At 32.7% G+C, this 144,179-nt stretch overlaps 11 protein-coding genes and 6 long non-coding RNA genes across 17 annotated transcripts in view; 10 read left to right on the forward strand and 7 right to left on the reverse strand.

The window, feature by feature from the left end:
- LOC124454126 overlaps positions 1-566 on the forward strand; it is a 1,851-nt gene extending 1,285 nt beyond the window's left edge. The window contains exon 2 of the mRNA XM_047004934.1: positions 487-566. Coding sequence (XP_046860890.1) covers positions 487-566 — 80 coding nt within the window. The remainder of the gene's footprint in view (positions 1-486) is intronic.
- Positions 1-1,699, reverse strand: part of LOC124454630 — a 1,975-nt gene extending 276 nt beyond the window's left edge. The window contains exons 1-2 of the mRNA XM_047005406.1: positions 1,222-1,699; positions 1-849 (exon numbers count right to left, since the gene is read on the reverse strand). The exon at positions 1-849 is cut by the window's left edge and continues 276 nt beyond it. Coding sequence (XP_046861362.1) covers positions 230-849; positions 1,222-1,507 — 906 coding nt within the window. The 5' untranslated portion in view covers positions 1,508-1,699 and the 3' untranslated portion in view covers positions 1-229. The remainder of the gene's footprint in view (positions 850-1,221) is intronic.
- A 2,410-nt stretch (positions 1,700-4,109) lies between these two features.
- On the reverse strand, positions 4,110-5,262 carry LOC124454632. Its single transcript, XR_006951545.1, has 2 exons — positions 4,710-5,262; positions 4,110-4,464 (listed from the first exon to the last, which is right to left on the reverse strand). It is a non-coding gene; the product is annotated as an uncharacterized LOC124454632 (long non-coding RNA).
- A 17,744-nt stretch (positions 5,263-23,006) lies between these two features.
- Positions 23,007-25,175, forward strand: LOC124454633. Its single transcript, XR_006951546.1, has 3 exons — positions 23,007-23,098; positions 24,352-24,526; positions 25,086-25,175. It is a non-coding gene; the product is annotated as an uncharacterized LOC124454633 (long non-coding RNA).
- A 3,005-nt stretch (positions 25,176-28,180) lies between these two features.
- On the forward strand, positions 28,181-30,364 carry LOC124454127. The gene is given in 8 exon segments (XM_047004935.1): positions 28,181-28,640; positions 28,751-28,900; positions 28,967-29,099; positions 29,180-29,408; positions 29,486-29,837; positions 29,906-29,927; positions 29,930-30,099; positions 30,170-30,364. Coding segments are annotated over 8 exon segments (1,605 nt in total). The 5' UTR covers positions 28,181-28,286.
- A 724-nt stretch (positions 30,365-31,088) lies between these two features.
- On the forward strand, positions 31,089-31,557 carry LOC124454634. Its single transcript, XR_006951547.1, has 3 exons — positions 31,089-31,152; positions 31,223-31,422; positions 31,508-31,557. It is a non-coding gene; the product is annotated as an uncharacterized LOC124454634 (long non-coding RNA).
- A 98-nt stretch (positions 31,558-31,655) lies between these two features.
- LOC124454128 lies at positions 31,656-32,328 on the reverse strand. The gene is made up of 2 exons (XM_047004936.1): positions 32,027-32,328; positions 31,656-31,833 (listed from the first exon to the last, which is right to left on the reverse strand). Exons 1-2 carry the CDS (start codon positions 32,311-32,313, stop codon positions 31,656-31,658), a joined length of 465 nt encoding a protein of 154 aa, XP_046860892.1. The 5' UTR covers positions 32,314-32,328.
- A 43,187-nt stretch (positions 32,329-75,515) lies between these two features.
- LOC124454129 lies at positions 75,516-76,344 on the forward strand. The gene is made up of 3 exons (XM_047004937.1): positions 75,516-75,665; positions 75,859-76,113; positions 76,200-76,344. Exons 1-3 carry the CDS (start codon positions 75,556-75,558, stop codon positions 76,342-76,344), a joined length of 510 nt encoding a protein of 169 aa, XP_046860893.1. The 5' UTR covers positions 75,516-75,555.
- Positions 76,345-76,453: 109 nt separating this feature from the next.
- Positions 76,454-76,920, reverse strand: LOC124454635. Its single transcript, XR_006951548.1, has 2 exons — positions 76,859-76,920; positions 76,454-76,788 (listed from the first exon to the last, which is right to left on the reverse strand). It is a non-coding gene; the product is annotated as an uncharacterized LOC124454635 (long non-coding RNA).
- A 4,264-nt stretch (positions 76,921-81,184) lies between these two features.
- LOC124454631 (collagen alpha-1(XIV) chain-like) lies at positions 81,185-84,972 on the reverse strand. Its single transcript, XM_047005407.1, has 4 exons — positions 84,880-84,972; positions 83,452-83,626; positions 82,511-82,894; positions 81,185-81,660 (listed from the first exon to the last, which is right to left on the reverse strand). The coding sequence occupies exons 2-4, from the start codon at positions 83,594-83,596 to the stop codon at positions 81,386-81,388; spliced, it is 804 nt and encodes a 267-aa protein (XP_046861363.1). The 5' UTR covers positions 83,597-83,626; positions 84,880-84,972; the 3' UTR covers positions 81,185-81,385.
- Positions 84,973-89,888: 4,916 nt separating this feature from the next.
- Positions 89,889-95,060, forward strand: LOC124454065. Its single transcript, XR_006951328.1, has 2 exons — positions 89,889-90,282; positions 94,690-95,060. It is a non-coding gene; the product is annotated as an uncharacterized LOC124454065 (long non-coding RNA).
- A 15-nt stretch (positions 95,061-95,075) lies between these two features.
- Positions 95,076-96,210, forward strand: LOC124454064. The gene is made up of 2 exons (XR_006951327.1): positions 95,076-95,695; positions 95,857-96,210. It is a non-coding gene; the product is annotated as an uncharacterized LOC124454064 (long non-coding RNA).
- Positions 96,211-97,579: 1,369 nt separating this feature from the next.
- LOC124454063 lies at positions 97,580-99,183 on the forward strand. Its single transcript, XM_047004869.1, has one exon. It carries the CDS (start codon positions 97,603-97,605, stop codon positions 99,121-99,123), a length of 1,521 nt encoding a protein of 506 aa, XP_046860825.1. The 5' UTR covers positions 97,580-97,602; the 3' UTR covers positions 99,124-99,183.
- Positions 99,184-99,925: 742 nt separating this feature from the next.
- LOC124454062 lies at positions 99,926-103,084 on the reverse strand. The gene is made up of 3 exons (XM_047004868.1): positions 101,484-103,084; positions 100,967-101,053; positions 99,926-100,622 (listed from the first exon to the last, which is right to left on the reverse strand). Exons 1-3 carry the CDS (start codon positions 103,017-103,019, stop codon positions 100,119-100,121), a joined length of 2,127 nt encoding a protein of 708 aa, XP_046860824.1. The 5' UTR covers positions 103,020-103,084; the 3' UTR covers positions 99,926-100,118.
- A 641-nt stretch (positions 103,085-103,725) lies between these two features.
- LOC124454131 lies at positions 103,726-105,140 on the forward strand. The gene is made up of 3 exons (XM_047004938.1): positions 103,726-103,879; positions 104,154-104,344; positions 104,438-105,140. The coding sequence occupies exons 1-3, from the start codon at positions 103,726-103,728 to the stop codon at positions 105,017-105,019; spliced, it is 927 nt and encodes a 308-aa protein (XP_046860894.1). The 3' UTR covers positions 105,020-105,140.
- Positions 105,141-109,261: 4,121 nt separating this feature from the next.
- On the forward strand, positions 109,262-111,702 carry LOC124454132 (GATA zinc finger domain-containing protein 14-like). The gene is made up of 4 exons (XM_047004939.1): positions 109,262-109,287; positions 110,417-110,968; positions 111,043-111,366; positions 111,441-111,702. The coding sequence occupies exons 1-4, from the start codon at positions 109,262-109,264 to the stop codon at positions 111,700-111,702; spliced, it is 1,164 nt and encodes a 387-aa protein (XP_046860895.1).
- A 100-nt stretch (positions 111,703-111,802) lies between these two features.
- Positions 111,803-115,837, reverse strand: LOC124454133. Its single transcript, XM_047004940.1, has 4 exons — positions 115,591-115,837; positions 114,437-115,188; positions 113,927-114,133; positions 111,803-112,050 (listed from the first exon to the last, which is right to left on the reverse strand). Exons 1-4 carry the CDS (start codon positions 115,821-115,823, stop codon positions 111,803-111,805), a joined length of 1,440 nt encoding a protein of 479 aa, XP_046860896.1. The 5' UTR covers positions 115,824-115,837.
- Between the last annotated feature and the right edge of the window lie 28,342 nt (positions 115,838-144,179).

The raw sequence follows: 144,179 nt of genomic DNA on the forward strand, positions 1-144,179 counted from the left end.
TAAATTGTAATCAATTCAAAGCAATGTTTAATCACTTTTATTATGTAATGAATTCTCATGATTCCCACCACATGTGAAATATTATTTTCAAACAAATTTGTCAGACCTATTATGCTTGTTTTGAGGTCACCAACACAGAAATAAAATTCATGTTTAAAAAAGGAAAAATCTTAAGAATATGTAAATACCAAAATTGTTATATTGTTAAAAACTGAATGCATATTTTATCTCATTGATCATCAAATTCTACGTCAAATAAAAGTTGTTGAATTTTAATTTTTGCTAATCTTAGCTTTTTTTTATCAAAGTCTTTCAGCACAGGTACAAGACTCATGCAAAATGCTGTAGCCTCATCATCCGCAGACTCTTTGTTAACAATTTTGATTAGTTGATCATCCATTTGCTTGATTTGTTGCAAAAATGGGTCATAAGTACTTTTTTCAGATGAAGGTCTTTTAAGCTTTTTTGAAGTATTTTCATCAATAGGTCTTTCAGGTGTCGGTGTTGTTAGAGTACACGGACTTGCAGGTACCGATAATGGTGACATAGAGCAAGATATCGGTTGAAATGGTGATGTGGAAGAAGTTGATATAGCAGGGGAAAAAGCATCTGATTGATCCTCAAAATTACCAGTTTCAATTACATGGCTGCATGCTGCAGGTGATATGTCAACATTGCTATGAGTTGGCAAATTGGAAGTTTTCTCATGAAGAAAACGCATCACTTCAAAATATTTGCATGTAGGTAGACATCCTGCAGGAGCACCTGATCTGGTCATGGCCCTTCTTTTGTCCAGGCATTTCTTTAAAGAATCTTTTAGATTTTTATAAATTTTCTGTAGGAATGCCACTAAAAAGTAAAAATTCAAAAACAAATTACCAAATGTCATCAAACACATATGACAAAGACTTGAATCAACTAGAATAAAAATATATGTTGTCTCGAATGAAAAAAAAGTTGAAATAGGCCACAACTCAGAAAGGCTGGCAGAAAAGAACTGTGTAAGTTAGACTAGGGATTCATTTTGGACTCACAGCATACAGACCCAAAGGAAATTTTTTGGTTTCATGCAGACACCAAACATCAACACAGTTCATTGACAGCCCTCCATTTTCATGTGTAACAATTACAATCCTAGAAGTATTTTTGTAGTAGGATATTGTTTGATTTTGGCATGTAGATAGGCAAAGGAAAACTGTAAAAAATGGAAGAAACTCGTACCTTCTTGATTAAACAATGATGACAATGCATTCCATGCATTCACTTTCATATTACGATTTTTGTAATTGGGATCACTGGTATCCCACAAGCATTTATATTCTCTTAATGCTTGGAGAAACATTTCTTTGTCAAAGGTATTGCCTTCCACAGAAAAATTGGACTTTTGAGACTGACTGTCCACTTCTGATGAGTGTGGAAGCTCTGTAATAATTAACTCAACTTCTGTTGTTTCTTCGTTACTAGTAGCCATGTTGAAATCATTAATATGAACTGCTAGGTTGGCCATGTGCAGTGTTTACTCATCTCTGATATTTGATTGGCTAAAATTTTGACGATCGTAAAGCGCTTGACGAAAAGTTAAAACAGTTTAAACTTTTCGTCAGAATCAAAATCGTCAAAAATTTCGTCCGAACGAAAAGCTTTTTGCCTCTGCGCATGTGTCGTCGCGAAAATTTAAGACGATCATCACAAAAATCGTCTAGTGGAGATGGGCCTTTACAAAACATCAGATATTGACAAGCTTATTAAAAATTCAGATAAAGCATCGTAATCGGACAGAAATAGAATAAAAGCTAAATTGAACAGCCATATAAACACATCGTTACCTGATTGCAGTGTAGATCTTTCCCTGCGATTTCATACTGCTTGGAATATATGTCCAGCGACAATATGCCGGTACAGTGAATTGCCCAGTTTTGATCGAAGCAAGTAAGATGAACATCTTGGCTTTGAATTCAACTGCCCGCGTAGCTCGTTGTACAGAAGCAACAGAGCTTCTTTGTTGTTGCTGTTCATTGCCTCTTGGGCTTCTAGAAAACAATCTCTATCCATTTTCAGAAGAAATTGCGTGCGGTAAATGTTAACGATACTAGTATCTCGAAAGTCGAAAGTCGAAAATAGTGAGGTACGCTTGCTGTACTTGAGGGAGTTGATAAAATGCACCAATAAAATGCACTGTTAGAATAAACATGGAACATCGTAACCAATCATAGACATTATTCCAAACAAAGTTCAAGGTCAAAACCAGCTTGTGCCTCAAAATATTCTCCTTATGCCTCAAAATTTTCCTTGGTACCTCAAAATTTCCTCAAGTCCCTCAGAAACCATGGTAACTGCAAGTTTTAGCCAATCAAAATGCTCATTCAAGCTTGGGTACCTCAGTAGCCGCTGACAAGTACCTCAAAAAAATCGCTTTGCTTCAAAAAGCAAACTATAAAAACTGGAATCAGATTTGAGTATTTTGCGATCAGATACTGAACGCTGATCGCAAATAGTAACTTAACTCAGTTAACTGGACTAAAACCTATGATCTCAATTATTACGTAATTCTTTGAAAATTTTATGTACCTCGCGTGAGGGTCTTGAGGTACCCTAGATCCGCCACTGTTTGAAACGCGCTAATAATTATTGCATTATGCAATTCCCGAATAATAGAAGGAATTATATACAATTCAATACGTGTCTGTTTACGTGCAAAGAGATAAATTTGATAAAAATATGAGATGAAGACTTTAGATATAAAAAGAGATCTTTTCCATTTAAAACCTATGACTTAAACTAGTTAAACTTCACTACGAGTTGTGTAACATGATTGATTTTTCCAAATAGATATTCACGATGATACAACAGTAACAAGATCATTTGACTTAATAGAAAAAAATTAGTACAACACAAACTACATCCATAGACAAAATGATTGGTTATAAATAATGTTCAGTTACATGAATTGCTTTAAAGGAGAAAAAGACCTATTTGAATTGGGCGAAGAAACAAAATTACCCTAAAAGCATTCATGATGAACCGTTTAAGTTGACCCATTGCCAATACTTAGCATTTAATGACCTGTAATTTTAATTTCAGACAGGAAGTTAAAAGGACTTATCACGTTGTAAACGAAGTCATTTTTTATAGTGATTTTTTGCAAGATTAATGTTTTCGTGGTCAAGGCTGAGAACCTCACAATAACCATTAGGCAAAAGCATTTTATGTAGTTAACATTGGTTTTAAAAAGCTGAGATTACTTAGACCATTGCCACTAGGATGCATTTATAGTAAAGTAATTTGAATGAATTGTTCCCACCTTTGTGCACAGTCTGTTTACAGGTATCAATATCGATGAGTTTTTAATTTCTCTGACTAAACAATTTAAGACTACCAGAATTTAAAATTATTTTGTATTTGCAGTATACAGTAGAGTTATTTCACATTAATTTAAACAACTGTGATCATGGGAGAGCATATTTATCTGCTTGCAGAAATTGACCAAGACAATATTTGATTACTTGTGACTAGTTGATTGATTTAAGTCAAGATTTAAAAAACACATTTTAATGGAAATTTTGAATGGGAACTTTGTCCAAGTATCAATGCTTCAGAATTATACGTTATTTTGAGTTCGTGATGCTTTAAAGAATGTTAAGTTTGCTTAAATACGTTTTGGATGGACGAAGTCAATCGACACGGACGAAGTCAATCGACACGGACAAAGTAAGAAATTTATGCAATTAATAAGCAAGAAAACTTATCAATACTCTTCTCACAAAACATGCTGGTGCCCAATGGTCACAACAAGGAGCTTTTCAATCCTCACCACGAAAAATTCCTGAAGAAAACCAATTAAGATTTGTACCTAGGTAATAATACAGCTGCCATGTTGATTCTTTAACCCCCCCCCCCCTCCCCCCCCAATGGCGTACAGAAAAACAGGGACGTCACGTGCGAACACATTATTTGGTCAAGTCGATTCAGTTAGTAAAGTTTAAAAAAGGATCACCGTCCTCATTTGCTAAAAAAACCTTTAGAAAACTACTTTATGTGCAATGTTGTAGTACTTTTTTTTTACATCACAAATGGGATCTCAAATTATTTACCGAGAAAATTAATAACGATTTTTAAAAGGAAATTTTATTAAATGACAAAAAAAAACAAAATGTAAATTTAAATATGTGGAGTAATTAACTATAACTAGTTTGCATGCATTGAAGATTAAAATGTTCCTTTTAATAGCAGTTATAGTACTTTACTATAACTTTTAACTCTGTCGTTCTCATCTTCTCCAATATAGCTGAGCCGTGTTCCTCTTTTGGCTATATTTTCAAAACTTCCACCCTCGCAGTTTAAATTAGGAAATAGGAGATAATCGTATTGTTGATCTGTCACGATGTATGATGACACTCCATCGCCACATTCACTATCTCCCTCGAAATATTTGCTAACATCATCACATCGGTCTTCTTCATAAAGCTGTGAAAATATCTGTCTCACATAAAATGGTCTCATCGTTAAATCGTCATAAATAATTAATGCTAGCTAGTCTAAAAGTGATGATTATTGATTGTAAATGAAAAACGTCATAGCTATATTAATAAGGATATAGATAATATAATATACGCCTATGTATATGTGTGTATGCATAAATATGTAATACATAGTGCTATATATGCCGGCATATTTTACATTTTTTCTCTTCGTACTAGCACATTTCTCACCTTGTACTTTCCGCAAAAGTTCCTATGCTGGAACAGCACTATGCCAGAACTACCTGGAATGATTCTTACCGAACCATTGATTCCATTCAGTTTTTGAAATCCTGTTCTCTCTTCTATAATTATTGTTTCACATTCTTCTTCAGGGCTACAGCTTTTGTACACAATCCACGCACCTCCGTTGCTTTCGGCTTCCGTGTAGTTAGTTAAGGCTGGCTTTAAGTTATAAGAACCATTCTTTAAATCTTGGCTGTGAATAGTCTCTTTAGTACGATCATCTTCATTTTTAAATGTGATCGACATGACTGAAATGGAAATATTTCCTTTCTTAATCGCAACTAACTGTTTGTGACAAATCCGAAAACTTGTTTCTTTTATATTATCTCATCCGACACGTGACTTATCTGCCTGTGCTTACGACTTGTATGTGTTGGTATGCGTGTGTACGTGTCGGTAAGTTTGAGAACAAACACCTACGTACGGAAATATGTGTCTAAAATACGTTTGCGAACTCCTGCACTTTTTATCGACGGGTTATATTTAAAAGTGGCAATGTGTAAACGAGAGAAGTTTTCGTCTTTACAGCTTCTGGCAGAAATTAAATGTAATAATTACAAAAAACATTGAGATTTGGAAAATTTTTTTGAGAACATATATTTTACTCGATCATGATCTTTTGCATAGCAATATGTGTACACCATAATGGATAAAAGAGCATTTCATTTTTGTCTTAAAAGCGTGATTTAACTTTCAAAAATAAAGTAATACAACGGTTCTACATAATTCTGATTGCGTGCTTTTCAAATTAATTATTTAATGGCATATAAATAATTGTTCCTTCACCTCGATCCGTGAGTTTGTTATGTTGATATTTAAATCTGCAATTGGAATAAACAACGGCATGCCGTCATTTCACATTTTAAAGTCGTTCTTACCAAAGGATTGCTTGGGTGTTGAAATGTAGTTTGGAACTTTCAATTTTCTCCAAACGAGGTAAACAGCGAAATGGACCTGCAATTAATTATTTGAATTTGCATAACTTCATTCTCATATAAACGTGATGCTATTGTTGTGACAACTGTTCGCCTGTGGTTTTGATCTGATAAAAAATTTTTGACCTTGACATCTTACTCTATTGTTCGCATCAAATTATTTAGTATGCTTTGACATGTTAAGTTAAAATTAAAACAAATTAAGTTCGTGCGTTGAAAAGGTATCTGTCCTTTTTTCTGTCGTTATCATCGGCAAGGGCGAATTTAGGAATTTGCAAATTTGCGGCACAGAAAAAAAAACCCAGGCGACTTTAAAACCCCGCACATCCTACAGTTTGTATAATCCTGTCAGATTTTCAGTAATAAGTAGAAATGAAGTTACTATTTACGATTTATAGTTATCCTTGCGTACGTGCGTTCGATCTGCAGCCGTGCAAAGATGAACGTAAGGCCTCTAATGCAAACCGCCCCTTAGAGCGTAATATTGCACAGAATAATATTCGTTATATTATTTACATTGTCCTTAATAGTCACCCGTTACCTGCAATTCTCAGTAAATCAAGATTAGCGTTGCACTAAAATGTAAACCAGTCAAACGCTTCTTGATTTGCTACAACGCGATAATTTACTTTTGCCTCATAATGACCTCATACTGATGCAAATGTCGTAAAGCTTTTGCAAACAGGACTTTTGGCAATTTAGTTGGGACTTCAATTATCATTTTAGGTTAGTGTGGTTTTACCGAGAGCAATAGCTTGTTTAATACGCGCTGATTATTATTTGATCGGCATAGGAGGTTTTGTTTTAAGTAATAATATACTCATATCTATTAATAACCGAATATCACATTGCCGAGTCAGGAACTATGCTGACAACAATACAAATTATAGACACTTAGACACCAACATAATTCCTTCTCAAACAACCATGTGATGTATGAACCCGACAAAATACTGAGATTTTTCTTTTCTTGACTGAGTTGACTTTGGCGATGATTGCTCTAAGAATTTTTAAACGTCATTCAAACCAGCACCAACAACGCACTTACGTTGACGATCATAAACATGCCAGTTATCAACAGTAATTTTAAATCTACTTCGTGATATTTTTTCGTCACTATGGAGCCACATAAGACGGGTGGCAATAACTGTAATTTTAGGCAAATAGGCCTGGTCCTTCTTTGATATTGTAACAGTCAAGACAATACATTTTAATCTATACTTTAGCTGCGGCAAGCATAATTCAATGACAGTTTTGACGAAAGCCAAGCTTTGCATTTGCAGAGAGTTAGTGATTTTAAACAGGATCTTGTAATACGAAATGTCCACAAATATTTTAGTTTTCAAAACTTATATTGTGTAGCATATTGAACAAAATTTTTGTCAACTGTTCTCATTTTATTTGTTATAATGGTGCTGCCTAATTGTTTGTTGGCGCTAATTGTTATTCTGCTAACAACTCACCGAATATCTAAAATATAGTTTTAACCGCACAATGCTAACCTTATATTCAAACATTTTCCTTGCTATACAAGCTTCGTCATTTGAATAGTTTCGGGCTTATAACTCTATTTTATTTTCCTACAAACCTATTATTGATCTTATCAATTTAAGTGTTTTGCCTCATAATGACCTCATACTGATGCAAATGTCGTAAAGCTTTCGCAAACAGGACTTTCGGCATCTTAGTTAGGACTTCAATTAGCATTATAGTTTAGTGTGGTTTTACCGATAGCAATAGCTCGTTCTATACATGCTGCTTATTTTTTGATCGGCATATGAGGTTTTGTTTTGAGTATTAATATACTCATAATATCTATTAATAACCGAATATCACATTGCCGAGTCAGGAACTATGCTGACAACAATACAAATTATAGACACTTAGACACCAACATATTTCCTTCTCAAACAACCATGTGATGTATGAACCCGACAAAATACTGAGATTTTTCTTTTCTTGACTGAGTTGACTTTGGCGATGATTGCTCTAAGAATTTTTAAACGTCATTCAAACCAGCACCAACAACGCACTTACGTTGACGATCATAAACATGCCAGTTATCAACAATAATTCTATTGCTACTTTGTGATCTTTTTTCTTCACTATGAAGTCACATGAGATGGGTGGCAATAACTGTTAATTTTAAGGAAATAGGCCTGGTCCTTCTTTGATATTGCAACAGTCAAGACAATACATTTTAATCTATACGTTAGCAGCGGCAAGCATAATTCAATGACAGTTTTAGACGAAAGCCAAGCTTTGCATTTGCAGAGGGTTAGTGGTTTTAAACAGCATCTTGTAATACTAAATGTCCACAAACCGTTTAATTTTCAAAACTATCATTGTGTAGCATTTTTGTTATGCTGGTGTTGCCTAATTGTTTGCTGGCACTAATTGTTATTCTGCTTACAACTCACCAAATATCTAAAATATAGTTTTAACCACAGGATGCTATTCCTTAATTTGAACCATTTACCTTGCTATACAAGCTAGGTCAGAAGTATAGTCATATACTATTTTATTTTCATGCGAACCTATTAATGATGTTATCAATTTAAGTGTTTTGCCTCATAATGACCTCATACTAATTCAAATATCGTAAAGCTTTTGCAAACAGGACTTTTGGCAATTTAGTTGGGACTTCAATTATCATTTTAGTTTAGTGTGGTTTTACCGAGAGCAATAGCTCGTTTAATACGCGCTGATTATTATTTGATCGGCATAGGAGGTTTTGTTTTAAGTAATAATATACTCATATATATTAATAACCGAATATCACATTGACGAGTCACGAACTATGCTGACAACAATACAAATTATAGACACTTAGACACCAACACATTTCCTTCTCAAACAACCATGTGATGTATGAACCCGACAAAATACTGACTATGACTATGACTATGACTGAGTTGACTTTGGCGATGATTGCTCTAAGAATTTTTAAACGTCATTCAAACCAGCACCAACAACGCACTTACGTTGACGATCATAAACATGCCAGTTATCAACAGTAATTTTATATCTACTTCGTGATATTTTTTCGTCACTACGGAGCCACATGAGACGGGTGGCAAAAACTGTAATTTTAGGCAAATAGGCCTGGTCCTTCTTTGATATTGTAACAGTCAAGACAATACATTTTAATCTATACTTTAGCTGCGGCAAGCATAATTCAATGACAGTTTTGACGAAAGCCAAGCTTTGCATTTGCAGAGAGTTAGTGATTTTAAACAGGATCTTGTAATACGAAATGTCCACAATATTTTAATTTTCAAAACTTATATTGTGTAGCATATTGAACAAAATTTTTGTCAACTGTTCTCATTTTATTTTTTATAATGGTGCTGCCTAATTGTTTGTTGGCGCTAATTGTTATTCTGCTAACAACTCACCGAATATCTAAAATATAGTTTTAACCGCACAATGCTAACCTTATTTTCAACCATTTTCCTTGCTATACAAGCTTCGTCATTTGAATAGTTTCGGGCTTATAACTCTATTTTATTTTCCTACAAACCTATTATTGATCTTATCAATTTAAGTGTTTTGCCTCATAATGACCTCATACTGATGCAAAGTCGTAAAGCTTTCGCAAACAGGACTTTCGGCATCTTAGTTAGGACTTCAATTATCATTATAGTTTAGTGTGGTTTTACCGATAGCAATAGCTCGTTGTATACATGCTGCTTATTTTTTGATCGGCATATGAGGTTTTATTTTGAGTATTAATATACTCATAATATCTATTAATAACCGAATATCACATTGACGAGTCACGAACTATGCTGACAACAATACAAATTATAGACACTTAGACACCAACACATTTCCTTCTCAAACAACCATGTGATGTATGAACCCGACAAAATACTGAGATTTTTCTTTTCTTGACTGAGTTGACTTTGGCGATGATTGCTCTAAGAATTTTTAAACGTCATTCAAACCAGCACCAACAACACACTTACGTTGACGATCATAAACATGCCAGTTATCAACAATAATTCTATTGCTACTTTGTGATTTTTTTTCTTCACTATGAAGTCACATGAGATGGGTGGCAATAACTGTTAATTTTAAGGAAATAGGCCTGGTCCTTCTTTGATATTGCAACAGTCAAGACAATACATTTTAATCTATACGTTAGCTGCGGCAAGCATAATTCAATGACAGTTTTAGACGAAAGCCAAGCTTTGCATTTGCAGAGGGTTAGTGGTTTTAAACAGCATCTTGTAATGCGAAATGTCCACAAACCGTTTAATTTTCAAAACTATCATTGTGTAGCATTTTTGTTATGCTGGTGTTGCCTAATTGTTTGCTGGCACTAATTGTTATTCTGCTTACAACTCACCAAATATCTAAAATATAGTTTTAACCACACGATGCTATTCCTTAATTTGAACCATTTACCTTGCTATACAAGCTAGGTCAGAAGTATAGTTATATACTATTTTATTTTCATGCGAACCTATTAATGATGTTATCAATTTGAGTGTTTTGCCTCATAATGACCTCATACTAATTCAAATGTCGTAAAGCTTTTGCAAACAGGACTTTTGGCAATTTAGTTGGGACTTCAATTATCATTTTAGTTTAGTGTGGTTTTACCGAGAGCAATAGTTCGTTTAAAGCGCTGATTATTATTTGATCGGCATAGGAGGTTTTGTTTTAAGTAATAATATACTCATATATTAATAACCGAATATCACATTGACGAGTCAGGAACTATGTTGACAACAATACAAATTATAGACACTTAGACACCCACACATTTCCTTTTCAAACAACCATGTGATGTATGAACCCTACAAAATACTGAGATTTCTCTTTTCTTGACTGAGTTGACTTTGGCGATGATTGCTTTAAGAATTTTTAAACGTCATTCAAACCAGCACCAACAAAGCACTTACGTTGACGATCATAAACATGCCAGTTATCAACAATAATTCTATTGCTACTTGTGATCTTTTTTCTTCACTATGAAGTCACATGAGATGGGTGACAATAGCTGTTAATTTTAAGCAAATAGGCCTGGTCCTTCTTTGATATTGCAACAGTCAAGACAATACATTTTAATCTATACGTTAGCTGCGGCAAACATAATTCAATGACAGTTTTGACGAAAGCCAAGCTTTGCATTTGCAGAGAGTTAGTGGTTTTAAACAGCATCTTGTAATACTAAATGTCCACAAACCGTTTAATTTTCAAAACTATCATTGTGTAGCATTTTTGTTATGCTGGTGTTGCCTAATGCTTTGCTGGCACTAATTGTTATTCTGCTTACAACTCACCAAATATCTAAAATATAGTTTTAACCACACGATGCTATTCCTTAATTTGAACCATTTACCTTGCTATACAAGCTAGGTCAGAAGTATAGTCATATACTATTTTATTTTCATGCGAACCTATTAATGATGTTATCAATTTAAGTGTTTTGCCTCATAATGACCTCATACTAATTCAAATGTCGTAAAGCTTTTGCAAACAGGACTTTTGGCAATTTAGTTGGGACTTCAATTATCAATTTAGTTTAGTGTGGTTTTACCTAGAGCAATAGCTCGTTTAATACGCGCTGATTATTATTTGATCGGCATAGGAGGTTTTGTTTTAAGTAATAATATACACATATCTATTAATAACCGAATATCACATTGACGAGTCACGAACTATGCTGACAACAATACAAATTATAGACACTTAGACACCAACACATTTCCTTCTCAAACAACCATGTGATGTATGAACCCGACAAAATACTGAGATTTTTCTTTTCTTGACTGAGTTGACTTTGGCGATGATTGCTCTAAGAATTTTAAACGTCATTCAAACCAGCACCAACAACGCACTTACGTTGACGATCATAAACATGCCAGTTATCAACAATAATTCTATTGCTACTTTGTGATCTTTTTTCTTCACTATGAAGTCACATGAGATGGGTGGCAATAACTGTTAATTTTAAGCAAATAGGCCTGGTCCTTCTTTGATATTGCAACAGTCAAGACAATACATTTTAATCTATACGTTAGCTGCGGCAAGCATAATTCAATGACAGTTTTAGACGAAAGCCAAGCTTTGCATTTGCAGAGGGTTAGTGGTTTTAAACAGCATCTTGTAATGCGAAATGTCCACAAACCGTTTAATTTTCAAAACTATCATTGTGTAGCATTTTGTTATGCTGGTGTTGCCTAATTGTTTGCTGGCACTAATTGTTATTCTGCTTACAACTCACCAAATATCTAAAATATAGTTTTAACCACACGATGCTATTCCTTAATTTGAACCATTTACCTTGCTATACAAGCTAGGTCAGAAGTATAGTCATATACTATTTTATTTTCATGCGAACCTATTAATGATGTTATCAATTTGAGTGTTTTGCCTCATAATGACCTCATACTAATTCAAATGTCGTAAAGCTTTTGCAAACAGGACTTTTGGCAATTTAGTTGGGACTTCAATTATCAATTTAGTTTAGTGTGGTTTTACCTAGAGCAATAGCTCGTTTAATACGCGCTGATTATTATTTGATCGGCATAGGAGGTTTTGTTTTAAGTAATAATATACACATATCTATTAATAACCGAATATCACATTGACGAGTCACGAACTATGCTGACAACAATACAAATTATAGACACTTAGACACCAACACATTTCCTTCTCAAACAACCATGTGATGTATGAACCCGACAAAATACTGAGATTTTTCTTTTCTTGACTGAGTTGACTTTGGCGATGATTGCTCTAAGAATTTTAAACGTCATTCAAACCAGCACCAACAACGCACTTACGTTGACGATCATAAACATGCCAGTTATCAACAATAATTCTATTGCTACTTTGTGATCTTTTTTCTTCACTATGAAGTCACATGAGATGGGTGGCAATAACTGTTAATTTTAAGCAAATAGGCCTGGTCCTTCTTTGATATTGCAACAGTCAAGACAATACATTTTAATCTATACGTTAGCTGCGGCAAGCATAATTCAATGACAGTTTTAGACGAAAGCCAAGCTTTGCATTTGCAGAGGGTTAGTGGTTTTAAACAGCATCTTGTAATGCGAAATGTCCACAAACCGTTTAATTTTCAAAACTATCATTGTGTAGCATTTTGTTATGCTGGTGTTGCCTAATTGTTTGCTGGCACTAATTGTTATTCTGCTTACAACTCACCAAATATCTAAAATATAGTTTTAACCACACGATGCTATTCCTTAATTTGAACCATTTACCTTGCTATACAAGCTAGGTCAGAAGTATAGTCATATACTATTTTATTTTCATGCGAACCTATTAATGATGTTATCAATTTGAGTGTTTTGCCTCATAATGACCTCATACTAATTCAAATGTCGTAAAGCTTTTGCAAACAGGACTTTTGGCAATTTAGTTGGGACTTCAATTATCATTTTAGTTTAGTGTGGTTTTACCGAGAGCAATAGCTCGTTTAATACGCGCTGATTATTATTTGATCGGCATAGGAGGTTTTGTTTTAAGTAATAATATACTCATATATATTAATAACCGAATATCACATTGACGAGTCAGGAACTATGTTGACAACAATACAAATTATAGACACTTAGACACCCACACATTTCCTTTTCAAACAACCATGTGATGTATGAACCCTACAAAATACTGAGATTTCTCTTTTCTTGACTGAGTTGACTTTGGCGATGATTGCTTTAAGAATTTTTAAACGTCATTCAAACCAGCACCAACAAAGCACTTACGTTGACGATCATAAACATGCCAGTTATCAACAATAATTCTATTGCTACTTTGTGATCTTTTTTCTTCACTATGAAGTCACATGAGATGGGTGGCAATAACTGTTAATTTTAAGCAAATAGGCCTGGTCCTTCTTTGATATTGCAACAGTCAAGACAATACATTTTAATCTATACGTTAGCTGCGGCAAGCATAATTCAATGACAGTTTTAGACGAAAGCCAAGCTTTGCATTTGCAGAGGGTTAGTGGTTTTAAACAGCATCTTGTAATGCGAAATGTCCACAAACCGTTTAATTTTCAAAACTATCATTGTGTAGCATTTTGTTATGCTGGTGTTGCCTAATTGTTTGCTGGCACTAATTGTTATTCTGCTTACAACTCACCAAATATCTAAAATATAGTTTTAACCACACGATGCTATTCCTTAATTTGAACCATTTACCTTGCTATACAAGCTAGGTCAGAAGTATAGTCATATACTATTTTATTTTCATGCGAACCTATTAATGATGTTATCAATTTGAGTGTTTTGCCTCATAATGACCTCATACTAATTCAAATGTCGTAAAGCTTTTGCAAACAGGACTTTTGGCAATTTAGTTGGGACTTCAATTATCATTTTAGTTTAGTGTGGTTTTACCGAGAGCAATAGCTCGTTTAATACGCGCTGATTATTATTTGACGGCATAGGAGGTTTTGTTTTAAGTAATAATATACTCATATATATTAATAACCGAATATCACATTGACGAGTCAGGAACTATGTTGACAACAATACAAATTATAGACACTTAGACACCCACATTTCCTTTTCAAACAACCATGTGATGTATGAACCCTACAAAATACTGAGATTTCTCTTGACTGAGTTGACTTTGGCGATGATTGCTTTAAGAATTTTAAACGTCATTCAAACCAGCACCAACAAAGCACTTACGTTGACGATCATAAACATGCCAGTTATCAACAATAATTCTATTGCTACTTGTGATCTTTTTTCTTCACTATGAAGTCACATGAGATGGGTGACAATAGCTGTTAATTTTAAGCAAATAGGCCTGGTCCTTCTTTGATATTGCAACAGTCAAGACAACACATTTTAATCTATACGTTAGCTGCGGCAAACATAATTCAATGACAGTTTTGACGAAAGCCAAGCTTTGCATTTGCAGAGAGTTAGTGGTTTTAAACAGCATCTTGTAATACTAAATGTCCACAAACCGTTTAATTTTCAAAACTATCATTGTGTAGCATTTTTGTTATGCTGGTGTTGCCTAATGTTTGCTGGCACTAATTGTTATTCTGCTTACAACTCACCAAATATCTAAAATATAGTTTTAACCACACGATGCTATTCCTTAATTTGAACCATTTACCTTGCTATACAAGCTAGGTCAGAAGTATAGTCATATACTATTTTATTTTCATGCGAACCTATTAATGATGTTATCAATTTAAGTGTTTTGCCTCATAATGACCTCATACTAATTCAAATGTCGTAAAGCTTTTGCAAACAGGACTTTTGGCAATTTAGTTGGGACTTCAATTATCAATTTAGTTTAGTGTGGTTTTACCTAGAGCAATAGCTCGTTTAATACGCGCTGATTATTATTTGATCGGCATAGGAGGTTTTGTTTTAAGTAATAATATACACATATCTATTAATAACCGAATATCACATTGACGAGTCACGAACTATGCTGACAACAATACAAATTATAGACACTTAGACACCAACACATTTCCTTCTCAAACAACCATGTGATGTATGAACCCGACAAAATACTGAGATTTTTCTTTTCTTGACTGAGTTGACTTTGGCGATGATTGCTCTAAGAATTTTTAAACGTCATTCAAACCAGCACCAACAACGCACTTACGTTGACGATCATAAACATGCCAGTTATCAACAATAATTCTATTGCTACTTTGTGATCTTTTTTCTTCACTATGAAGTCACATGAGATGGGTGGCAATAACTGTTAATTTTAAGCAAATAGGCCTGGTCCTTCTTTGATATTGCAACAGTCAAGACAATACATTTTAATCTATACGTTAGCTGCGGCAAGCATAATTCAATGACAGTTTTAGACGAAAGCCAAGCTTTGCATTTGCAGAGGGTTAGTGGTTTTAAACAGCATCTTGTAATGCGAAATGTCCACAAACCGTTTAATTTTCAAAACTATCATTGTGTAGCATTTTTGTTATGCTGGTGTTGCCTAATTGTTTGCTGGCACTAATTGTTATTCTGCTTACAACTCACCAAATATCTAAAATATAGTTTTAACCACACGATGCTATTCCTTAATTTGAACCATTTACCTTGCTATACAAGCTAGGTCAGAAGTATAGTCATATACTATTTTATTTTCATGCGAACCTATTAATGATGTTATCAATTTAAGTGTTTTGCCTCATAATGACCTCATACTAATTCAAATGTCGTAAAGCTTTTGCAAACAGGACTTTTGGCAATTTAGTTGGGACTTCAATTATCAATTTAGTTTAGTGTGGTTTTACCTAGAGCAATAGCTCGTTTAATACGCGCTGATTATTATTTGATCGGCATAGGAGGTTTTGTTTTAAGTAATAATATACACATATCTATTAATAACCGAATATCACATTGACGAGTCACGAACTATGCTGACAACAATACAAATTATAGACACTTAGACACCAACACATTTCCTTCTCAAACAACCATGTGATGTATGAACCCGACAAAATACTGAGATTTTTCTTTTCTTGACTGAGTTGACTTTGGCGATGATTGCTCTAAGAATTTTAAACGTCATTCAAACCAGCACCAACAACGCACTTACGTTGACGATCATAAACATGCCAGTTATCAACAATAATTCTATTGCTACTTTGTGATCTTTTTTCTTCACTATGAAGTCACATGAGATGGGTGGCAATAACTGTTAATTTTAAGCAAATAGGCCTGGTCCTTCTTTGATATTGCAACAGTCAAGACAATACATTTTAATCTATACGTTAGCTGCGGCAAGCATAATTCAATGACAGTTTTAGACGAAAGCCAAGCTTTGCATTTGCAGAGGGTTAGTGGTTTTAAACAGCATCTTGTAATGCGAAATGTCCACAAACCGTTTAATTTTCAAAACTATCATTGTGTAGCATTTTGTTATGCTGGTGTTGCCTAATTGTTTGCTGGCACTAATTGTTATTCTGCTTACAACTCACCAAATATCTAAAATATAGTTTTAACCACACGATGCTATTCCTTAATTTGAACCATTTACCTTGCTATACAAGCTAGGTCAGAAGTATAGTCATATACTATTTTATTTTCATGCGAACCTATTAATGATGTTATCAATTTGAGTGTTTTGCCTCATAATGACCTCATACTAATTCAAATGTCGTAAAGCTTTTGCAAACAGGACTTTTGGCAATTTAGTTGGGACTTCAATTATCATTTTAGTTTAGTGTGGTTTTACCGAGAGCAATAGCTCGTTTAATACGCGCTGATTATTATTTGACGGCATAGGAGGTTTTGTTTTAAGTAATAATATACTCATATATATTAATAACCGAATATCACATTGACGAGTCAGGAACTATGTTGACAACAATACAAATTATAGACACTTAGACACCCACACATTTCCTTTTCAAACAACCATGTGATGTATGAACCCTACAAAATACTGAGATTTCTCTTTTCTTGACTGAGTTGACTTTGGCGATGATTGCTTTAAGAATTTTTAAACGTCATTCAAACCAGCACCAACAAAGCACTTACGTTGACGATCATAAACATGCCAGTTATCAACAATAATTCTATTGCTACTTGTGATCTTTTTTCTTCACTATGAAGTCACATGAGATGGGTGACAATAGCTGTTAATTTTAAGCAAATAGGCCTGGTCCTTCTTTGATATTGCAACAGTCAAGACAACACATTTTAATCTATACGTTAGCTGCGGCAAACATAATTCAATGACAGTTTTGACGAAAGCCAAGCTTTGCATTTGCAGAGAGTTAGTGGTTTTAAACAGCATCTTGTAATACTAAATGTCCACAAACCGTTTAATTTTCAAAACTATCATTGTGTAGCATTTTTGTTATGCTGGTGTTGCCTAATGCTTTGCTGGCACTAATTGTTATTCTGCTTACAACTCACCAAATATCTAAAATATAGTTTTAACCACACGATGCTATTCCTTAATTTGAACCATTTACCTTGCTATACAAGCTAGGTCAGAAGTATAGTCATATACTATTTTATTTTCATGCGAACCTATTAATGATGTTATCAATTTAAGTGTTTTGCCTCATAATGACCTCATACTAATTCAAATGTCGTAAAGCTTTTGCAAACAGGACTTTTGGCAATTTAGTTGGGACTTCAATTATCAATTTAGTTTAGTGTGGTTTTACCTAGAGCAATAGCTCGTTTAATACGCGCTGATTATTATTTGATCGGCATAGGAGGTTTTGTTTTAAGTAATAATATACACATATCTATTAATAACCGAATATCACATTGACGAGTCACGAACTATGCTGACAACAATACAAATTATAGACACTTAGACACCAACACATTTCCTTCTCAAACAACCATGTGATGTATGAACCCGACAAAATACTGAGATTTTTCTTTTCTTGACTGAGTTGACTTTGGCGATGATTGCTCTAAGAATTTTTAAACGTCATTCAAACCAGCACCAACAACACACTTACGTTGACGATCATAAACATGCCAGTTATCAACAATAATTCTATTGCTACTTTGTGATCTTTTTTCTTCACTATGAAGTCACATGAGATGGGTGGCAATAACTGTTAATTTTAAGCAAATAGGCCTGGTCCTTCTTTGATATTGCAACAGTCAAGACAATACATTTTAATCTATACGTTAGCTGCGGCAAGCATAATTCAATGACAGTTTTAGACGAAAGCCAAGCTTTGCATTTGCAGAGGGTTAGTGGTTTTAAACAGCATCTTGTAATGCGAAATGTCCACAAACCGTTTAATTTTCAAAACTATCATTGTGTAGCATTTTGTTATGCTGGTGTTGCCTAATTGTTTGCTGGCACTAATTGTTATTCTGCTTACAACTCACCAAATATCTAAAATATAGTTTTAACCACACGATGCTATTCCTTAATTTGAACCATTTACCTTGCTATACAAGCTAGGTCAGAAGTATAGTCATATACTATTTTATTTTCATGCGAACCTATTAATGATGTTATCAATTTAAGTGTTTTGCCTCATAATGACCTCATACTAATTCAAATGTCGTAAAGCTTTTGCAAACAGGACTTTTGGCAATTTAGTTGGGACTTCAATTATCATTTTAGTTTAGTGTGGTTTTACCGAGAGCAATAGCTCGTTTAATACGCGCTGATTATTATTTGACGGCATAGGAGGTTTTGTTTTAAGTAATAATATACTCATATCTATTAATAACCGAATATCACATTGACGAGTCACGAACTATGCTGACAACAATACAAATTATAGACACTTAGACACCAACACATTTCCTTCTCAAACAACCATGTGATGTATGAACCCGACAAAATACTGAGATTTTTCTTTTCTTGACTGAGTTGACTTTGGCGATGATTGCTCTAAGAATTTTAAACGTCATTCAAACCAGCACCAACAACGCACTTACGTTGACGATCATAAACATGCCAGTTATCAACAATAATTCTATTGCTACTTTGTGATCTTTTTTCTTCACTATGAAGTCACATGAGATGGGTGGCAATAACTGTTAATTTTAAGCAAATAGGCCTGGTCCTTCTTTGATATTGCAACAGTCAAGACAATACATTTTAATCTATACGTTAGCTGCGGCAAGCATAATTCAATGACAGTTTTAGACGAAAGCCAAGCTTTGCATTTGCAGAGGGTTAGTGGTTTTAAACAGCATCTTGTAATGCGAAATGTCCACAAACCGTTTAATTTTCAAAACTATCATTGTGTAGCATTTTGTTATGCTGGTGTTGCCTAATTGTTTGCTGGCACTAATTGTTATTCTGCTTACAACTCACCAAATATCTAAAATATAGTTTTAACCACACGATGCTATTCCTTAATTTGAACCATTTACCTTGCTATACAAGCTAGGTCAGAAGTATAGTCATATACTATTTTATTTTCATGCGAACCTATTAATGATGTTATCAATTTGAGTGTTTTGCCTCATAATGACCTCATACTAATTCAAATGTCGTAAAGCTTTTGCAAACAGGACTTTTGGCAATTTAGTTGGGACTTCAATTATCATTTTAGTTTAGTGTGGTTTTACCGAGAGCAATAGCTCGTTTAATACGCGCTGATTATTATTTGACGGCATAGGAGGTTTTGTTTTAAGTAATAATATACTCATATATATTAATAACCGAATATCACATTGACGAGTCAGGAACTATGTTGACAACAATACAAATTATAGACACTTAGACACCCACACATTTCCTTTTCAAACAACCATGTGATGTATGAACCCTACAAAATACTGAGATTTCTCTTTTCTTGACTGAGTTGACTTTGGCGATGATTGCTTTAAGAATTTTAAACGTCATTCAAACCAGCACCAACAAAGCACTTACGTTGACGATCATAAACATGCCAGTTATCAACAATAATTCTATTGCTACTTGTGATCTTTTTTCTTCACTATGAAGTCACATGAGATGGGTGACAATAGCTGTTAATTTTAAGCAAATAGGCCTGGTCCTTCTTTGATATTGCAACAGTCAAGACAACACATTTTAATCTATACGTTAGCTGCGGCAAACATAATTCAATGACAGTTTTGACGAAAGCCAAGCTTTGCATTTGCAGAGAGTTAGTGGTTTTAAACAGCATCTTGTAATACTAAATGTCCACAAACCGTTTAATTTTCAAAACTATCATTGTGTAGCATTTTTGTTATGCTGGTGTTGCCTAATGCTTTGCTGGCACTAATTGTTATTCTGCTTACAACTCACCAAATATCTAAAATATAGTTTTAACCACACGATGCTATTCCTTAATTTGAACCATTTACCTTGCTATACAAGCTAGGTCAGAAGTATAGTCATATACTATTTTATTTTCATGCGAACCTATTAATGATGTTATCAATTTAAGTGTTTTGCCTCATAATGACCTCATACTAATTCAAATGTCGTAAAGCTTTTGCAAACAGGACTTTTGGCAATTTAGTTGGGACTTCAATTATCAATTTAGTTTAGTGTGGTTTTACCTAGAGCAATAGCTCGTTTAATACGCTGATTATTATTTGATCGGCATAGGAGGTTTTGTTTTAAGTAATAATATACACATATCTATTAATAACCGAATATCACATTGACGAGTCACGAACTATGCTGACAACAATACAAATTATAGACACTTAGACACCAACACATTTCCTTCTCAAACAACCATGTGATGTATGAACCCGACAAAATACTGAGATTTTTCTTTTCTTGACTGAGTTGACTTTGGCGATGATTGCTCTAAGAATTTTAAACGTCATTCAAACCAGCACCAACAACACACTTACGTTGACGATCATAAACATGCCAGTTATCAACAATAATTCTATTGCTACTTTGTGATCTTTTTTCTTCACTATGAAGTCACATGAGATGGGTGGCAATAACTGTTAATTTTAAGCAAATAGGCCTGGTCCTTCTTTGATATTGCAACAGTCAAGACAATACATTTTAATCTATACGTTAGCTGCGGCAAGCATAATTCAATGACAGTTTTAGACGAAAGCCAAGCTTTGCATTTGCAGAGGGTTAGTGGTTTTAAACAGCATCTTGTAATGCGAAATGTCCACAAACCGTTTAATTTTCAAAACTATCATTGTGTAGCATTTTGTTATGCTGGTGTTGCCTAATTGTTTGCTGGCACTAATTGTTATTCTGCTTACAACTCACCAAATATCTAAAATATAGTTTTAACCACACGATGCTATTCCTTAATTTGAACCATTTACCTTGCTATACAAGCTAGGTCAGAAGTATAGTCATATACTATTTTATTTTCATGCGAACCTATTAATGATGTTATCAATTTGAGTGTTTTGCCTCATAATGACCTCATACTAATTCAAATGTCGTAAAGCTTTTGCAAACAGGACTTTTGGCAATTTAGTTGGGACTTCAATTATCATTTTAGTTTAGTGTGGTTTTACCGAGAGCAATAGCTCGTTTAATACGCGCTGATTATTATTTGACGGCATAGGAGGTTTTGTTTTAAGTAATAATATACTCATATATATTAATAACCGAATATCACATTGACGAGTCAGGAACTATGTTGACAACAATACAAATTATAGACACTTAGACACCCACACATTTCCTTTTCAAACAACCATGTGATGTATGAACCCTACAAAATACTGAGATTTCTCTTTTCTTGACTGAGTTGACTTTGGCGATGATTGCTTTAAGAATTTTTAAACGTCATTCAAACCAGCACCAACAAAGCACTTACGTTGACGATCATAAACATGCCAGTTATCAACAATAATTCTATTGCTACTTGTGATCTTTTTTCTTCACTATGAAGTCACATGAGATGGGTGACAATAGCTGTTAATTTTAAGCAAATAGGCCTGGTCCTTCTTTGATATTGTAACAGTCAAAACAATACATTTTAATCTATATTTTAGCTGTGGCAAGCATAATTCAATGACAGTATTGACGAAAGCCAAGCTTTGCATTTGCAGAGAGTTAGTGATTTTAAACAGGATCTTGTAATACGAAATGTCCACAAATATTTTAATTCTCAAAAATATCATTGTGTAGCATATTGAACAAAATTTTTGTCGACTGTTCTCATTTTACTTTGTTATGGTGGTGCTGCCTAATTGTTTGTTGGCCCTAATTATTATTCTGCTAACATTTAACCGAATATCTAAAATATAGTTTTAACCGCACAATGCTAACCTTATTTTCAACCATTTACCTTGCCATACAAGCTTCGTCGTTTGTATAGTTTAAGGCTTATAATTCTATTTTATTTTCCTACAAAGCGAATGAAAATCTTGGAAAAATACTGTTAACAAATGTGATTTGACTGAGCAATGATTTTTAATAATTTAAATAAGGCAAGGTTTGACCAAAAAATGTAACATCTGCGTCGACGTGAGCACAAGAATTAATTAAAAAGCATAAACCGAATTAAAATAAAACTAAAACAATCTGAAGCGAAACAAAGTGTAAGAGAAATTTATGCTGTTGAGGCGTGTTCTTGGTTGGCCAAATAATTCAAAGACAAAATTTTGCATAAGCAATCTCGTACAATATTTTTTTGTATTCTTCTTCTGTGCTCCACTGACTTAAGGCAATCCTACAATCTGTAAAATCGTCATCTTCGCTAAAATCATCTTGAAAAAACTGTTTAAATGCAAGTGTCTGTGTGAACGTATTAGCTATGTAAGTGAAAACATTCAGAACCTATGTAACGTTGTAACAAGGTATATTAACGCCATATGCAATCAATTGGTTAAACGTGACCTTGTGTCTCAAAAAGCAGTGAAGTGTAGAAAATTACTACTCATAAAATACCAGAAAAGTTGTCTTTAAGGTCATTACTGATTTGACATTATCAGAGTTTGGAAGAGCTTTCGCTAAGACGTTGACAAGTTTGCTAAAAAGTTGAAGGTAAGCTGGTTAATTTTTTTAACTTTTGTAAGCTGCTTTCTTTTCTAAATCTATTGGTCGCACTTTGACAATTAACGTAAATCAACTAAATTAAAGAACTACTGCCTTGCCGTAGTATGAGGTTTAATTTCATTGCGTTTTGTCGTAGAGCATTTCATATTAAGATTTACAAAATGTCCGTAAAAGCGAGGTGACGGTGAAATGAGAGTTTGTGTAAGAATGTAATTGAAAGCAAATGAAAATCTCCACTGACTTAAGGCAATCTTACAATCTGTAAAATCGTCATGTTCGCTGAAATCATCTTGCAAAAGCTGTTTGAATGCAAGTGTCTGTGTGAATGTATTAGCTACGTAAGTAAAAACATCTATCACCTACGGAAAGCAATCAACTGTTGCAGATGTTCTGTACATTGATTGTTGTTGTACAATCATTATGCGCTCTATGATGAATGCCGTGCAATTACAGTTTAATTTAATTTTCATTTAAACACTGAGTTTGGCGAATCCCTTTGGTAAATACATGCAGTGTGCGAGGGCAATATGAAAAGCGTATTTGCTGATAACACCCCTACCTTTTTCTGTCAAGTAGAACTGCAACTTAATATTCGAACAGAATGACTACTTCTGAACAAAAGTATCATAATATAAAACTAAATATATGTAGGAATTAAACCTGTGGCATAGTGTGGTAATGTGCATAATGGCAATGCAATAATATTTCTAGCATGTTGAAAATTGGTTTAAAACTGCTTGATTTTGCCATTGAGCTTGCTAACCATCCTGCAATGACACAATGTGTATGTGAAATTTTGTTTGACATAATATATACTTTTTATTGCTAAAATTCTTGACATATATATATTTTGCTTCTTGCAAAAGCAACAAACGTGGTACATTTCCATGCTTCTTGCAGCTGCTTGTTAGTAACGATTATAAGTTTTGGTGAGTACTACGAATTAAAATTTCACATACTTGTTTTGTTTTCATACCATGGAAATTGAAAGAAACGCATTTTTTCTCTTGCGTAACATCTGGAAACGAATCTCTAGCACCTGTAACCCAACAGCAAATTTAAAGTTGGATCAGTTTAACATTGAAATAACTAACTGTCGCAATTAAAAAGTATTTATCTTTGTACTCAAATAGTCTCAGCATAAACGTCATACACATACTTAACAATGTGAAGTATTTGGTACCATACTTTGAAAGTGAAGGAAAGCCTCACATATTTACAGTTTAATTCAATTCTTTTAGGAAAAATTAACAAAACATTGCAGTCTTAACATGAAGTTGGCAATTACTCTTTCTACATTAACTCTTGCATTTGTTTGTGGAACAACATTTGTGGAGAGTATTCACCCATTTTGGTTACCAACGACAAAACCAATGCCCACTTTACCTCCAATTAGTGACAAGGAGTTTTATGACAGTAAGTAAATGCTATGAACTTGTTACGTGGTAGTGAAAAGAAATGGCTTATCACATTGTTCTATTTTTGAAAGAAACTCGATGAGTAGCCATAATCATAAACACCCTTATGAAATACAAAAGATTTTAAGATAGCTATATAAGGAATATCTTAAAAATAAGAAATATCTAAAAAGTAAAGGATTTTGCTGTGTTTGCACAGGCTTATGCAAACCGCTAACACCTTGAAAAGAACTGGAGAGCGCAGACCAGTGCAAGCCAGAGACAGAAGGCTCTGGGTTGCACCTGCTCGAGAACTCTCACAAGCGTCTGCAAGGTTTACGTCTACGCCAGGGCAAATACGAAAAACATCTTATTTTTTTTATAAAATTACAATATATATTGTATTCATGGTTGATTTGTAAATCCTCTATAAATAATTGATTGATTAAATTATTAGGTTGAGATCATATCTGTTTTTGCACTAGCTAATAAACATCTATTGACCAATAAGCCCACAAGTTTTACGGATTTTGGTAAACGTTTTAACAAACAAGTTGTTCATGAAATATTTATTTCAGAATTCAAACAAATTCCTCCAATAACTGTGACAGCAGATAAAATTGTAAAGAAATTCTTTCGTCTGCCATCTTCTGTCCTGAATAAACGAAGAATCTACCTTGAAGACACAGCTGTTGTAATGGATTCATCTGGTTCCATTGGAGATTGCGAGTACAAGAAGGGAAAACAAGCTATAAAAAATCTCATAAATATAATATTACCTGACAGCATCGACGGTTACTGGGCTGGTGTTCAGTACTCCAATTACGCAAGAATTATGTTCAATTTCTTTCCTGCTTCACAAGCTGCCACAAAATCTGATTTGTTTTTTTTTTGAAAATGGAGGGACGAACACTGCTGACGGTTTAGCAAAAGCAAAAGATTTATTTGATGATCCTACGAAAGGTAAGTTAGATTAGCTAATATACGAATATTTCAAATATTTTGTGCACGTAAATACTTCATGATTTCTACAAAGGATGCATTAAAAGAATCCATTTTTTTGGATCACACAACAAAAAGAAGTTATTGTCATAACAGGCGTTTAAATGGCGTTCGAACAACATGATGCTTACAAAATTTCTGATATCAAAAACAAATCCTATCTGTCAAATCTCTCATATACTGCAGCAATCGAGATATTGTAAATTAAACAAGCAGTTATAGCTATATCAAATTATTTGCTGCATAAAGTCTAAAAGTTTTCATTCTATATGCTAGGTAGCCGTCTTTTGGTTTCAATTACTGGAAAAAGAATGAATGAATGAACTTTCTAAAAAAATGAAAAATTTATATTGTAGGAGTAAAAGATTGGGCTGACTTTGCCACCGATAGTTAATAAAATATTATAATACATATAGCTACGAATTTTCAGAGCTTGAACGGTAGCTACTCATTTTAAACACAAAAAAGAATACATTTTGTTAATAAGGCATAAGAGCGGTAATGCTAATTAAGCCAAAGCTTTGTGCCTGTCCGATAAAATTATTTTGCTAAGTAGTGCATGCTCATTAAAAGATTCGTGATTTTGAACATGTATAACACTGTAAGTGAGGAGATTATTTTGAGATTCTTTGTTTTTTTAAATATTACATTTCATAAGCTCGTCACAATGGTTTGTCCTGTATCTGTTGTTTGATAAAAACGATAATAATATTTCTTAAACAAGAACATTTTCTTTCACAAATTGGATAAAATGTCTATCTTTCAAACTGTCTCAAACAAATGCATTCATTTCTTTTTTGTACAATTTACAGGAAGCCGTCGTGGTGCACGTCAAATGGTGTTCCTTGTGACAGATGGACAGTCAAACATAGATCAAGGCCAAACCGTTCCAAATGCAAGAAAACTGAAAGATGACGGTGTAGAAGTCTTTGTTATCGGTGTTGGAGATTTTAGCAGTGGAATTGAAGAAATAGTTCAAATTGCTTCATTACCAGTGGAAGATCATGTTCTCAGAGTTAAGAGCTATGGAGACATGATCGATGTTGTCAAACTTGTGATCAAAGAAATTAATCCCGGTCAATATGTAATAGTTGAGAAAATTCCTCCTCCTTGTTAAAAAGTGATTAACCCTTTGTCGCACTTGTATTTTTTCTTCGAGAAAAATTAAATTTTTTTTGCATTAAATGTAGCTATTTTTTAATGACATGGAAGTTGATCTAACTGAAATGAAAAAAAAAGATAAATTATGTTACAATACTGCTGTCTCTGATACACATATTACAATCTTAAGCAAAAGTAAAGATTTTGAAATATTTACTTCCGATTGCAACATTGCAACGCCAAACTTGGACCTCATATTTTTGCAACTTTTTTTCGCGTCATGCAAAGCCAGGGATCTGTATTACAGTTTACGTTTATTCAAAATCTAAAAACTAAATATTTAACTCTTCCAACAGAAAAACCTTTGAAATATTGCATATCTTTCATACCATAGATGCTTATACAGTGCTGTTGAAGGGGTGGGGGGGAGGGCGCTTGGTGGAGGAGCCTCACCCTTCTACATTTGAAATGGGTAATTTTTCATAATTTCATTGCTTCAGTTTCGTCAAGAGAGCCCCCATGTGATAAATTTTTTTCTACAGGACTGTGATTATACAATTTTTTATGTTTAAAGGTCTTGCAAGTGAGATGCTAAACTTTAAGTATGATCTGCGCTGAGGTTTTTTATTCGTATTGATTCTGTACGTGTTGGCAGGCGAAAATAGCAAGTGCATGTATGTTGATAGAGAGACATGGTCATCTCTACTGCATTGTCATGACAACTGTCTCTAGATTATTGTGAAGCTTTTGTCTCATGCATAAACCAAGTCTCCAAATGTAGTAATAGTACATCACTTCAAGTTTGAAGTTGGTCTAATTCGCTTAACATGTGAGAAATTTTCACATTAATGTTTTCCTTAATTACATTGTCACCAAGCAACAATCTTAAATGCAGTGAAACTCAACTCATTTTATACATTTTTTTGAACTTCACTTAGAATCACGAACAAATATTAGATGAGTCTTTGAAAATTAGTATAAATAAATAAATAAATTAATTAATTCAGATTTATCTTAGTATAGACATTATTTCATCAAAGACTATTTTGTGTTCTGGAGGAGACTTTGCTTCATTGACAAAACAAAAAAAGGCGATGACGAAAGCGTTAAGTAGTTTTTGGCTATGGCTCAATACTGGTACGAGTGGGTTGTAAAAAGTACACATAGTTTATTATCACCTAAGCATTGTGTATACGTCTTGATGAAGGAAAAAATAATCACTTTAGAATAAAAGATATTTTCTGTCATTGAAAAAATTAGTGAAAACACAGTAAACATTTTTTAAAGCGAAATCAAAGCAAATATGTTCATTTTTCCTATAAATTATCTTGATTTGCAAACTCTCCGTAATTTATTTAATTGATTGATCTCTGCAGTGGTAGAGGTCAGATTGTTTAAAGTGCTTATCTCACAATTTTTTTTTTCGAATTTTCTGATTAAGGTAAAAAAATCATAATAAAAGTTATTTTACAATTTTCTTATTGATGGCTTCGTTTATGAGATAAATGCGTTTCTTTTCTCAAAATCGGCAATAATGGCGAAAATTGCTGCGCGTTCAATTTGCTTGACGAGAGCCTGAATCGAGAAGTATGTGACGTAACATAAGGACAGGAAGTTTTTCTGAAGTGTGATTTTTACTATAATTTCTACTTCATCTACTACGGCTCTGCATCAAAATGCCTGATAGATGTGCAGTTTTCGGCTGTTCAAAACGAGCAAATTATGCGGAAGGAATTTCTCTTCACCGTATACCATTTTACGGTGATGAGCGTCCTGAAGCGAAGCGAAGACGTAAAATCTGGGTGAATTTTGTTGCAAGAAAACGCGCTCGATGGACACCGACTTCGTATTCGGCTGTTTGTTCCGTTCATTTTACTGATGCGGATTACGAAAAATACATGGTAGAAATCCCAGGGACGAAGAATTATACACCAAGGCTGAAAAAAGATGATTTTGGAATCACCGCTTATCCAACAATATTTCTAAAAGATGATGAACCAAAAAATCCTACACCTAGAGAGAAACGACGGGTAAGTAAAAAGATACCATCTGCAAATGAAAAGCGATTTGTTAGTGATATGCATGTCGCAATTATTTGTTGCTTCTTTAATGTTTTATTCCGTATATAGGTTAAAACATGGTAAAAGATTTGGTGAGCGAATCATGCTCTACTTCAACTGATAATTTCATCGAAGAAGAAATCATCACAGAAACGATTGCAGAAGAACTCCCAATTGAAAACACTTTAACCTCCGCATCTAAATTGGCTGAAATCGATAAAATAGAACAGGTATTTAAATTCAGTTCAGTGTTATAAAGTGATAATATATTTTGAAGTACATGAACGCCTTTACAGACCCATCAAACAGTTGGCACCCAAACATTGCCTGCAGATTGTTCTGGTTGTTACAATCTGCGAAAGCAGAACAAACGATTATCTGGGCAATGGCTGTCAGCAAAACACAAGTTAAAAAAACTTAGAAAAGAAGGTGTGCTTTCATTGCCAATTTCAAAATATTTAGAATGTATCATGTTTCTCATTGCTCTGATTTTATTCTCATCCATGCAGTTGAGAGGGACTCCAGCATTAACACTGCAAATACTTCATCAACACGCAGTGACTTTGATCCTAGCTCAAACCTGGAAGATGGGGAAACAGACAGTGTGGATGATGATGATTCTGATGGTGATGATTTTGATGTTGAAATGGAAACAAGTACTGATGACACAGAAGATGATGAAAATTTTTTTGATAATAGTGAGAGTGTTCATGATGCTGATGAATACTCAGAACCAATGTAAGATATATATTAAATAGAAACATTGTTCTGGCTTCACACTAATTAGTATTTGGTGTTACTTCTTTGTTCTTTAGAATCAACACTTCTGACAATGTGCAAAAGCAGCAGAAATACATTGTCTTCTTGACACAGCTTCTTCTGTTGTTTAAAACATGCATGTTTTGTCATGGAAAAAATCCAGTGGTTCATGTTTGTCAAAGTGGAACAATGGTGACCATAAAAACCATGTGCAAAAATGTTGATTGTCGTAAAGAATTTGTTTGGAAAAGTCAGCCATTGATGCCTGGTACGAAGATTGCAGCTGGAAACTTTCTACTTTCATTTGCAGTCTTAGTGGCGGGATCTTCAGCTAGCAAAACATTTCAAGCAATGAAGCATATGGGACTGCAAGTTATTTCACTGCCAACATACTTTAGACATCAGCAAGTATGGCATGTTTTTTTGGTTTAAGCTGCAGATCTAAAGGGTGACTAATATTTAAATTACATTTATAGAACATTCTTTTCCCATCAATATTTAATTTTGGAGAAAGTACCAACAGAAACTGCTGAAAAAAACTAAAGAATGTGGATCAGTTGTTCTGGCAGGTGATGGTCGTCATGACAGTATGGGGCATTGTGCCAAGTACTGTGCCTATACCGTCTTTTGTTGTTCCACGTCATCCATTATTCACTTTTCCTTAGTTCAGGTTTATGACTACATCACATGTTTAATAAAAGTAGAGAAGAAAATGCTAATTTCAACTTCAATTATTCTAGAGAAATGAAGCTGGCAGTAGTCCTGCTATGGAATACATGGCATTTAAAAACACCATGGAATTGCTATCAAGCAGTGGCATACAATTATCAACATTTATATCTGATAGACACATATCTATCAGTAAACATATGAGGGAGAAAATGGCACATGTGAAGCACTATTTTGATTTATGGCATCTAAAAAAAGTAAGCTGAATTTAAGATGTAAAATCTTGAGAGGAGTATGGATTTGCATGTCATTAATGGACAATTTAATGGTACTATTTTTGTAGAACTAACCAAAATAATAACAAAGCTTAGCAAAGAAAAAGGTTGTGAAGAATTGAAAAAGTGGGTCAAACCCTGTGGCAACCATTTCTATTGGAGTGCTTGTTCTACTTATGATGGTGATGGCAAAGTAATTTGGGCAAAGTTCAAATCTTTCCTGAGTCACATAGTAGACAAGCACACCAATTTGGATGATCCACTCTTTTCAAGTTGTTTTCATGGCCCTGATATTCAACCAAGGGAATATTTGTTAGAAGGTTTGTGAAGGCATTATTTAAAGATAACTTCCCTAACAGTTTATCATCATTCTTTGTTGTAATGTTTAAGGTTCAGTTGCCCATGAAAAGCTTTGTGCTAAATTGTTACACCCACAACTAATGAAGTCAATTCACCAGGCTTCACCAGTTGCTCAAACAAGTTGTTTGGAAGGATTCCATTCTGTCCTGAATCATTTTGCTCCAAAAATAATTCATTATTCCTATGTTGGAATGTATTGCAGGTGGGCGAAAATTTCCTATATGACAATGTTAGTTGTTTTGCAACTTCCACAAGTCTTTATTGTTTTAGACACATTTTGGCATCCATCCACTTCACCAAAAACTTAAGGCGTGATGTAAAGATAAAGAATGATGGCAGTTCCCAAATAAATGTGGTGTATCCAAGGTTTAAAAATGGTGAAGGAACTGTGAGGGATGTCAGAGTTAAGCCCAAATTTGGTAAGTTGTTGCTAAATGTGTTGCTTTGCATCATTTCATAGTATTGAATACGACAATAATTTCTTTTTAGAGTATGTGGATGAATTATTTGAGAGTGTGTTGCTGTCAATAAAAGACAAAGACGCATTATCAAATTCACAAAATTTTTTGAAAGAAATGTCCCACCACCAATGAATGTCATGCTGCCAAAGCAACCCAGATCTGAGGTGATACTAAAACAGGTCCGTTGAAAATGCATTGTGGTCAATGATGTCCCCCCCTCAATTCCAGGTAATTAATAATGATTATATAACATGTAGCTAAAAATGGTTTGAAAATCATTTTAAACAATAAAAATGTTTTTGTTTCATGCCAGCAGCTACAAGTGTGCCATTCAGCTGTCAGTCAAATGTGGCAGTTTCAAAAGAAAAAAGTCAGCCAAAATGTTTGACATGTAAGAAGCCAATGAAAGGTCACAAACATGTGGCAGATTGCCCAAAAAATAGGAAAACTTAATTTTCACATCACTCATTTATTTTATTTTCTTCGTACCCTCTATATTCCACACAACATGGAATAGTTGACATATCTGCCAGAACCGACTGGTGAGTCAAGCTTTCAGCTACAGACTTAAGTTCTTGGCAGCACCAGGCCTCTAGAGGATTCTGAAGAAGTGTAACTTGACAAAAACTACACTTGCACCTGATGAATAAAGAAAATCACATTAAAAAATTGTAATCGAGCATCTTTTAACAATTTTTTGCCCAAAAAGTAAAAAAAAGCGATTGTAATCTTAAATAGAAAATTGCACGTTTATGTCTATATTTCATAACTTGAAACCTGAATTGAAATACATTTCATAAGTTGAATTGAAATTAGAAATTTTATTACTCACCAAGAACTCAACTCAACTGTGTGATCAAGTCTTTTTTGTAGCATTTCAAGTTGCTTTTTATGTTCATTTGACTTTTCCACGTAGTCTTCATACCATGCTTGTTCGGCCATTGGTTCATCAGCGTATAGATAGGACTCGGACTCGCCGTAATTTTCATTTATTTTATTATATTCCTGGTCATTAATGTTCTTTGTTTCATCTTCGATGACATAACCGGGAATATAATCATACTCCGAATCACATTGCGAACTATGAGAGCTTTCCGAATCAGAATTCAACTCCGCCATCTAATCGTTTATAACAACAAGACCTTGACTTGTTCCTTAAGTTACGTCACAGAGACTTGATCCAGGCCCTATGCCAATTATCAACTTTTTCTGTCAAATTTCATATTTGATCAATAATAATTCGAAAACAATGCATCGCATGGAAAAATTGTAATATAAGTTTTAGATTACTTTTGAAGAAGCAATACGAAAATTCGAAAAAAAAAATTGTGAGATAAGCACTTTAAAAGACAAATACACACTCAATTGTACAGAAGAATCATGCTGTGCATGAGTTGCATTGTTCTTATTTTATAATAAAGTATAAAACACACTGGTTATCTAATTGTACGAATTCTTAAAGACATGAGTAAAAAAATCTCTAACACATATCAGCTTAAAATCGATTGAATGAGGAATACAAATGAAATAATTTTGTATATTGCCTCTTAAAAAATATGCAAAATGAAATAAAATAAACATACAATTTTTCTAACTTTTTAAATTTTCAAAAAGTTGACAAAGGGTTATATATTAAATGCTTCGTACAGATTCACAACAAAAAGTCTTTAGTATTTTCCATTTAATTTTAAACTTTTTTATAACAGAGAACATTAATGTATGAAGAAAGAAGTAATTTGGGCAAAGCATTTTCTCTTTCGCTGAAGAGTGCAGACTGCCAATCAAAGGCTTGAAAGGATAATTTAGTGACCTAAGAACATAACTTGAGTTCTGGTCACTAAGCATTCAGATGTTTTTTTTAGGAGAAAACACTTTCGAAAACTACGCGCATAAACTTTCTCTTTACATTTTCAGTTGGGATGTAAAAAGCATTTATGGTTATTTAAAGTGAAATATTCTAGCTGATAGTTCATAACAATGCTGTCTCTAATTTCTCTAAATTTTTTTCAAAATAATACATAATATAAATCCTAACAAGGTTTTTATATTCACATGAAAAATATGTGACTTGGACGAGATTTGAACTCGTACCTTCGGAATACTAGTCCTCCGCTTTACCTGTGGAGCGGTGATGCGGTGGCACAGATGATATGGTGCCATCCAGTAATTGCTATTATGTCATAATTTTAAAATAGCTTGCAGACAGTATACAAGCAGTGGAAAGCTTCATTAAAAATAACAGAAATTGACGGGGACATTAAGATAGTGGTGAGTGTACGATCCAGGACGCGTCTATGAAAGACGACGTACACGACACTGTGTTCTAGCGTGGTTGCGTTGCCATGCCGTTTGCTGGGTTGTCAATCAATCGTTCTACCACTTAAATTTGGCATTTTTACGTCGCAAAGCCAACGTAAGATTTCAGAGGTAAGCTTATTGCAAAAACATTGGTCAAAAAACGCTACTTTCCGTTTCATTATAATTTCGTTTAACACTTTTATTTTATACCACGATTTCGTGCAGTGTAAACCTATAAAGATAATATTTGACAGTATATGCATGACAATAAATCCGCCAATTTTTGTTTTAAGTGTTCGAGCTCATCGCATCATGTTGGGTTGTCAAATCGTAACAAATTTTTTGATCTAAATCGCCAACGCACTGACCGCGCTAGAGCCCATTCTCACATACGTCGTCTCAGAAGGACGTGTCGCTAATCATAAACTTGTTAGTAATATTTGAAAGAATACAAACGTGCAAAATAATTGGCTTTTTGTTAGTAGACTTATAGTCGAGGATTTAAGGATGGACAAGTATTAAATACATTGTCTCAGAAGCAAAGCTATTCATTGTTATGGTATAAACAGATAAATTCATACTAACTTGATATTTAGTTACTGAAATTGTAATGCAATCGATAGACGAACGGCGCTCACGACTTACAAACATGCACTACCTTTTTGGTTCCGCTAAGTAGATGACACAATCACAGCACTACATGTAGACGAGATTGATAACTTTCACACTCACATCAACAAACAAAACAGCCACATACAATTTACCAAAGATGTCGAAGAAAACGGAACTCTTCCTTTTCTCGACTGTTTGGTAAAACATGACAACCAAAAACTACGAACAACAGTTTATCGCAAGCCAACACATACTGACCGACTACTAGAACAATCATCTTACAACCCTACATCACACAAAGCCACCACAATCAGAACATTAACAAGACGTGCACAAATCATATGTGATTCACCGGACGCTCTACAAACGAAAACATCTATCTCAAACGTGCTTTTGACAAAAACAACTATAACTCTGACTTTATCAAACGCAACCCTTACAACTTAACGAACCCAACGAAACGAACAACTCAGTGACAACAGCAACGATACCTTACATCAAAGGTACGTCTGAGACTATCTTGCGTATCTTACGACCATACAACGCACGTGTAGCACATAAACCAATCACAACGTTACGACAAGTACTAAAGAACATAAAGGACGAAGAGTGTTGTATTATTGTTTTATTGGTATTGGTCTCCCTGTGCCACTATCTGCGGTACTTCAGACCAGCGGTACTCATATATATATATAATCCGCCATATTATTGTTTTGTAGTATTTTAAGTAGTGTTTTAAAGTTAAATAAAGCCAGAGAATGGTAAATTACAACAATTTATTTAACTTTATTTAAATTCTTCAATATGGAAACGATATTGAAACCGCAACGTCTCGACTTGGACCCAAATTCGCCGTCAGCCGCGAAAGAGTGGAAACATTGGCTCCGAACGTTCAACAACTTCATTCAAGAATGCGGCGATAAAGCCCCAAACAAACACCGTACTCTCATCAATTATGTCTCTCACAACGTTTACGATTGCATCGAAGATTGTCAGGACTTCGATTCGTCTATTGAAGCACTAAATAATCTGTATATCAAGCCTCCGAATGAAATATTTGCACGTCATCTACTTGCTACAAGGCGCCAAAAGCCTGGTGAGTCGCTTACAGAGTTCCTACAGGAACTTAAAAAGTTAAACAAGGATTGTAACGTCAGAAGTGTGACTGCAGAACAATATAGGGAGGAATTAGTCCGTGACTCATTTATTAATGGTCTTCTATCACCACTAATCCGCCAACGACTTCTGGAGAACAGGCAACTCGAATTGAAGACGGCGTTTGATCAGGCCAACGCGTTAGACTTAGCCCAGAAAAACTCTGAAGCCTATGCTCCAACCGAAAACTCGGCAGCTTCTATTTCTACTGAAAGTGGTGGTGAGGAACCTTTACCAAGTGATAACCATGTGTCAGCAGCAGTCAAACCCCAAAGAAAATGTTATTTCTGTGGCGGCCCTATTCACAATAGAAAGGAGTGCCCTGCACGTAGCTGTGTCTGCAACAATTGTGGTAAAACTGGCCATTACGCTAAAGTTTGCCAGTCTCAGGCTGTAAAAGGGACTAAGACTACAGCATCAATAAGATCTGCCTCACTCTGCTCCATAAGTGCCGCCTGTCCAAAGAGCCTTAGGCAAGCATCCACCAAAGTCAATGTCAACAATACTGTTCTTACTGCCCTTGTTGACTCTGGGAGTTCAGATAGCTACATCAACGACAAGGTAGCTAACCAGCTCAACCTCAAATTACTCAAGTCAGATGACAGTTTGTCTATGGCTCTCACATCACTTAAAGCCAAAGTTCTTGGCCATTGCTTTGTTGACATCCAACTAGGCCACCAGTGCTATTCATCTGTACGTCTAGGGGTACTGAAGGATCTCTGTAGTGATATCATTCTTGGCCAGGACTTTCAAAGGGAACATAAAAGTGTTGTCATTGAGTTCGGTGGGGAAAAGCCCGAACTTAAAGTACCCAACGGGGTACCTGTATGTGCTCTTGCAGCAGCATCTATTGAGGAACCATCCCTCTTCACGAACCTCCTCCCCGAATGTAAGCCTATCGCAAGCAAGTCGCGGAAATTCAGCAGGGAGGACCAGGAATTTATTAAACAAGAAATTAACCACCTACTCGTTGAAGGCATAATCAAACCTAGCACCTCGCCCTGGAGGGCTCAAGTCGTCGTATCAAAGGACCCACTACAACGACACAAGAAGCGGCTTTGCATTGATTATTCTCAAACCGTCAACCTCTACACGGAACTCGATGCATACTCGTTACCCCGTATCGACAACATGGTCAACAACCTAGCTTCATATAGAGTGTTCTCAACGTTCGACTTGAGGAGTGCCTATCACTAGGTACCGATCAAGAAAGCCGACCGAAAATTTACCGGTTTCGAGGCCAATGGTAAGCTTTACCAGTTCTGTCGCATCCCCTTTGGAGTAACCAACGGCGTAGCAGTTTTCCAAAGAGCGATGGACAAGTTCGTAGAAGAGGAGGGCCTGAAAGATACATTTCCTTACCTCGATAATATAACTGTTGCAGGCTACGATCAGTTCGGGCATGACGAAAATGTGAGGAAATTCAGAGAGGCTGTAAAGCGCCGAAACCTCACTCTGAATGAAAACAAGACAGTAGAGTCCAAGTCTTCTATCAATCTACTTGGTTACTGTATAGGGAATGGTGTCATCGCCCCAGATCAGGAAAGGCTTCGTCCACTTAAAAGCTTCACTCCTCCCGAAAATTCCAAATCCTTGAAAAGAGTTATCGGTATGTTTGCATACTACGCAAAATGGATACTAAACTATTCTGACAAAGTACAACCGCTACTACAAGCAACCTCATTTCCACTTGATGGCGATGCTCTGAATGCATTCACAATGCTGAAGGAGGAGCTGCAGAAAGCGTCGTTACACTCTATTGACGAGAGCCTCCCCTTCATTGTAGAGACTGATGCTTCAGAAACTGCCCTGTCTGCTACACTAAATCAAGGAGGCAGACCTGTAGCGTTTATTTTTAAGACCCTCTAAGGGAGTGAGCTCCACTATCCTGCGGTAGAGAAGGAAGCATTGGCCATAATTGAAGCTGTCAGGAAGTGGCAACATTTTCTTGCAGGCAGACATTTTACACTCAAAACCGATCAGCAGTCAGTCGCCTTCATGTTTGACAACGGAAGACGCACCAAAGTAAAGAACAATAAAATCCAGGACTGGAGGCTAGAACTAGCCTCTTTTAGCTACACCATAAAATACCGGCCCGGTAAGGATAACGCTGCTCCCGACTCATTTACCCGGGCTTTCACAGCTTCCATACCTGCAGCTAGCCTTACTGAGATACACGCTGCTCTATGCCACCCAGGTGTCACTCGATTGTTACATTTCATAAGGTCGAAAAACCTCCCTTACTCTAGAGAAGAAGTTAAGAGGGTGTGTTCTAGTTGTAGGGTCTGTGCTGAGCTCAAGCCCCAATTTTACAAACCACAGCAAGGAGTCCTCATCAAGGCTACTCGACCTATGGAGCGACTCATCGTGGACTTTAAAGGTCCACTACCTACGACTACTAATAATCCCTATATGCTAACAGTCGTGGATGAGTATTCACGCTTCCCTTTGCTTTCGCCTGCCCAAACATGAGTTCATCAACCGTTATCAGATGCTCGGATCAGTTATTCGCTTTGTGTGGGACGCCAGGTTTCATCCATTCAGACCGAGGCGCCTCATTCATGTCCCAGGAACATAAAGAATACCTCTCTCAGAGAGGCATCGCCACGAGCCGAACTACACCCTACCACCCGATGGGCAATGGCCAAGTAGAACGCTATAACGGTATAGTGTGGAAAGCTATTCGCTTATCTCTCAAGTCAGCAAGCCTGCCGGACAGTAAATGGGAAATGGTACTCCCTGACGCGCTTCATTCAGCAAGGTCTCTCCTCTCCACCGCCACCAACTCAACACCACATGAGAGATTTTTTGGCTTCCAACGCCGTTCGACACATGGTACTTCACTTCCCACCTGGTTACAGTCCCCCGGACCGGACCGCCGATTTGTGAGAACAAGCAAGAATGACCCACTTGTTGACCTGGTAGAGTTGAAGGAAGCTAACCCTACTTATGCCCATATTAAATATTTGGACGGCAGAGAATCAACGGTATCACTGAGAGATCTGGCACCATGGCCCCCAGCACAAAATCACACCATCCCTGCCACTGTGCCGCCTATTGCAGAGGGAAAAGACCAGGCACATGTTCCGGCTGAGCATCAAGCAGTTGAGAAGGAGAGTATTTCAACTGAATTGGGACAGCAACATGCCCCTCTGAGGCGCTCAGTGCGTGTCGTAAAACCACCAACCCGTTATGGTTTTGAAGACGAATAGACTCTAAACTTTGAACTCATAAGTGTTATTATCAGTTCTGTTTAAGGGAGGGAGAATGTTGTATTATTGTTTTATTGGTATTGGTCTCCCTGTGCCACTATCTGCGGTACTTCAGACCAGCGGTACTCATATATATATAATCCGCCATATTATTGTTTTGTAGTATTTTAAGTAGTGTTTTAAAGTTAAATAAAGCCAGAGAATGGTAAATTACAACAAAGAGCAACCCAAAGAACGACAAGGTGCAGTTTACAAAATAAACTGCACCGTCTGCCACGCTTCCTATATCGGGGAAACTGGCAGGAACTTAAACATAAGACTTACTGAACACAAATGAGCTACTAAGAAACAAGACGAAACTAATCACATTGCCAAGCATCACCGAATCACAAAGCACAACATTGATTGGGACTAGGCAAAATGCATTATTTACAGTACTGACTATAGACAACGGCTTACATTAGAAATTTGGTATACCAACTTGGAACAAGCCCCCCTGAACAGTCCACAGCAATTACCGGCACCTAAAAACGACTTATTCACAATACAAACAAACCATCAACTAAAAACATTTCACTTCACACTAATTCACAATGACAATACAAATTTCATGTACACACAATACAATGACGTAAGAAGCAGATAACAAATACAGCTAACCTGACGTTTACTCCTCATTTGACTCTGAAGATGACTACCGCTAAGGTTGTCGAAACGTCAGTCAACAACAACAAAAACAGTCCTTCTCAGGACTATATTAACCTGGACGATCGACATTTACAAACATGTAACGACACTCCCGGGTTCAAACCATTTACTTTATATTTTTTTCTATTGGCTTTCTTCATTTACTAATTAGCATATGTCTTTCTTGTTATGGTGAAAGTAAAAGTTCTCAATTGTTCTTTTATCAGGAGCTCGAAGAATGTAACCTATGTAATTCGGACAACCAAAGATAAGCCGGCGTTTTAAATTCAAATTTTCCTGTATTGTCACAAAACTACACGCATGAGTAACCAGAAAGCCTGGGGCCAATCTAAATGTTTCTTGGATTGCTTCACGCGCGAGTTTTGTTAACAACTTATACGAAATAATATAAAATTCACTTACATATTATAAATGCATATATTGCCATCGCTACATGTGACACTACATGCACTGAATTTCACTGTGCTACTCAGTTACTATTTTAAATAAACAACTATAACCAAACTCTGTTTTCGAGCAGATCGAGTTAATGTTAATTATGACCAGTGTTTTCCTCCTTTAGAATCTCTATTGCACACGTCTGAAAAAATTAGTTCTACATGTGTTAGTAGTCAAATGCTTACTCTTGTAGTTTACTATATCAGCATTTGATGACAAAAACATGAGATTAGGAATTGATGATTCATTTATGTAATCCTTTCACTGTAAATATTTTGACTGAACTCTTAAATCAAAACTTGACACTACGTTAGCTTTAGAAGTGGTACTTTTAATTATTGACTTGGTTCACTGTCCTTGTATCAGTGGCGTGCGGTCATGTAAGCGTAGGCAAGCGCCGCTTGCCTAAGCATTTTACCGAACAAAAATTTTTTGGATCAATCTCTTAGCAAAATCAGTTTAAATTTTTCTGTTCTAAACAATGTCAATGTAATCTTTTGTCTAAATTGTATTTACAGCTGAAATGTTTGCTATTTATACACATTTAATGTCGTGATTTTCGGTTTCACTTTGCTACACTTGTAAGATGAGTCAAGTGGAGTAAATACACCTTAAAAATTTCTTATTTATTAACCAAGGCAAGCGCGCTTGCCTTCGGAGCTCAATTTGAACATTTGCGCATGCGTTAATCTAGATTTAGAGGCTTCTTATTCGAGGAATATCGAGAAAAGGCAAGCGGCGCTTCTAAGGGCGCCGCTTGATAGCATTTGGTCAACAGTCTTGTACGCTCGCAATTTTAAACACCTATCAGCGCACGAATAATATTCGTATATTCAACACATTGGACATCCGAATTATTCACGCCGTTAATGTTATCGTTTATTAAAAGATGACTGAGAGCGAAAGGTAATGTTCTGATTTCTAATTCAAAGTAGTAGGTGCTTTACTGGTTATTTTATTATTTTCTGCACACAATGTGCGTAAAAAAGCAGAGGCAGCAGTCTGCAGAGATATGGAAATGCCCGCAAACGTGTGTTGTGGTAAAGTGTGACTAGCATTATGACCAAAACACTATGCTCTTGTCAGTCTTGTGTCGTTGAATTCGTAAATTAATGACTAAAAATAAAAGGTACAAGATACTAAACAATAAGCACGACTCTCCGATATTCTGAAACGTACGAGTCAGTGCCAGACACATTTTGAAGAACGGGAGAACACGTTGCCATGACGTCATTATACCAAAATATAAACATTAAACAACGCCATGGCCTCAGTTTGTAACACACCGTGCCAATTTGTGCGCGAAACTGGCTGTTCTTAATTGTTATAATCACGACTGCTACAATACATTTCGCGCCTATTGTCTTGCAATTTATGTATGTAGAAGATATTATCTGTAGCATGTAATACAAGATAATGATATTGACAAGAGCTTCCTTTTGCGTAGTAGTTTTGATATTTGTATCCGGTAGATATCATGTAACTGATGTAAGATATAAATAAGATTGATGTTCCTATAAAATATATAGCATAAGAATTTTCATCCTTTTATGTTTTACTTCTACATTCGGCATTTTCACGACACCTGTACAACATGACTGAATGCATTGTGGAATCACTGTCAGCGCTTGCCTATTAAATTCGGTCACCGCACGCCACTGCCTTGTATGCAATGAGAGCAAAAACCAAATAAAATGGACGCAAGCCCCCGAAAAAGTTCAAATCATTATGAAAAGTGATTGGCTATACAGAATTTATATTTCGTAAGTGAAAAAGTACTATTCCTTTTAAAACATAACGTTGACTAAAAATTCCACAACATTTGCGGATTGATGAAACAATTAATCTTTCAAACATTTCAATTTAACAATTTCCATATCATCATATAATTAATACATCAACTGCAAAAAAACTTTATTTTTCTCAATGCAAGAACTCAAGTAAAAAGAGTCACTTTTCAACAGGGAGGAGGAATTTTCTTTACGACTGCATATTGACCTGGGTTAATTTCTTTGACCACAAGTTTTACGACACCAATCGCGTCTCCATAATCCTTAACTATGAATAGATAATCTTCTGGTGGAAATGAAACAATCTGAACAATTTTTTCAATTACACTGGTAAATGCTCCACTACCGATAACATAGATTTCCACACCGTCATCTCTCAGTTTCTTTGCATTTGGTACTGTTTGGCTTTTATCTACGTTTGACTGTCCACCTGTCAGAAGGAACACCATTTGACTTGCACCGCGACGGCTTCCTATATAAATTTGGCAAAAATGAAGTGAATACGTAGGGTTGATAGTTTGAGAGATAGATGTTCTATGCAAATTATAGAAGAGAATGTTGTTGTTTAATTAATATTAGTATTGCTATTTTACAAATACTGATGCTAGATAAACCAGTTTTAACGATTTTATTGTAACGCAATATTACTGAAAGAAAAGCCAATGATATCAAACAATGATATCCACATTTCAAAGATCTTAGACAAATTGAAAGTCATTCCTCTTTTAATGAAACTATAGTTAGCAAAGTCCCCACAAATCTGGAGCCTTTTCATTGTTATTACTCTTACGCTTGTTATTAAAGAAGTAAAATCTAAAAAAGCGCCTTTTTAGAATTTTAAATTAGTAGCGTACAAGTTCAGATTTATTTATTTAGATTAATGTAACTTTCAAAATTTTAAATTTCAGCTTTTATCTAGCATGAAAGAAATAGAGAAATATTTGTAAGCAGCGTTTTGTTGATAAACCAGTTAGTGATGACTATTATAATTTTCCAACTTCCTTGTTTATGTAACTATTTTTTGTCGACTCACCTTTCGTAGAATCATCAAATAAATTTTTTGCTTTTGTTAAGCCGTCAACAGTGTTTGTCAACCCTCTTTCATAGCTGAATAAATCAGATTTTGTGGCAGCTTGTGAAGCAGGAAAGAAATTGAACATAATTCTTGCCTAATTGGAGTACTGAACACCAGCCCAGTTACCATCGTAGTTGGGAGGCAATGTTATATTCATGAGATTTTTCATTGCCTGTTTTCCCTTCTTGTACTCGCAATCTCCAATGGAACCAGATGAATCCATTACAACAGCAGTGTCTTGAAGATAAACTCTTCGTTTATTTAGGAGAAAAGATGGCAGACGAAAGAAATATCTTTAAAATTTTATCTGCTGTCACATTTATTGGAGGAATTTGTTTGAATTCTGAAATTTAATAATTGAATAGCGCAGTTTCCCACAATACTGAAAACCGCTTAAATTCTATGGCGTTACTTATGATCATGGCAAAAGTTAAATTCATTCTATGAAAAGTAACCAGCTGGTACATTACAACAGTATATTTAGCACAAGACAATTTCATAACTTTAACTTATTGTCATAAAACTGCTTATTACTGATCGGAGGTAAAGTAGGATTCGGTGTAGTGGCTCTAATCCAAAATGGTAGTGTACTCTCCACTTATGTTATTCCACATACAAATGCAAGAGCTATCATGGAAAGTGTTGTTGCCACATTCATCTTAGGACTTAAATGTTAAATTGATATCTCCTAATGATATAAATAAACTTTAAATAATTAATGATTTCCTTCCTTCGGCCTCATTTTTTTGCAAAAACCTTCACAAAGTACTTGTTTTAAGTTCATGTTAAAAATCTTTAACTTTGAAGCCTAGTTTTCAATGCGACATAAGCACAAAGAAGAAACCAAAGCAAAGTATATTCTCGAGAGGTTAGAGGAAGCAAAAGAAAAGGGATTTTCTTAACAATATACTTTTGTTTCATCTTAAATACGCTTATGTCAGGATCGAGTGTTTGAAGAAATGCACATTTGTTTGGTAAAGCCTCACAAGTAAAAAATTATCGATTCTACGACGCTTCAACAGGTAAAATTCACATATCAAGAGACGTGTTATTTGACGAAAGCTCATTTGATCGACGAAAGAAATCTACTATAGTAATACATGGATATGATAAAGATACTGTGACCGAAAACAGAATGATGAACTATTAGAAGACAATGAAGAACATGAAGTCAATAAAGACATGGAAGATAGTTCCAACAACAGTATGATAGAGAAACAACAACAACCACGACGATCAGCACGAATACACAAATTTCGTGAAAGCTTGGTGTGGTGATCACAGGTAATTGGTGGCAGAACAATGTCGCTAGCATTGATGATAAATCTATCCGTCACGATGAACCACTCAATATTAAAGAAGCTTTTGATAGTCCAGATAAGGCGAAATGGAAACAAGCAATGGACAGTGAATATTCTTCTCAAATAAAAAACAATACTAGGACATTGGTTGACTTACCTAAGATCGTAAAGCCGTAGATTCTCGATGGATATTCAAAGTGAAGTCAAAGCAGACGGTTAAATTGAAAGGGCATAAAGCTCGGTTAGTTGCTAAAGGATACTTACAAGAATATGGTTTGGATTATGAAGAAACATTTTCTCTAGTAGCGAAATATACATCAATTCGCTCTCTCTTGGCAATCGCTAATCAATTAGATTTGGACGTACACCAAATGGATGTGTTGACGGCATTTCTGAACGGTGAACTTAAAGAGGAAATAAATATGAAGCAACCTGAAGGATATGTGAAAAAGGGACAAGAACAGAACGTCTGTAAATTAAACAAAAGCATATATGGGTTGAAGCAATCTTCGAGATGCTGGTTCGATACCATTGATCAGCTCTTAAAGAAATCCGCTTACGCTCAATCCAATTCTGATCCGTGCCTGTACATTAAACGAAAGGGAGATAATATCAAGCTTCTAGCGTTATACGTCAATGATTTGATTCTTGCAAGTAACAACAAGAAAATGGTAGACGAGGAGAAAGGTATTTTAAAGAAACGCTTTGAAATGAAAGATCTAGGTGAAATTCATTTCTGTCTTGGCATTCAAATTCAACGAGACAGGGAAAAGAAACAAATGCGACTTCATCAATCAAAGTATTTGACGAATTTATTGAAGAGATTTGGAATGCAAGAAGGCAATCCTGCTGCAGGTTCCGTTGAGCTAGGAACCAAGTTGTTGAATAATGAAGGAGAGCCAATGAGCATAACCAAATATCAAGCATTAATTGGTGCATTAACGTATGCAGTTACAGCGACAAGACAAGACCTAACGTATTTTACGTTACATTAAAGGTACGATCAACTACGGCATTTGCTTTGACGGACATAAGGAATCTGAAGTCAAATTAAGTGGATTTGTTGATGCTGATTGGGGATGTGATCCAAATAATCGAAAATCACATTCAGGATACCTCTTCATGATTTGTGGTGGATTGGTAAGCTGGGCAAGCAAAAAGCAAAGTATTGTAGCTCTCTCATCTACTGAAGCTGAGTATGTTGCAGCATCGCAAGCATGTCAAGAAGCAATATGGTTAAGAGGATTACTTCATGATTTAAACTTCACTCAAAAGGAACCAACTATCATAAATGAAGATAATCAAGGAGCAATAAGTTTGTCGAAAAATCAGAAATACCATCCAAGAACGAAACACATTGACATAAAATATCATTTATTCAGGACAAAGTACTGAAGAAAGAAATTGCACTTGAGTATTGTACGTCACAACAAATGGTTACTAATATGTTAACGAAACCATTAGGAAAAACTGCATTTCAACGAATGAGATCTAATATGGGAGTAACAAACATTTAAAGGAATAGTGATTAGTTAATATTTTTGAAAGGCAATCGAAGAATAAAACTTAAGCATGAAAATGTGTAAACCATTTTCACAAGGTAGAGTTTACTTAATGCCAAATAAAATGTCACACAAGCAATTTATTATTACAGGATGTTTGGAAACTCATATAAGAAGAATAGTTTGAATCTTATTTTATAACATGCAATAAATAACATAGAATGGCATGATATATATATGTACTAACCTTGGTTTATGGGATACATGAAGATTTAACTTTATTGTTTGAAATTCTGCTAACGCAAATTTAACTCTGTTTGAAAAAAAGGTTTTGTTCTGATAGAAATAAAAGAGGATCACTGGTATAGTGCCACATTACAGGGCGTGCGTTCAACGAGATTCGCCAAACTCATTCTTATAATGAAGATTTAAAATAACAGTGGAACGTCGTTAAATAATTGCATGGCTTCCCTCATTTTGAGTGTATTCATTTTAAAGTTTAAACCTTCGATAATTTGGAGAAAATTGACTTAATGCGTACTCAATTCGATCAACTTCAGCAGAGAGCGATAAACGTTCTATTTAGTTTTGTAAATATTAGTCTCGTCGTTACTTGATAACCATGAACGGATTTCAATGAAGATTTATAAATATAGGAACGTAACAAATTAAGACTTATTTCGGCCATGGATTTTTGCCTTCAGCTATGTAGTCAAAAAAACTTATGTGGCTAGATTTACGATGACATAAGCCTACAATAGATGGAGCATGTATGAATCGAATAAAAAAATTACCTGAAAATTTTCACGTTAGCTTTCTTCAACTTTGCAAAATGTAACCACAACAGTACAGATGTTTCTTACTCCTTCTTCCTTCTTCTACCAATGTTCTTAAGACTGCAGTAGTATAGGACATGGGGATACGGGCACAGTTTAGGACCTGTTTTGGACCTGTTTTGCAAACCATAGGTATACGATCGCAAAAATCTATCGTTTAAAAATTTGGAATCTATATGTTTTTGAAATATATAGATGCGTTTAAAATTTACAAGCAGTCTTTACAAATAAATGTTAACAAAGCATCTGTTCGGAGGGGCTCGGCAGCGCAGATCACGAAGTGATCGAGCAGGGGATGGAGCCCCGAGAATTTTAAAGCGACGGTGGGGTGATTTCACGAAGTGAGATCCGGAGCGTCCCCTGGGTCCGAACGACAACAGACATTTAACATATGCTCTTTACAAAATTTGGAATCTATATGTTTTTCAAAATATAGATGCGTTTAAAATTTTACAAACTGCCTGCAGCAAACAGTTATTACAAAAGGTATAAATGCGGTAAACCGTTTTGTATTAACTACTGCTTACAAAAGTTATGTGATATGTAGTCAAACCTGAGGAGCAGGTATGTATGATTTTACTCTAACAGAGGCCCACGCTACATGCTTACTACACATTATAACTGTTTGTTAATATTTAGTTATTTGAATTGATAAGATAATGACCATAAGCATAACTTGTACATTCATCATCTAATATGTACCGTTTATCATCAAAACAGCTAAGTGATACTTTATTAATTTAATAACTCCCAAGTTGATGGTTAACACTTCTAATAGTTTTCATTGTATGATGCATTTACTTCTTTTCAAATAATGTTTTTTTATAGTCTTCATGTTCTATTTCGCTCTTAATAATATTTTTCTTAATTCCTTTAGCTTTTTTATCTCCTTTATTATTAACTTTAATATAACTATACATTTTACTTCTTAAACCAACAAATTCAGTAATTGAGATTCCAGCGGCTTCGTCTTTAAATTTACCAATAATTTTTTTATTAGTCTTATTTTAGTGATTACTCAGAATATTGAGAATATTCTGAGTAATCACTAAAATCAAATTTATCTTTATCAACCCAAAAATCTTGATAGACATCTTCAGATTCGATTTCATATGTTAAACTATCTGTGTCTGTGAAAAGAAGTTTAGCTTTATCACCATACCGCTTCTTGATATAGTTGTAATGAAAATCATACATCAACGTTTTACTTAAATCTAAGATGCACATACCCACATATGCCGGCCTATTAAGGGTTAGTGTTTCTTTTATTTTATGCACAGCTACTAAATTTTCATTAAAGATCTTTGAACTTACATAAGTAGGTTTTGAAGCCAATTTTAATAATTTATTTTTATTAGTTACTAGTCTAATATCTACTTTTTTTCTCAAGTTTTCCATAGTTTTCCCAAAAACCGAATTATTCATTAATTTGAAGAAGTCTTTTTCAAAAGAATTTTTTGCATTAGTTCTTTTTTGAGTATTAAAGTCTATGTATTTTTTCAACCATGGAGATTGGTTAAATTTCAATACTCGGTGGACTTTAGTTAACTTTAACCCAAGATCTAAGTATAATTGAAGATTTCTATAATGTGGCACATACTTCTCTTTATTTTTTAAAGTCGGAATCAGTTTGCTTACTAATCCTGTTGATATATTGTAATTAGAAGCAATTGTCTTACAATATTTTGACAGCATGTCGCTAGTTACCTTAACTTTTTCTGGTGCAACAGGATAATCGTTACGTAGATCATGTAGTTCTTTAGGGTATTCTAAATCAACTTCTAAAATTAAACCTTTTTTACTATCTGCTTTATATTCAGCAAGGTTTAAGTTGTTAATCTGTTTCTCAGTTAACCATTTAAAACCATCAGTAGGCAAGTTTTGTGACATAGCCCATCCATATAAATTGTTTGCGTCAAGATACATTATATATTTTGAGGGTTTTTTCTTATCAAATGTTCCCATATACTTATTATTAGCCTTACCATATCGATTAGAAATATAAGAAACACCCCCTCTCATACCCTTTTCAATGAATTGATACATATTAACATCAGTCATTAATTCTAATTCAATTTTAGTCATCTTTAACATAGCATCTCATGATAGACCTGGACTACTAAAATAGTGGACTGGGTCTAATCTATAATATTCAAGACATGTTTTTCGAAAGTTTTCAAATACATCAGCTAATAACAAAACGTCTGATTTTAAATACAGATTGTGGTACTCACTCATGTTTTGTATATTAAATGTATTCCAAACATTTTGGGCATGATGGTATTGTTCATCTGATATATTCTCAGCAGTAAGAATACTATAAAAGTCTTCTTTTGAAGGTAACTTCTCATTAAATTTTTCAAACGGATCCATATAATCATATGGGTAAATACCTTTTTGGGTCATTAGATTAAATTTTTGTTTATTTTTAAATGCTTTAGAGGTGTATTTAAATGATTCTTTAGGTAGGTTACTAACAAGCTTTTCCAGACTAGAGCTCATAAATTGAAAACTATCAATGAAGGTGAGATGGTTACCTAGCATGAAAGCCAAATACTTCTCCATGTTATTTGGTATAGCATTTATAGTCATCTGCATATCTTCTCCTTTTTTGTTTTTGTATGTATGCTTCTTAACAATAGCTCCAATCTCTTGCATAATGTAATGGCTGTCATATCCTCTTAAATTATGAAATATAACAGGAATTTTATCACTTAATTGATAGTTGAGATTGCAATCTTTATGAGCTGACCCTCGATATTTACCTGTCCCATGACAGTGATCCTGAACTCGAATATCTTTGTTAGTATATTTTTTGTTAAAGATATGACATTCATCAGTTTTTTTAAATTCTTCTTCATCATCAGAGGTCATTTTTAATGGTTTATTAAAGTGGGTTTTCATAATACTTTTACAATATTTAACTTCTTTTAACATAGCTTCCATAAATTTGTAAACAGCTTTTTCACCTCTATATATTTGAATTGGTTTCGTGAATTTATCATCATAACAACAAACAACTTTATATCCTTAGCCGCAGTCTGTATGCTTTTGGTAGGCTTCTGTATATGATTTTTTATTATTTTGGTTACAACCAGATATCTTTTCTATGATTGCATCAAAATCGGCATATATAACAAATGGTGCTTGTAATTGTTTATTAAAGTTATTAAATTTTAATTTATTATTATTTTTATCAGGCATACGAACTGCTTGTACTCCATTTACCTTAATACAAGCTTCTTTATGATTTAATAGCACTCTTTCTGAAATAAAACCTTGTAGACAACGCATACAGAAGTGCTTCTTTTCCTTATGCTTTGTTTGATTGTACATAAATGCATTAAAATTTTTTATTAGAACATAATGTTTATTTTCATTCTCTGTTATAAGAAGTAGATTTAACCATTCTTCATATTTTTCTTCCGATATATAAATGGGGTATTTTTGATTATTTTCATATCCAAAAACATTAATGTTAATTCTGTTTTGCTTTTCGATTTTATTATATTGTTTAACAGTCACTGGAAATTCAATACCAGTGTAGTCTAATTTGTTAATATATTCCCTATCAGATTTTTTAATTCTCTGTGGGTTTTTATCTTGTAAATTTAAGTATCTAATATGGAATCAACGGAAGCACTCATTATCGTTGTTCTTCATATTTATAAAACCTTTTGCACTGTTTCTCAGTTTATTTGGTAGTTCAATATATGAAGACCCTTTGAGTGGTTCATATTTAATTATATTAAGATAATGATTATTTACAGATTCAATAGACCAACCAGAACCTTCTGAAGTAAATTCATCAATCTTATTTAATATATTTTGTTTTGAAATTTGTAGTGATTCAGTAATTTCTTTATTATTTGTAATTGTTAAGGCTGGGTTGTTGAAATAAACAGTTTTTTTATAAAATAAGTTATACCTCCGTCTTTTGCATCTTCGTTAATGAATTAAGCGTTTCAACAAATTTAAGTCCTTTCATTGATGTTAATATGCTTTTAATATAATATGTAAGATACTTTCTTGTGTTTTGCATTTATATTAATGGTTCTTTATTGTTAATAATGCTTATTTCATATGACTTTGTATAACCTTAAGAGCTTTATTTACTTGTTCTATCTTAACTCTTGGGGCTGGTATTGGTTTTTATTTCGAGCTGCTAGCATATGTGTATTGTTCTCATACTCTTTAACCATCTGTTTTACACTCTTTCTTGGTTTTGGGACTGGTGTTAATAATGCGATTAATTCGTTTTTTCTAAGTCTTGAATAACGTCTCAAACCTTTTTCTTTAGCAATAACTGTTAACTGAGGTACAGTTATTTGTTTGATATTGGATTGTGATAGTACTTTTTGTACTGGTTTGGAAATTGAAGTATTATTAACTTCAACCCTAGATTTTTGATTTAATATTATATTAATTAAATCATTTCTAGTCAACTTTTGGAGCGCATCTCTATTCATCTTCTGCATATTATATAATATAGGTATGTCTTTAAGTACCTTTCGATTTAAATAATCTATATTCATATACATATATTAACTATATATTTTATTTCTTTAAGTGTCTTTTAATGTGCGTTTAAATAAATATATTCAAATAATTAAAATAATTTAACTATTTAAATTGTTATAAAATTATTTAATTTAATTTAATAAACATTTGGCTATTTGACATTTTTTAGTTTTGAAATGTAATGTTTTATAGGCCATAGAAAAACATTTATCACAATATTTACAATACACATATGTATTTAAAATGTAATAACTTCTATGTTTTTTTAGTTCTTCTTTATTATAAACCTTTGGTCTTCCACGGCCTCTCTTCATGACTTGATTCTCCATTATATATATTACTATATATATAATATTTTTGAGTGTCTTTAAGGTGCGTTTAAATTATCTTTTGGTTTATACAATTTTTTTTCAAAATCCTTCAAAACAATTTCTATATTTTAACTAGTTTTTCTACAACATAGAATAAAATCTCTAATCTTTTTTAATAGATCGTTAAGATTCATATATAATATACTATAGGTTTCATAATATATAATCAAATATATAAATAAATAACCAGAAACAAACGATATTTTTGGTTAAATTAATAACAAAAATAACAGAATACACTAGTGTACACTGATTATATATATAATAGTAAATGTTTTATTTCTTCAACTGGACCCAGTTGTTATAATAAGTACAATTGATGTCTTTATCCCACTCGAGGATTTTATAAATTTCACCAAATAATCTATCATCAAAAATCCTCTTTGTCTTACTATTTTTCATATCTCTAACAGAGTGTTTTAATGGTATACCCCTCCTACTAGCTAAGCGTACTATATAATAATTATACCTACTAACATTTTTTTTATTAATTAAATTATGTTTAATCATAGTACTAACAACTTTTATAAAATCATTTGTCAATCTCTCAACATATTCAAAAGTTACACACAATCTAATTTTATTATAAAACCATTTTTTCCTTGAATGAACTGATCTTTGACACTTCCAAATCTCTGGTATCCATTCATTAACTATCTTATATGAGTGAACAGAACCACAGTGTATACAAACATTCATTTTATTGTTATCTGAAATAATTTCTTGATTTTCGCAACATAAGTATGTCTTAACAGAACTATCAATATAACTATCACATATCTTTTTATTACAAAAGCAACAATTTACATAACCAAAAAACTCTTCTAACTCTTTATGAATCAATTTATTACAATACATATAATATAATATAATATTATATCTTTAAGTAGTTTTATATAATAAATATCCGGATATAATACCAAGCCATACCATTGTAATAGATTGATAATTTTTCATATTCTTAGATTCTTTGTAAAAACCATTTAATTTTGATTCTCTATGAAATGTTAATCCGTTGTAATGTATTGTTTTTACTTTTCTAAGCATATCTAAAGCTTTATTCGTAAGTTCTATATGATTATCAGCATACTGAATTTCTTGTCTAAGCTGTTGAATTTTATCATGCTGCTTGTCTTCATTTTCATTAGCCTTAGATAGGTCCTCTAGAGCCTTGTTGTAACGTTTCATTTCCTCAGCATAATCGTTTTTATCAAGTTTATGAAATAGCCAGCCTGCTAGGGAAAACCTAATCCGTTAATAACCGATCCTAAAGATGTTGTTAATCCACTAGTAATAAAACTTGTCATATATATTTATACAGATTTAACTGGATTTTCAGGAATCCATTTTTTGTCTTGAGCATATTTAACTAGCATTGTTGATGCTGTAATAGCAATAGCTGGTTTTGTAAAATCTTTAATATTATCAGTATCTGTTAATTTTTGGCCTAGTAGTTTTTTAGACGCCATAGAAAGACCTACAGCAGTTGAAGTTATTAAAACTGAATCAAAAGCTTCATTCATAAATAGTTTCTTAGTCATAGTATTACTCATATATAATAGGAAATATTTTATTCAAATGAGTCTAAATTATATTTTTTATTTTTTTGTATCAAAACATGTATTTCACTAGTTGTTTCTTCTCTCGCTTTATCGTTTGTTAATTTTTCATGCCTCTTATCATCTTTCCATGCATAATAGACGCTAGCAATAGCTGTTATCACTCCAACTGCTCCAAATAAGAATCCGTAATTAATATTCCAGCTATCATCCTCAATTTTCTTTTTATTTTCTAACTCAATCCTATCTCGCATCTTTTTTTCTTTAGAAGCTTTCGATATAGCAGCCAAGCGTTTCCCAGCTTCAACCCTAAATGGATCTTTCTCTTTCTTAACAGTAGTTATCTTTGGGTTTTTTTCAGACATGTTATATAATACTGTAGATTTTGTTCACAGATAACTCACAGATAACTTATAGATAACTCACAGATAACTCACAGATAATCTTATAGATAACTCACAGATAAATCATAGATAACTCACAGATAACTCACAGATAATCTTATAGATAACTCACAGATAACTTATAGATAAATCACAGATAACTCACAGATAATCTTATAGATAACTCACTGATAATCTTATAGATAACTAACAGATAACTCACAGATAACTTACAGATCATTTATATTTTTTGTTATATTTACTCACCATACCATCTATATTAGTACAAAAGTCAATTATAATATCATCGATAACTTTTATGTCTGATAGAAATATCACTTCATCATAAGCTAATCCTCTTAAATAAGATCTTATATCCATAAGTATTTTTTCATATGATGTATATGCAAATTTACACATTTCTAAGTTATTATTAATTTTACTCTTAACCATATAACCTTGAATTAAAGCCCCTAAACCATTCAGGGTGACTATAACTATCGGGTTTACGGTTATACAACCAGCAATAGCACCAGTCGAGACTAGAAAAATACTTCCCATGTTTAATGATAATCTAATATTATTTAATTTATTATACTTCCATTTATAACAGGTATACATCTTGTGATAGTACAAATACAACTTTTTCAGCTTTTCAAATTCTTCTTGACTCAACTCACTCGAAATATGATTAAAATCTATAACTTTTTTCATATTATAAGACATATTTAATTAATATGAATGATGATAGCGTTGATATACCGAGTAAAGTAATCATATCTGTTTGATGGGAATTATTTACTATCATTTTTGTATGTTTATGTACTGCTGGTTTTTTATGCACTTCATCTAGAGTATCTAGGTGTTTTGAGGTTGTATTATCTTGATGTACTTTTTTTGGTTCTTCCTTCTTAACTCCATAATAATTCATTTTAGAGTTAAAACCGAATTTCATAGTTTTATTCGCTAATGTTAAAATATTATTATACCCATCAATCTTTTTATCTAAGAAAATCATACGGTTGGGTATTAAAATCATGCCAGGGCTGATTGCCATATTTAAAATAACATTCGTGTCTTTTATACTCTTTCTCATGTTAGATATCAATACAGTCGTATCATTCTGTACTATAGTATCCTTTAGTAATTTCCTAAAAACGTTTTGGGTTTTCAGGCTCTTAGCTCCATGATTAACTATTACCCATCTTGTATTCGCCTGGGCACCAAGAATTGTATAAACAAAGCTTTCAATGCTCTCTTGCAAAAGAACTTTTCCGATTTTTGTAATCCCTTCAGAATTATATGCAATGAAGCTCCTATAATCAGTAGTTTAATATTGAAAATAAACGAAGTATCCCCAACCAGTGTTTCCATCACCGTCTTTAGTGGTTGAGAATTTTAAGATACCTTTATAAGGTATATGCTTTTTCAATTCCGTAAAGTCATATTTGTCTAATAACGATGGATGCTTCATAAATTTTCGGATCTGATAATACAAATGGTATTTCACAAGGCTTTGTATAATTCTACCTTTATCAAAATTTAAATGATTAAGCCCAATACCACATATAAAACTCGCAACATAAGCCCCACAAATCATAGCGTAGTACGCTTCTTTTTTATAATTTAAATGACTTGTAATATTGTATCTTATACCAGTCGGCAGTTCTTTTTTACATTTAATTTCACTTGTCCACGTGGCTTTTATAGGCGGTAAACTACTCATAAAATAATCATTCTCTGTGACATACAATCTGAAGTTACAGATATCGACATTTACCGGCCTTTGAAATGTAGGTTTTACAATAAACTTTGAGGTCCAACGATGTTACATATGATCGAAATAATCCTGACTATGACCTTCATACCCATTAACAGCTGCTATGAGATTTGAAAACAAAGGCGTTTTAGTTGTTTCTAAATATATTTTTGGCCATGTTGTATATGATACATGTTTTAAATCATCATCGCCTAATTTTATAGCATTTTCTTCTATTTGCTTGTTTGACATATAATATACGCTATGTTATATATGAAAAAGTTCACTGTTTTTATTAACGGAGATACTACAAAAATTGACTTACAAGAAAGTATAGTAACATCTAACTATTCATATTTATAAATCAAAAAAGCTTATGTGTATTGGGAATATAAAAATGTGAAATTAAATAATACTTTAGCTTTTACAATAGGCGCTATAAAATATAATATAAATGCTGGTTACTGGACTTTTAAAATGCTTAAAACGTTTCTTGAGTCTGTTAACGTAAAGCTTGAGATGGTAGAAAACAACGGAACTTGTAAAATAACTAATAATAAGGACGAGGTATTAGTAATGTCTGATACTCTCATTAAAATATTAGGTTTTAATGATACCATAAAAACTATGAAAAAAGGTATAGTACAAAATGGTGTTTCTAAAGTGGATATAAACAGAGGATTAAAGTGTATGCAAATTTCTTCTAATATTGTAAATTCAAGTTATAATTATAACCCTGAAGGAAAAAAAAATAATATAGCTTTAACTTTACCAGTAATAACAATTCAGTCGTTATTTGGTACTGTATACGAATACAACGATATTGAATCTAAAGTTACAATTATAAAAGGAGTCTTTAACGAGCTAATATTTAATATATTAGATCAAGATGGTAACCCTGTTAATGTAGGTAGTATTCTAATGGAATGTTATCTTGAGTAAGTTAAATGGATGAAGACATTAAAATTGAGCAAAGTTTAAGAGATATTTATTATGATACAAAAACAGGGTATCAATCAACAGAACGGCTGTATCAGAAAGCATTAGAAGAAGGTATAGATGTTAGTAGAAAACAGGTTAAAGAATGGTTAATATCTCAAGATACATACACTAGATATAAACATATTATTAGGAGACATAAATTCAGACAAACAAGGGTAAACTATCTTGGTGAACAAATACAAATGGATTTAGTTGATATGGGTTCTTATAAGTATAAAAACAATGGTTATTATTGGATATTAACAGCTATTGAAATATTAAGTAGATATGCATTTACCATCCCTGTTTATAGGAAAGACACAAATAATATGACAAAAGCTGTTGCAGAACTATTAAGTCAATTTAAAGATAGATTTAATGATTACCCCAAACTAGCGCAGTTTGATGATGGTAAAGAATTTTATAATTTAGGTGTAAAATCATTATTAGAGAAACATGGAATTAAGTACTTCTCTACTAAAAATGATAAAAAGGCTGCGATTGTCGAACGATTCAACAGAACGCTTAAAACATCTATGTGGAAATATTTTTACAGTAAAGGAACGTATAAATGGATTGATATATTGGATGAATTAGTATATAATTATAACAATACAAAACACAGTACAATCTTGATGAAACCAAAAGATGTTAATAAAAATAATGAAGATGAAGTATGGAATACATTATACGGTCATGAAGTTGCTGATTTACCATTACCTAAGATTAAAATTGGTGATATGGTTAGAATATCAAAGTATAAATCTATATTTACGAAAGGCTATGAAACAAATTTTACAGAAGAGCTTTTTAAAGTGACTAAAATTATTAGAGGAGATCCAAATTTATATGAGATAGAAGATGTAGAAGGAGAGTCTATAATTGGTAAATTTTATGAAGAGGAACTATCCGTTAAAGGTAAAAAGATGGTTTTAGTTAAATGGTTAGGTTATGATAATAAACATAACAGTTGGATTCCTGAAAGTGAAATACAAACTATAGAGTACTCTATATAATGGCTGAAGGAGGTTTTGATTATATTGAATTAGAAGATAATAAGAAAGAAGATTATAACGATGATAATGAAGATCAAGAAGATCAAAAAAATGAAAATGAATATTGGTCAAATTTTAGATTTATTGATGAAACATCACTTACTGATGATAATTTTGGTTTGACAATAAGAAGACAGACAAATAAAACTAATACTCTTCCTGATGTTCCTACTTCCACTCCTATTTATACAGATATTATTAGACCAGAAAATGAAGTTTCTTTTGCTGTTGAATATTTTATTAAAAAAAAAATATAAAAAAGAGTTTAGATTTAATCACCTAAAAGGTACGGCAGCTTCTGAAGGTATAAATTTTAGATTAAATTTAGGTAAAACTAAGTCGAATCATATTAATTACAGACCATTAAATACAAAAAATAATCGAGGTAATAGTATAATTGTTTTAAAACGTAATAGTAATGGAGTACTACAATGTAATAAAATTAAAAATGCTAAAGAAGCTGTTAAACAATTTAAAAACGAAATTAAAAGAATTATTAATTTGCAAGATAAAAACTGAATATAGTATGCCTATGGTTGATTTAAATAATCAATATACAGATAATTTCAACCAAATAACTGATGAAGAACTTAGAGAACATATAGGTGTGATGGCCCCTTCTGAAACTATTGATAAAAAAACAAGATCACAATTCATAGAAACACAAATTAATCACTTTGATGAAGAGCGAAATAAAACTCTAGCTAGAATAGATGAAATAGAAGATGAAAATAGTATTAACAACAATATTGATGAATACACTCGTTTGCAAGAAAGAGCCGCGGAATTAGAAATTATAATTAGAGAAGAAGAAGAGCAATTAGAGAAAGAGGATGTACGAGAGGAACAAGAAGAAGACATTACTAGATTACAGCGGTTTAAAGAATGGGTTAAGGAAAATATCCCAGGATTATCAGCTTTAGTTATATCTGTGGCTGGTATAATTACAACCATTGTCATTGGTGCAAGAAAAGCAATCCTACAAGGTGCTCAAGCTACCTGTAAATTTTCTAAGGCTTTAGCAAATATAGGTAAAAAATTATGGCCAGTGTTAGGACCATTATTGAATATTATCGCCCAGGCTATATCTTGGGGGGCTAAGGGCTTAGCATGGTTAGCTTCTAATCTTTGGGTTTTAGCTGTTATGATTTTAGCTATTATATATGACCAGTATAAACAAAGAAAAAAATAAAATATGTTTTAATATATATATGAACAAATCACAAGAAGAGCTTTTTCCTGGTTATAGAAGAAGTACTATGACAAAAATTAAAGGAAATAGAACTTTTTATAGTATAACCTTTAACCCAAATAGTGTTAAACCGAATGAACAAGTTTATGTTAATATACCAAAATTAAAACCAAATAATTGCTTAGTGCCGGGTTCAGGTAATCTATCGTTTGATCTTAAAATCAGTAATACAAAAAGTCACTTTCTAAATAATCTCAGTCAGATTTTACAAAATAGACTACAGATTAAAGTTGCTTCTGAGACATTATACGACTGTAATAATCATGATGTTATAAGTATATACAAAGATTGTGGATGCCGAAAAGTGATCGACAAGGCCTTATTAAATATGGTATATGTAGCCAAATCTAAAAAAACTTATTTCTAAGGATGATAGTGCTGCAACAAGTGGAGATTCAGAAAAAGTAGCAGACAAATTAATGTATGATATTTATGGTACAAGGCAGAAAATTAATATTGATAATATTATTAAAGACCATGGTCTGTATTGCCCTTTCAATATGAATAATAACTTTCAATAAATAATAACATTACCACCAAGTGATCAAGTCCTTATCCCTCAAAGCGGCCAATCTATTGGTGATTATGAATTAGAAAATATTCAGCTGGAATATGAAACAATTGAAAATCAAGAAATTGCAGATGAGGTGACAAATTTATATTCTATAGGAATAAGTCTATTTTATCAGCATATAACCCTCTTAAAAAAGGAAAAATGGGATAAGTCGAGTACATTACAAAATGTTAACGTCAATGTGCCTCGTAAAAGTATGAAAGGCATTGTACTACTATTCACAGAAAATTCAGTTAGTGATAGTGAGAAATTTATATACCCAAACATTGATGAAGTTAAAATTCGAGAAATGTTATTACCAAGGTATGAATAAAAACTATTTTATGAAGCAAGGCGATTTTTGATAAAACTATCCCAATTAATGACAATTGAAAATTTTATAAGGATAAATTTGCATTGGTTATCGATCTACGCACTCAAGAAAAATATTGCTGGTGGAAACATCGTTAATATCAAAATGGTATTTTACTAGAGATTGGAGAATATACAAAAGATTTAAACTGTTACATCTATGAGCTTTTTGATAATTTGTTAATAATGACTTAAAGTATTCAATACTAAAATAACCAGTAATATATATAAATACACCTTTAAATGATTATTTTAATATGACTAATTGTGGAAAATTTACCTTCAAAATGTTGGAAATTTAAAACCATTTGATTATATTATTTTATTATGTCCAAGCTATCATATAATAAAACTGTCAAGAATAAATATTCTGATTTAATTAAAGTAGAATGAAAGAATGTAGATATTGTTTTAAAATATGTTAGTGATACCACCAAAGTCTTATTATACTTGATGACTGTTATTAGTTGAGATGTTAAAAACTAGGAAATCGCATGTCTTGAATATTATAGATTAGACCCAGTCCACTATTTTAGTAGTCCAGGTCTATCATGAGATGCTATGTTAAAGATGACTAAAATTGAATTAGAATTAATGACTGATGTTAATATGTATCAATTCATTGAAAAGGGTATGAGAGGGGGTGTTTCTTATATTTCTAATCGATATGGTAAGGCTAATAATAAGTATATGGGAACATTTGATAAGAAAAAACCCTCAAAATATATAATGTATCTTGACGCAAACAATTTATATGGATGGGCTATGTCACAAAACTTGCCTACTGATGGTTTTAAATGGTTAACTGAGAAACAGATTAACAACTTAAACCTTGCTGAATATAAAGCAGATAGTAAAAAAGGTTTAATTTTAGAAGTTGATTTAGAATACCCTAAAGAACTACATGATCTACGTAACGATTATCCTGTTGCACCAGAAAAGTTAAGGTAACTAGCGACATGCTGTCAAAATATTGTAAGACAATTGCTTCTAATTACAATATATCAACAGGATTAGTAAGCAAACTGATTCCGACTTTAAAAAATAAAGAGAAGTATGTGCCACATTATAGAAATCTTCAATTATACTTAGATCTTGGGTTAAAGTTAACTAAAGTCCACCGAGTATTGAAATTTAACCAATCTCCATGGTTGAAAAAATACATAGACTTTAATACTCAAAAAAGAACTAATGCAAAAAATTCTTTTGAAAAAGACTTCTTCAAATTAATGAATAATTCGGTTTTTGGGAAAACTATGGAAAACTTGAGAAAAAAAGTAGATATTAGACTAGTAACTAATAAAAATAAATTATTAAAATTGGCTTCAAAACCTACTTATGTAAGTTCAAAGATCTTTAATGAAAATTTAGTAGCTGTGCATAAAATAAAAGAAACACTAACCCTTAATAGGCCGGCATATGTGGGTATGTGCATCTTAGATTTAAGTAAAACGTTGATGTATGATTTTCATTACAACTATATCAAGAAGCGGTATGGTGATAAAGCTAAACTTCTTTCACAGACACAGATAGTTTAACATATGAAATCGAATCTGAAGATGTCTATCAAGATTTTGGGTTGATAAAGATAATTTGATTTTAGTGATTACTCAGAATATTCTCAATATTCTGAGTAATCACTAAAATAAGACTAATAAAAAAATTATTGGTAAATTTAAAGACGAAGCCGCTGGAATCTCAATTACTGAATTTGTTGGTTTAAGAAGTAAAATGTATAGTTATATTAAAGTTAATAATAAAGGAGATAAAAAAGCTAAAGGAATTAAGAAAAATATTATTAAGAGCGAAATAGAACATGAAGACTATAAAAAACATTATTTGAAAAGTAAATGCATCATACAATGAAAACTATTAGAAGTGTTAACCATCAACTTGGGAGTTATTAAATTAATAAAGTATCACTTAGCTGTTTTGATGATAAACGGTACATATTAGATGATGAATGTACAAGTTATGCTTATGGTCATTATCTTATCAATTCAAATAACTAAATATTAACAAACAGTTATAATGTGTAGTAAGCATGTAGCGTGGGCCTCTGTTAGAGTAAAATCATACATACCTGCTCCTCAGGTTTGACTACATATCACATAACTTTTGTAAGCAGTAGTTAATACAAAACGGTTTACCGCATTTATACCTTTTGTAATAACTGTTTGCTGCAGGCAGTTTGTAAAATTTTAAACGCATCTATATTTTGAAAAACATATAGATTCCAAATTTTGTAAAGAGCATATGTTAAATGTCTGTTGTCGTTCGGACCCAGGGGACGCTCGGATCTCACTTCGTGAAATCACCCCACCGTCGCTTTAAAATTCTCGGGCTCCATCCCTGCTCGATCACTTCGTGATCTGCGCTGCCGAGCCCTCCGAACAGATGCTTTGTTAACATTTATTTGTAAAGACTGCTTGTAAATTTTAAACGCATCTATATATTTCAAAAACATATAGATTCCAAATTTTTAAACGATAGATTTTTGCGATCGTATACCTATGGTTTGCAAAACAGGTCCAAAACAGGTCCTAAACTGTGCCCGTATCCCCATGTCCTATACTACTGCAGTCTTAAGAACATTGGTAGAAGAAGGAAGAAGGAGTAAGAAACATCTGTACTGTTGTGGTTACATTTTGCAAAGTTGAAGAAAGCTAACGTGAAAATTTTCAGGTAATTTTTATTCGATTCATACATGCTCCATCTATTGTAGGCTTATGTCATCGTAAATCTAGCCACATAAGTTTTTTTGACTACATAGCTGAAGGCAAAAATCCATGGCCGAAATAAGTCTTAATTTGTTACGTTCCTATATTTATAAATCTTCATTGAAATCCGTTCATGGTTATCAAGTAACGACGAGACTAATATTTACAAAACTAAATAGAACGTTTATCGCTCTCTGCTGAAGTTGATCGAATTGAGTACGCATTAAGTCAATTTTCTCCAAATTATCGAAGGTTTAAACTTTAAAATGAATACACTCAAAATGAGGGAAGCCATGCAATTATTTAACGACGTTCCACTGTTATTTTAAATCTTCATTATAAGAATGAGTTTGGCGAATCTCGTTGAACGCACGCCCTGTAATGTGGCACTATACCAGTGATCCTCTTTTTATTTCTATCAGAACAAAAACTTTTTTTCAAACAGAGTTAAATTTGCGTTAGCAGAATTTCAAACAATAAAGTTAAATCTTCATGTATCCCATAAACCAAGGTTAGTACATATATATATCATGCCATTCTATGTTATTTATTGCATGTTATAAAATAAGATTCAAACTATTCTTCTTATATGAGTTTCCAAACATCCTGTAATAATAAATTGCTTGTGTGACATTTTATTTGGCATTAAGTAAACTCTACCTTGTGAAAATGGTTTACACATTTTCATGCTTAAGTTTTTTATTCTTCGATTGCCTTTCAAAAATATTAACTAATCACTATTCCTTTAAATGTTTGTTACTCCCATATTAGATCTCATTCGTTGAAATGCAGTTTTTCCTAATGGTTTCGTTAACATATTAGTAACCATTTGTTGTGACGTACAATACTCAAGTGCAATTTCTTTCTTCAGTACTTTGTCCTGAATAAATGATATTTTATGTCAATGTGTTTCGTTCTTGGATGGTATTTCTGATTTTTCGACAAACTTATTGCTCCTTGATTATCTTCATTTATGATAGTTGGTTCCTTTTGAGTGAAGTTTAAATCATGAAGTAATCCTCTTAACCATATTGCTTCTTGACATGCTTGCGATGCTGCAACATACTCAGCTTCAGTAGATGAGAGAGCTACAATACTTTGCTTTTTGCTTGCCCAGCTTACCAATCCACCACAAATCATGAAGAGGTATCCTGAATGTGATTTTCGATTATTTGGATCACATCCCCAATCAGCATCAACAAATCCACTTAATTTGACTTCAGATTCCTTATGTCCGTCAAAGCAAATGCCGTAGTTGATCGTACCTTTAATGTAACGTAAAATACGTTAGGTCTTGTCTTGTCGCTGTAACTGCATACGTTAATGCACCAATTAATGCTTGATATTTGGTTATGCTCATTGGCTCTCCTTCATTATTCAACAACTTGGTTCCTAGCTCAACGGAACCTGCAGCAGGATTGCCTTCTTGCATTCCAAATCTCTTCAATAAATTCGTCAAATACTTTGATTGATGAAGTCGCATTTGTTTCTTTTCCCTGTCTCGTTGAATTTGAATGCCAAGACAGAAATGAATTTCACCTAGATCTTTCATTTCAAAGCGTTTCTTTAAAATACCTTTCTCCTCGTCTACCATTTTCTTGTTGTTACTTGCAAGAATCAAATCATTGACGTATAACGCTAGAAGCTTGATATTATCTCCCTTTCGTTTAATGTACAGGCACGGATCAGAATTGGATTGAGCGTAAGCGGATTTCTTTAAGAGCTGATCAATGGTATCGAACCAGCATCTCGAAGATTGCTTCAACCCATATATGCTTTTGTTTAATTTACAGACGTTCTGTTCTTGTCCCTTTTTCACATATCCTTCAGGTTGCTTCATATTTATTTCCTCTTTAAGTTCACCGTTCAGAAATGCCGTCAACACATCCATTTGGTGTACGTCCAAATCTAATTGATTAGCGATTGCCAAGAGAGAGCGAATTGATGTATATTTCGCTACTAGAGAAAATGTTTCTTCATAATCCAAACCATATTCTTGTAAGTATCCTTTAGCAACTAACCGAGCTTTATGCCCTTTCAATTTAACCGTCTGCTTTGACTTCACTTTGAATATCCATCGAGAATCTACGGCTTTACGATCTTAGGTAAGTCAACCAATGTCCTAGTATTGTTTTTTATTTGAGAAGAATATTCACTGTCCATTGCTTGTTTCCATTTCGCCTTATCTGGACTATCAAAAGCTTCTTTAATATTGAGTGGTTCATCGTGACGGATAGATTTATCATCAATGCTAGCGACATTGTTCTGCCACCAATTACCTGTGATCACCACACCAAGCTTTCACGAAATTTGTGTATTCGTGCTGATCGTCGTGGTTGTTGTTGTTTCTCTATCATACTGTTGTTGGAACTATCTTCCATGTCTTTATTGACTTCATGTTCTTCATTGTCTTCTAATAGTTCATCATTCTGTTTTTCGGTCACAGTATCTTTATCATATCCATGTATTACTATAGTAGATTTCTTTCGTCGATCAAATGAGCTTTCGTCAAATAACACGTCTCTTGATATGTGAATTTTACCTGTTGAAGCGTCGTAGAATCGATAATTTTTTACTTGTGAGGCTTTACCAAACAAATGTGCATTTCTTCAAACACTCGATCCTGACATAAGCGTATTTAAGATGAAACAAAAGTATATTGTTAAGAAAATCCCTTTTCTTTTGCTTCCTCTAACCTCTCGAGAATATACTTTGCTTTGGTTTCTTCTTTGTGCTTATGTCGCATTGAAAACTAGGCTTCAAAGTTAAAGATTTTTAACATGAACTTAAAACAAGTACTTTGTGAAGGTTTTTGCAAAAAAATGAGGCCGAAGGAAGGAAATCATTAATTATTTAAAGTTTATTTATATCATTAGGAGATATCAATTTAACATTTAAGTCCTAAGATGAATGTGGCAACAACACTTTCCATGATAGCTCTTGCATTTGTATGTGGAATAACATAAGTGGAGAGTACACTACCATTTTGGATTAGAGCCACTACACCGAATCCTACTTTACCTCCGATCAGTAATAAGCAGTTTTATGACAATAAGTTAAAGTTATGAAATTGTCTTGTGCTAAATATACTGTTGTAATGTACCAGCTGGTTACTTTTTCATAGAATGAATTTAACTTTTTGCCATGATCATAAGTAACGCCATAGAATTTAAGCGGTTTTCAGTATTGTGGGAAACTGCGCTATTCAATTATTAAATTTCAGAATTCAAACAAATTCCTCCAATAAATGTGACAGCAGATAAAATTTTAAAGATATTTCTTTCGTCTGCCATCTTTTCTCCTAAATAAACGAAGAGTTTATCTTCAAGACACTGCTGTTGTAATGGATTCATCTGGTTCCATTGGAGATTGTGAGTATAAGAAGGGAAAACAGGCAATGAAAAATCTCATGAATATAACATTGCCTCCCAACTACGATGGTAACTGGGCTGGTGTTCAGTACTCCAATTAGGCAAGAATTATGTTCAATTTCTTTCCTGCTTCACAAGCTGCCACAAAATCTGATTTATTCAGCTATGAAAGAGGGTTGACAAACACTGTTGACGGCTTAACAAAAGCAAAAAATTTATTTGATGATTCTACGAAAGGTGAGTCGACAAAAAATAGTTACATAAACAAGGAAGTTGGAAAATTATAATAGTCATCACTAACTGGTTTATCAACAAAACGCTGCTTACAAATATTTCTCTATTTCTTTCATGCTAGATAAAAGCTGAAATTTAAAATTTTGAAAGTTACATTAATCTAAATAAATAAATCTGAACTTGTACGCTACTAATTTAAAATTCTAAAAAGGCGCTTTTTTAGATTTTACTTCTTTAATAACAAGCGTAAGAGTAATAACAATGAAAAGGCTCCAGATTTGTGGGGACTTTGCTAACTATAGTTTCATTAAAGAGGAATGACTTTCAATTTGTCTAAGATCTTTGAAATGTGGATATCATTGTTTGATATCATTGGCTTTTCTTTCAGTAATATTGCGTTACAATAAAATCGTTAAAACTGGTTTATCTAGCATCAGTATTTGTAAAATAGCAATACTAATATTAATTAAACAACAACATTCTCTTCTATAATTTGCATAGAACATCTATCTCTCAAACTATCAACCCTACGTATTCACTTCATTTTTGCCAAATTTATATAGGAAGCCGTCGCGGTGCAAGTCAAATGGTGTTCCTTCTGACAGGTGGACAGTCAAACGTAGATAAAAGCCAAACAGTACCAAATGCAAAGAAACTGAGAGATGACGGTGTGGAAATCTATGTTATCGGTAGTGGAGCATTTACCAGTGTAATTGAAAAAATTGTTCAGATTGTTTCATTTCCACCAGAAGATTATCTATTCATAGTTAAGGATTATGGAGACGCGATTGGTGTCGTAAAACTTGTGGTCAAAGAAATTAACCCAGGTCAATATGCAGTCGTAAAGAAAATTCCTCCTCCCTGTTGAAAAGTGACTCTTTTTACTTGAGTTCTTGCATTGAGAAAAATAAAGTTTTTTTGCAGTTGATGTATTAATTATATGATGACATGGAAATTGTTAAATTGAAATGTTTGAAAGATTAATTGTTTCATCAATCCGCAAATGTTGTGGAATTTTTAGTCAACGTTATGTTTTAAAAGGAATAGTACTTTTTCACTGACTAAAAACATATTCTGTATAGCCAATCACTTTTCATAATGATTTGAACTTTTTCGGGGGCTTGCGTCCATTTTATTTGGTTTTTGCTCTCATTGCATACAAGGCAGTGGCGTGCGGTGACCGAATTTAATAGGCAAGCGCTGACAGTGATTCCACAATGCATTCAGTCATGTTGTACAGGTGTCGTGAAAATGCCGAATGTAGAAGTAAAACATAAAAGGATGAAAATTCTTATGCTATATATTTTATAGGAACATCAATCTTATTTATACCTTACATCAGTTACATGATATCTACCGGATACAAATATCAAAACTACTACGCAAAAGGAAGCTCTTGTCAATATCATTATCTTGTATTACATGCTACAGATAATATCTTCTACATACATAAATTGCAAGACAATAGGCGCGAAATGTATTGTAGCAGTCGTGATTATAACAATTAAGAACAGCCAGTTTCGCGCACAAATTGGCACGGTGTGTTACAAACTGAGGCCATGGCGTTGTTTAATGTTTATATTTTGGTATAATGACGTCATGGCAACGTGTTCTCCCGTTCTTCAAAATGTGTCTGGCACTGACTCGTACGTTTCAGAATATCGGAGAGTCGTGCTTATTGTTTAGTATCTTGTACCTTTTATTTTTAGTCATTAATTTACGAATTCAACGACACAAGACTGACAAGAGCATAGTGTTTTGGTCATAATGCTAGTCACACTTTACCACAACACACGTTTGCGGGCATTTCCATATCTCTGCAGACTGCTGCCTCTGCTTTTTTACGCACATTGTGTGCAGAAAATAATAAAATAACCAGTAAAGCACCTACTACTTTGAATTAGAAATCAGAACATTACCTTTCGCTCTCAGTCATCTTTTAATAAACGATAACATTAACGGCGTGAATAATTCGGATGTCCAATGTGTTGAATATACGAATATTATTCGTGCGCTGATAGGTGTTTAAAATTGCGAGCGTACAAGACTGTTGACCAAATGCTATCAAGCGGCGCCCTTAGAAGCGCCGCTTGCCTTTTCTCGATATTCCTCGAATAAGAAGCCTCTAAATCTAGATTAACGCATGCGCAAATGTTCAAATTGAGCTCCGAAGGCAAGCGCGCTTGCCTTGGTTAATAAATAAGAAATTTTTAAGGTGTATTTACTCCACTTGACTCATCTTACAAGTGTAGCAAAGTGAAACCGAAAATCACGACATTAAATGTGTATAAATAGCAAACATTTCAGCTGTAAATACAATTTAGACAAAAGATTACATTGACATTGTTTAGAACAGAAAAATTTAAACTGATTTTGCTAAGAGATTGATCCAAAAAATTTTTGTTCGGTAAAATGCTTAGGCAAGCGGCGCTTGCCTACGCTTGCATGACCGCACGCCACTGATACAAGGACAGTGAACCAAGTCAATAATTAAAAGTACCACTTCTAAAGCTAACGTAGTGTCAAGTTTTGATTTAAGAGTTCAGTCAAAATATTTACAGTGAAAGGATTACATAAATGAATCATCAATTCCTAATCTCATGTTTTTGTCATCAAATGCTGATATAGTAAACTACAAGAGTAAGCATTTGACTACTAACACATGTAGAACTAATTTTTTCAGACGTGTGCAATAGAGATTCTAAAGGAGGAAAACACTGGTCATAATTAACATTAACTCGATCTGCTCGAAAACAGAGTTTGGTTATAGTTGTTTATTTAAAATAGTAACTGAGTAGCACAGTGAAATTCAGTGCATGTAGTGTCACATGTAGCGATGGCAATATATGCATTTATAATATGTAAGTGAATTTTATATTATTTCGTATAAGTTGTTAACAAAACTCGCGCGTGAAGCAATCCAAGAAACATTTAGATTGGCCCCAGGCTTTCTGGTTACTCATGCGTGTAGTTTTGTGACAATACAGGAAAATTTGAATTTAAAACGCCGGCTTATCTTTGGTTGTCCGAATTACATAGGTTACATTCTTCGAGCTCCTGATAAAAGAACAATTGAGAACTTTTACTTTCACCATAACAAGAAAGACATATGCTAATTAGTAAATGAAGAAAGCCAATAGAAAAAAATATAAAGTAAATGGTTTGAACCCGGGAGTGTCGTTACATGTTTGTAAATGTCGATCGTCCAGGTTAATATAGTCCTGAGAAGGACTGTTTTTGTTGTTGTTGACTGACGTTTCGACAACCTTAGCGGTAGTCATCTTCAGAGTCAAATGAGGAGTAAACGTCAGGTTAGCTGTATTTGTTATCTGCTTCTTACGTCATTGTATTGTGTGTACATGAAATTTGTATTGTCATTGTGAATTAGTGTGAAGTGAAATGTTTTTAGTTGATGGTTTGTTTGTATTGTGAATAAGTCGTTTTTAGGTGCCGGTAATTGCTGTGGACTGTTCAGGGGGGCTTGTTCCAAGTTGGTATACCAAATTTCTAATGTAAGCCGTTGTCTATAGTCAGTACTGTAAATAATGCATTTTGCCTAGTCCCAATCAATGTTGTGCTTTGTGATTCGGTGATGCTTGGCAATGTGATTAGTTTCGTCTTGTTTCTTAGTAGCTCATTTGTGTTCAGTAAGTCTTATGTTTAAGTTCCTGCCAGTTTCCCCGATATAGGAAGCGTGGCAGACGGTGCAGTTTATTTTGTAAACTGCACCTTGTCGTTCTTTGGGTTGCTCTTTGTTGTAATTTACCATTCTCTGGCTTTATTTAACTTTAAAACACTACTTAAAATACTACAAAACAATAATATGGCGGATTATATATATATGAGTACCGCTGGTCTGAAGTACCGCAGATAGTGGCACAGGGAGACCAATACCAATAAAACAATAATACAACATTCTCCCTCCCTTAAACAGAACTGATAATAACACTTATGAGTTCAAAGTTTAGAGTCTATTCGTCTTCAAAACCATAACGGGTTGGTGGTTTTACGACACGCACTGAGCGCCTCAGAGGGGCATGTTGCTGTCCCAATTCAGTTGAAATACTCTCCTTCTCAACTGCTTGATGCTCAGCCGGAACATGTGCCTGGTCTTTTCCCTCTGCAATAGGCGGCACAGTGGCAGGGATGGTGTGATTTTGTGCTGGGGGCCATGGTGCCAGATCTCTCAGTGATACCGTTGATTCTCTGCCGTCCAAATATTTAATATGGGCATAAGTAGGGTTAGCTTCCTTCAACTCTACCAGGTCAACAAGTGGGTCATTCTTGCTTGTTCTCACAAATCGGCGGTCCGGTCCGGGGGACTGTAACCAGGTGGGAAGTGAAGTACCATGTGTCGAACGGCGTTGGAAGCCAAAAAATCTCTCATGTGGTGTTGAGTTGGTGGCGGTGGAGAGGAGACCTTGCTGAATGAAGCGCGTCAGGGAGTACCATTTCCCATTTACTGTCCGGCAGGCTTGCTGACTTGAGAGATAAGCGAATAGCTTTCCACACTATACCGTTATAGCGTTCTACTTGGCCATTGCCCATCGGGTGGTAGGGTGTAGTTCGGCTCGTGGCGATGCCTCTCTGAGAGAGGTATTCTTTATGTTCCTGGGACATGAATGAGGCGCCTCGGTCTGAATGGATGAAACCTGGCGTCCCACACAAAGCGAATAACTGATCCGAGCATCTGATAACGGTTGATGAACTCATGTTTGGGCAGGCGAAAGCAAAAGGGAAGCGTGAATACTCATCCACGACTGTTAGCATATAGGGATTATTAGTAGTCGTAGGTAGTGGACCTTTAAAGTCCACGATGAGTCGCTCCATAGGTCGAGTAGCCTTGATGAGGACTCCTTGCTGTGGTTTGTAAAATTGGGGCTTGAGCTCAGCACAGACCCTACAACTAGAACACACCCTCTTAACTTCTTCTCTAGAGTAAGGGAGGTTTTTCGACCTTATGAAATGTAACAATCGAGTGACACCTGGGTGGCATAGAGCAGCGTGTATCTCAGTAAGGCTAGCTGCAGGTATGGAAGCTGTGAAAGCCCGGGTAAATGAGTCGGGAGCAGCGTTATCCTTACCGGGCCGGTATTTTATGGTGTAGCTAAAAGAGGCTAGTTCTAGCCTCCAGTCCTGGATTTTATTGTTCTTTACTTTGGTGCGTCTTCCGTTGTCAAACATGAAGGCGACTGACTGCTGATCGGTTTTGAGTGTAAAATGTCTGCCTGCAAGAAAATGTTGCCACTTCCTGACAGCTTCAATTATGGCCAATGCTTCCTTCTCTACCGCAGGATAGTGGAGCTCACTCCCTTAGAGGGTCTTAAAAATAAACGCTACAGGTCTGCCTCCTTGATTTAGTGTAGCAGACAGGGCAGTTTCTGAAGCATCAGTCTCTACAATGAAGGGGAGGCTCTCGTCAATAGAGTGTAACGACGCTTTCTGCAGCTCCTCCTTCAGCATTGTGAATGCATTCAGAGCATCGCCATCAAGTGGAAATGAGGTTGCTTGTAGTAGCGGTTGTACTTTGTCAGAATAGTTTAGTATCCATTTTGCGTAGTATGCAAACATACCGATAACTCTTTTCAAGGATTTGGAATTTTCGGGAGGAGTGAAGCTTTTAAGTGGACGAAGCCTTTCCTGATCTGGGGCGATGACACCATTCCCTATACAGTAACCAAGTAGATTGATAGAAGACTTGGACTCTACTGTCTTGTTTTCATTCAGAGTGAGGTTTCGGCGCTTTACAGCCTCTCTGAATTTCCTCACATTTTCGTCATGCCCGAACTGATCGTAGCCTGCAACAGTTATATTATCGAGGTAAGGAAATGTATCTTTCAGGCCCTCCTCTTCTACGAACTTGTCCATCGCTCTTTGGAAAACTGCTACGCCGTTGGTTACTCAAAGGGGATGCGACAGAACTGGTAAAGCTTACCATTGGCCTCGAAACCGGTAAATTTTCGGTCGGCTTTCTTGATCGGTACCTAGTGATAGGCACTCCTCAAGTCGAACGTTGAGAACACTCTATATGAAGCTAGGTTGTTGACCATGTTGTCGATACGGGGTAACGAGTATGCATCGAGTTCCGTGTAGAGGTTGACGGTTTGAGAATAATCAATGCAAAGCCGCTTCTTGTGTCGTTGTAGTGGGTCCTTTGATACGACGACTTGAGCCCTCCAGGGCGAGGTGCTAGGTTCGATTATGCCTTCAACGAGTAGGTGGTTAATTTCTTGTTTAATAAATTCCTGGTCCTCCCTGCTGAATTTCCGCGACTTGCTTGCGATAGGCTTACATTCGGGGAGGAGGTTCGTGAAGAGGGATGGTTCCTCAATAGATGCTGCTGCAAGAGCACATACAGGTACCCGTTGGGTACTTTAAGTTCGGGCTTTTCCCCACCGAACTCAATGACAACACTTTTATGTTCCCTTTGAAAGTCCTGGCCAAGAATGATATCACTACAGAGATCCTTCAGTACCCCTAGACGTACAGATGAATAGCACTGGTGGCCTAGTTGGATGTCAACAAAGCAATGGCCAAGAACTTTGGCTTTAAGTGATGTGAGAGCCATAGACAAACTGTCATCTGACTTGAGTAATTTGAGGTTGAGCTGGTTAGCTACCTTGTCGTTGATGTAGCTATCTGAACTCCCAGAGTCAACAAGGGCAGTAAGAACAGTATTGTTGACATTGACTTTGGTGGATGCTTGCCTAAGGCTCTTTGGACAGGCGGCACTTATGGAGCAGAGTGAGGCAGATCTTATTGATGCTGTAGTCTTAGTCCCTTTTACAGCCTGAGACTGGCAAACTTTAGCGTAATGGCCAGTTTTACCACAATTGTTGCAGACACAGCTACGTGCAGGGCACTCCTTTCTATTGTGAATAGGGCCGCCACAGAAATAACATTTTCTTTGGGGTTTGACTGCTGCTGACACATGGTTATCACTTGGTAAAGGTTCCTCACCACCACTTTCAGTAGAAATAGAAGCTGCCGAGTTTTCGGTTGGAGCATAGGCTTCAGAGTTTTTCTGGGCTAAGTCTAACGCGTTGGCCTGATCAAACGCCGTCTTCAATTCGAGTTGCCTGTTCTCCAGAAGTCGTTGGCGGATTAGTGGTGATAGAAGACCATTAATAAATGAGTCACGGACTAATTCCTCCCTATATTGTTCTGCAGTCACACTTCTGACGTTACAATCCTTGTTTAACTTTTTAAGTTCCTGTAGGAACTCTGTAAGCGACTCACCAGGCTTTTGGCGCCTTGTAGCAAGTAGATGACGTGCAAATATTTCATTCGGAGGCTTGATATACAGATTATTTAGTGCTTCAATAGACGAATCGAAGTCCTGACAATCTTCGATGCAATCGTAAACGTTGTGAGAGACATAATTGATGAGAGTACGGTGTTTGTTTGGGGCTTTATCGCCGCATTCTTGAATGAAGTTGTTGAACGTTCGGAGCCAATGTTTCCACTCTTTCGCGGCTGACGGCGAATTTGGGTCCAAGTCGAGACGTTGCGGTTTCAATATCGTTTCCATATTGAAGAATTTAAATAAAGTTAAATAAATTGTTGTAATTTACCATTCTCTGGCTTTATTTAACTTTAAAACACTACTTAAAATACTACAAAACAATAATATGGCGGATTATATATATATATGAGTACCGCTGGTCTGAAGTACCGCAGATAGTGGCACAGGGAGACCAATACCAATAAAACAATAATACAACACTCTTCGTCCTTTATGTTCTTTAGTACTTGTCGTAACGTTGTGATTGGTTTATGTGCTACACGTGTGTTTTATGGTCGTAAGATACGCAAGATAGTCTCAGACGTACCTTTGATGTAAGGTATCGTTGCTGTTGTCACTGAGTTGTTCGTTTCGTTGGGTTCGTTAAGCTGTAAGGGTTGCGTTTGATAAAGTCAGAGTTATAGTTGTTTTTGTTAAAAGCACGTTTGAGATAGATGTTTTCGTTTGTAGAGCGTCCGGTGAATCACATATGATTTGTGCACGTCTTGTTAATGTTCTGATTGTGGTGGCTTTGTGTGATGTAGGGTTGTAAGATGATTGTTCTAGTAGTCGGTCAGTATGTGTTGGCTTGCGATAAACTGTTGTTCGTAGTTTTTGGTTGTCATGTTTTACCAAACAGTCGAGAAAAGGAAGAGTTCCGTTTTCTTCGACATCTTTGGTAAATTGTATGTGGCTGTTTTGTTTGTTGATGTGAGTGTGAAAGTTATCAATCTCGTCTACATGTAGTGCTGTGATTGTGTCATCTACTTAGCGGAACCAAAAAAGGTAGTGCATGTTTGTAAGTCGTGAGCGCCGTTCGTCTATCGATTGCATTACAATTTCAGTAACTAAATATCAAGTTAGTATGAATTTATCTGTTTATACCATAACAATGAATAGCTTTGCTTCTGAGACAATGTATTTAATACTTGTCCATCCTTAAATCCTCGACTATAAGTCTACTAACAAAAAGCCAATTATTTTGCACGTTTGTATTCTTTCAAATATTACTAACAAGTTTATGATTAGCGACACGTCCTTCTGAGACGACGTATGTGAGAATGGGCTCTAGCGCGGTCAGTGCGTTGGCGATTTAGATCAAAAACTTTGTTACGATTTGACAACCCAACATGATGCGATGAGCTCGAACACTTAAAACAAAAATTGGCGGATTTATTGTCATGCATATATTGTCAAATATTATCTTTATAGGTTTACACTGCACGAAATCGTGGTATAAAATAAAAGTGTTAAACGAAATTATAATGAAACGGAAAGTAGCGTTTTTTGACCAATGTTTTTGCAATAAGCTTACCTCTGAAATCTTACGTTGGCTTTGCGACGTAAAAATGCCAAATTTAAGTGGTAGAACGATTGATTGACAACCCAGCAAACGGCATGGCAACGCAACCACGCTAGAACACAGTGTCGTGTACGTCGTCTTTCATAGACGCGTCCTGGATCGTACACTCACCACTATCTTAATGTCCCCGTCAATTTCTGTTATTTTTAATGAAGCTTTCCACTGCTTGTATACTGTCTGCAAGCTATTTTAAAATTATGACATAATAGCAATTACTGGATGGCACCATATCATCTGTGCCACCGCATCACCGCTCCACAGGTAAAGCGGAGGACTAGTATTCCGAAGGTACGAGTTCAAATCTCGTCCAAGTCACATATTTTTCATGTGAATATAAAAACCTTGTTAGGATTTATATTATGTATTATTTTGAAAAAAATTTAGAGAAATTAGAGACAGCATTGTTATGAACTATCAGCTAGAATATTTCACTTTAAATAACCATAAATGCTTTTTACATCCCAACTGAAAATGTAAAGAGAAAGTTTATGCGCGTAGTTTTCGAAAGTGTTTTCTCCTAAAAAAACATCTGAATGCTTAGCGACCAGAACTCAAGTTATGTTCTTAGGTAACTAAATTATCCTTTCAAGCCTTTGATTGGCAGTCTGCACTCTTCAGCGAAAGAGAAAATGCTTTGCCCAAATTACTTCTTTCTTCATACATTAATGTTCTCTGTTATAAAAAAGTTTAAAATTAAATGGAAAATACTAAAGACTTTTTGTTGTGAATCTGTACGAAGCATTTAATATATAACCCTTTATCAACTTTTTGAAAATTTAAAAAGTTAGAAAAATTGTATGTTTATTTTATTTCATTTTGCATATTTTTTAAGAGGCAATATACAAAATTATTTCATTTGTATTCCTCATTCAATCGATTTTAAGCTGATATGTGTTAGAGATTTTTTTTACTCATGTCTTTAAGAATTCGTACAATTAGATAACCAGTGTGTTTTATACTTTATTATAAAATAAGAACAATGCAACTCATGCACAGCATGATTCTTCTGTACAATTGAGTGTGTATTTGTCTTTTAAAGTGCTTATCTCACAATTTTTTTTTTCGAATTTTCGTATTGCTTCTTCAAAAGTAATCTAAAACTTATATTACAATTTTTCCATGCGATGCATTGTTTTCGAATTATTATTGATCAAATATGAAATTTGACAGAAAAAGTTGATAATTGGCATAGGGCCTGGATCAAGTCTCTGTGACGTAACTTAAGGAACAAGTCAAGGTCTTGTTGTTATAAACGATTAGATGGCGGAGTTGAATTCTGATTCGGAAAGCTCTCATAGTTCGCAATGTGATTCGAGTATGATTATATTCCCGGTTATGTCATCGAAGATGAAACAAAGAACATTAATGACCAGGAATATAATAAAATAAATGAAAATTACGGCGAGTCCGAGTCCTATCTATACGCTGATGAACCAATGGCCGAACAAGCATGGTATGAAGACTACGTGGAAAAGTCAAATGAACATAAAAAGCAACTTGAAATGCTACAAAAAAGACTTGATCACACAGTTGAGTTGAGTTCTTGGTGAGTAATAAAATTTCTAATTTCAATTCAACTTATGAAATGTATTTCAATTCAGGTTTCAAGTTATGAAATATAGACATAAACGTGCAATTTTCTATTCAAGATTACAATCGCTTTTTTTTACTTTTTGGGCAAAAAATTGTTAAAAGATGCTCGATTACAATTTTTTAATGTGATTTTCTTTATTCATCAGGTGCAAGTGTAGTTTTTGTCAAGTTACACTTCTTCAGAATCCTCTAGAGGCCTGGTGCTGCCAAGAACTTAAGTCTGTAGCTGAAAGCTTGACTCACCAGTCGGTTCTGGCAGATATGTCAACTATTCCATGTTGTGTCACTCTACACCCAGGTTTCAGACCAGTTTGTTTGGAAAAGTGGTCGCTAAAAATGGCTGCTATGAAATACAAAACCAGAGAACAAAGACGATACAGAGAAACAGGATCTGAAAACATGTATGATAGCATATTATGTTATTTCCCAGTATTTAAGTATATTTTAGTGTTATGACACATTAGTAACGATTTGGCTTTATATTCAGGTTTTTACGATGTGTTGCATACAGAGAGTTCACATCTATGATTTATGGATGCTTAGGAGAAGAAAGAAGACCATTACCAGCATGTGCATACCATGCAATAAGATCAAAATTTAATGATAAAAAGTTGGAATATAGAGGAAAATAAAATAAATGAGTGATGTGAAAATTAAGTTTTCCTATTTTTGGGCAATCTGCCACATGTTTGTGACCTTTCATTGGCTTCTTACATGTCAAACATTTTGGCTGACTTTTTCTTTGAAACTGCCACATTTGACTGACAGCTGAATGGCACACTTGTAGCTGCTGGCATGAAACAAAAACATTTTTATTGTTTAAAATGATTTTCAAACCATTTTTAGCTACATGTTATATAATCATTATTAATTACCTGGAATTGAGGGGGGGACATCATTGACCACAATGCATTTTCAACGGACCTGTTTTAGTATCACCTCAGATCTGGGTTGCTTTGGCAGCATGACATTCATTGGTGGTGGGGACATTTCTTTCAAAAAATTTTGTGAATTTGATAATGCGTCTTTGTCTTTTATTGACAGCAACACACTCTCAAATAATTCATCCACATACTCTAAAAAGAAATTATTGTCGTATTCAATACTATGAAATGATGCAAAGCAACACATTTAGCAACAACTTACCAAATTTGGGCTTAACTCTGACATCCCTCACAGTTCCTTCACCATTTTTTTGGATACACCACATTTATTTGGGAACTGCCATCATTCTTTATCTTTACATCACGCCTTAAGTTTTGGTGAAGTGGATGGATGCCAAAATGTGTCTAAAACAATAAAGACTTGTGGAAGTTGCAAAACAACTAACATTGTCATATAGGAAATTTTCGCCCACCTGCAATACATTCCAACATAGGAATAATGAATCATTTTGGAGCAAAATGATTCAGGACAGAATGGAATCCTTCCAAACAACTTGTTTGAGCAACTGGTGAAGCCTGGTGAATTGACTTCATTAGTTGTGGGTGTAACAATTTAGCACAAAGCTTTTCATGGGCAACTGAACCTTAAACATTACAACAAAGAATGATGATAAACTGTTAGGGAAGTTATCTTTAAATAATGCCTTCACAAACCTTCTAACAAATATTCCCTTGGTTGAATATCAGGGCCATGAAAACAACTTGAAAAGAGTGGATCATCCAAATTGGTGTGCTTGTCTACTATGTGACTCAGGAAAGATTTGAACTTTGCCCAAATTACTTTGCCATCACCATCATAAGTAGAACAAGCACTCCAATAGAAATGGTTGCCACAGGGTTTGACCCACTTTTTCAATTCTTCACAACCTTTTTCTTTGCTAAGCTTTGTTATTATTTTGGTTAGTTCTACAAAAATAGTACCATTAAATTGTCCATTAATGACATGCAAATCCATACTCCTCTCAAGATTTTACATCTTAAATTCAGCTTACTTTTTTAGATGCCATAAATCAAAATAGTGCTTCACATGTGCCATTTTCTCCCTCATATGTTTACTGATAGATATGTGTCTATCAGATATAAATGTTGATAATTGTATGCCACTGCTTGATAGCAATTCCATGGTGTTTTTTAATGCCATGTATTCCATAGCAGGACTACTGCCAGCTTCATTTCTCTAGAATAATTGAAGTTGAAATTAGCATTTTCTTCTCTACTTTTATTAAACATGTGATGTAGTCATAAACCTGAACTAAGGAAAAGTGAATAATGGATGACGTGGAACAATAAAAGACGGTATAGGCACAGTACTTGGCACAATGCCCCATACTGTCATGACGACCATCACCTGCAAGAACAACTGATCCACATTCTTTAGTTCAGCAGTTTCTGTTGGTACTTTCTCCAAAATATAAATATTGATGGGAAAAGAATGTTCTATAAATGTAATTTAAAATATTAGTCACCCTTTAGATCTGCAGCTTAAACCAAAAAAACATGCCATACTTGCTGATGTCTAAAGTATGTTGGCAGTGAAATAACTTGCAGTCCCATATGCTTCATTGCTTGAAATGTTTTGCTAGCTGAAGATCCCGCCACTAAGACTGCAAATGAAAGTAGAAAGTTTCCAGCTGCAATCTTCGTACCAGGCATCAATGGCTGACTTTTCCAAACAAATTCTTTACGACAATCAACATTTTTGCACATGGTTTTTATGGTCACCATTGTTCCACTTTGACAAACATGAACCACTGGATTTTTTCCATGACAAAACATGCATGTTTTAAACAACAGAAGAAGCTGTGTCAAGAAGACAATGTATTTCTGCTGCTTTTGCACATTGTCAGAAGTGTTGATTCTAAAGAACAAAGAAGTAACACCAAATACTAATTAGTGTGAAGCCAGAACAATGTTTCTATTTAATATATATCTTACATTGGTTCTGAGTATTCATCAGCATCATGAACACTCTCACTATTATCAAAAAAATTTTCATCATCTTCTGTGTCATCAGTACTTGTTTCCATTTCAACATCAAAATCATCACCATCAGAATCATCATCATCCACCATGTCTGTTTCCCCATCTTCCAGGTTTGAGCTAGGATCAAAGTCACTGCGTGTTGATGAAGTATTTGCAGTGTTAATGCTGGAGTCCCTCTCAACTGCATGGATGAGAATAAAATCAGAGCAATGAGAAACATGATACATTCTAAATATTTTGAAATTGGCAATGAAAGCACACCTTCTTTTCTAAGTTTTTTTAACTTGTGTTTTGCTGACAGCCATTGCCCAGATAATCGTTTGTTCTGCTTTCGCAGATTGTAACAACCAGAACAATCTGCAGGCAATGTTTGGGTGCCAACTGTTTGATGGGTCTGTAAAGGCGTTCATGTACTTCAAAATATATTATCACTTTATAACACTGAACTGAATTTAAATACCTGTTCTATTTTATCGATTTCAGCCAATTTAGATGCGGAGGTTAAAGTGTTTTCAATTGGGAGTTCTTCTGCAATCGTTTCTGTGATGATTTCTTCTTCGATGAAATTATCAGTTGAAGTAGAGCATGATTCGCTCACCAAATCTTTTACCATGTTTTTAACCTATATACGGAATGAAACATTAAAGAAGCAACAAATAATTGCGACATGCATATCACTAACAAATCGCTTTTCATTTGCAGATGGTATCTTTTTACTTACCCGTCGTTTCTCTCTAGGTGTAGGATTTTTTGGTTCATCATCTTTTAGAAATATTGTTGGATAAGCGGTGATTCCAAAATCATCTTTTTTCAGCCTTGGTGTATAATTCTTCGTCCCTGGGATTTCTACCATGTATTTTTCGTAATCCGCATCAGTAAAATGAACGGAACAAACAGCCGAATACGAAGTCGGTGTCCATCGAGCGCGTTTTCTTGCAACAAAATTCACCCAGATTTTACGTCTTCGCTTCGCTTCAGGACGCTCATCACCGTAAAATGGTATACGGTGAAGAGAAATTCCTTCCGCATAATTTGCTCGTTTTGAACAGCCGAAAACTGCACATCTATCAGGCATTTTGATGCAGAGCCGTAGTAGATGAAGTAGAAATTATAGTAAAAATCACACTTCAGAAAAACTTCCTGTCCTTATGTTACGTCACATACTTCTCGATTCAGGCTCTCGTCAAGCAAATTGAACGCGCAGCAATTTTCGCCATTATTGCCGATTTTGAGAAAAGAAACGCATTTATCTCATAAACGAAGCCATCAATAAGAAAATTGTAAAATAACTTTTATTATGATTTTTACCTTAATCAGAAAATTCGAAAAAAAATTGTGAGATAAGCACTTTAAACAATCTGACCTCTACCACTGCAGAGATCAATCAATTAAATAAATTACGGAGAGTTTGCAAATCAAGATAATTTATAGGAAAAATGAACATATTTGCTTTGATTTCGCTTTAAAAAATGTTTACTGTGTTTTCACTAATTTTTTCAATGACAGAAAATATCTTTTATTCTAAAGTGATTATTTTTTCCTTCATCAAGACGTATACACAATGCTTAGGTGATAATAAACTATGTGTACTTTTTACAACCCACTCGTACCAGTATTGAGCTATAGCCAAAAACTACTTAACGCTTTCGTCATCGCCTTTTTTGTTTTGTCAATGAAGCAAAGTCTCCTCCAGAACACAAAATAGTCTTTGATGAAATAATGTCTATACTAAGATAAATCTGAATTAATTAATTTATTTATTTATTTATACTAATTTTCAAAGACTCATCTAATATTTGTTCGTGATTCTAAGTGAAGTTCAAAAAAATGTATAAAATGAGTTGAGTTTCACTGCATTTAAGATTGTTGCTTGGTGACAATGTAATTAAGGAAAACATTAATGTGAAAATTTCTCACATGTTAAGCGAATTAGACCAACTTCAAACTTGAAGTGATGTACTATTACTACATTTGGAGACTTGGTTTATGCATGAGACAAAAGCTTCACAATAATCTAGAGACAGTTGTCATGACAATGCAGTAGAGATGACCATGTCTCTCTATCAACATACATGCACTTGCTATTTTCGCCTGCCAACACGTACAGAATCAATACGAATAAAAAACCTCAGCGCAGATCATACTTAAAGTTTAGCATCTCACTTGCAAGACCTTTAAACATAAAAAATTGTATAATCACAGTCCTGTAGAAAAAAATTTATCACATGGGGCTCTCTTGACGAAACTGAAGCAATGAAATTATGAAAAATTACCCATTTCAAATGTAGAAGGGTGAGGCTCCTCCACCAAGCGCCCTCCCCCCCAACCCTTCAACAGCACTGTATAAGCATCTATGGTATGAAAGATATGCAATATTTCAAAGGTTTTTCTGTTGGAAGAGTTAAATATTTAGTTTTTAGATTTTGAATAAACGTAAACTGTAATACAGATCCCTGGCTTTGCATGACGCGAAAAAAAGTTGCAAAAATATGAGGTCCAAGTTTGGCGTTGCAATGTTGCAATCGGAAGTAAATATTTCAAAATCTTTACTTTTGCTTAAGATTGTAATATGTGTATCAGAGACAGCAGTATTGTAACATAATTTATCTTTTTTTTCAGTTAGATCAACTTCCATGTCATTAAAAATAGCTACATTTAATGCAAAAATTTAATTTTTCTCGAAGAAAAATACAAGTGCGACAAAGGGTTAATCACTTTTAACAAGGAGGAGGAATTTTCTCAACTATTACATATTGACCGGGATTAATTTTTTGATCACAAGTTTGACAACATCGATCATGTCTCCATAGCTCTTAACTCTGAGAACATGATCTTCCACTGGTAATGAAGCAATTTGAACTATTTCTTCAATTCCACTGCTAAAATCTCCAACACCGATAACAAAGACTTCTACACCGTCATCTTTCAGTTTTCTTGCATTTGGAACGGTTTGGCCTTGATCTATGTTTGACTGTCCATCTGTCACAAGGAACACCATTTGACGTGCACCACGACGGCTTCCTGTAAATTGTACAAAAAAGAAATGAATGCATTGGTTTGAGACAGTTTGAAAGATAGACATTTTATCCAATTTGTGAAAGAAAATGTTCTTGTTTAAGAAATATTATTATCGTTTTATCAAACAACAGATACAGGACAAACCATTGTGACGAGCTTATGAAATGTAATATTTAAAAAAACAAAGAATCTCAAAATAATCTCCTCACTTACAGTGTTATACATGTTCAAAATCACGAATCTTTTAATGAGCATGCACTACTTAGCAAAATAATTTTATCGGACAGGCACAAAGCTTTGGCTTAATTAGCATTACCGCTCTTATGCCTTATTAACCAAATGTATTCTTTTTTGTGTTTAAAATGAGTAGCTACCGTTCAAGCTCTGAAAATTCGTAGCTATATGTATTATAATATTTTATTAACTATCGGTGGCAAAGTCAGCCCAATCTTTTACTCCTACAATATAAATTTTTCATTTTTTTAGAAAGTTCATTCATTCATTCTTTTTCCAGTAATTGAAACCAAAAGACGGCTACCTAGCATATAGAATGAAAACTTTTAGACTTTATGCAGCAAATAATTTGATATAGCTATAACTGCTTGTTTAATTTACAATATCTCGATTGCTGCAGTATATGAGAGATTTGACAGATAGGATTTGTTTTTGATATCAGAAATTTTGTAAGCATCATGTTGTTTGAACGCCATTTAAACGCCTGTTATGACAATAACTTCTTTTTGTTGTGTGATCCAAAAAAATGGATTCTTTTAATGCATTCTTTGTAGAAATCATGAAGTATTTACGTGCACAAAATATTTGAAATATTCGTATCTTAGCTAATCTAACTTACCTTTCGTAGGATCATCAAATAAATCTTTTGCTTTTGCTAAACCGTCAGCAGTGTTCGTCCCTCCATTTTCAAAAAAAAACAAATCAGATTTTGTGGCAGCTTGTGAAGCAGGAAAGAAATTGAACATAATTCTTGCGTTATTGGAGTACTGAACACCAGCCCAGTAACCGTCGATGCTGTCAGGTAATATTATATTTATGAGATTTTTTATAGCTTGTTTTCCCTTCTTGTACTCGCAATCTCCAATGGAACCAGATGAATCCATTACAACAGCTGTGTCTTCAAGGTAGATTCTTCGTTTATTCAGGACAGAAGATGGCAGACGAAAGAATTTCTTTACAATTTTATCTGCTGTCACAGTTATTGGAGGAATTTGTTTGAATTCTGAAATAAATATTTCATGAACAACTTGTTTGTTAAAACGTTTACCAAAATCCGTAAAACTTGTGGGCTTATTGGTCAATAGATGTTTATTAGCTAGTGCAAAAACAGATATGATCTCAACCTAATAATTTAATCAATCAATTATTTATAGAGGATTTACAAATCAACCATGAATACAATATATATTGTAATTTTATAAAAAAATAAGATGTTTTCGTATTTGCCCTGGCGTAGACGTAAACCTTGCAGACGCTTGTGAGAGTTCTCGAGCAGGTGCAACCCAGAGCCTTCTGTCTCTGGCTTGCACTGGTCTGCGCTCTCCAGTTCTTTTCAAGGTGTTAGCGGTTTGCATAAGCCTGTGCAAACACAGCAAAATCCTTTACTTTTTAGATATTTCTTATTTTTAAGATATTCCTTATATAGCTATCTTAAAATCTTTTGTATTTCATAAGGGTGTTTATGATTATGGCTACTCATCGAGTTTCTTTCAAAAATAGAACAATGTGATAAGCCATTTCTTTTCACTACCACGTAACAAGTTCATAGCATTTACTTACTGTCATAAAACTCCTTGTCACTAATTGGAGGTAAAGTGGGCATTGGTTTTGTCGTTGGTAACCAAAATGGGTGAATACTCTCCACAAATGTTGTTCCACAAACAAATGCAAGAGTTAATGTAGAAAGAGTAATTGCCAACTTCATGTTAAGACTGCAATGTTTTGTTAATTTTTCCTAAAAGAATTGAATTAAACTGTAAATATGTGAGGCTTTCCTTCACTTTCAAAGTATGGTACCAAATACTTCACATTGTTAAGTATGTGTATGACGTTTATGCTGAGACTATTTGAGTACAAAGATAAATACTTTTTAATTGCGACAGTTAGTTATTTCAATGTTAAACTGATCCAACTTTAAATTTGCTGTTGGGTTACAGGTGCTAGAGATTCGTTTCCAGATGTTACGCAAGAGAAAAAATGCGTTTCTTTCAATTTCCATGGTATGAAAACAAAACAAGTATGTGAAATTTTAATTCGTAGTACTCACCAAAACTTATAATCGTTACTAACAAGCAGCTGCAAGAAGCATGGAAATGTACCACGTTTGTTGCTTTTGCAAGAAGCAAAATATATATATGTCAAGAATTTTAGCAATAAAAAGTATATATTATGTCAAACAAAATTTCACATACACATTGTGTCATTGCAGGATGGTTAGCAAGCTCAATGGCAAAATCAAGCAGTTTTAAACCAATTTTCAACATGCTAGAAATATTATTGCATTGCCATTATGCACATTACCACACTATGCCACAGGTTTAATTCCTACATATATTTAGTTTTATATTATGATACTTTTGTTCAGAAGTAGTCATTCTGTTCGAATATTAAGTTGCAGTTCTACTTGACAGAAAAAGGTAGGGGTGTTATCAGCAAATATGCTTTTCATATTGCCCTCGCACACTGCATGTATTTACCAAAGGGATTCGCCAAACTCAGTGTTTAAATGAAAATTAAATTAAACTGTAATTGCACGGCATTCATCATAGAGCGCATAATGATTGTACAACAACAATCAATGTACAGAACATCTGCAACAGTTGATTGCTTTCCGTAGGTGATAGATGTTTTTACTTACGTAGCTAATACATTCACACAGACACTTGCATTCAAACAGCTTTTGCAAGATGATTTCAGCGAACATGACGATTTTACAGATTGTAAGATTGCCTTAAGTCAGTGGAGATTTTCATTTGCTTTCAATTACATTCTTACACAAACTCTCATTTCACCGTCACCTCGCTTTTACGGACATTTTGTAAATCTTAATATGAAATGCTCTACGACAAAACGCAATGAAATTAAACCTCATACTACGGCAAGGCAGTAGTTCTTTAATTTAGTTGATTTACGTTAATTGTCAAAGTGCGACCAATAGATTTAGAAAAGAAAGCAGCTTACAAAAGTTAAAAAAATTAACCAGCTTACCTTCAACTTTTTAGCAAACTTGTCAACGTCTTAGCGAAAGCTCTTCCGAACTCTGATAATGTCAAATCAGTAATGACCTTAAAGACAACTTTTCTCGTATTTTATGAGTAGTAATTTGCTACACTTCACTGCTTTTTGAGACACAAGGTCACGTTTAACCAATTGATTGCATATGGCGTTAATATACCTTGTTACAACGTTACATAGGTTCTGAATGTTTTCACTTACATAGCTAATACGTTCACACAGACACTTGCATTTAAACAGTTTTTTCAAGATGATTTTAGCGAAGATGACGATTTTACAGATTGTAGGATTGCCTTAAGTCAGTGGAGCACAGAAGAAGAATACAAAGAAATATTGTACGAGATTGCTTATGCAAAATTTTGTCTTTGAATTATTTGGCCAACCAAGAACACGCCTCAACAGCATAAATTTCTCTTACACTTTGTTTCGCTTCAGATTGTTTTAGTTTTATTTTAATTCGGTTTATGCTTTTTAATTAATTCTTGTGCTTACGTCGACGCAGATGTTACATTTTTTGGTCAAACCTTGCCTTATTTAAATTATTAAAAATCATTGCTCAGTCAAATGAAATTTGTTAACAGTATTTTTCCAAGATTTTCATTCGCTTTGTAGGAAAATAAAATAGAATTATAAGCCTTAAACTATACAAACGACGAAGCTTGTATGGCAAGGTAAATGGTTGAAAATAAGGTTAGCATTGTGCGGTTAAAACTATATTTTAGATATTCGGTTAAATGTTAGCAGAATAATAATTAGGGCCAACAAACAATTAGGCAGCACCACCATAGCAAAATAAAATGAGAACAGTCGACAAAAATTTTGTTCAATATGCTACACAATGATATTTTTGAGAATTAAAATATTTGTGGACATTTCGTATTACAAGATCCTGTTTAAAATCACTAACTCTCTGCAAATGCAAAGCTTGGCTTTCGTCAATACTGTCATTGAATTATGCTTGCCACAGCTAAAATATAGATTAAAATGTATTGTTTTGACTGTTACAATATCAAAGAAGGACCAGGCCTATTTGCTTAAAATTACAGTCATTGCCAGCCGTCTCATGTGGCTCCGTAGTGACGAAAAAATATCACGAAGTAGATATAAAATTACTGTTGATAACTGGCATGTTTATGATCGTCGACGTAAGTGCGTTGTTGATGCTGGTTTGAATGACGTTTAAAAATTCTTAGAGCAATCATCGCCAAAGTCAACACAGTGTGGAAAAGAAAAATCTCAGTATTTTGTAGGGTTCATACATCACATGGTTGTTTGAGAAGGAAATATGTTGGTGTCTAAGTGTCTATAATTTGTATTGTTGTCAGCATAGTTCCTGACTCGTCAATGTGATATTCGGTTATTAATAGATATGAGTATATTATTACTTAAAACAAAACCTCCTATGCCGATCAAATAATAATCAGCGCGTACTAAACGAGCTATTGCTCTAGGTAAAACCACACTAAACTAAATTGATAATTGAAGTCCCAACTAAATTGCCAAAAGTCCTGTTTGCAACAGCTTTACGACATTTGAATTAGTATGAGGTCATTATGAGGCAAAACACTTAAATTGATAACATCATTAATAGGTTCGCATGAAAATAAAATAGTATATGACTATACTTCTGACCTAGCTTGTATAGCAAGGTAAATGGTTCAAATTAAGGAATAGCATCGCGTGGTTAAAACTATATTTTAGATATTTGGTTAGTTGTAAGCAGAATAACAATTAGTGCCAGCAAACAATTAGGCAACACCAGCATAACAAAAATGCTACACAATGATAGTTTTGAAAATTAAACGGTTTGTGGACATTTAGTATTAGAAGATGCTGTTTAAAACCACTAACCCTCTGAAAATGCAAAGCTTGGCTTTCGTCAAAACTGTCATTGAATTATGCTTGCCGCAGCTAACGTATAGATTAAAATGTATTGTCTTGACTGTTGCAATATCAAAGAAGGACCAGGCCTATTTGCTTAAAATTAACAGTTATTGCCACCCATCTCATGTGACTTCATAGTGAAGAAAAAAGATCACAAAGTAGCAATAGAATTATTGTTGATAACTGGCATGTTTATGATCGTCAACGTAAGGGCTTTGTTGGTGCTTGTTTGAATGACGTTCAAAAATTCTTAGAGCAATCATCGCCAAAGTCAACTCAGTCAAGAAAAGAGAAATCTCAGTATTTTGTCGGGTTCATACATCACATGGTTGTTTTAGAAGAAAATATGTTGGTGTCTAAGTGTCTATAATTTGTATTGTTGTCAGCATAGCTCCTGACTCGTCATTGTTATATTCGGTTATTAATAGATATTATGAGTATATTAACACTCAAAACAAAACCTCCTATGCCGATCAAAAATAATCAGCATGTATACAACGAGCTATTGCTATCGGTAAAACCACACTAAACTATAATGATAATTGAAGTCCCAACTAAATGCCGAAAGTCCTGTTTGCAAAGCTTTACGACATTTGAATCAGTATGAGGTCATTATGAGGCAAAACACTTAAATTGATAAGATCAATAATAGGTTTGTAGGAAAATAAAATAGTATATGACTATACTTCTGACCTAGCTTGTATAGCAAGGTAAATGGTTCAAATTAAGGAATAGCATCGCGTGGTTAAAACTATATTTTAGATATTTGGTGAGTTGTAAGCAGAATAACAATTAGTGCCAGCAAACAACAAGGCAACACCAGCATAACAAAAATGCTACACAATGATAGTTTTGAAAATTAAACGGTTTGTGGACATTTAGTATTAGAAGATGCTGTTTAAAACCACTAACCCTCTGCAAATGCAAAGCTTGGCTTTCGTCAAAACTGTCATTGAATTATGCTTGCCGCAGCTAACGTATAGATTAAAATGTATTGTCTTGACTGTTGCAATATCAAAGAAGGACCAGGCCTATTTGCTTAAAATTAACAGTTATTGCCACCCATCTCATGTGACTTCATAGTGAAGAAAAAAGATCACAAAGTGGCAATAGAATTATTGTTGATAACTGGCATGTTTATGATCGTCAACGTAAGTGCGTTGTTGGTGCTTGTTTAAATGACGTTTAAAAATTCTTAGAGCAATCATCGCCAAAGTCAACTCAGTCAAGAAAAGAAAAATCTAAGTATTTGTCGGGTTCATACATCACATGGTTGTTTAAGCAGGAAATATGTTGGTGTTTAAGTGTCTATAATTTGTATTGTTGTCAGCATAGTTCCTGACTCGTCAATGTGATATTCGATTATTAATAGATATTATGAGTATATTAACACTCAAAACAAAACCTCATATGCCGATCAAAAAATAAGCAGCATGTATACAACGAGCTATTGCTATCGGTAAAACCACACTGAACTATAATGCTAATTGAAGTCCTAACTAACATGCCGAAAGTCCTGTTTGCGAAAGCTTTACGACATTTGCATCAGTATGAGGTCATTATGAGGCAAAACACTTAAATTGATAAGATCAATAATAGGTTTGTAGGAAAATAAAATAGTATATGACTATACTTCTGACCTAGCTTGTATAGCAAGGTAAATGGTTCAAATTAAGGAATAGCATCGCGTGGTTAAAACTATATTTTAGATATTTGGTGAGTTGTAAGCAGAATAACAATTAGTGCCAGCAAACAACAAGGCAACACCAGCATAACAAAAATGCTACACAATGATAGTTTTGAAAATTAAACGGTTTGTGGACATTTAGTATTAGAAGATGCTGTTTAAAACCACTAACCCTCTGAAAATGCAAAGCTTGGCTTTCGTCAAAACTGTCATTGAATTATGCTTGCCGCAGCTAACGTATAGATTAAAATGTATTGTCTTGACTGTTGCAATATCAAAGAAGGACCAGGCCTATTTGCTTAAAATTAACAGTTATTGCCACCCATCTCATGTGACTTCATAGTGAAGAAAAAAGATCACAAAGTGGCAATAGAATTATTGTTGATAACTGGCATGTTTATGATCGTCAACGTAAGTGCGTTGTTGGTGCTTGTTTAAATGACGTTTAAAAATTCTTAGAGCAATCATCGCCAAAGTCAACTCAGTCAAGAAAAGAAAAATCTCAGTATTTTGTCGGGTTCATACATCACATGGTTGTTTAAGCAGGAAATATGTTGGTGTTTAAGTGTCTATAATTTGTATTGTTGTCAGCATAGTTCCTGACTCGTCAATGTGATATTCGATTATTAATAGATATTATGAGTATATTAACACTCAAAACAAAACCTCATATGCCGATCAAAAAATAAGCAGCATGTATACAACGAGCTATTGCTATCGGTAAAACCACACTGAACTATAATGCTAATTGAAGTCCTAACTAACATGCCGAAAGTCCTGTTTGCGAAAGCTTTACGACATTTGCATCAGTATGAGGTCATTATGAGGCAAAACACTTAAATTGATAAGATCAATAATAGGTTTGTAGGAAAATAAAATAGTATATGACTATACTTCTGACCTAGCTTGTATAGCAAGGTAAATGGTTCAAATTAAGGAATAGCATCGCGTGGTTAAAACTATATTTTAGATATTTGGTGAGTTGTAAGCAGAATAACAATTAGTGCCAGCAAACAATTAGGCAACACCAGCATAACAAAAATGCTACACAATGATAGTTTTGAAAATTAAACGGTTTGTGGACATTTAGTATTAGAAGATGCTGTTTAAAACCACTAACCCTCTGAAAATGCAAAGCTTGGCTTTCGTCAAAACTGTCATTGAATTATGCTTGCCGCAGCTAACGTATAGATTAAAATGTATTGTCTTGACTGTTGCAATATCAAAGAAGGACCAGGCCTATTTGCTTAAAATTAACAGTTATTGCCACCCATCTCATGTGACTTCATAGTGAAGAAAAAAGATCACAAAGTAGCAATAGAATTATTGTTGATAACTGGCATGTTTATGATCGTCAACGTAAGTGCTTGTTGGTGCTTGTTTGAATGACGTTTAAAAATTCTTAGAGCAATCATCGCCAAAGTCAACTCAGTCAAGAAAAGAAAAGTCTCAGTATTTTGTCGGGTTCATACATCACATGGTTGTTTGAGAAGGAAATATGTTGGTGTCTAAGTGCCTATAATTTGTATTGTTGTCAGCATAGTTCCTGACTCGTCAATGTGATATTCGATTATTAATAGATATTATGAGTATATTAATACTCAAAACAAAACTTCATATGCCGATCAAAAAATAAGCAGCATGTATACAACGAGCTATTGCTATCGGTAAAACCACACTAAACTATAATGCTAATTGAAGTCCTAACTAAGATGCTGAAAGTCCTGTTTGCGAAAGCTTTACGACATTTGCATCAGTATGAGGTCTTATGAGCAAAACAATTAAATGGATAAGATCAATAACAGGTTTGTAGGAAAATAAAATAGAGTTATAAGCCCTAAACTATTCAAATGACGAAGCTTGTATAGCAAGGAAAATGGTTGAAAATAAGGTTAGAATTGTGCGGTTAAAACTATATTTTAGATATTCGGTGAGTTGTTAGCAGAATAACAATTAGCGCCAACAAAGAATTAGGCAGCACCATTATAACAAATAAAATGAGAACAGTTGACAAAAATTTTGTTCAATATGCTACACAATGATATTTTTAAAAATTAAAATATTTGTGGACAATTCGTATTACAAGATCCTGTTTAAAATCACTAACTCTCTGCAAATGCAAAGCTTGGCTTTCGTCAAAACTGTCATTGAATTATGCTTGCCGCAGCTAAAGTATAGATTAAAATGTATTGTTTTGACTGTTACAATATCAAAGAAGGACCAGATTGGAGTAATGCTTTGAGTTGCGAGTATTTGTTTTGAATGTTTGCTCGTTTCGAATTGCGTACGTTGCTTGATTTGAAATGTAGATGTTCGATTTGTGATGATTGGATTTTTACAGTGAATTTACCTAGGTACAAATTTTAACTGGTTTTCTTCAGGAATTTTTCGTGGTGAGGATTGAAAACCTCCTTGTGGTGACCATTGGGCACCAGCATGTTTTGTGAGAAGAGTATTGATAATTTTTCTTGCTTATTAATTGCATAAATTTCTTACTTTGTCCGTGTCGTTTGACTTCGTCCATCCAAAACGTATTTAAGCAAACTTAACATTCCTTAAAGCATCACGAACTCAAAATAACGTATAATTCTGAAGCATTGATACTTGAACAAAGTTCCCATTCAAAATTTCCATTAAAATGTGTTATTGTTTTTTAAATCTTGACTTAAATCAATCAACTAGTCACAAGTAATCAAATATTGTCTTGGTCAATTTCTGCAAGCAGATAAATATGCTCTCCCATGATCACAGTTATTTAAACTAATGTGAAATAACTCTACTGTATACTGCAAATACAAAATAATTTTAAATTCTGGTAGTCTTAAATTGTTTAGTCAGAGAAATTAAAAACTCATCGATATTGATACCAGTAAACAGACTGTGCACAAAGGTGGGAACAATTCATTCAAATTACTTTACTATAAATGCATCCTAGTGACAATGGTCTAAGTAATCTCAGCTTTTTAATACCAATGTTAACTACATAAGATGCTTTTGCCTAATGGTTATTGTGAGGTTCTCAGCCTTGACCACGAAAACATTAATCTTGCAAAAAATCACTATAAAAAATGACTTCGTTTACAACGTGATAAGTCCTTTTAACTTCCTGTCTGAAATTAAAATTACAGGTCATTAAATGCTAAGTATTGGCAATGGGTCAACTTAAACGGTTCATCATGAATGCTTTTAGGGTAATTTTGTTTCTTCGCCCAATTCAAATAGGTCTTTTTCTCCTTTAAAGCAATTCATGTAACTGAACATTATTTATAACCAATCATTTTGTCTATGGATATAGTTTGTGTTGTACTAATTTTTTTCTATTAAGTCAAATGATCTTGTTACTGTTGTATCATCGTGAATATCTATTTGGAAAAATCAATCATTTTACACAACTCGTAGTGAAGTTTAACTAGTTTAAGTCATAGGTTTTAAATGGAAAAGATCTCTTTTTATATCTAAAGTCTTCATCTCATATTTTTATCAAATTTATCTCTTTGCACGTAAACAGACACGTATTGAATTGTATATAATTCCTTCTATTATTCGGGAATTGCATAATGCAATAATTATTAGCGCGTTTCAAACGGTCATTACTATAATTGATGATCAAGGTCACTGCAAACTCTGGTCTAAAACAAACTGCTTCTTTGAAATTATGAAATAGGATGTCTTCTTTCAATCAATCTCTCACATACTTATATTTACAACGTTTATACACAAAGTTTAAATATATATGTAGAATATAAAAAATGTAGGATTTTATCTCCTTTTACCAAGTAAAATAGACAAAGAAATATAACAGGTCATACTTCTATTCCAAGTATTGACACAGCATCAATTTACGGCGTTGAGTCGGTATATGATTTCCGGTGTATTTGATTTCAAATTGTTCGATTTATTTTTAAAAGTAAAAGTATACAGCAGTTGAAATTGTTAGCTCTTATTGAACGTAGGTGCAAACACTCTATAGAATCCTAAAACTTTGACCTTCTATGGTCTGTAACGCACGTTCGATGTGAAGATTTTATGCTCCATTGGAGTAATGCTTTGAGTTGCGAGTATTTGTTTTGAATGTTTGCTCGTTTCGAATTGTGTACGTTGCTTGATTTGAAATGTAGATGTTCGATTTGTGATGATTGGATTTTTACAGTGAATTATGACGCGTATACGTTTATAAATGCACCTACTAATAAACCTATTATCATTTAAAAGAAGAACTTGTGTATCTAGTCTAATACTCAATCGGAAATGGCAAAATTGTTTTGTGACGACATGTATTTTAGTATCACACAAACTTTGCTGGAAGGACATAGAATCGACCGTCTTAATGAATTTCATGCGGTTTTCCACCACCACTATTACCAATGATATTATCAAGTACATTAATTACACAAACAAAACTTACAAGGCACAGATGTTTGCTTTGAGACAACTGATCAAATTTAAATATTTTACTGTAGCTTGAATGCGGACCTTGAACTCTTTATATTACCAATTTAAGCCCTCTCCTTTTTTATTGCGTAGTTCGAAAATTTCTTGCATATAAACAGACCGACATATGTTCACAAATTTTGCCTCCAAAGTTAGGTATTATTTGCGAATTGTGTAACTTACAGTAGCGATTCGCGGGTAGGATGTCACGGGCTTAAAAATCTCTAATTTTCATAGGAAACATAGAAAATTTAAAGTTCCAATTTTCTACGAAGTTGATGCAGAGTTCTAAGGAAGTCTTTATTTCTACGTGTACACAATTGAATGTGCTCTTGGAGCCAACGTTCTTTCCTGTCAACATCGAAATATGTCGCTAGCGCTTTGGATAATCATGATTTGTGTTTGTTGTACATATTCAAATATATATACATTCGATTTAAAGTTCATGGTTGAAGTCATGCTGAGTTCTATACTTACCAGCAGTTAACAAATCAAGAATTACAACTCGTATGCAACTAGAAATGTTGTTAATTTGACACTCACAAGATATTATAAAATAGATTAATAGAAAAGTTTGACTGTAACAAAAATTCCTGCGCATCTGAAATTTATTGTTATACCAAGGAACAGCAATTTTCTAGTAGATCGAAAGCTTAAATTCAACTATTAATTAAAATAGTTTGGGAATTCTATTATTAAAGGCTGCATAGTTGGATCAGCCCCAACAGTCAAGTTAAAGGCATTCCTTCGATCAAATTAAATGTACATTTGATGAGAAAACACTAAAAATGCGGCGAGGCTGGCTTCGAACATATTACAAAAATTTTTAACAAGACGAAATTGAATAAACTGTCTGACAAAAACAAATTAGCGAAGGTTTGAAAAATGTTTCGCATTAATACGTTTCAATAATATTTCCGTTAGTTAAAGTGAATAATAAAACAATTATTGAATTCATTTTTCGCATGATATCAAGAATTATTTATGCGCGCCGAGTTGGCTTCTGAATTGTTTGCAGATTTGCGACATTGGGTCCAAGCTCAAGTCCGAGCTCGAATCCGAGCTCGAGTCCTCTGCTCTTCAAATAGTATATCTCGAAATAAGTATATATTATTCAAATTTACACTACAGCTATATATTTGTCGTTGACTCATTGGGGACGTTCAACGCGCTCGACCCACAGCACGCCCACAAGTTTATGACAAGTTTAATTTCGGTAAATTATCGCGTTGTAGCAAATCAAGAAGCGTTTGACTGGTTTACATTTTAGTGCAACGCTAATCTTGATTTACTGAGAATTGCAGGTGACGGGTGACTATTAAGGACAATGTAAATAATATAACGAATATTATTCTGTGCAATATTGCACGGCTGCAGATCGAACGCACGTACGCAAGGATAACTATAAATCGTAAATAGTAACTTCATTTCTACTTATTACTGAAAATCTGACAGGATTATACAAACTGTAGGATGTGCGGGGTTTTAAAGTCGCCTGGGTTTTTTTTTCTGTGCCGCAAATTTGCAAATTCCTAAATTCGCCCTTGCCGATGATAACGACAGAAAAAAGGACAGATACCTTTTCAACGCACGAACTTAATTTGTTTTAATTTTAACTTAACATGTCAAAGCATACTAAATAATTTGATGCGAACAATAGAGTAAGATGTCAAGGTCAAAAATTTTTTATCAGATCAAAACCACAGGCGAACAGTTGTCACAACAATAGCATCACGTTTATATGAGAATGAAGTTATGCAAATTCAAATAATTAATTGCAGGTCCATTTCGCTGTTTACCTCGTTTGGAGAAAATTGAAAGTTCCAAACTACATTTCAACACCCAAGCAATCCTTTGGTAAGAACGACTTTAAAATGTGAAATGACGACATGCCGTTGTTTATTCCAATTGCAGATTTAAATATCAACATAACAAACTCACGGATCGAGGTGAAGGAACAATTATTTATATGCCATTAAATAATTAATTTGAAAAGCACGCAATCAGAATTATGTAGAACCGTTGTATTACTTTATTTTTGAAAGTTAAATCACGCTTTTAAGACAAAAATGAAATGCTCTTTTATCCATTATGGTGTACACATATTGCTATGCAAAAGATCATGATCGAGTAAAATATATGTTCTCAAAAATTTTCCAAATCTCAATGTTTTTTGTAATTATTACATTTAATTTCTGCCAGAAGCTGTAAAGACGAAAACTTCTCTCGTTTACACATTGCCACTTTTAAATATAACCCGTCGATAAAAAGTGCAGGAGTTCGCAAACGTATTTTAGACACATATTTCCGTACGTAGGTGTTTGTTCTCAAACTTACCGACACGTACACACGCATACCAACACATACAAGTCGTAAGCACAGGCAGATAAGTCACGTGTCGGATGAGATAATATAAAAGAAACAAGTTTTCGGATTTGTCACAAACAGTTAGTTGCGATTAAGAAAGGAAATATTTCCATTTCAGTCATGTCGATCACATTTAAAAATGAAGGTGATGGTACTGTAGAGACTATTCACAGCCAAGATTTAAAGAATGGTTCTTATAACTTAAAGCCAGCCTTAACTAACTACACGATAGCCGAAAGCAACGGAGGTGCGTGGATTGTGTACAAAAGCTGTAGCCCTGAAGAAGAATGTGAAACAATAATTATAGAAGAGAGAACAGGATTTCAAAAACTGAATGGAATCAATGGTTCGGTAAGAATCATTCCAGGTAGTTCTGGCATAGTGCTGTTCCAGCATAGGAACTTTTGCGGAAAGTACAAGGTGAGAAATGTGCTAGTACGAAGAGAAAAAATGTAAAATATGCCGGCATATAGACGTTTTTCATTTATAATCAATAATCATCACTTTTAGACTAGCTAGCATTAATTATTTATGACGATTTAACGATGAGACCATTTTATGTGAGACAGATATTTTCACAGCTTTATGAAGAAGACCGATGTGATGATGTTAGCAAATATTTCGAGGGAGATAGTGAATGTGGCGATGGAGTGTCATCATACATCGTGACAGATCAACAATACGATTATCTCCTATTTCCTAATTTAAACTGCGAGGGTGGAAGTTTTGAAAATATAGCCAAAAGAGGAACACGGCTCAGCTATATTGGAGAAGATGAGAACGACAGAGTTAAAAGTTATAGTAAAGTACTATAACTGCTATTAAAAGGAACATTTTAATCTTCAATGCATGCAAACTAGTTATAGTTAATTACTCCACATATTTAAATTTACATTTTGTTTTTTTTTGTCATTTAATAAAATTTCCTTTTAAAATCGTTATTAATTTTCTCGGTAAATAATTTGAGATCCCATTTGTGATGTAAAAAAAGTACTACAACATTGCACATAAAGTAGTTTTCTAAAGGTTTTTAGCAAATGAGGACGGTGATCCTTTTTTAAACTTTACTAACTGAATCGACTTGACCAAATAATGTGTTCGCACGTGACGTCCCTGTTTTTCTGTACGTCATTGGGGTTAAAGAATCAACATGGCAGCTGTATTATTACCTAGGTACAAATTTTAATTGGTTTTCTTCAGGAATTTTTCGTGGTGAGGATTGAAAACCTCCTTGTGGTGACCATTGGGCACCAGCATGTTTTGTGAGAAGAGTATTGATAAGTTTTCTTGCTTATTAATTGCATAAATTTCTTACTTTGTCCGTGTCGATTGACTTCGTCCATCCAAAACGTATTTAAGCAAACTTAACATTCTTTAAAGCATCACGAACTCAAAATAACGTATAATTCTGAAGCATGATACTTGGACAAAGTTCCCATTCAAAATTTCCATTAAAATGTGTTATTGTTTTTTAAATCTTGACTTAAATCAATCAACTAGTCACAAGTAATCAAATATTGTCTTGGTCAATTTCTGCAAGCAGGTAAATATGCTCTCCCATGATCACAGTTATTTAAACTAATGTGAAATAACTCTACTGTATACTGCAAATACAAAATAATTTTAAATTCTGGTAGTCTTAAATTGTTTAGTCAGAGAAATTAAAAACTCATCGATATTGATACCTGTAAACAGACTGTGCACAAAGGTGGGAACAATTCATTCAAATTACTTTACTATAAATGCATCCTAGTGGCAATGGTCTAAGTAATCTCAGCTTTTTAAAACCAATGTTAACTACATAAGATGCTTTTGCCTAATGGTTATTGTGAGGTTCTCAGCCTTGACCACGAAAACATTAATCTTGCAAAAAATCACTATAAAAAATGACTTCGTTTACAACGTGATAAGTCCTTTTAACTTCCTGTCTGAAATTAAAATTACACGTCATTATGGGGCGCCAAATTGGTCTTTATTCTAACCTTACAATTATACGTGGCAAACTTTATATACTTCGAGGCAAATCTAAAAAATATATGCGAAACTTTTCATATACGTTTGAAACTTCTTGTATCGTATCGTCAAAATTTATAGCGCTCCAATTTTCATTTACGGTATGGCGAACTTTTTACATCGTATTCCAATTTTCATATACGGTATGGCGAACTTTTTACATCGTATTCCAATTTTCATATACGGTATGGCGAACTTTTTACATCGTCTTCCAATTTTCATATACGGTATGGCGAACTTTTTACATCGTGTTGCATAATGCTTTGCGATCTCACTTCGTTTACAGGTTTACGCGCTTTTTTCTCAAATTCAAAATGGCGGGTTTAGGAGGCATTGGAGGCTCGGAACACAGTCTTTATTCATTCTTTCAGAGAACTAAAGCAATTATTGCTGAAGCAGAGCATTTTATCATTTCAGAACACCTATTTTTTGACAATATCGACGGTTTAGAGCGCATACATGAGCGACTTTCAGATGCTGGAGACACTGTATTCACGTTAAAACAGAGAGCATTGAATCTTATGGATGATTTTGATATGGCGAGTTTTTATAATGACATGCACCAGTTATCCTTCTATTTAAGTCGACTTCAGAGTTTCTTTCAGAACCTTATCAACGACCTTCAGAATCAGATACCTTATACTCCAACCTACAATTGCCATAGAAGGTACACAGGTACAAGAGGTCAACCGCGACTCGAAATATCTAAGAGATTAGTAGAATGTCTAAGGGAATTGCACTTTTCTTGGACTAGAATCGCTGAATTATTGGGTATCTCAACAAAAACATTACAACGAAGACGTGTAGAGTTTCAAATTGATGTAGAAGAATCTTGGTCTACCATAAGTGACATTGAACTTAGAGAAACAATGCAAGAGATTATGAGTGTTACTCCAGGAATAGGACAAACACGTATGGTAGGTGCACTGAGGAGCCGAAATATAAGGGTCCAACGGTCACGTGTGAGGACATTAATGCGTGAATTGGATCCAGTTGGAACAGCACTTCGTTGGCGGGGAGCAATTCGCAGAAGAAATTACAATGTGGGTTGTGCAAATGCTCTGTGGCACATCGACGGGAACCATAAAATGATTCGCTGGCGAATGGTGGTTCATACATCCATTGATGGCTACTCCAGGTTGATACCATATTTAAGCTGTGCTACTAACAACAAAGCAAACACAGTTTTAGAATTATTCCAAGATGCATGTCGTTCATATGCATTACCTTCAAGAGTGAGATGTGATCATGGACTTGAAAATGTGGGTGTTGCTCGAATGATGTTGGAGTGCCGTGGAACAAACAGGGGAAGTATCATCACAGGTGCTTCAGTTCACAACCAACGAGTTGAAAGGCTTCATAGAGATGTTACTACTGGTGTTCTAAAGGCTTATATTGATCAATTTAACATGATGGAACGTTCGGGTCTTCTTAATCCTGCCAATGAGGTACATCTTCTTGCACTACAGCTTGTTTTTGTCACAGTCATTAATCAGTCCTTACAAGAGTTTGTTAATCAATGGAATCACCATGGAATCAGTACTGAAGGAGGGCTATCGCCTTTGCAACTTTGGTCAGAAAGCATTGTAAGATGTGCAACACAAAGCAACTCAACTTTAGACAATGTACTATCAAGCAATGAAGTTGAATCATATGAAATAGAAGCACGTGATGAAATTGAAAATGTAGCTGGTGTGGTTGTACCTGAAACAACACTAAATTTAACTGAAGATCAGTTTGCCTATATTGCAGCTTTAGCAAGTCAAAACAACAACTTATTTGACAAAGTTCACACGTACATGCATGTTGTGAATGCCATTAACGCAATGTTTTAAGAATTTTTAGAAGAGTGAACCACTTGCATAAAGAAAATGTTATTACCTTTGTAAAAAAAATTTGTATGATTTTTGTCTGAGCATGCACTTAGTAATTAATTTCAACTTTAATGTTTTCATGAAAACGCACATGGTAATACTCGATTGAAAATGGTGGTGGCATAACATATATAATTGCTTTTGAAATGAAAAGTTCGACCTTTACTCGGTCTTACTGTACAATTTCATAGCCTCTAATACTGTTATATTAAACATCTGAATACATAATCCCATTTTAGAATTTTTCTTAGGAGGGTGCTGGGGAATTTTTTTGGAAGGTGCGCTTCCCCCTGCCACCCCCAGATAATCTGCCCCTGATGATCATGCATGTCAATGCAATTGAAGTATATATCAAGGCACACAGTAACTATGTGTAAGATTGCTCTGTAATATTCATGTAATAATATATGTAGATATGCCTGACTAATTTCAACAATTTGTCAAGCAATGTCGACTATTACAGTAAGAATTGGCAACAAAAATTAAGTTTGCCATCTATGTTAGGGAATACATTTGAAACATTGGAAACTCTTTCAATTTCCGAGTAAATACATTGAAATAAAAACAACTTATTAAGCAACAATCAAAATGCTTTTGCCATCTTGAATTTGTACCTTCATTAACAGATATGACGTAACAACAAGGGTAAAATGACATGATTCTTCTAAAGCAGCGACCTTCTTCATGGCAAGGCTATTTTTGCAAATTTCATAATTTCTTGTCTGCTTATGATGTCACTTATTAAAAATAATGACTACGTAAATCCAAGAATTGTTATTTTTATTGCCAATATCTTAACTGAACTAGAAAAATTTAACGAAAGATAACATTTAAAAAATGTTCCAAAACTTTAACAATTAAACACTAACAATACTTAAAACTAAAACGTAACATTTCATCAAACTATATTTGTTGCTATATTCTTATGTAGTCTATGAATGCCTACTTCTATATTCCTACGGAGAAGTAAATGACTGCTTAGATGACTCAAGAACAGCTTTTAATGATGCATTGAATGACTTTTGATCAATAAGCTGGTTTGGAAGAGTAACACTAAATAGGCAAGTAGAAGCAAAAAACGAAGTGGCACTATTGAATTTTACTTTTATCTTACCTAATCCAAAATTTGGCAGTCTGGTGGAACCTGTAGTAAAAATCAGAAATTTTTCAAGAATTGGATGATCTGCATTAAGAATAAATTGCTGCAGATTATTAGCAATTGTTGACTCGCATTCATTTAACACATCTGGGAACTCAAGAACATCAACCACTGCTGATGGGCTCATTTCTTGTTCACTGCATGGAACAAATAGTTCTTGAAACTTGTCTGGGAATTCTTTCATTTTATCTCTAAATCCAAGTGTATTCAATCCTTCAGCAATTTGGTCAAGAACAATCTTTCGCCGGCCAATGACATCATGGATGATTAGTAGTTGAATAATCTTCCTTTTATTTTCATTCTGGTATAAAATTACAATACATAAAAAATAAACAAAAAGCTGATAAATAAAGGGCAAAAATTCATAAACTATGCATGTGTCACAGACCAATGATTCTTTGTGCTTATGGTCACGTTTTATGTTTCAAATCGAATTGCATCATATTAAGTAATATACTATGGCTAAGACAATGGACATATAAATCATCAAAGATGCGTAGCACGACTACCTATTTAGTTCCAAGTATGCAAAGGATCACTAGCATCATACTTATCATTATTTAGTTAAGAAAAATAACAAGTGAATGCAGACACCATAATGCTTTTTAACTAAAAAATATCTGAAAAAAATCACATTATACATACAGTTAACATTTCTGTAAGGCCACATTCAGATATGATGTTGAGACACTCATCCTGATCTAAGTTTTGCACATCATCAGCATCATCTATCTACAATACATATACAACAGAAATCACAACATTGCAATGATAGAGTTGTTAGATCAATTACTAAAATAATTCTAAGTTAATACAATTGAAATTATTTGTCAAACTTAGATGCATTAATGCTCAATAGTTTGACATATTAAGTGGCAGGGTGCGGTGCATCCTGACATTTTACTTTACTTTGCTAACACAATGCGCCTTAACTTGTTTAAGAGGGCTTTTGCAGCTTGACAGGTTAACAGAAGTAATGTATCAGCTATTTTAAATACTGAGAACCGATTAAGCACAGCATCCTGATATTTACTCAACCCTATGTAATCCCTCGTAATTGTTTTGTATACCATGAATGACCTGCTACACTATTATCAGTTAAAGCCGAGGTTTTATAATTTTTGCTTAAACCATGCAAAACAATGCGTAATAGGCATATCACCTGATCAATGAAATTCTTTATGTGTGCAGTACATTCTCCAATGTTTGCAGTTCTCATAGCCAGTTCAAAATTACCAGTGGAAAAATATCTGTACACCGAAGGACTGAATATCGGAAAACCAGGTCCACCTTGCAAAATACTATGGACAATAATTGTTCCGATATATTTCATAATTCCTGACGCAACAACACCAGCATTATATACTGGACTTTGGTAGGCATCACCTTCAAAAAACATTTCACTCACTTTATTGAGCAAATTTGTAAAAAACTGCCTGGCAACCCCTCCAGTATCAACTGCTGGTTGTCCTTTGTAAATAACTCTCAATGGTTTCCTTTCATCAAAATTGGGATCTTTATAATAGGACATTGCATCACTAAAAAGGTCCTCCTCCTCAACTTTTAATTTTTCTTTTTCTTTACATAGTTTTTTTGAAAGATCTTCAAGTATAGAATTTAATGTCGCCTCTTCAGACAAAGAAGAGACACCTTGAATAAGAACTTCATCATCAGTATCTTCATTAATTGATAATAATTGCTCGTTGCTGTTTGCAGAAAGTGCCAAAGCTGCTCTATCTACAGTCCCACTTACTTCTAAAGCATGACGTAACACATCACCATCCTTGTTTGGAAACATTTCTCGTAAGGTAGCTTCACTCCCTTTATTACTTGTTATAGACGAAGAGCATGGCTCATTGTTATTGAAAACTTGCTCTTGACTGGAAACTAAAGAGCTTGGCATATCCAAAGATGTTTCAGAAAATGTTTCTGTTCCTGGACTAAATGTACCTTCATCATCATCGGGAAGATCCTCTTTTGGTCTTATATAAATACTTCCTTGTCCGGAAAGGCTTAAAACTCGAGCAGAAGTGAATTGAACACCTCCTGCCAGCTTTGGAGTGACAATTTGACCATAGCAAGATTTGACAAAGTCAATATCAATATTATTTTCTTCTAGGATAGGAAACCATTGATATATTTTGTTTTTGAGTTCAAACTCATCCCAAGACTTGTCAATTGGGCATGCATGTACTACAAATCCTCTATTTTCAAGCTGACATCTTGTTTGATGAGTTGGTACTGCTTGAGATGTGGAAAATGGAAGTAGGACAAGATCTTTGTGAACAATACAATGTTTCTTTAACTTTTTTGATGGTGGTCTTTTGATTTTCTTTGATGAAGTAGTTGATGAAAGTGTTGGAAACGACCATCGAAGAGCCGCAGGTACATCTGCACTGCTTCTTTGCCCACGTGTCATTGCAATATTATTTGTGTTTGAATTTGGGCAGTTTGAAACGGATTGACTCAGTCTGTTGGACGGAAGACTTGGTCGATTTAGGGGTAGAGAAGTTACGGACAAAGAATTTCCTTCAATATTTCCCCCATCTTCCTGAGTCAAAGTTGCCTGAGAATTTGATTCTATCAGACGACGTTCAATTGTCAAAGTATTTCTATCATCGAAATTATCCAGAAGATTACGCGCCTCCTGAGCAAGATTTGATATAGCAGCCCGAAAGTTTCCAGTATTTTCAGCCATGTAGTGAGAGTTTATTTTGATTGAATTATTACGTTTAAAGTCGAGATAGCACAATGCCGAATGCAAACATGTTGTCAATATGGCGGCGTCAAAATCAAAACAATACACTTCTCTCAAAACCTGGGACCTGGGCACTAATATATTTAAATTCATATGAAATCCAAAGTGGGATCGCAAAGCATTAGGCAACACGATGTAAAAAGTTCGCCATACCGTATATGAAAATTGGAATACGATGTAAAAAGTTCGCCATACCGTATATGAAAATTGGAATACGATGTAAAAAGTTCGCCATACCGTATATGAAAATTGGAATACGATGTAAAAAGTTCGCCATACCGTATATGAAAATTGGAACGCTATAAATTTTGACGATACGATACAAGAAGTTTCGAACGTATATGAAAAGTTTCCCATATATTTTTTAGACTTGCCTCGAAGTATATAAAGTTTGCCACGTATAATTGTAAAGCCTGTGACACACGACGTGGTCTCTGAGACTTTTGTTTCCGAGACCTGGTCTCCGACACAAAGTTTCGCAATGTGTCATCTAGGTTTCGGACACTTTTTGTTTCGGAGATTTTTTGAGATTAGGTCTCCGAAATAGAAACGTGTTCTAATTTCAGAGACAAGTCTCCGAGACAAAAAACTTTCGGCCAATTAAATATCACAATTAAAGTCACGTGGTATGAGACAGAAAAACAAGATGGCGGTCGAATGGACAAGGGATAAAGTTGAACGTTTGGCAGAGTTGTGGGAGGCTAAACCAGTATTGTATAATACAACGCTCCCTGACTATCATGATAGAGTGGCTAGGAGGAATGCAATTGCGGAGATAGCGAGTGCTTTAGAAATGAGTGGTGAGTAAGCATTTTTTACTGAATTCAGATTGATAAGTATACCGAATCCCATTACGTTGTAATACTTATGAAGTAAATATTTATGTGCATTTAAATGACGATAATAAAGAATAGGGCTGATTTCTATTGTTATAAACGATTTTCCAACTATTGCAGAATGACAATTTATTTCAACATGTTTCAGGCTTTCAGCAGTCAGCCACTGTTTTATTACATTCAGTTTTTCAGCCTGTTTGAACGGGAAAATATGTCTCATGTTGTTTCCGCTTTATAGCAATGGATGTTTCTTGCAAAATCAAAAACCTTAGAAGTCAGTTCTGCAAAGAAATTGCCAAAGGCACCAAACCCAAAAGTGGTTCTGCCACAGATGATGTCACACCAAAGTCCAAATGGCAATATTTGACACTGCTTTTGTTTTTAAAAGATCATGTGGAATGTAGATCATCTCGCTCCAATCTTGATAAAGTATGTTGTCTTGTTTGAGAACTTAGTTTGAGCTAATGCAACATGTATGTTTAGGGTTTACTTTGAAGTAATTTATTTTTCTCTTTTATATAGGAGAGATCAAGTAAAAATAGCAACACTAGCAACTCTACTTTTCTTGAAGAAGAGCAAGAACAAAAAGATGATAACAATGAACTAGATCAAAATGTTTCAATCACATCTTCCACAAAGCGCCCAATTAATGTCTCAGACAAGGAATCAAGAGCTACAAAAGCACAAAAAAGAGATATTGAAGAAAGAGGAATTTTGAAAAAAGCTGGAGATCTCCTAGAAATTATTGCATCAGGGAAAAAATCAAGCTTGAGTTCAGTCCATGTTTCTTCTGCTGATGAAAGTACTGATGATTTGTTTGGAAGGTATATTGCATCTGAAATTAAATGTATTGAAAATGATTCAGCAAAAAGGTTGGCTAAAGTACGAATACAGAATATTTTGTTTGAAGCACAGTCAACTTCAGTTTGTACAACTTTCTCCACTACAAGTCCAGTACCCTATTCCAGTTCTCACTACAGTCACAGCCCATGCTCATCTGTACAATCAGGCACTAGTGACAGTCCTAGTCCTACATCTTATCAGCCTTTGACTAATCAATTGGTATTTGATCAGATGGCTGAAAAGACCTACCAAACTCTTTAGAACAAGAACAAGAACAAAAATAAATATAAATAGTTTTTTGCTTTTTATTTTATACAAAAACTAGTTGATAACAAAAGTTGGTGACACAGAAGGTAAAAAAACATGTTTTTTAGTAAATTTACATGGGTGTTGTGCTTGACGATCTTTCATTTTTTGTCTATAATATCATGCAATACATTGTACCATTTTGGTCTAAATAATCAAATATTACTAACCCAAGATCAAGCTTTGTTTATATTTTGCTCATGTTTGTTTATATTTTGCTCATGTTTGCTTATATTTTGCTCATTTGCCAAGGAACTGATCCTGCATCTGAACTAAAGTAGTTGCAGATGTGTTCTCGAACAGATTGGGCTGTAGATGTTGATCTGTTACTTCCTTGCTGTCCCAAAGAAGTCATCCCACTTGCAATAGGTTGACTTCTCCATTCACCTTCAATCACATCATGGGTAAAATGATCCTCTCTATCCATCATAAACTGTGGAGTGTAAATGTTCCATCCTTCATTTCTGGCTCGCAAAAAGTTGTGCAAGGAGCAACAAGCTAAAACTACCTTTTCACCTGAATCAGGTTGTAGGGCTATTGGTGTCATGAATACCCTAAATCTATTTGCTAATATGCCAAAAGCCTTTTCTACTATTCTGCGAACTCGGCTTAACCTGTAATTGAATATGCGTTGTTTCATTGTCATGCTGCGTTGACCATATGGTTTCATCAGATAAGGTTTGAGTGGAAAAGCATCATCTGCCACAATTACATATGGGATTTGAGTTACATCACCTGGCAAGGATGTCGGACTTGGCAGGTTTAGGCTGTTTGTTTCCAGTGCATTGCTTAGTGATGATTCTCTGAACACTCCACCATCAGATACTCTACCATTTTTACCAATGTCAATATACAGAAATTTGTAGTCAGCATCAACCAATGCTAGAAGTACAATACTAAAGTTGTTTTTATAGTTAAAATAAAAGGAACCACTATTGTTGGGTGCCTTCAATAATATGTGCTTCCCATCCAAAGCACCCACGCAGTTAGGGAAGTTTCATCTCTCTGAAAAAGCTTGTTCTACTTTCCTCCAATCCTCTTCAGTTGTTGGAACCTACATGTAAAACAATTAGAATACTGCTTTACTGCAACCAACAAGTATTTGTATTGCCAATTAAATTAGCGAGGATAATGTTAATATATGTATTTTTAGAGGAAACAATTACCTTAATGTAATCCTTGAGGACTTCTGATAAAGCATCACATGTTTCTGGGATTATTTGCCCCATAGTTTGTCTTGCTATCCTGTACAAGAATTGTAAGCTGCTGTACGATTCACCTAGAGAAACACAATGAATGTCTCGCTTCTATTCAAACAACGTCATTACATGTTTAGCCTAAAGTCCACACATGTCCCCACGCTCACTTTTCATCGATACTGATACATAAGTTAGCAATTACAAACCTGTTGCTAAGAAACGTAGGGTTACTGCCAAACGTTCACCTGCTGGAATAGAACGTCTCATGTTTGTATCTTTTTTTGTTATTAATGGCGTAATCAAGCTTTCTAGGACACCAAACGATTCCGGATCCATTCGTAGAAATTTTTTGTATCCATTCGAATCTGACAAGCGCAATTCTTTCACTAAATGCTGGTATGCCCCATACTGCTGTCTTTTTTTCATCCATTCTCTTATCCAAACAGTTCTTTTTTTCTGTCTTCTGCGTCGTTGTTTAATTGCTATGTATAAAACAATGGCAGCACAAGTAGCAGCGGTCAGGTCGTCTCCCGCCATATTTCAAAAACAAACAAAATGACTCCGCAAAGTTTCAGAAACATTTAGTTCGTTTGTCATGTTAAGTTTCTGAAAGTTTTGTATCGGAGACCATGTCTCGGAAACAAAAGTCTCGGAGACCACGTCGTGTGTCACAGGCTTAAGTTTAGAATAAAGTCCAATTTGGCGCCCCATAGGTCATTAAATGCTAAGTATTGGCAATGGGTCAACTTAAACGGTTCATCATGAATGCTTTTAGGGTAATTTTGTTTCTTCGCCCAATTCAAATAGGTCTTTTTCTCCTTTAAAGCAATTCATGTAACTGAACATTATTTATAACCAATCATTTTGTCTATGGATGTAGTTTGTGTTGTACTAATTTTTTTCTATTAAGTCAAATGATCTTGTTACTGTTGTATCATCGTGAATATCTATTTGGAAAAATCAATCATGTTACACAACTCGTAGTGAAGTTTAACTAGTTTAAGTCATAGGTTTTAAATGGAAAAGATCTCTTTTTATATCTAAAGTCTTCATCTCATATTTTATCAAATTTATCTCTTTGCACGTAAACAGACACGTATTGAATTGTATATAATTCCTTCTATTATTCGGGAATTGCATAATGCAATAATTATTAGCGCGTTTCAAACGGTCATTACTATAATTGATGATCAAGGTCACTGCAAACTCTGGTCTAAAACAAACTGCTTCTTTGAAATTATGAAATAGGATGTCTTCTTTCAATCAATCTCTCACATACTTATATTTACAACGTTTATACACAAAGTTTAAATATATATGTAGAATATAAAAAATGTAGGATTTTATCTCCTTTTACCAAGTAAAATAGACAAAGAAATATAACAGGTCATACTTCTATTCCAAGTATTGACACAGCATCAATTTACGGCGTTGAGTCGGTATATGATTTCCGGTGTATTTGATTTCAAATTGTTCGATTTATTTTTAAAAGTAAAAGTATACAGCAGTTGAAATTGTTAGCTCTTATTGAACGTAGGTGCAAACACTCTATAGAATCCTAAAACTTTGACCTTCTATGGTCTGTAACGCACGTTCGATGTGAAGATTTTATGCTCCATTGGAGTAATGCTTTGAGTTGCGAGTATTTGTTTTGAATGTTTGCTCGTTTCGAATTGTGTACGTTGCTTGATTTGAAATGTAGATGTTCGATTTGTGATGATTGGATTTTTACAGTGAATTATGACGCGTATACGTTTATAAATGCACCTACTAATAAACCTATTATCATTTAAAAGAAGAACTTGTGTATCTAGTCTAATACTCAATCGGAAATGGCAAAATTGTTTTGTGACGACATGTATTTTAGTATCACACAAACTTTGCTGGAAGGACATAGAATCGACCGTCTTAATGAATTTCATGCGGTTTTCCACCACCACTATTACCAATGATATTATCAAGTACATTAATTACACAAACAAAACTTACAAGGCACAGATGTTTGCTTTGAGACAACTGATCAAATTTAAATATTTTACTGTAGCTTGAATGCGGACCTTGAACTCTTTATATTACCAATTTAAGCCCTCTCCTTTTTTATTGCGTAGTTCGAAAATTTCTTGCATATAAACAGACCGACATAAGTTCACAAATTTTGCCTCCAAAGTTAGGTATTATTTGCGAATTGTGTAACTTACAGTAGCGATTCGCGGGTAGGATGTCACGGGCTAAAAAATCTCTAATTTTCATAGGAAACATAGAAAATTTAAAGTTCCAATTTTCTACGAAGTTGATGCAGAGTTCTAAGGAAGTCTTTATTTCTACGTGTACACAATTGAATGTGCTCTTGGAGCCAACGTTCTTTCCTGTCAACATCGAAATATGTCGCTAGCGCTTTGGATAATCATGATTTGTGTTTGTTGTACATATTCAAATATATATACATTCGATTTAAAGTTCATGGTTGAAGTCATGCTGAGTTCTATACTTACCAGCAGTTAACAAATCAAGAATTACAACTCGTATGCAACTAGAAATGTTGTTAATTTGACACTCACAAGATATTATAAAATAGATTAATAGAAAAGTTTGACTGTAACAAAAATTCCTGCGCATCTGAAATTTATTGTTATACCAAGGAACGGCAATTTTCTAGTAGATCGAAAGCTTAAATTCAACTATTAATTAAAATAGTTTGGGAATTCTATTATTAAAGGCTGCATAGTTGGATCAGCCCCAACAGTCAAGTTAAAGGCATTCCTTCGATCAAATTAAATGTACATTTGATGAGAAAACACTAAAAATGCGGCGAAGCTGGCTTTGAACATATTACAAAAATTTTAAACAAGACGAAAATGAATAAACTGTCTGACAAAAACAAATTAGCGAAGGTTTCAAAAATATTTTACATTAATATGCTTTAATAATAGTTCCGTTAGTTAAAATGAATAATAAAACAAATATTAAATTGGTTTAAATTGGATATCAAGAATTATTTATGCGCGACGAGTCGGCTTCTGAATGGTTTGCAAATTTGCGACACTGGGTCCAAGCTCGAGTCCTCGGCTCGGTTAATAGTATATCATGAAATAAGTATATATTATTCAAATCTACCCTACAGCTATCTATTTGTCGTTGACTCATTGAGGACGTTCGACGCGCTCGACGCGTTTGACTGGTTTACATTTTAGTGCAACGTTAATTTTGATTTACTGAAAATTGCAGGCGAAAGGCGACAATTAAGAACAATGTAAATAATACAACGAATACTACATGTTTGTAGATGTAGATCGTCCAGGTTGGTATAGGTACGGTGGCCCGTTTGTGCCACAGCTTCGGCGTAGAAATATGTAGCTGTTACATTCAAATCAAGTTTCTCCGTACAAACCCGAGTGTTCTCCGTACGAATATAATGTACTCTATGGAAAACGAACTGCTCCACGCAAATGTTAACTTCTGCTTGTTGAAATGCTACTTCTCCACACTTAAAGAAAGGTTGCTAAGAGCAAATAATCCCTTCTCCACGCTGAAATTATCTTTGTCTATACAAATAAACATACCGAACACTCTCTTTCTTACCCCCTGGCGAAAATAACACACGTGCACACACTAAACGTCGAGGGGGGGGGAGGGTAAGTGCTCCTAATTACTGATTTTTAATTTGTCAACTGACTGTAGTTTGGCGATAACTGGTACCAGTTAAGAAATAAAAGATGTATAAACAGGCGCGGATCCAGCTCCTTAGCTGACCGATGCATTGCGAGCGCCAAAGGCGCGAGCCACCGCTAGGGGGGTCTGGGGGCATGCTCCCCCAGAAAATTTTTGAATTTTCACTATCCGAGAAGCATTTTCCAGCAATTTGGGAAAGGTGACAGAAAAATCTTAAGCGTAAATTTTATCGAAAAAATAACATGAGCCGTCTTTTGTAAGATAACAGCATTGATAAAAGCAATGTTCAAAGGTGGTCTTCTTCCAACGGTAAAAAAGATGAAAACTTTAATAAAAGCAATGTTCAAAGATGGTCTTCTTCTAACGGCAGCAAAGATGACAACAATTATAAAAGCAATGTTCAAAGATGGTCTTCTTCCAACAGCAGCAAAGATGACAACAATTATAAAAGCAATGTTCAAAGATGGTCTTCTTCTAACGGCAGCAAAGATGACAACAATTATAAAAGCAATGTTCAAAGATGGTCTTCTTCGAACGGCAGCAAAGATGACAACAATTATAAAAGCAATGTTCAAAGATGGTCTTCTTCTAACGGCAGCAAAGATGACAACAATTATAAAAGCAATGTTCAAAGATGGTCTTCTTCTAACGGCAGCAAAGATGACAACAATTATAAAAGCAATGTTCAAAGATGGTCTTCTTCTAACGGCAGCAAAGATGACAACAATTATAAAAGCAATGTTCAAAGATGGTCTTCTTCCAACGGCAGCAAAGATGACAACAATTATAAAAGCAATGTTCAAAGATGGTCTTCTTCTAACGGCAGCAAAGATGACAACAATTATAAAAGCAATGTTCAAAGATGGTCTTCTTCTAACGGCAGCAAAGATGACAACAATTATAAAAGCAATGTTCAAAGATGGTCTTCTTCTAACGGCAGCAAAGATGACAACAATTATAAAAGCAATGTTCAAAGATGGTCTTCTTCTAACGGCAGCAAAGATGACAACAATTATAAAAGCAATGTTCAAAGATGGTCTTCTTCTAACGGCAGCAAAGATGACAACAATTTAAAAGCAATGTTCAAAGATGGTCTTCTTCTAACGGCAGCAAAGATGACAACAATTATAAAAGCAATGTTCAAAGATGGTCTTCTTCTAACGGCAGCAAAGATGACAACAATTATAAAAGCAATGTTCAAAGATGGTCTTCTTCTAACGGCAGCAAAGATGACAACAATTATAAAAGCAATGTTCAAAGATGGTCTTCTTCTAACGGCAGCAAAGATGACAACAATTATAAAAGCAATGTTCAAAGATGGTCTTCTTCTAACGGCAGCAAAGATGACAACAATTATAAAAGCAATGTTCAAAGATGGTCTTCTTCCAACGGCAGCAAAGATGACAACAATTATAAAAGCAATGTTCAAAGATGGTCTTCTTCTAACGGCAGCAAAGATGACAACAATTATAAAAGCAATGTTCAAAATGGTCTTCTTCTAACGGCAGCAAAGATGACAACAATTATAAAAGCAATGTTCAAAGATGGTCTTCTTCCAACGGCAGCAAAGATGACAACAATTATAAAAGCAATGTTCAAAGATGGTCTTCTTCTAACGGCAGCAAAGATGACAACAATTATAAAAGCAATGTTCAAAGATGGTCTTCTTCTAACGGCAGCAAAGATGACAACAATTATAAAAGCAATGTTGAAAGATCGTCTTCTTCCAACCACAGCAAAGATGAAATGTTTAAGAAAATCAATGTTTAAACGTGGTCTTCGTCCTCTCAATAACGGCTGAAAACAAGATAACTCTCAAAGAAAATGTAGGTTGTTTATCAGCATTAAGAATTTCTCGTGGAGCTCATCGTCAAGCATCTGTTTCTTTATCCTCCAGGATATCAAGAAATTGCATCCTCGTTGGGTTTTGTCTAGCAAAGGTATTAATCACTTCTTCGACATCACACTTAATATCATCATTAATATGCATTTGGGCTAATCCATTTAACCTTTCGTTGATCATTGTGCTACGTAACCAAGTTTTCATTCGACGAAGGGCAGAAACGGATCTTTCACACTCACATGTAGTGACTGGCACAACAGCGAGTATCTTAAGCGCTGTAAATATATTTGGAAACGCAAGTTTGTTACAAGTTCGAAGCGTGTCGGCAATTGAATCGTACTTAACTTTCTCAAAGCCCCCTTTCCAATTTGTTTTCCACAATCCTAATTCAGCATGTATTTCCGAAAGTGTGGCATATCCTCTTTATATGCAACAGCAAACTTCATAAACTCTTCCTTCCAATTAAAGTCCTTGCAATTGAGAAAAATACTAGGTATAATATAGAATCCACGATAAATGTCGCACACCTCTGAAGAAAACCGAAATTCCATCTGTTCAATCAAGTGATCAAGAAGAGGGATGGTTAGTTTTATGCGGTAGTATTCACGTGCTGTATGTGCAGGATAGTTTTCACGAGTTGTCTGAACATTGCAAAGTCGAGGAATTTTTTCATCAACGTTTACTCTGTTTGCTAAATCCACTGCTTCTTCGTAGTATTGGTAATGAATTGTATCAGCCGAGCTGCGTAAAATTTTTAATTGTGACTTCAAAAGATTTATATGTTTAATTGATTCAGCGATATCGATCATCCTTTGCTGCAGTTGGACAGTCAACGACATTGTGTGATGCAGAACATTTGATGTAATCACAAGATTAACAATAAATTCGAAAGATTTTATGGAACGAAGATATCCCTCTGCGTCCCGACTTGAATTATCAAAATCTTTATTCATATTGAGCTTCATGTACTCTAAACTTTGACAAACAGGTACAAATGCTTCCACAAATCCATCAAGTGTACGTATCCGTTCAACCCAACGCGTTGTGGATGGAGCTCCTAGTTTTTTACGACGTAACCCAGACTTTTCCATATTCTGCCTCAAGCACTGCATTCGTAGGGGGGATGGGCTGAAGAAACTGAAGATCTTTTGAGCATGCCCCAACATGTTTTTGACAGTTTGCTCACCACATGCTTTACCAACAACAAGGTTCAATCGATGACTGGCGCAATGGATATAAAAAGCTTTTGGATTTTTCTTTAAAATACGACCAGCAACTCCCTTTGATTTGCTTGACATTGCACTGGCACCATCATAGCACTGACCACGACAGTTGGAAAGTAGTAGCCCAACTTCGTTTAAAGTATCTTCGATATTCTTCGCTAGCGCTTCGCCAGTCATTCCTTCACACTCAACAAATTTAATAAATCGTTCATTAATTTCTTGCTTTGAGTCAACATACCTTACAACAATTGGCATCTGCTCGATACTGCTGCAGTCTGTTGCCTCATCACCAAGGACTGAGTAAATTGGGCATTCACTAGAATTGATGTCAGAAACAATCTTTTCTTTGATTTGTTCCCCGCAGATCTTTATCAGCTTGTTTTGAATTGTCTTCGAACGATAAGTTGCATTCTTACTTGCATTTTCAAAATGTTTTTCTAGTTTCGCGTCACCCGCGTCTACTCTAAAATTCAAAAAGGCTTGAAAGTTCCCAGGATTAGAAGATAGAAAATACTTTGAGTCGTCACGATGGCCTCGTAAGGGAAGATTCTGTCTGCCTGCCAGTATAATAGTTTTAATAATAGAGCCTAAAACGTCACGATTGTATTGAATGCGGGCACTTCTAAGATGATCGGCTTGTTCGTCGATGCCAATAGTTTTACCTTTCATCACACGTTGGAACTGCGACAAACGTAACTTGGAGTCACGGTGAATTAGGGAATATTTGTCATGCTGGTAAAATTTTGTTGCCGCACTTTGCCAGTTTCTTAAGGGTTCCTTAAATAATTTACTAAGCTTTGAACCATTATGTCCTGTTTGATGACCGAACAAAACGCAATAATAACAAAGGCTCCATCAAATAATTTAGAGTAGCACAACCAGGACCAACGATCTAGCCAGCCAGCACAAAATTTTCTTGAAGATTTACCATTCTCAGAAAAGGAAAATTGAAAGAAGGGAGGCTTCCAGTGATTTGTTATAAGTCTTAGCTTTGTGTCGTCATCTAGGGCCGCCACAGATACAAAATGTCCAATATCCAAGGGATCAACATCTGTCATATCAGTTTTTACAGATTTTGACAAGAGACAAGAAGCATTTGATACTTTTCCATCTTCAAAGTCGCATGAAAGAGGTCCTAAATAAAACATTACTAAGATGTAGGTATACGACTACATTCAAAATAATAAAGCCTGAATGTGTTAACATGCAAGGTCATATATCATAGGTCATTGTTTTTGGTGCATTTGAGTGAAAGCTTGTTGCCAATTTGACGATCTCATGTTTAGAAGGAAGGATTTATTCACATGTACAAAAACTATCCTCCATCCCACAACGAATACTTTATATTGCATGGTATGCTTTACTTATGTTCTTAGAAAAGCATACTTACCTATAATTAAAATATATTTGCACATGAACAATCACTAATTTAACCCACGTTTTAAGGAAGTCTTCAAGCAATCATAGCTGCTGCCATCTAAGTCTTCCCTTGGTGAGGATTTTGCAGGTGCTACCAAAGTTGTGTCTATTTGTTGCTCAAGTCCACTTTTATTTTTCTGTAAGACATCAACTTTAAAGTGGTCAGTAATTTTTTTTTTATTATTAACTCTTGAGTTATTAGTTTGATTAAATTCAATTAGTGGTACAAAATGATTGGGTTGAAATTCTATATCTAATTCTGGAAGAGAATAAGCACCAGTAGTTGTCCACATTAAAATTAACTTAGCAGGCTGAACAAGTTGACTTGAAATATGTTGGTGTGCTTGCCGTGGAAGAATTTTACCATTTAGAAATTGTGAATATTTGGTCTCCTGGTCCAACTTTTCGGGATAAACTGAAATTATAGTCATTCCAGTGACAGAAGACAAACCAAATATACACATAAGTGAAGAATAAGTACCATTGCATGCATTATTTAGAGCTTCCTCTTTAACTACTACTACCTTTGTGCTTGGATTTTTCCTATCATAGCCATTGCCTAAAGCCACATCTGATACTGATGCAGAAAAAGCAGTATTTTCTGACTTAAAAAAATGCAACTTATCTTTTAAGTAAGGGTGGTTAGCATAATACTCCTGGTGATTGAATAGCTCAATGCTTGTCAAGTCTCTCAGCAAATGACATAGGTCTTCCTTGCCACAAAGTAATTTTGAGCAGGCTCTGTACAGACAATTACCATCACCTCTAGTTCTAAAAATATATAGCAGAGTTAAGAAAATTCTCATTGTGTGGCTAAAAATTAGAAATCAGAAGAATTCAAAACTTAAATGTCTGACAGGGTTATTTGGAAAAGAAAATGTTAGCTTCTACTGAAGTCATAAGTATATTGGAAGAAGGAATACAGTCATTACATTTTTAATGTAATCCATACAATACATAAACTAAAATGCAACTAAAATCGCACCTACCCCTGCATATTACAGTTTGTATTATATTACATATGAATACAAGTATAAGTGCTGCATAAGTAATATGACATCGTGTATATTTTATGATGATTGTTCGTCGTTATCTACACGACTACACTCTGAGTCTGAAATGAGTAAACTATTTACATTTAAAACATGCAAGCATAAAGGTAAATTTACTTACTTTAAAGCTCTTAGTTCTCCACTTTGCCAATGAACTGTCAAGTGCTTAGGTATTAACATTTCACTTGACATATCTCTGCCATTTTTACCCTTTGAAAAGGGATTCCAAGGAGAGGATTTTGAAATAAAAGTAGCAGCTCTCGTTTCATAGGTTCGACGCATTCCATTAATATCAAATGACTTCTCTTCTCGAAGCAGAGTACACAGAACGTGTTTGATATTCTCGACAGCCATGACTTCGAGCGATGATTGCGAGTTATATCAAGTGATCAAATAACAATGCATTCTCAACTTTGAAGTTCAAAGTTGAATGCATCGGTGCCATGTGCCCACAATCACAAAATTATGGAAAATGCATCGCTCAGCGGCAAAATCTACCGTGACGTGAGGCCCTAAAACAATTGTTTTGCTGATGTCACAGTAGATTTCACGCGGAAAAGGACTCGGGACCGATGCATCGCAAATCTACTGTGACGTAGCGATGCCTCTTCCATCTACCGTGACGTGCTGGCAGAATACTATTAAATTACTTACTAATTATGTATTCACGACAAAATTTCGCTAAATTTTATCGACTTTTCTTTCGCTAAATTTTATCGACTTTTCTTTCGCTATTTGTGTCATGGAATACGACAAAATTATCGGAGAACACAAATGTTATTTCTAGAACAAATTTTAGCTTAAAACTGCTAAATCTATAAGTTAACTAAACAATATATCACTGTCAAATGTGCGTTTTAAATAATTCGAAAATAATATTTGCTATTTATTTCAATAAAATGCAAACTCGCTGATTTTAATATCTAAATATTTTGACCGATGCATTCGCATCGGTTGCATCGGTCTAGATCCGCCCCTGTGTATAAATGACCTGCTAAATTGATCAATTGCGAAAATAGCCTTAACATATGTCGAGACTATTAAAATGATCAGTCACATCATTGTGATTAATATGGATTTTATTTGTATAACAATAACAGTGTGTTCATCAACATAACAAAGTATGAAGAGAGCGAAAACGATATTACGTAACTGTAGTCACGCGGACTGGTAATATACTAATGTGATTATTATAAATATGTTTCCCCTCTAACACTCCCACTTAATAATCATAGTATATTTAATAAATTTTAACTAATAGTGTTCATAGATAATATACTTCGTCGTTCTTAAACTTCCAAAAGTCCCAGTTTGCTTCTACATTTTTCAAAATGATTTTTTGTTAATCCTTTAGTCATTACATCCGCTAACATATCTTCAGTTCTACAATACTTGATAGTAATGTTCTTTTTCTCAACTTGCTCTCTGACGCAATGATACGATATATTGATATGCTTTGTTCTATTATGAAATTTTGGATTCTTAGTTAACTCAATCGTTCCTTGATTATCTTTTTATAGGATGGTGGGGCAATCTTGTTTCTTTGAAATATTTTCCAGCAATCTTCTTAACCAAATCCCTTCCTGACTATTAGTACTCAGAGCAATGTACTCTGCCTCCGTTTACTACACCAACTTACTGTGTTACCTTGTACTTGAAAAACGTATCCTGTTGTTGAACGTCGAGTTGTAATGTCTCTTCCCCAATCTGCATCCGAATATCCTGTCAAAATCGTGCTTGCATTTTTAGCAGTATAAACCAAGCCATAATTCAGTGCTCCTTTAATGTAACGAAATACTCGCTTCACTCCTTTCCAATGCTGTATACTAGGATTAGACATAAACTTAGACAGTATGCTGACGGCTGTGAACAAATCTGGTCTACTGATTGTTGCTGCGTACGTTAAACAACCAATTGCTTTTTGATAGGTTCGTCTATCAAATGATTCATTTTCATCTGACAATTTTTCATACTTCTTTCCTGTTTCCAAGGGTGTTGAAACAGACTAACAATTATCCATCTCAAACTTCTTGAGCACACCTTCTAAATAATTTGTTTGAGTAATAGACATTGTTCGTGATCCTCGATTTCTTAAAATTGTCATTCCAAGGATGTGGTGCAGCTCTCCTAAATCTTCAATTTGAAATTTCATTGCCATCGCTTTCTTTTCTTGTTGCAACATCTAAACATCATTTGAAAAGAACATCATATCATCAACATATATCGCTACAATTACGAACTTAATTGTACGATCTTTAGACTTCACTGATTTGATGTAGATGCAGGGATCAGCAGTGCATTTCGTATAATCAATTGATAACAGATAAGTGTTAATCGCGTTATTCCAGCATCTCGCCGCTTGTTTAAGCCCATATATACTTTTCTTTAATCTAAAAACGTAACCTGGTCGTTCTTTATCAACAAATCCATCGGGTTGTTTCATATAAATCTCCTCTTCCAGATTTCCTTGTAAGAATGCAGTTTTAACATCGACTTGGTGGACTTCCCAGTCACAAATTGTGGCAACTGCAAGTAACGATCTTATCGAAGTATATCTTACAACAGGTGCGAACACTTCTTCATAATCTATACCTGGTGATTGAGTGTAGCCTTGTGCTACCAGTCTACCTTTAAATCTTTGGACTGTTCCATCGGATTTTAAACACCCACTTACTAAAAATCACATTTTTCTTTTTGGGTGGTGGTACAAGATCCCACGTATCATTCTCGATTAATGATTTGTATTCCAACTCTGTAGCTTTCTTCCATTCGTTACTGTTCTTTCCATTCCATGCTTCAGCGATAGTACTTGGCCAATAAATATCTGCGGTTAAATCTTCTCTGCAATTATATAATTTGTCATTAAATCTTTGTGGTGGTCGCCTTTCACGTCGTGGATTGATATTTTCCACATCTCTTAGAAAGTTATCTTCATACGTGGCTCCCACTGGACCATTACATGGTATTGGAACATTATCTTCAGGATGATCTACTTCATTTGTAATTTCTCCCGTACGGTTTTCTGTATTGATAATTGCCTCGATTTCAGTAGTCTTATCATCATCATTCTTGCGGTCAAACTCAGAACTGTCCTTGGACTTGCATTCGTGAAATTTCCATTCTTCAAATATGACATCTCGACTGCAAGAAAATGCTTTCTTTTCGAGATTGTATAGTTTATATCCTTTGATGTTTTCCAGATATCCAACGAATACACATTTAGCTGATTTCTTATCTAATTTACTTCTTTTAGCATCAGGGATATGCATATATACAATACATCCAAAAACTCTTAGATGCGATACGTTTGGCTTTTCACCATGAACCATCTCGAATGGTGTAATTTCATTTGATGACTACGGACTACGGTTGCGAATGTATACAGCGGTATTCAATGCTTCCGCCCAAAATTCTTTTGGCATACCTGCATGACGTAAACTAGATTCTGTACATTCAACCTTTCAGCGGTGCCGTTTTGTTCAAGACAATATGGAACTGTTGTTTGGTGGGTTATTCCTTTTGACTTCAAATAATCACCAAATTCTCTTGAACAATACTCTCCACCGTTGTCCGAACGAAGACTTTGATTCTTTTGCCACGATTTTCTGTTTCATTGACAAACTGTTGAAATTTTTCCAACACTTCATTTTTACCTTTAAGAAAATATACTTGCGTGTATCGTGAATAATTGTCTATGAATGTTACAAAATACTGAAATTTTCCATACGATTTGACATTCATTGGGCCACAAACGTCACTGTGGATTATTTCAAACAATTCAGTCGCACGATTGAAACTTCTTTTAGGAAACGGTGCATGGCACTGTTTCCCCATTATAAATGCTTCACACACGTCTGACATATCTTCATCTTTTGAACTCACCATTCCTGTCACCATATCATTATTGACTAGTTTAGACAAATTATCCTTTCCCAAATGTCCAAATCGACAATGCCATAACTCCATTTCGGGATTGTTCTCAGCAACATGCACATATTCTCTTGGAATAACTTTAAGCATATACATTTTTCCTTGCATTTCTCCAATTCCCAGAAACCTTGAATCTTCAGAAATTTTACATTCATCATCTTTAAAAACAACAGTTGCTCCCAGTTTAATCATTGCTTGAACTGATAACAAGTTCCTTTTTAAATCAGGTAAATGGAGAACACTTTTCATTGCAATTCTTTGGCTTGTCCCTTTTAGATTAGTGCACACATTCTAATATTTAATAAAATTTTTTCTAAAAAAATGATGATAAACAAGTTAGTGTCATAATGTTAATAAATAATAAAAATTAAAATATGCTTACCAAAAAAAGTGGAGATAAATTTAATCACAAACACCTATATTAGCAGGCTGAACCAAACACGTTGTTACTTTATGAAGACAGAAAAAAAATCCAATATGAAGAAGACTTGTCATAAACAAGTATTGACCATCATATTTCCAAAAAAATTTCAGATCTTGACTAATTGAATTAATTCTACTTTTGAAAGACATCTTCTGTCTTTGAGTGATTGAATATTTATGATACAACTAGATATAGGAAAAAGTATAAATATAGAGGAAATTGTAAAAAAATGAAATTTATTGTAAAAAATTGAAAAAAGTTGAAAAAAATTGTAAAAAAATAAATTTAATAATGTAAAAAAAATGAAAAAAAAATGTAAAAAATTGCAAAACAATTTTATTCAAGAAAAACAATTTATTACATGTTTTTACAATTTAAAATGTTATATTAAAAAATTTTTTTTAAAATAATCCACTAGGTTGATCATGAGGCCATGAACATATGAGCACAAAACCAAATTTTGATTGACAAGATCCACCGAATGTTAATAGATTTTCCTCCTTACTGGGTAAATCAAATGTTTTTTTACCTTCACTAAATGCTTCTGGTTTTTCTCCTTTACAAAGTAAATTAAATGTTTTTTGAGCACTAGATTTACCAGATTATCCAGTTGCTTCATCAGATGTTGATTTTTCAGATAAAACATTTTTATCTTTTTTTTCTAATTCATTAATTTTATCAAGTAATTTGTAAGAATGTAAAAAATGTTCTTTTTCCCTTTTTGTTATCATATCATTTATTTCTTTTATTTCTTTTTGCAGTAAAATATTTGTTGTTTTTATAAATGAAGATAATTCTTGTAGCCTTGTTTTTATATCAATATTTTCATTCATTTTTTCTTTTTTTTTGTATTTTCTTTCTGTAATACAACAAAACTTTGGTTGAAAATGAATATATTCTGATTTGAGTTTTGTTAATAACATTATCTTACCGTTGAATAATTTCTTTCTTTATGAATAAAATTAACTTCTTTTTCAATTTTGTTTTGTAATTCTTTCTTTTCTTTACAGCAAGTATATGTATGATAAAAAATACAATCTGATGGGTATACTGGTAATGACGCGTTATTTAAAAGTTTTTGAGATCTTGGATATTTTTTACAATAAAAACAATATTTATAAAATAATTTTTTATATCTTTCATTTTAAGAAAATTATCACTTTTATTTTCAAGAAAATAATCACTTTTATTTTGTTCCATTCAATAATTTAAATTTCTTAAAAAAAAGAAAAATAAAATAATGTGTTTTTCTTTCTTTTTATTTCTTTAATTTCTTTCTTAACATATCTTTTATTTTTCCTCTTTTTTTTTCTTCTTCTTTTATCGATTGAATTTCTTCTTCAATTTTTCTTTTTAATTCTTTTTTGTCTTTACAGCAAACCTTTGCATGATAATCAATACTTTCTGCTGCAGTTGGTGTTGGTAAATTTTTTAAACTCAAATCAATTTCGTAATCAAAACATATTTTGTAATGATAACAATATTTATAAAACAATTTGCTGTATTCTGTATTGATTTTGCTTGTATGGTATGTGTTATATGACATATTGATTTTAAGTTTTTTCTTTCCTTACTTCTTCAATAAAAATAATTTCTTCCTCAATTTTTTTATTTCTTCTTTTTCTTTACAGCAAACATGCAAATGATGAAAAACACAATGTGTTGGATTTTTTGGTAATGAAGTGCTATATAAAGCTTCCATTTGATATCTTTGACATTCTTTACAATAAAAACAATATTTATAAAATAATTTTCTATATCTTTCATTCGCAATATTTTTTTTTGTTTTCATCCATTTTTTCCAAAATAAATCAGGCATTTTCCATTAAATGTCAGTATGAAAATGAATAAAGTTTGCAATTTAATCTGTACGCAAATTATTACAATAAACTATCATGTTTTTTTTTATTTTTTTCCTTCTTTCTTTTTTTTTCGATAAATTCAATTTCTTTTTCAATTTTTTTCCTTAAATTTTCGTTTCCTTCACAGCAAAACTCTGCGTGATACTTGATAGATTCTTCAATTGATAATGGCGAATATCCATAACACAATAATTTAATATTATGAGTTTGACAAAATGAACAATTAAAACAATATTTATAATGTAATTTCATATACAGCTTAAAGATGTGATCATATGGTATAATGATTTTATTTATTTCTCTATTAGAATTCAGTTTCTTTATATCTTCGTCAACTATTTCTAGTTTCTTTGCAAAATATTCTTTTTCTTCTTTGTTTTCTGTGCAACAATTGTCAGCATGAAAATGAATATGTTGTAATTGACTTGGAAATGAGTATAAATTATGATGAATTTTATATTTTTGACACGCTTTACAAGAAAAGCAATAGTTATAAAATAGATCTCTATATATTATCTTTATATTACCAATAGACATTTTCACTTAAGTTTTTTTATACCCTACCTATTTAGTAAATGAATAAAAAATAGTAAGTTTACACTTTTATAAAATTTTTTGATAATATAAAGTGTTTTTTCTTTTTTCCATTTTTTAAATTCTTTTTTGAATTTTTTTATTTATTTTTTTTCGTATTCAATATGATTTATATGGTAAGTAATAAATTCATTAAAAGTTAATTCACTAACATATTTATAATTATTTGGTAAAAAATAGATATATATACATTTACTACAATTAAATTCAGTTAAAAATTCATAAATTTTACTTATTTCACTTTTACCCATTTTATTTTATATATAAGTGTGTTCTTTTTCCTGTTTCTCTTAACTCTATTGATAAAATATGGAACAAAATTTAAAACGAGCACAAGCATATCTTTCTGAATGGGAAAAAATACCTGAAAAAAAAGGAAAGACTTTTTAAAAGATATGATTGTTTGTAATGAGAAATTAGTTTCTTCTATTCATGATTATATTCGAATTATTAGACATATTTTGAAGAATGAACAATTGTACAATGATTTAAGAAATACACCATGGTATAATGAAGAAAAAACGAAGAGGTGCTTTTCGACTTGAATAAATATGAAGAAAAGGAGCACGATTTGTTTTTAAAGAAAAATGTAGATAACGAAGTATTTATTTACTTTGTTGGTTGTTGTTATAAACATTTGTTGTGAAATTTACTATTCAATAATATCAATAGTATCGTTGTATGAAGTATTGGGTTGTATATTGTATATAAAGATATCAATGGCATCTATCCCTCCTGAAACTTTGGAAAGAATTAATAAAGCTTAGGAGGAAAAAGAAAGAGAGAGAAAAAAATTTTTAAAAGAACTGGTGTTAGAAAATGAAGTTACTTTATGTTCATTAATTCATGGATATATCGATTTGTTAAACGCTTTGTTTGTTTCTTCTGATTTATATAATGATTTAAAAATGGCATGGAGAGGATTTAAAATTCTCTAATATTGTTGGAAGTTATTCTCAAATGTATGTGAATACACTCAAGAAAAATGAAAAAAATCAAATTTATCTACCTTTTGGTTTTTCTGATTCCACGTATAAAGATCAACGAACAAATGAAGACATGAACAAAATGGATGAGAACTTTTACTTGTAGATAGTGTTTTAACCAACGAATATTTTATAGAATTTACCATAAAAATGATGAACAATATGATTATTTTAAAATATGTATGCAATCTATAGACGATACTGGTATATATAAAGAGAACGCTTGGATTTGTAAACAAAAAGACATGGTTTAAATACAGTGAAGGAATTATTAGAGAAGATAAAAATATTTTAAATATGGATAATGGGAGAGTTTTGTGATAATATGATATATGAATAGATTTTTTGATTTGTCTCGTGAGACTAATGAATACTTTTTTGATGAATATTTTGAAGCTGTTCAAGAAAGAGAAAAATATAAAAAAAATTATAGCTGAAATATCGCTTGAAAATTATAGTAATCAAGTTGAAATCACAAATTACGTGTTGGAAAAAAATATCACAGAACAAAAGATAAAGGATTTAGAAAAAAGACTTCGAATTGCTGAAGAAAAGAATAAAGTTTGGTGGAAAGAGAAGAAACATTATTCCTAACTGTTGAAGAAATGAAAATAGTAAATAAATCTTTATGTGAAAAAAATGAATTGATTGATATAAATAAAACATTGCTAAAAAAACTTGAAGAGAAAGACGATGTTCGTATAGTTATTAAGTCATATATATACTCATAACTGTATTAAGTAGAACATTTTATTATAATTTTTTAGTTGAGATGTATGATGTTAAGGAAAGTATTACGCTTGTTGCATTAAAAAAAATATGTAAAGATATTCAAAATGAAAATAAAATTTTAAGAAAAAAATTGCATTATATTCAAAATTATGAACATGATGCAGAAAAATTTGGAAGGGTTCAAGAACAAAACCATTTATTAGTATCAAGATTAAAAAAATTAGAAAAAGAAAATGGTGAATTAATAACTTTAAATCTAGCATATAAAGCAACAATCGAAGTTTTGGAATATGATCATTTTTATCATGAATTTATTTGGAAAAATTTTCCTTATGAATATTTTATAACTATCAATTCAATTGATGATGAATGTGAATAAACAACAATTTCACAGGGATTATATTTTATTTTTTTTGAATACAATTGAGGAAAACTCTCAAGAAGTGATTGCTTTAAAATTAGATGTTGAAAAACTGAATGTAGAGATTGAAACTCTTATCCACAAGATTAAAGAGCAAGATATTATCATAAAAGATAAAGAAAATAAAATTATTGAATTAGAGAAATTGATTGAAGAAGAAAAAAATTATTCAATGAAAATGGAAAATAATCATGATGATGCTGATGCTATTTATAATTGTTTTTTGTTTATGTTATGTTTTATTTTCATTATTTTAATTTATGTTTGGGTGTTTATAGAAAGAGCAATAAGAACAGAGAAATGGATGATTCCTACATTTGTCTTTTAGTTATATCTGGTTGTATTCTTCTTGAATTGAACAAAATACATTTAACGAAAGTGGAATTTTTTAATACCAGGATAAAGATATTGGAAGAAAATATCAAGGAATTAAAGATTTTATTTGATGGACGTGCTTGTAGATGAATTGATTATAACATTGCTTTTTACATTATTATTTTTTCAATAATTTTATCATGGTATATTTGTTATCACTGTTATTTTATTGAAGAGGGATTTATGAAAAAGATAAAATACCAAGAAAAGAAAATTCTGGAGATACAGGAACTTATGAAAAATACGTATTTGTTAGAAGAAGGAACTATCTGTATTGGTGGTGGTGATGAATGCGAATAATTTAATTCATTGTTATTTTAATGGAATTTATTTGTTTCAATTCGACGAAAAATTTTTTAAAAAAATTTTTTCTAAAAATTATATTGTTGACTTTTTATCAAAGAATAACGAGTTTAAAATTACTGATCAAAAAAAATTTATAATTTTATTTTAAAATATAAATCATATCTCAGAGACTATAGTAATATTTATATAAATGAACAAAAATATATAGAAAAAAATATTGGTAAAGAATTATATTTTTTTAAGCGACCAATTATTAATATAACAAAAATGGAATGGGATTAATGAAAAACATTTTTTGATAATTTTTTAAAAAAAATTTGTTGATTTTTTGTAAAAAAAAATTGTCGATTTTTGTAGGGTATATATTCATCTTATTTTTCATGTTTTGTATCATTTGATTTCATATAGTTTCAAACAACACATCGATATAAGTTTTTTAAGGAAAAGATAAAACAAATGGCTCAAGAGTTTACCGTTTATAAAAAAGCTTTTAGAGATTTGGTTACAGTTTTACAAAGTTATACTAATGGAAAAGCAATCCTTGGAAATAAAGTATGCAGTTTTAATCATTTTAGTAAGTTATGTTTTTTTTCAAAATCTGTTTACTCTCCATACAATGATGGATTGTGTTGTAAAGACGAATTGCAAATGAATTTGCAAGCATGTGTTGAATAAAATTGCTAATAAAGATGAATGTGAAGATTTGTATGAAGTTTTGTTTTCATCTAACGAAAAACTGTGTTATTTTGGAACGTGAATCAGGAAAACTTATTTTAAAAACACAAAAATCATCTCGTACTGTTGATGAAAGTGTAACTATTTGTGTTGATGATGATAATGATGAGTGGGATGCATGTTTCAAACCAAGCGATCTAAATGATATTTCGATGATTGATTGGACGGATGAATTTTACAAAGTGTATTTCCGAAAAGATGACGACTTAAAATCTATATCACAAAAATTGCGAGAATTTGTTGCATCTTGTCGTGATTTATTAAAAGTGAAGAAGAGAAGAAAAACAACCAAAGTAAAGGAAGTTAAAGAAAAAAAGTAAAAAGAAAAGACGAAAACTGTACCAAGAAAAAAAATGAATGAAAATGGAAATGATATTGAAAATGGTAATGACATTGAAATTGATAATGATATTGAAGCTATTTATATGTTGAAAGAGTTTTCTAATAAATTGGATATTTCAATACATGATTGCATTGTTTATCATAGCGAAATTATGAATGAAATTTTAGAGGAAAAATGGGAAAGAAATATGATTTTGTAGAAATTTATAAAAATATGGAAATGATGAAATCGAAAGAATATATAATGACATTTTTCTTTCAGTGCTTGATTATCACCATCCTCTTCCAACGATTGTAAATGATGACGATGAGGAGAACGAAGAAGACTAATTTAATTAATGACGATTTTATAAAAAAGCAAGATTATTAAAAGGTGAACATTTAGAAGATAATGAACAAAATATATATAATTTGTATCAAAAGAAAAGAAAAATATAATCGATTAAATATAAATATATGGAAAAAAATGATTTGTGGAGTATTGATTTAGCTGAAATGAAAGATTTGGCAAGATATAATGATAATTTGCGATATTTGTTATGTGTAGTCGATGTTTATTCAAGATATGCATTTGTTCGTTTATTACAAAATAAATCTAGTAAAAATGTTATGAAAAATTTGAAGATATTTTATTGAAAGAAAATGAATTTCCTAAAAAATAGTATCGGACGAGGGAAGTGAATTTCAAGGATTCGAAAAGAATTATCAAAAAATATAATTTTACAATTTATAATACCTATAATCGTGAAATTAAAGCTACTCATGCTGAAAGATTTATACGAACAATAAAACAGATGATTAGAAGAACTATTGACTTGTTGCAAACGAGAAGCGAAAAAAAAAATTTTAATTATAAAAAATACTTACATTTAATTGTTGAAAGATATAACGAATCTCCTCATCGCGGATTACTTTCCGATAATCTTTCACCATATGATGTCTATTTAGGTGGAAAAAAATAAATTACATCAAAAGACTGTCTAATATTTTAAACAAAAAGGGATAAAAATTTAAATATATTAAAAAAATGATAAAGTGCAAATTTCAAGAATTAAAAATAATATTTTAGAAAAGGAAAGTTTAAGACAGTGGGTTAATGAGACTTTTTATAAAAATAAAGTTTTGTTGACGGATCCTGTTACTTATAAGCTTTGTGATAACAGCGGTGAGGAAATTCAAGGGAAGTTTTATCGTGAAGAATTAAGAAAGGTTTAAAAAATGAAAAATATTACATTAATTAGTAATGTTAATAATAAAATGGTGAAAAAATTATATTAATCATTTTACCACATTATTACCGGGTCAAATTAATGCAATAAATAATAAGAAATACATATCTGTGTTAAATGTTTTTTATCCAAAAACAGCAAAAAATATTAATGAAGATGAATGCTGGTGTGAATTGGAATTAAAGTTTTCAAAATACTTTATTCAAACGGGTGATACCACTAAAAATATAGATAAAAGCTTATATCCAATTTTGAACTTTAATTTACCAAGAATTAAAATACCATCTGGAATATATAACAATAAAGCAATTTTAGCACTTTTAAATGATTATTTAAACGATTTTAATGTTTTTTTAATAATAAAAATGGAAAAAATAATATAATTTTAACAAATGAATATACTTGTTACTATGGTCAGGGAAAAGAATCTTATATCAAAATGGTAAAAATATGATTTTAAAATTATATTTGGACACAACCCGTAATGAACAAAATAGAATATATTGATTATGCTACAGGAAATAATACCTTGGAATTTAAATTGACTTTTCAAAAAATTAAGTTTTATGTTGGGGTTGGATAAAGAAGAAATAAAATATACATTTGATTCTGGATTTGATTCTAGCGAACGTAAATTTTTTAAAAAAATTAAATTATTTCATTGTCCATATCTTCCTGATGAGACAATCGGGTTAAATAAAATGTTTATATATTGTGATAAAATTGATAGTGAAATTGTTGGTGAATCAAGAAGTGAATTGTTATGTATTGTGCCTTTACATTATGCATATGAAAGTGGAGACGACTTGTTTGTGTACAATCCTCCAATTATAAAAAAACAATTAATTTCTTCATTTATCAACGATTTAACTATAAAAGTTTTGGATCATCAGGGCAACTATATACCGTTTGATTCTGGAAATATAACGTTGGAATGCCAAATTGATTAAAAAATGGAAATTAAGTTACGACCTATAAAAATACCTAATCATAATCATGCTTTATCTCGAAATTTTTTTTGGCAAGATATAGATATATTATATCCATTTAATTTATCAGGAATTAGTAAAATAATAAAATTTTATATCGAATAAAGAGTTTAAAACCAAAAAATTTCAAAAAAGGAGGATTTAAATTAAATATCTATTCAGTTATTCCATATGATTTTTTTACTAATAATACAAGTGGAAATGTACAAAAATACCAGATCTTGGTGATTTAACTAATGTGAAAAATTGTATACCAGATAGTATAAAAATATTAATAACGAACGAATAATATTAAATTTTTTTATTAATGCATAAAAATTTTTTATATTTAAATGGAGGATTAGCCAAATTAGATGCTGTTGCTAATTTTAATTTGCAATCAATGCAAATAATGGAATATGAAAAAGCTCCTTCGATTCTATTTTCAAAATATATATTATTTGAATTGGAGTACGATGATTCAGATAATAACTATATCACCGACGAAGAACTAGATATATTTCTGGACTTAAAATTTGAAGAAAAAATGAATGAAGAAAGAAAAATGATTTGTATAAATATTATGAAAATGTATTAGAGGGTAATGGAATGAAATATTGTAATCCACATTTTAATTATATAAAATATAAATCTAGTTCTATCACTGAAAAAAAATTTGTCCACCTACGGGTTTAACTGATGTCGCACTTAATAATTTATTAAAAACAATTATCAGAATATACTGTAAAAGAGAAAGAAAAGGAAAATAAAAAGATTTTCCAAAGAGAAAAAGAAAGAGAATTGATGATGATTTATTGAATTTTTGCAGAAATAAATTAAATTTCTTGTAAATAATATATATTTATAAGCTATTAAAAATTATCATTTCATTTTATATCTTTTGTTGGTAGTGTGAACTTCTAACTAACAAAATAATAAAAAATGGCAAGCGTTAGTGAAAATGAAATTGATAAAATGATCATGTTGTAAGCAGTAATTTAAATTTATTTCAACCAGTTCCTCGAAATCACACATTTTAGAATTTAGACCTATTTATTTAAATCCCGAACCTGACGAACCTTATGCAAAAAATTCGAATGTATAATGTCAAAATCCGAATATGGTTTATTGAGAACTGATGACTTTGATATGAGTGGTAGAATAAAATTAATGGCTGGCAGTACTTTATTTAATGATTTAAACATATGCGTTTATCCAAGACCTCTAACTAACATGTGGTGTAATATAAATTTATATATTAATGATGTTTTAGTAAATAACATTACTAATCAGTATAATAGAATTTCGTATTTGAAAAATATTTTATACACACCATATGAATCACGTGGCGATTTAGGTGCTGTAAACCTAGATATATTGGATGGGAGTGGAAAAATGGATGTAGTTGATAAAATTGCGGATAATACGAATAATGATGACCGAGCTGATATAAATGGGAAAAATGCACGAGTAAAGCTTATAAATAATAAGACTTGCAAAATTATAGATCAACTTGATATGACTTTGATAAATGGATATGGTAAAACAACATGGATTACATCAGCTAGTGATTTGAAATTTCAATTTGCAAGAGCAGATAAAACAAATTATTTGATGGGGTTAGCTGCTGATAATCCTCAAAATTAAGATATTCATCTTAAAGATTTTAAGATAAATACTAGAATGTTTAAACCAAATGAACAATTGAGTAGAGCCATAAATAATAAACTGATACAAGAAAATAAAGAGTGTCATTATTTTGTAAATAATATGAGAGTTGTTACAAAACTCTTCCTATTGGATCCCAAGCAATCAACTGTTATGATGTATTCACTGGGGTTTACCATCAAGAGTTTTATAGTTTTCAAAAACAACAAGATTTAATGGATCATATCAACTCAATTGTCACTTATATAATTTATTGAATTTCCGTTATTGTTGTGCACGTACTAATCGTGCAGTAACACATGAGTATTACGGTCGAAAAGAAGCATATTGGAATTTAAAGAAAATTTTAAATAAAAAATGAAAAATGAATTTTGATTACGCACGATTTAAGTCTGAATGTGGAATTATCGGATTTGATTTATCTCCTAATCAAGATAGTTTCACCGAAGTTTTATCGGGTCAGAATACAGGGATTTTGGATTTGATATTAATTTAAAAAGCATTAACTGAAGCACATACGATGATATTTTTGGAGAATTTAGAAATCAAATGAATTATGGATATAAAATCCCTATATATTTTGAATATCGATTTTAATTTTGTTATTATTGTTGTGTATTCAACATGAGAAGAACAAAAATTATATAAATTAAAGAGAAAGAAAAAAATTTAAAAGAAAAACTTTAAAAGTAATTGATATTGATTTTCCATTAAAAACAAATTATACACGTTGATCCAGTAATAAATCCTAATTATTTATAATGGATGATAAAGAAAATGTAAATGAATGGGGAAAATATGATATGGAAAATGAAGATAATAAAGAAAATGCGGAAAAATTGTTAAAGACGAAGAGAATTTAATTAAAGAAAAAATAAATTTGATGAAGAAAAATTTGATTCTGATGATGATGATGATGAATATGATTTTGATGATGATAACGATGATAATGATGATGAAGATGATGATGATGAAGAAAATATTTTAAATGAAGAGGTTTTAAAAGCAATTGTCAAATTAGTCGAATTTTCAAAACAAAAGAAAAAAAGTGAAAAAAATAACATTATTCCAAGTTTGAAATTATTTATTAATTCTAGAGTAGAAAATAGAATAAAATTAATTAAAATAAGAATATATTTAAAATTTGATTTTATTTTAAAAATATTTTAAATGATAAAATAATTTTGCATGAAGAAATAAATCCATTTCATAAGAAAATGTTATTAAGAAGTTTAAAACAAAAACATAGTGACGATATAAAACATTTATTATGTGAAGATGTTCAAACAGGGTACTTATTAGAAGATGCTTATAACATAATTAAAAATAATGGTAAATGATAGTGTTGAGAAATTTGGTCTTGTTGACACAAGTCAAATAAATAAATTATTAGCAGAATTGAAGAGAAGACGTGAGGAAGATGATTTAATTAATGGGATAACTAATAATACAAAAAGACATGAAGTAATAAAAGCATATAATATATTAAAAAAAGAAAGAAAAATAAAAGAAAAGGAAATTTAATTAATTTTTTGAATAAAGCGAGTGATTTAAGACGAGCTGAAAACGAGGACGTTGTAGATACAGATGATATAATGGATGATGGTGATACTTTAAATATAGATGGTGGGGTACTCCTTTAAAACACCAATAATAACGAGGGGTTCAAAAGCACAACATCACAATTTAATTTCAAGATTTTTTAATAATCAAGGCATAAACAAAAAAGACTTAAAAATAAATGGGAAGAAATTTAATTTTACCTACTTTGATTTAGTAAATGATTTAATATCTAATAGAAAAACATTAAATCTCAAAGAACATGAATTAAGATCTATTTTACCTGAGTTAAAAGAAAAGGAATGCCAGTTTCATATATTAAAAATAATAAAATTAAGGAGATGTATATAAATTCTGATGCAAGCAATACTAGAAGACGAAGTTCACAAATACCTATTTTATCTACTCCTCCATCACTACTATCTCCTGCTTCAACATCGTCATCTACACGTATACCACCATTATTAACTCCTGAACCGTCTTTAAATTTAGGAGTTCTACACCCCATCGTTTTTCTCTCGACGAAAACATTGAGAGAAAATAAAACATTTGATATATAAAAATGGATATAAAATGTATGTTGGGAAAGTTTTAACAACTGATAATTTAATAAATTTGGGAAATAATAATAAAATTATAAAAAAAATTCAAAGGTGTTTTTCCAGCTGATTATTACCCTAAAATAGATTTTAAAGAAGGTGGATGGATATGGAATACAGATACTAGTGATAAACCAGGTCAACATTGGGTAGCAGCGTGGAAAAATGGGAAAATTTATATTTTTTGATAGTTTTGGATTAACTCCAGAACATTATAAAAATAAAAGATGGAAAAATTTGCAACTGATAAAAATTAAATTTTGAAATATTTTCTTATAAAAGACGTCAAAATATTAATACAACTACTTGTGGGTTTGGTGTTTGTTTTTTGTTACAAAATGTTTAAAATGAATATTTTAAATGTAATTAATCATAATTCGACTTTAGATAATGATAAAAATTGTTAAGTTTCTCTAAAATGTTTTTTCCAAGAATTAAAAAAGTGTATGCAGGAAAATGTAAAAATGAGAAGAAAAATACTCAAATATGTTGTAGTTATAAAAATATATTTAAAAAGTAAAATTATATTGTCGTCATTTTATCAGGAATTACATCAATGTCTTTTTTGGATACATAACCATGTCTAATACATAATTTCCAAAACTTTTCAACAAACTCTTTCATAACATAAAGTTCATCAAATGTATAACCATTGAAATCGGGATGCATCATGAATACTTTGATAAATAGCGAGAATACATCTTCATCCAATATAAAATGTACTTTTTCATAATCGTTCTTGTAAAATACTATGACAGCCATCACTTTTCTTTTTCTTCTTCTTCAAAATCTTTATATGAAACACGAAGTTCGGTAATTCTTAAATCAGGCTTGCTTAGAACTTTAGAAAAAATAAATATTTAAGAAAGCAATTCAAATCTTCTCATCACATTTAAACAAAATGTTTACCTCGTTCAGGAATCAATGAATTTTAAAAAGTACCTCCAAACTGTCGTGACAAAGTTTTCATCAATATATATCTCTTCGTCCCTTTCATTGACAAATGGGACTTCTACATTTTCTTTTCCTATTTTACTTACTATATCTTCAAACACATCAAATTCACACCAAAATTGAAAAATGGGAATAGTGTAATTATGCTCAAAAAGTTACAATCATTTTTTTAAATAAGATGTTTTCGTTAGAAGTATTATACATAATTTGAAAATTTACTCTCTATTTATACAAGTCATTTAGCGAAAAGAACTATCTTTATTTAATAAAAAATATATTTCAGAAATAAAATTAAATATTTACATCATATATTGTTGTCAGTTCATTGGGAAAAATATCTTTCCTAATTCTTACATTATGTTTACTTTTTATATGATTGTCGAAAACAATATAACCATGATCATTCTCATTCATATCGTCTATTAAACATTCCATGAAATTTTTTTGATAAACCCTTATTAAACAATAATGTTTTTAAATTCCTATTATCTCCTACATTATTGAATACAATAATGTATTGACTATTTGTTCTAGCTGTTCTTAATTTTGTATTTCCGTAATTTAAATTTTGACATGTAAATATGATAGAAAAATCCTCATGATGACAGTCTCGTGTAGCAATTTCATCCAATTTTTTTGTATTATCTTTATTATCCGTTGCATTAATCATCAAATCGTCCAGTATTATTAATGTTTGATTTCCTAATTTTTGTTTTATGTCAGTTACAGAGGGTATGTGTAATTTGCATTTGATAAATTCGTAATTTTGCAGGGCTGTATTTTTTTTGTTCATTAATAATAGATTTTATTTCGTCAAACATTTCTTGATAACTAGACGAGTAATAATATAAAAGTTTTGTAAAAGGGGTTCAAAGATTTCATCATTAAATTTTATCAATTCTTTTATAAAATGTGTTTTTCCACATTGTGATGGTCCACAAATAGTCATCATAAAAGGATGTTGAAATTTTACAACTGGTTTATATATCATATTTTCAATCTAAAAATAACCATAAGGAATTGTAAAAATTATCTAATACTATACGTTTATCAAAAGTGAATGCAAACTTTTTCACTTCTTCGTTTAAAAATACATTTTGTTGGTTATCACGTGATATTTTTCTTTATAAATTACTTCAATTATTTTTCATTATCTTTTACACACTCATTTATCGAATCAAATGTTATTTTTCTTTTCCCATCACCCTTTAAAGAAAATCCTTTTGCATGCACTATTTCATTATTTTTATCTGTTTTAAAAGAATAACTTTTGGTCCCGTAGAACAAAATGATTTAATATATTCACCATTTTTTAATTCGTTAGTAAGGTCACCTAGGTAATTACCCGTTTTAATATCATTTCCATCAACACTAATGTAAATTATTGAATCGGTATCATAATATAAAACTTTGTCTTGCAGCTTATGTAATACATTTAAAAGCTCTAATCTTGCATAACTTGTTACAAAAGAAGCAATAACAACATTACGATTGGGTAAAATTGACGAACATGTTTCATTTTTTTTATGTGTTGTTCTTAAAATATCCGAAGACACGATATTTAAAGAAGTTAATTCGTTAGTATGATTGTTTGCTAAATACAGTAGATCATATAAGTTATTGATAAATGATACTGTAACTACATTATCATTTTGTGCAAACTTTCCCCATAATGAATTTAAAATCATTTTCATAATGGTACGAATACATATATTTTTCTTAATATTACTTCTATCTAATTGAATTCCTTCATGTTCATAATAATCTAATATAAATTCATTTAATTTTTCTTCATTAAAAGTTTCATCCTCATTATTATACATTCTTTAGGAATACCACTATTTTCTTGTTTTATTTTCATAAAATTGTCTACAAACCCTCGAAAATTTTACCCTGTTTTTATAATGATAAATTTCATATATTTTAATTATTCTATAACCACATTCAATAGCTTTATTTATTTCAACACTAGTCCATGTACCCCTTAATGCTCTCTTCTCATCATTATGATTACATTTTCGATTTTTTCCATAGCACAAGTGTAACATAGTGTAAATATTAATTTATTATCAATGCGTAAGGGTAAAACAGGAAATAAAAGTGTAGTAGGGGTAATATACAACATTTAATTAACCCAAACACACTTCCGACATCAATATTTAAACATTCTTCCTCTAAATATATTTCAGGATGATTTAAAGGATATTCATACTTTTTGAACATATGGATATAATGACGTAAAGTCAATATATTTAACCTTTTCATTTTCCTTCACTTCATAATATAAACATGAAGGGATGTTCTACCACCATATAATGCATCACGTGGATGCAACGGTAATACATTAAAAATTCCTCTTTCCTACTTTTTATTTCACTAATATTTTTATCTTTTAAATATTCACATTCCCACATTTCGACTACATTATAATTATTTTCAATTAATTGTTTTGAAAACTGTTTTGTTTGCATTCTTAAAAATACATTTTTCTTTTTCAAAGTATTATAATCATCATTATTAAAACATTTATTACAACCGTGGAAAAACATCCGTGAAATTGATATACAGTATTGTTTTCTTCACAATACCCATCAACAAATCTACCTAGAATTTTTCTTTCTCCATTAATGGATAGTTTGTATTCTAAAGTGTAACCCATTTCATCTAATTCTGATTTAACTTCACTCAACCAACATAATGCTATTAAACTTTGCATGGTATTACCCTGTACCCGAATGATGGAATTTGTGCAATTTTATCATCTTGTAAATAATTACTTCTAAATATTTTTAATGTTAAACCAGCAATTGTTATGCATGTTGTGTCGTAAAAAGGCAAAATATTTGTAATGTTGTAGATCAAATTTGAAAATTTTATACATCCAAGCCTTAGAATATTAACATCATTACTACAATAATAATAAATTGCATCTCGAAATACGTATTCTTTTCACATTGTTTGTCATACCATGTGTTAAAATCGTTTTATCATCTTCTGAAATATCAAAGTATTTTTATCAATCATATTTCCCTATACGTCAGATCAAAAATTTGTATGGGTGATATCCTTTTACAATGTTATCAATTTCAAGTGATTTTGGAAAGTCTGCTAATTTCATGTTTAAAATGAATAACTATCAATAATTTGCAGATTAATTTCTTTTATTTTTAAAGATAAAATTTTATTCCCGTTCATAACAGTTTCCAGAATTAAATTTTTTCTGTCAATAAGTATTTTAATAAAAATATTGTATCAAATCTACCACCATTATGTGCAATCCAAACAGAATTTTTTGTTCTAACATAAACTGAGCTAATCGTGATGTTACATCATCATTATTACAATCAAAGACAAATTGACGATAACCACAACAGTCAACGGGTCAATTGATAAGTCAGTAATATAATCCATATCGGGTAAAAATACTCAAAATTTTTATGAAATGGAATTTTTCACATTTACGACATACTTTTGAACAACACAATAGAATGGTATCATTAAATTATTTTCATCTGTTTTGTTTCAAAATCAAAGAAAAATAACGTTGGTGTAGACTTATACTTATTAAATTCTAAAGGTTTGATATGACATTTATGTTGTTTGTCCAAATATTTTCTACAATGAGCACAATATGTTTTTTGACAATCATGTAAAACAACCTTATTTTCTTTAACAAAGAAAAATCTTGGAACAATTTTATTACATGTATTACAAAAAAAAATTTTTGACATGGTGTGACTTTAAAACTATTCTTATTTTTAAACAATTTATTAAACAAATGTTTCCGGAAACAATCTGATGACTTAAAAATTATATTACATTCGGTGCATTGAATAGTGAAATTTGCTTCTTTTTTACAGTTTTAATAACATTTTAAACATGTGTCTTCATTTTTACAAATATGAGAATCCGCATACTCGTCAAATTTTAAATAATGCATGCATTTAAAGCAAAATAAATCCAATTTTAAATTAGAAAAAAGTTTAGGATTTAAGATTAAGTCATAGTGGGAATCATTCAACCATAAAAAAATAATTTTATCATTTATGTGAAAGGAATCATGATTACTCACTCTTGAGTCATAAATTATTGTATCTAATTTATCTTTAGAAAAAATCACCAAATGAAAATTATCTTTTTAAGTAGTTTTCGTAAACTAAATTTAATTGGTTAATGGCGACACTTCCTTCTGATAATTTAGCTTCTTTATAAAATGATTTAACTTCGTCTACAGTAATTATTTCATCAACTGTTTTATTTAAATTTTTTAAAAATAGTTAGTTTCTCATCATTATTAATAAACATTTTTCCAACTAATACAGCCACAGCAAAACAACAATTTTAACTTGAGTTTGCAATTTGTCACACTTAATTTGCAATATACCATTTCTAACTTCTCTTTGATGTTTCAATACTGGACGATTTGTTTTACCACCCCTACTATCATCATCAGGATTTAAATTATAAATAAGTTTTTGTTTTGTTTTTCCGAATTGGTCTTTTTTTCCTAAATGAGATTTTCTCATTTTATATTGATGTGGAACAATCATAAGACATACATTAGTTTCCCAGTCATTATTTAAAAATTCTGAAATATTACTTTGTAAATTATGTTCAAAAGTATCTAATAATCTCTGTATAGTAAATTCCTTTAAAGGTAATAAGGATGTTGAAAAGGTTTTAACGGAGCTTTTTCGAAAAAATCTAATTAAATCATTCTCAGAATTTACGGTTAATTTTGCTATATTGAGCAAATATTGTAATATTTTTGAAAATTGTTTCAAAAATCTGGTAAACTGTTGAAATTGTTTTTTATAAAAATTTGATATATGTGATCCTTAACTTCACCATTTAATGTAAAATGGTATTTTTATATTGTAAATCAATTAATTTTTATTTTTTTGATGTATTCAATTTTTCACCAATTTTTGAATGAAATATACTAACTATTTTCTTTATTTCATCATTCGAAATAATTTTCATTTTTTCTTCTTTCTTCTTCAATTTCTTCATTTTTCCGTTTTGACATGGTTTGGTTTTTCTTTTTATTTTTTCTTTATTATTTTCTTTTTCCTTTATTTTTCTTCACCGTCTACATTATCATGATAATCAATTTCATTTTCGGAACCTTTTATACACATGCAGTTTAGATTTAATTTTATAAGCGGTGTATCGTTGGATGGTTTACACATAGAATTACCCATTGCTAAAATTAATTAATAAAATGGCTGGAGAAACACTATGTTATATAGAAGTTCATTTATTCTTAAATGAAAATGAAAAAGAAAAATAAAAATAATAAAAGAGCTAGTACTAAATGTACCTATCAAATACTGGATAATGATAAATGTATTTTATTCTCACCTTTCTTATTTCAACAATCAATTCAAGATTGGAAATCAGATGATAATGATGATAATTCTGTAAGGTATTATGATGTCAATTCATTAAAAAAGAATTTTCTTTTTTAAAAAGAAATATATAATCTCGAGTCAAATCATTCTGATATATGTTTTAAAATTGAGAAATTAATAGAATATATTGAAACAAATATTGAACTTTATGCTGGAATAAGATTAATTTACTAAAAATGAAACAAAGTATACGAAAAGTACAACAATGTGATGGAATTACCTTAAAAATGTAAGATGTCGAAAAAACTTCAATGACCAATTTATGTTGGATTCACTTGGGAAAAAATTTAATTTAAAATTAAAACTTCAAACATTTCAAACGGTGGTAAAGGATTATTTGCATACAAAAACAATTCCGAAAAACAAAAAAATTGCAAATTATACTGGAAGACATCTTACCTCAACTCAAGTAATAAGAAAATATGGTGATGGTTTAGCAGAGTATGCAATTTGCGATAAAGGAAAATGTGTTGATGCTAATGAAACAACTGATGGCGCACCAAGATATGCAAATGATGCTCGAGGCTCACGCTTTAAAAACAACTCGTTTTTACTTGGGAAAAAATTTAATTATTTCTTAAAATCATCAAAAAACATTAAACCACACCAAGAAATATTTACTAATTATGGTAAAGAATATTGGAAAAAAAGTAAAAAGTAAAATATTTTGTAAATAAATAATATTTTTTTATTGAATAAAAATATATTTTTACATAAATGTTTTTTTAATTAATTAATTAAGTACACAAATTGACTTCAACTAAAATATCGACCCAATATTGGTGCTAGCAATGGTAATATTCCCCACTTTTGACCTCTTCTTCTTTTACCCCTTACATACAGTTGCCCTCTATATGCACCTTTACCCAATTGATTAATTGCAATTTCAAATGCTTTATCCATTAAGGATGAATTTACAAATTTTTTTGCTTTAGAACCCAGAATTCCTGATTTTGCTATAGTTCTGGCAGCTTTTGCAGATTTTAACGCTAAATGTTTTTTTACTTAATGCTTTTTTAAATCCAGATTTAAGTGTATTGCGAATTTTAGAAAATTTAATAAATCCTCCTTTTTGTCGTCTCCCTCCTCTATGACGTCTCCCCATTTTTTTGTAATTTTAAAAAAATGTTATTTCAGAAATTTAAAATGTGATTTTGTAAAAAAATCTATATATATGTTATAACAATTGTACTACTTCTGCATAAATAAACAGATATTGCTTTCCATGCATATATTTATTGAATTTGCTTACTATTTATTTTACTTATTTATTCTTTTTTTAAAAATAAAAATAAAAAAATGTATAAAAGAAAACGAAAAAGAATTAAAAAAAGAAAATATAGAAAAAAAGCACAAAAAGGAGGAATTATTGGTGGACTAGCGGGATTGGCAATAAAGGGTATTGTTCCAGCTATGACCAGCGGAGTTGTTAAAAAAATATTTAAATAATAAATTTTTTTCTGATGAAACAAAAAATGTGTAAAAGGAAAACAAAAAGGAAAAATTATTGTATAAGAGGATCAATAAAAAAATAAAACAAAAGGAAAGTGGATAGTTAAAGACAATGATGAATGAAAATAGAAAAAATAGAAAATTTGTATTTAATTAATTATTTCCATTAAAATTTGAAAAAAATAATTCGTATCTATCAAGTCCATTTTTTAAAATAAATAAAATATCATCACAAGTTGACGTATGAAAATTAGGATCTCTATCAAATATTAATCCAATTGTTCAAATGTTAAAAACTACGTGTTGTTAATGTAAAATTAAGTTTTTCTAATTGTTTACATTTTATAACAAGTAAAGTTATAAAATCATCAAACAATATATTACAATATTTACAAGATAATATATGTCGTGCATAATCCGTATAAATTTCGTTTTCTATTAAAAAATTATAAATTACATCTTTATTTACATTTTTCAATTTAATTTTTTCAATTGTATTAAAAAATTTTTTGCAAGATATATAAATTTTTACATCACTAACATATTCGAAAAAATATCTATATAACGTATTACACTCTAAACCTAAATGAAAACTATCTTTTTTTACAACCTGAGAATCATGCAAATAAATGTTGAAATAATCATATAAAATTTTATTCGCTTGTTTATCTACATTAAAATAATGATATCTGCAACAAAAATTTTCATTAAATAATAATATTTTTTATGTTGCATTTAAACTTTGGGTAACCAATAAGTAGAAATTAAATAAAGATGTTCGGTATTTTCATTCTCCCAACAATGTATTATCCCTACTGTTCCATATAGAAATTCAATAAAATCTACATTTTGTAGACGGTTTTGAATTTTTCATCATTTGAAAAGATTTAAAATAAAGCGAATATTTTAAATCTTCTACAGTTGGTTTAATTTTAAGCACTTTCATTAGTGACGGGTTCTTTTCAATTTTAATAAACAACTGCATACAAAATACAACGGATATAACAATGGATGTCCAGGATATTCCTTCAATAAAATGGCAAATACTTGAATAGATAAAAATCCATATCGTTAAACTATAAAAATTTATAATAAACGTTAATTCTTTCGAGGTTATGTAATGGGTAAAATACACAAAAACGGTATCAAATATAACCAATTTCTTTGTCACTATGTTATCTGCAAAAAATACTAATAAAAACAACAAAACCATTTAAAATGAAACAATTGATTTTTAATAGCATATTCATTTATATACATTGTATAGTTAGAGTTAATATCAACTCTGGGTTTATATTGATTATAATAAAATTACAAGTATGTCCACCAAAATGTCCTACACGACAAAATATATCCATTATGATCTATAACAGCACATGACTTTTGATATAATGTTTTCCATTATTCAATTTCCAAAAATTACTAATAAAAAAAGTATCATTAATTTAGTTTAACTCGCTTCATAGCTTTTTGTCAGATATTATTTTTCTTTTCTGACCTTTCTTTTATTAAAATCAATTTTATCATTGTCATATTCTTCTTCTTCTTCTTCATCATTATTTCCGTCTTTTTTAAATCCATATAAATTTTATTCAACAATCCATTTGGGTTTAATAAAGTACAATCCATATTTCCTTTTTTCAAAATTTTTAATAGAAAATTGTCTTTAATTTGAAAATGATCCTTTCTTTGTATCTTTCCACGAATAAAATGAAAGAAATCAGCTTCAATATAGTCCAGTATTAATTTTGCTAAGGTTAACTTGAACCTTACACAATAATAGCACTTTTGACAGTTCTGAAATTTACTTTCGCATAGTTCTTTAAATAAGTTCATAACTCTATTTTTTCGAAATATCCCATAATTTTTCCTAGCAAAAATTAACATAAAATCTCTTATACTTTTTAAAACCTACCCTGATTCTTTGGATTATGCAAATAAAAATATTTAAAACTTTATCAAGATCTTTAATATCATAAAAGTTCTTTTCATATGTCTAACTTTTATAATAAATTGTTTTTCATCCATATTAAAAATTCTAAGGGTAATTGATATACGTCTTTACAATAACATTTTATAATAAAAGCCAGTATGATATTTCATCAGTATGACGCAAATACTCTTTCAAATGATCCATTAACTTTTTTCTATACCGTGTGATCATCTATAATTTTTCCATAAATAATATCATACTTCGTAAGTAAAAGCAAATAATATTAAATTCTACCTTTATTTCAAACAACGTATAGTCCTTCCAATAAACAGACTTTAGCGTAGCTAGAAAGCACTTATGAAATTGTGATATTAAGAAATTGGTTCGTAAAGTCTTTGCGATAGTATTTGGAAGAGTCGTCAATAAACAGACTTTAGCGTAGCTAGAAAAAGAAATTAGTTCATGAATAAAACAAATACTATAAAATTCTTAACTTTATTTCAAACAACGTATAGTCCTTTGGTATAGTATTTGGAAGAAACAAGTATATTTCATAAAAAGATATATTTCAAATACAATACAAAATAATTACATTGATGAAAGTCCAAGTCCAATTTTAAATGATAATATGGAAAGTTCAAAACCCAATTTACTGATAATACAAATTGTCTCGCTTCAATACATCATCCACAATAAAGAATCGGAAAAGCATTCAAACTTTTCACCATATTCATCGTCCCAAAACCAATTAAGCCAATCTTTCATTTGTAAACAAAGACATGGAATCTTGACTTAGTTGATACATTACACATTCTAAATTTCACCAAAGCCAAATTTACTCATGATATAATTGTTTCACTTTAATATATCGCTTTCCAATAAACAGATTTTAACGTAACTAGAAAAATACAATTGCGTTATTAAAAACTAGCTCGTAAATAAACGCATTTGGAAGACTATCAAGTAAAACAGACTTTAACGTAACTAGAGAAACGTTAATGCAATTGTGATATTAAAAATTAGCTCGTAAATAAAGGAAATAACATTAAATTCTTACCAGTACAAGTTTCTCCTCAACAAATAGCGAGAGATAACGATTTCCAACAAGATTCCAACCGATTTCCAACAAGATAACTTCAACAGAGCTTGAGAAACTTCGATGCAGTTGTGATATTTACGCGTTCTTAAATACTCTCGTTACAACAAAATACCCTTTGTTTCCGTTTCACCTTGAACGTTCGTATCTACATCTCAATACACTAGTGTCTTTGTTTGCTAGTTGCCCTTGAACATTCGAGAACACAAACAAACCCATTTACTGTCATCATATCAATTAAATATCAATTAAACATCTGTGACTGGTACATCTGACACAGACTTCAACAGAATCGAAAATGAACGTTTTGTATTAAAATACAAAAATTGTTTTCACCTCTTTAATATATTTAATAATCAAAGCGATTTGTGTTGTGACAAAAATCGCAAGTTTTGTACATAGAATCACACCTAAATTCAAAACAGAATACCATAAACTCTAGAGAATACTAATAATATCTTAAACAAAATCCGTTTGCTGTCATCACGTCTATTAAGCAATTATCTTCAATACCTGTGACTGGTACAATCTGACACTGACTTCAACAAAATCGAAAATATGCATTTTGTTAAACAAAGATGTAAAAATTATTTTCACCGCTTTAATGTATTTAATAAACAAAACGATTATCTTATAATAAAACGCATGTTTAATACATAGAATCACACCTAAATTCAAAACAGAATACAAATAATATCTCAAACAAAGACCATTTTATGCTGTCATCATTTATTAAATTTATCTTCAACAAAATCGAAAATAGATTTGTATTAAAATTTAGTAAAATTCTAACATTTTCTGTACAATTTTATCACATTTAACAGATTTTCGCGTTCTTTTTGTAATTTTTGATTGCTTTGATTTAATCTTTACATGAAAATATCGATGTACTTTAACTTGATCGTAATTTTGTTCTTTTAATTCAGAGTGCATCATCTCTAATATATTTCTATAAATACCTTGAGGGTGTCGATGCGATATTCACATTTATACACCTTATCATCTATTCTATTGCCAATCCCATTTGGCGTCAAAGTCATTTATGATACACGTGTTTGCAAAACACACTTTAACCTTCAACTACCAAAATCGATGCAGTTTGTGTTGTGACAAAACGCAAGTTTTAATAT

Source organism: Xenia sp. Carnegie-2017, unplaced genomic scaffold, assembly GCF_021976095.1.
Source record: "Xenia sp. Carnegie-2017 unplaced genomic scaffold, XeniaSp_v1 HiC_scaffold_3, whole genome shotgun sequence".
Taxonomy (NCBI): domain Eukaryota; kingdom Metazoa; phylum Cnidaria; class Anthozoa; order Malacalcyonacea; family Xeniidae; genus Xenia; species Xenia sp. Carnegie-2017.

Excerpts from the sequence above, each read along its gene's own strand:
- LOC124454128 (XM_047004936.1), bottom strand. The coding sequence starts at position 32,313 with ATGGCGGAGTTGAATTCTGATTCGGAAAGCTCTCATAGTTCGCAATGT. Across the intron at positions 31,834-32,026 it reads ACAGTTGAGTTGAGTTCTTG|GTGCAAGTGTAGTTTTTGTC; the intron begins GTGAGTAATAAA and ends TTTATTCATCAG.
- LOC124454129 (XM_047004937.1), top strand. The coding sequence starts at position 75,556 with ATGGCCGAACAAGCATGGTATGAAGACTACGTGGAAAAGTCAAATGAA. Across the intron at positions 75,666-75,858 it reads ACAGTTGAGTTGAGTTCTTG|GTGCAAGTGTAGTTTTTGTC; the intron begins GTGAGTAATAAA and ends TTTATTCATCAG. Across the intron at positions 76,114-76,199 it reads GAAACAGGATCTGAAAACAT|GTTTTTACGATGTGTTGCAT; the intron begins GTATGATAGCAT and ends CTTTATATTCAG.
- LOC124454133 (XM_047004940.1), bottom strand. The coding sequence starts at position 115,823 with ATGGCTGTCGAGAATATCAAACACGTTCTGTGTACTCTGCTTCGAGAA. Across the intron at positions 115,189-115,590 it reads GGAGAACTAAGAGCTTTAAA|AACTAGAGGTGATGGTAATT; the intron begins GTAAGTAAATTT and ends ATATATTTTTAG. Across the intron at positions 114,134-114,436 it reads CTTGAAGACTTCCTTAAAAC|GACCTCTTTCATGCGACTTT; the intron begins GTGGGTTAAATT and ends TGTTTTATTTAG.
- LOC124454131 (XM_047004938.1), top strand. The coding sequence starts at position 103,726 with ATGGCGGTCGAATGGACAAGGGATAAAGTTGAACGTTTGGCAGAGTTG. Across the intron at positions 103,880-104,153 it reads GAGTGCTTTAGAAATGAGTG|CAATGGATGTTTCTTGCAAA; the intron begins GTGAGTAAGCAT and ends TCCGCTTTATAG. Across the intron at positions 104,345-104,437 it reads CTCGCTCCAATCTTGATAAA|GAGAGATCAAGTAAAAATAG; the intron begins GTATGTTGTCTT and ends TCTTTTATATAG.
- LOC124454132 (XM_047004939.1), top strand. The coding sequence starts at position 109,262 with ATGCGCGACGAGTCGGCTTCTGAATG. Across the intron at positions 110,969-111,042 it reads AAAAGCAATGTTCAAAGATG|CAAAGATGACAACAATTATA; the intron begins GTCTTCTTCTAA and ends TTCTAACGGCAG. Across the intron at positions 111,367-111,440 it reads AAAAGCAATGTTCAAAGATG|CAAAGATGACAACAATTATA; the intron begins GTCTTCTTCTAA and ends TTCTAACGGCAG.
- LOC124454063 (XM_047004869.1), top strand. The coding sequence starts at position 97,603 with ATGGCGGGTTTAGGAGGCATTGGAGGCTCGGAACACAGTCTTTATTCA.
- LOC124454062 (XM_047004868.1), bottom strand. The coding sequence starts at position 103,019 with ATGGCTGAAAATACTGGAAACTTTCGGGCTGCTATATCAAATCTTGCT. Across the intron at positions 101,054-101,483 it reads TAAAGAATTTCATTGATCAG|ATAGATGATGCTGATGATGT; the intron begins GTGATATGCCTA and ends TATGTATTGTAG. Across the intron at positions 100,623-100,966 it reads GCCTTACAGAAATGTTAACT|AATGAAAATAAAAGGAAGAT; the intron begins GTATGTATAATG and ends ATTTTATACCAG.
- LOC124454631 (XM_047005407.1), bottom strand. The coding sequence starts at position 83,596 with ATGAAGTTGGCAATTACTCTTTCTACATTAACTCTTGCATTTGTTTGT. Across the intron at positions 82,895-83,451 it reads TGACAAGGAGTTTTATGACA|AATTCAAACAAATTCCTCCA; the intron begins GTAAGTAAATGC and ends TATTTATTTCAG. Across the intron at positions 81,661-82,510 it reads ATTTGATGATCCTACGAAAG|GAAGCCGTCGTGGTGCACGT; the intron begins GTAAGTTAGATT and ends TACAATTTACAG.